This window comes from Bufo gargarizans, chromosome 3 (genome assembly GCF_014858855.1).
Source record: "Bufo gargarizans isolate SCDJY-AF-19 chromosome 3, ASM1485885v1, whole genome shotgun sequence".
Taxonomy (NCBI): Eukaryota; Metazoa; Chordata; class Amphibia; order Anura; family Bufonidae; genus Bufo; species Bufo gargarizans.
The window spans coordinates 365674947-365803534 of record NC_058082.1 but is presented as its reverse complement, the minus strand read 5'-3'; the positions used below and the strand labels follow the sequence as shown (position 1 = coordinate 365803534).

At 45.3% G+C, this 128588-nt stretch overlaps 3 protein-coding genes across 4 annotated transcripts; 1 reads left to right on the top strand and 2 right to left on the bottom strand.

The window, feature by feature from the left end:
- Positions 1–40461: 40461 nt before the first annotated feature.
- Positions 40462–47895, bottom strand: GPATCH3 (G-patch domain containing 3). The gene is made up of 6 exons (XM_044286170.1): positions 47504–47895; positions 44420–44838; positions 43064–43238; positions 42651–42829; positions 41695–41822; positions 40462–41543 (listed from the first exon to the last, which is right to left on the bottom strand). The coding sequence occupies exons 1-6, from the start codon at positions 47850–47852 to the stop codon at positions 41372–41374; spliced, it is 1422 nt and encodes a 473-aa protein (XP_044142105.1). The 5' UTR covers positions 47853–47895; the 3' UTR covers positions 40462–41371.
- A 290-nt stretch (positions 47896–48185) lies between these two features.
- Positions 48186–83713, top strand: NUDC (nuclear distribution C, dynein complex regulator). The gene is made up of 9 exons (XM_044285279.1): positions 48186–48362; positions 61281–61358; positions 61440–61640; positions 61755–61811; positions 64836–64964; positions 67471–67665; positions 69153–69236; positions 69320–69438; positions 83338–83713. Exons 1-9 carry the CDS (start codon positions 48282–48284, stop codon positions 83387–83389), a joined length of 996 nt encoding a protein of 331 aa, XP_044141214.1. The 5' UTR covers positions 48186–48281; the 3' UTR covers positions 83390–83713.
- Positions 83714–85016: 1303 nt separating this feature from the next.
- KDF1 (keratinocyte differentiation factor 1) lies at positions 85017–105665 on the bottom strand. 2 transcript variants are annotated; one of them, XM_044285159.1, is made up of 4 exons: positions 105374–105665; positions 102606–103562; positions 100890–100967; positions 85017–87140 (listed from the first exon to the last, which is right to left on the bottom strand). In XM_044285159.1, exons 2-4 carry the CDS (start codon positions 103543–103545, stop codon positions 87058–87060), a joined length of 1101 nt encoding a protein of 366 aa, XP_044141094.1. In that variant the 5' UTR covers positions 103546–103562; positions 105374–105665; the 3' UTR covers positions 85017–87057. The 2 variants fall into 2 exon arrangements, with proteins under 2 accessions (XP_044141094.1, XP_044141095.1); XM_044285160.1 differs by having other exon boundaries at positions 100890–100964.
- Positions 105666–128588: the final 22923 nt, after the last annotated feature.

Sequence of the window (128588 nt, the reverse complement as noted above, 5' to 3'; positions counted from 1 at the left end):
TCCGCATATACAGGTGTATAGAGAATTCCCTGTGCTCTCTGGATAGTGTATAGTGTATAGTGGAATGAACAGATACTCCTCATATACAGGTGTATAGAGAATTCCCTGTGCTCTCTGGATAGTGTATAGTGGAATGAACACATACTCCGCATATACAGGTGTATAGAGAATTCCCTGTGCTCTCTGGATAGGGTGTAGTGTGTAGTGGAATGAACACATACTCCGCATATACAGGTGTATAGAGAATTCCCTGTGCTCTCTGGATAGTGTATAGTGGAATGAACACATACTCCGCATATACAGGTGTATAGAGAATTCCCTGTATTCTCTGAATAGTGTGTAGTGTATAGTGGAATGAAAACATACTCCGCATATACAGGTGTATAGAGAATTCCCGGTGCTCTCTGGATAGTGTGTAGTGGAATGAACACATACTCCGCATATACAGGTGTATAGAGAATTCCCTGTATTCTCTGAATAGTGTGTAGTGTATAGTGGAATGAAAACATACTCCGCATATACAGGTGTATAGAGAATTCCCGGTGCTCTCTGGATAGTGTATAGTGGAATGAACACATACTCCGCATATACAGGTGTATAGAGAATTCCCTGTATTCTCTGAATAGTGTGTAGTGTATAGTGGAATGAAAACATACTCCGCATATACAGGTGTATAGAGAATTCCCGGTGCTCTCTGGATAGTGTATAGTGGAATGAACACATACTCCGCATATACAGGTGTATAGAGAATTCCCTGTATTCTCTGAATAGTGTGTAGTGTATAGTGGAATGAACACATACTCCGCATATACAGGTGTATAGAGAATTCCCGGTGCTCTCTGGATAGTGTATAGTGGAATGAACACATACTCCGCATATACAGGTGTATAGAGAATTCCCTGTATTCTCTGAATAGTGTGTAGTGTATAGTGGAATGAACACATACTCCGCATATACAGGTGTATAGAGAATTCCCTGTGCTCTCTGGATAGTGTATAGTGGAATGAACACATACTCCGCATATACAGGTGTATAGAGAATTCCCTGTGCTCTCTGGATAGTGTATAGTGGAATGAACACATACTCCGCATATAAAGGTGTATAGAGAATTCCCGCTGCTCTCTGGATAGGGTGTAGTGTGTAGTGGAATGAACACATACTCCGCATATACAGGTGTATAGAGAATTCCCTGTGCTCTCTGGATAGTGTATAGTGGAATGAACACATACTCCGCATATACAGGTGTATAGAGAATTCCCTGTATTCTCTGAATAGTGTGTAGTGTATAGTGGAATGAAAACATACTCCGCATATACAGGTGTATAGAGAATTCCCGGTGCTCTCTGGATAGTGTGTAGTGTATAGTGGGATGAGCACATACTCTGCATATACAGGTGTATAGAGAATTCCCGCTGCTCTCTGGATAGTGTGTAGTGTATAGTGGGATGAGCACATACTCCGCATATACAGGTGTATAGAGAATTCCCTGTGCTCTCTGGATAGAGTATAGTGGAATGAACACATACTCCGCATATACAGGTGTATAGAGAATTCCCGCTGCTCTCTGGATAGTGTGTAGTGTATAGTGGAATGAACACATACACCTCATATGCAGGTGTATAGAGAATTTCCTGAGCTCTCTGGATAGGGTGTAGTGTATAGTGGAATTAACACATACTCCGCATATACAGGTGTATAGAGAATTCCCGGTGCTCTCTGGATAATGTATAGTGAAATGAACACATACTCCACATATACAGGTGTATAGAGAATTCCCTGTGCTCTCTGGATAGTGTGTAGTGTATAGTGGAATGAGCACATACTCCACATATACAGGTGTATAGAGAATCCCCGGTGCTCTCTGGATAGTGTGTAGTGTGTAGTGGAATGAACACATACTCCGCATATACAGGTGTATAGAGAATTCCCTGTGCTCTCTGGATAGTGTGTAGTGGAATGAACACATACTCCACATATACAGGTGTATAGAGAATCCCCGGTGCTCTCTGGATAGTGTGTAGTGTATAGTGGAATTAACACATACTCCGCATATACAGGTGTATAGAGAATTCCCTGTGCTCTCTGGATAGTGTGTAGTGTATAGTGGAATGAAAACATACTCCGCATATACAGGTGTATAGAGAATTCCCTGTGCTCTCTGGATAGTGTGTAGTGTATAGTGGAATGAAAACATACTCTGCATATACAGGTGTATAGAGAATTCCCGGTGCTCTCTGGATAGGGTGTAGTGTGTAGTGGAAAGTAGAAAATTGGTACCTGGAATTTTACTTTCCTTGAGTCCGAAGGCAGCACAGAATGGGTTAACGTTGACCTCTTTAGTTTCCTAGGACCGCCCACCTAGATTTAAACAATCAAACAATTAGTCAATCACATAATCAGTACACCTATAAAGTCTGGTGAATGCAACTGCCCCTTGTATTAAAAAATAGATCCACACAGTTGCAGAACAAAATACAATTTATTAGGGAGGGTACGCCTGTGCTGCCTTCGGACTCAAGGAAAGTAAAATTCCAGGTACCAATTTTCTACTTTCCCTTATCGTCCTCGGCAGCACAGAATGGGATTTTTATAGATTCCAAAGGGGGGGATTATACTGAAGCTGAACTTAGAATGCCTGTGCCAAAGGCTGAGCTCCTGGACTCGATGTCGAGGCGATAATGCTTTGCGAAGGTGGAAGGCGTGGACCAGGAGGCTGCGCTGCAGATTTCTTGTATAGACACCTGTCCATATTCCGCCCAAGAGGCTGCTGTCGATCTTGTGGAATGAGCCTTGATGGAAAGTGGTGGAGTTTCCCCCTCTAACAAGTAGGTTTCTGTGATGGTGTTCTTTATCCACCGGGCGAGAGAATCTTTGGATGGCGTTCGCCCTCTTCTTGGTCCAGAATAAAGCAAAAAAAGACTTTAGTCTAACCGGAACTCTTCCGTTCTTCGCAAATATGTTTCTACTGCTCTTTTTACATCCAGCATATGTAATTGCTCCTGTTCGTCATCCGCCGGATTTGGAAAAAATGTAGGCAAAAAGGTTTCCCTATTAATATTCATAGTGGAAGGAACCTTTGGTTGAAAAGAAGGCATAGTTCTAATCAATATCCCATCGGGAAGGATTCGTACATACGGATGTCTGGAAGATAACGCTCGTAGTTCCCCCAATCTTTTCGCCAAAGTAATGGCTACAAGAAACAGGACTTTGCAGGAGAGATATCTGATGTCCACCTGTTCCAACGGTTCAAAGGGTGGCTTTGTGAGTCCCCTTAGTACTAGGGATAGGTCCCACACAGGAAATGGTTCGTGCACCACTGGTCTCAGCCTCTTCAAGGCCTTGAAGAATCTGACTATCAGAGGATGGAATAGATATTTATTCTCTGTCAAGATATTAATGGCAGTCATCTGGGATTTTAAGGTATTCGGCTTCAAGCCCATATCAAATCCTTCTTGAAGGAACTGAAGAATACTGGAGATGGTTATTTCCGCATATCCTTTCCCAGACAACCAAGACCGGAATTTTCCCAATACTTTGGCATACTTCACGTTGGTAGAACGCTTGCGGGAATTCATTAGCGTGTCAATGACCGAAGCTGGTAGGCCCTCTTCTTCTAATCTGCTTCTCTCAACATCCAGGCCGTGAGGTGTAACCGATCTAGGTTCTGATGGAATAGACCCTGCTGGAGGAGAAGGTCGGGAGCACATGGAAGCTTCCAATAGTTCCCTTCGGACAGCTGGAGAAGAAGAGGAAACCATGACCTCCGGGGCCAAAATGGTGATATCAATATTACTTTGGGTCTTTCTACTGCAATCTTCTGTAGAACCCTCGGTATGAGGGGTACTGGCGGAAATAGGTAGACGAATAGGTGACTCCAAGACATCGAGAAGGCGTCTACCACTGTCGGCCCGTCGTGCTTGCTCAGGGAACAGAACTTCTGGAGTTTCTGATTCTGTCTGGAGGCCATCAGATCCCAGGTTGGACAACCCCATCTGGCTATGATTTGCTTGAAGTAAATCGGATTCAAACCCCACTCGCTCGGACTGACTGTCATCCGACTCAGACGATCCGCTTGTATATTGTAACAGCCTCTTATATGAATCGCTCTTAATTGCAAAAGATGTGATTCTGCCCAGGTGAAAATCCGTTTGCATAACTTCATTAAGGACGGGCTCCTCGTTCCTCCCTGTTTGTTCAGGTAGAACACAGTGGAGAGGTTGTCTGAGCGAACCAGCACCGATTTTCCTTCCAGGAGAGTCTGAAAATGGACCAGCGATTCCAGAACAGCCTTCATCTCCTTGAAGTTTGAGGACTGTTGCAGATCCTGGGGAGACCACTTCCCTTGGATCCATCTGTTCTGTACATGAGCTCCCCAGCCTCTGGCTGACGCATCCGTGGTGATTACCATCGGTGACAGATACTGAAATGATTTCCCCACTGTGAGCTTCTCCGTCTGCAACCACCAGTCCAGACTCTGAATAACGGATGGTCTCAGGCTGACTCTTCTCTCCAAGTCGCAATGACTGGTGCGTCTTGCCTGTATCATATTCCATTGAAGGTCTCGCATATGGATCTTCGCCCAGGGGACTGCATCTATGGTAGAAGTCAGATGACCCAAGGTCTTCATCACTCTGCGTACAGATGGCTTGTGAATGGATCTTAAGGTTCTCACTTCCTCTCTGATCTTCTGACTCTTGTCTGAAGGAAGGAAAACTTTCATGCAGCGGGTGTCTATCACCATCCCCAAGAATCTTTTTGACGTCGTAGGGGAGAGCTGAGATTTCTTCCAACTCATTATGAAACCGAGGGACTGGAGAAGAGAGATGACTGTACGGAGATGAAGTTGTAGCTGTTCCTCCGTTGCTGCTGCCACTAGCCAGTCGTCCAAGTAGGGGTAGACTTGAATGGCCTGTAAGCGTAGATGAACTGCAGCCACCACTGATATCTTGGTAAAGATTCTGGGCGCGGATGTCAGCCCGAAGGGCAATGCTCTGAATTGAAAGTGCAGGATTTTCCCTGCTCTCCTGACGGCTACTCTTAGGAATTTCCTTGAGGAAGCTCTTATGGGTACGTGCAGGTAGGCGTCCTCCAGGTCCAGGGAGGCCATGAACTGATCTCGCTGAAGAGTGGACACCACCGATCTTAATGTTTCCATCTTGAAATGGATTTTTCTCAGAAAATGATTCAGGTATCTGAGGTCTATAACGAGACGCCAATCCCCGCTTGCTTTCGGGACTAGAAACAACCTGGAGTAGACTCCCTTTTTTTCTTGACCTCTTGGAACCCGTTCTAAAGCTCCTTTCTTTAGAAATTGGTCCACCAGGTGATCTATACGAGGGTCTTCTCTTTGATACAGAAATCTGCTTCTTGGCTGATGAAGAAACTCTAGCGAGTATCCGTCTCTTACTAGATCCAGAACCCATTTGTCTGTAGTGATTCTCTCCCAGTTGTTGTAGAAGTAGGATAAGCGCCCTCCTACAGACTGGCTTTCGACATCAGAAATCAGTCTTGGAGTTCTTACTGATGTCTTCCTTTCCTCTCGCTTTTTCAGCAGAACTGGGAAGGATTCTTCTGTCTGACCGGCCTCTGCTAGATCGCCCGCGATAGCCTGTTCTGCGGTAAGGCTGCCTGTTAAAGGGACGAAAATTCCTCGGACGATTCTTGGTCTTAAACTGAGGGAACTTCAGGGATTTCTCATCCGAATTGGATTCCAACAGCTTGTCTAGCTGAGAGCCGAACAATCTCCCAGGCTCAAAGGGTAAAGCGCAGAGGTTGGTCTTAGAGGCAACATCTCCTGCCCATAGCTTGAGCCACAAGGTTCTTCTTATTGAATTTGAGAGAGCCATATCTTTAGCCAGGAATCTCAGCGAATCCACTGGGAAGTCGCACAAAAATTCAGCGGCCATTTTAAGGGACGGCAGCTGAAGGAGCAGGTCTTCTCTGGGGACTCCGTCCTCAATGTCCCTTCCAAGGTGACTTAGCCAGATTCTGAGGTCCCGAGCCACTGGTACTGCGGCCATGGCTGCCTTACTTAACGTGGCCAAGTAAGAATGCAGTCTCTTTAACAAGTTATCCGCTTTTCTGTCCATCGGATCCCTCAGCAGCGCGGAGTCATCTGCAGGAAAAAAGGACCTTTTAGCCAGCCTCGTTACCGCAGGATCAACTCTGGAGGGAGCCTCCCAGCTTGAGGACTCAGAGGAGTCGATTTTATAGACAGAGCGGAACCTTGAGCCAGGATCCATCTTTTTCAGGGGACATTTACATTCCTTCTGGAATATGGAGTCCAGAACCGGATGGCTTGGGAGGACTGAAGCTTTTTTCTTTGGAAAATAGAAGAGACTCTCCTTGTCCTGTGCAGCGACAGGGTCTTCCTTAGTCTCCATTATTCCCTTTACTTCTCTAATTAAGCGATTCGCATTCTTCCTATCAAAAAGGAAATTTTCCTCCATTTTAGAGACTTCCCAATCGGAGTCTGAATATTCGCTCTCAGCCGTCAGAGACTCGTCAGAGGATGAGGAGACAGGATCGCGCTTTCTCTTTTTGGCCTTCTGTTTCTGCTTTGTCAGAAAGGACTTAAAGAGGCTCATTAGCCTTCTGGACTCTGCGTCAGACTCGACCTCCGGCTGAGTGCAGGAAGCGCAGATATTGGACCGCGAATCCTCAGGTAAGGGCTGAATGCAAGAAATGCAGCGGGACTGCTTCCTCCTTGATCTCTTGGATCCAGAAGATCTATGAGAATGGACGGAATCCGCCGCCGTACAGTTGTCACAGTAGTCCTCTCGCTGCTCATCAGGTAGGGGCTGCTCACATGACAGGCAATATCTGTGTCTGTGCTTCTTAGACTTCTTTCTCCCTGAACCAGGAAGCCCAGACATCTGGAACAGACAAACAGACATACAAATGAGCAGAACAGCAAGGCAAACTAGTCAGAAGGGACCCCAGCTGACACAATACCTTAAATTCACAGGAGCTCGGCTGCCAGGCACTTATGGCAGCTTGCTCCAGCCTGCATCCACTTTAAATATTCGAATATGGCGCCCTGGACGCCGCCTGGTGACGTCAGCCGCTCCTGCGGCTTCCTATTGGCCCCCCAGAGGGCGCGCTGACTGATGACGTCAGACGCTGCCCGAACCCGGAAGTGCGGCGGCCTCCGATCATAGAGGCATGCTGGGGATGTTCAGAGCCAGGCGCCGGGCGCACACGCTGGGGAGTTAGGTGCCGGGCGTCGGGCGCACATGCGCAAATCTTCGGCAGGGTAGCGGCTATCAGACCGCAACGGATCCCTCCTGCCGGTGCGCACATCGTGGATGCGGCATAGTGCCAGCGCCAAGGACACACCCGTGGCACTGCTGGACACTTGGCCTGGAGCCTGGGACACACCCCACGGCATAGATGGCCGACCTTCACCACACCAGACAGGTGGGCAGATTCCTCAGACATGAGGACATAAAAAAAATACAAGGGGCAGTTGCATTCACCAGACTTTATAGGTGTACTGATTATGTGATTGACTAATTGTTTGATTGTTTAAATCTAGGTGGGCGGTCCTAGGAAACTAAAGAGGTCAACGTTAACCCATTCTGTGCTGCCGAGGACGATAAGGGAATGAACACATACTCCACATATACAGGTGTATAGAGAATTCCCTGTGCTCTCTGGATAATGTATAGTGGAATGAAAACATACTCCGCATATACAGGTGTATAGAGAATTCCCTGTGCTCTCTGGATAATGTATAGTGGAATGAAAACATACTCCGCATATAAAGGTGTATAGAGAATTCCCGCTGCTCTCTGGATAGGGTGTAGTGTGTAGTGGAATGAACACATACTCCTCATATACAGGTGTATAGAGAATTCCCTGTGCTTTCTGGATAATGTATAGTGGAATGAACACATACTCTGCATATACAGGTGTATAGAGAATTCCCTGTATTCTCTGGATAGGGTGTAGTGTATAGTGGAATGAACACATACTCCTCATATACAGGTGTATAGAGAATTTCCGGTGCTCTCTGGATAGTGTGTAGTGGAATGAAAACATACTCCTCATATACAAGTGTATAGAGAATTCCCTGTGCTCTCTGGATAGTGTGTAATGTATAGTGGAATGAACACATACTCCTCATATACAGGTGTATAGAGAATTCCCGGTGCTCTCTGGATAGGGTATAGTGGAATGAAATTCAAAGAGAAAAGAATACTGAGATAATAGCCGCACATCTAAAAAAGTATCAAATTTATTTAAGGACAACAGACACGACAAGAAATGATTAAAAACATTGTATACAATGAAGCTGGGCCATGTGCGCTAATCATAAACACATGCCCACCTGACTCACCACAACACCGTAAGCATCCCCCCACACATACAAATGAATAGAGAAGTAAAATACATGTAATCCATCAACAAAGAAATTATTGGAGAAATATAATACTTATCATTGAGTGTGACGTAGTGGGGGCATGCGTGGTGGTCAGGAATCAAGCCCAACGCGTATCGCCAGGCTCTGCTGGCTTCGCTCCTCCGGCGTCTCGCGAGTACCGGATGTGCGTCATTGACGTCACTTCCGGTCCGCAGCTCCGACCTCCAGCGCTGTGTTCAGCGCTTCCCTGTGTAAAAAAATACCCTTAAGTTCGTGCCCTCAGTTTTGCTGGGGCTCCCAATGGGGGGAATTAGGAAGGTTAGGTTATTTTTATTAAAATTGTACACTTTAACCTGGAAATCCACCCCCTGGGTGGGGGAGTGATTATAAACTCCTCCCCCTTGTGCTATTTAAGGCACCTGTGTGAGGCAGGTCAATGTTGCTCTCAGTTTTCTGAGCTCAACTGACTTCTGCTGTTGATTACTCCTGCGCTCAGGAAGTTTTTCTTGAAGTCACCTTGCTTTCTTCTAAGATGGCATCGCCACCTCACGGTAAGGTACTGCTCTCCTTTTTTTGTACCATTTTGGGTCCAAATTCTTATTCTGTTGTCTGTGTCTTAGGCAAATCTACCCAGAAGCAGAAACATCTCGCCTGCTCCAGCTGCAGCACCCCATTGCCGGATTCATACGAATTCCACCGATGCCCAGGCTGCCGTCCCACACCAGCGGACCCAGAACCAACGGTGGTGGATATGTTTTCATGGATGAAACAGTTCATGGATACGTCCATTGCCGAGATTAAGGGAGCAGTCTCTAAAAAGAGTCCCAGACAGGCTTCTCCTGGTCCTGTACCCATGTCTGAAGACGTCGTCTCCATTGAGGACAATTCTTCCTCTGAGGAAGAGAGTTCGGCCTTCCTCTTTCCGGCTGAAAAAACTCAAAGACTGTTACGCTCCATCAGGTCGAGGGACCATGATGTTGAGCAAGGGGAAGCTCCACAGTCCACCTCTAGGGGGCCAAGGGCCTTTAAAGTGGACGAGTCTTTAAAGAAATTAATGGCAACCGAGTGGAAACACCCGGAGAAGGGTCTAGTATTAACAAAGAGGTTTAAACTAATGTTCCCTCTACAGGATGCGGATTCTTTAGTTTGGGTTCCACCTCCAAAGGTGGATATGGCTATATCGAAGCTCTCCAAAAGAACTTTAGTCCCCTCAGACGACTGCAGCAACCTAAAGGACCCCCTAGACAGACAAGCAGAGTGTACGCTTAGACGCAACTACTCGGCTGCCTCCGCCTCTGCCTCAGTTGCTATAGCGTGCTCTGAAGTATCAGAGTTCATCCGTGCACGCACTCTCAGAATCCAATCAGACTTGGATTCTGGGGTTGCCCGGGACGACATCCTGGACCAATTCAAAACTCTCCTCCTGGGGATTGATTTCCTAACAGATTCCTCCCAACAACAATTAAAATTAGCGGCCAAGTCTATGGCGCTTTCCTCAGCCAGTAGGCGCCCACTCTGGTTAAAACCATGGGCGGCGGACAACACGTCCAAGTTTAACCTTTGCTCCCTTCCCTATGAACCAGGTAGATTGTTCGGTTCTGAATTAGATTCTCTCATGGAGAACTTAGCGGACAAGAAGGGTAAATCCCTCCCCCAGCAGTCCTTTCGGGGTCGAGGAAGGGGTAGAGGAGGAGGAGGAAGATTTCAGGGGGGAGACAGAACCCAGAGGCGTTCTGAAAGTAGTAAGAGAGGTAGGGGTCGCGGTCGTGGAAACCGCAGGGCTGATCTATGACTCTCCACAGCCCGTCAATCCCCCTCCCCCCGGTGTCCCAGAGGAAGGACCAGTTTTCAGTTCCCCAGTCGGTGGACGTTTGAGTCTATTCAAAAGTTTTTGGATGCAAAAAATTCCAGACCCTTGGGTGCTACAGGTGATAGCGTCAGGGTACACAATAGATTTTGTGGCGAAACCAACCTCGCCACTGGGTTTTGGAGAGGGCTGTTTAGAAGCCTCTTGATTATGGCCCATAGTAACTTTAAAGGAGAAGACAGACCAGCCGCACAGCTTAAATCTGTCTGTGGAATTGTATTTTATGTTATTATGCGTTCGGTTAAATTGTATGTTATGTGAGGGTACCCAGATAGCTAATATTATTGTATTCGTGTATTCTGAGTGCCATTTACCTAATGATATGCACTCAGACTTGAGCTATCTGGGGATATGTTAAATGTCTGTGTTTGCTGTGGGGGTGTGCCATTGTGTGTTTAAATGGTGATGTCTGTCCTGTTGTCTCCACATGTGTATTGGCAATCTCCCCTTTGTCCTCAGAGATAATTGGATTGCCCTCGGTTGTCTCTGGGACAGAGAGGAGGAAACCATGATGCATTGTGGGGATATGTTGTATCTGTCCTGTGTCGCAGTCTCCCTTCTGGTCCTCTGGGGGCGTGAACGATTGGTTGCTGTATTTACATTGTATGTGTTGTAAATTACTGATTGGTTGTATTTCAAAACCCCGTGGGCGGACCTGTATTTGCAACAACTGTAATAAAAACCAGGCTGGGTGTGCCAGCACGTCAGAGCACTGCTTGACCCTCAACACGGAGCCTTGTCTCGTTATTGGGGGGATTCCCTGTATGCTGTTGGAGACTGATTGCCAGGAGTGTAAGCTGACTGTACGTTTTTCCTGTTCGTCTGCTGACAGCTATTCGCGAGGTTCCAGTTTGGAGTGCTATTTTGTATCCAGTTCGGGAGTTTGGTGTTCTGCAGTAGCTGTGCCTGTCTTTTAGAAAGGGGCATATCGCCTAAACGGATTTTAACCCCTTGTCTGCTGAAACGGTCCGTTACAGATTTAATTTCCCTTCCTCGGGACAAGTTCGTCCTAACAGGGACTTTAGCACCCGACAAACAATTAATCCTGGAAGACTCGGTTCTCCAGTATATACAGAAAGGAGCATTAGAGGAGGTTCCTCCTCACGAATGGCGGCGGGGGGTTTATTCCCCCATCTTTCTGGTACCAAAACCATCAGGAGACTGGCGGATGATCATCGATTTACGCTACTTAAATCGCTTCATCAGGAAGAAGCGTTTCCGGATGTATTAAACATCTTGAACCCAGGAAATATGATGGTAACTATAGACCTGAAGGATGCTTACCTTCATGTTCCCATCTGCCCAGCACACAGGAAATATCTCAGAGTTGCTGTGGCCTTGCAAGGGGTAGTGAAGCACTACCAGTTTTCTGTATTGCCCTTCGGCATATCCTCAGCTCCGCACACCTTCACAAAGGTAGTGGCTCCTGTGGTCACCCATTTAAGACTTCTTGGGCTAGAGGTCGTACCGTACTTGGACGATTGGCTTTTAAAAGCCGCAAACGCAGACGTCCTGCAGAGTCAGCTTCAACAAGCTCTCCAGATTCTCCAGGGTCTGGGTTGGTTGATAAATTGGGACAAGTCGCACTTAATCCCGTCAACCATGAGAATGTTCTTGGGGTTTGTGATCGATTCACAACTGATGACCCTATACCTGTCCCCATAGAGGAGGGACAGAGTAATAAAAGCCGCACAGTCTCTTATACTGCCCAGACGAGTCTCCAAAAGGGTTCTTATGAGGATGTTAGGCCACATGTCAGCATCTGCATCTGCAGTTCCTTGGGCCTTATGGCACCTACGCCCTCTTCAGGAGGAGGTCTTAGCAGCTTGGAGTCGCAAGCCCAAAGACCTAGACAGAATGCACTCCCTGTCGGTAGAAGTCCGTTCTTCGCTCAAGTGGTGGAAGAACCTAAAGGATGGGAGGTCTCTGAACCAACCTCGTTGGGTCACATTGACCACGGACGCTTCTCTGCTGGGCTGGGGGGCCCATCTGGAGGACAACCCAGTACGAGGTACTTGGAATCCCCAGGAGAAAATCCTCTCATCCAACTGGAGAGAGCTGAGAGCGGTCAAACTAGCCCTCCTTCATTTTGCTCCTCTCATCCGCGGTCAGGCGGTGAGAGTCCGGACAGACAACACTACTGTGGTCGCTTACCTAAACAGACAGGGAGGGACGAAATCCCTAACCCTCCTGAGGGAGGTGGGTTCCATTCTCTCTTGGGCAGAGATCAACCTATCCCACCTAATGGCAGTTCATATCAAAGGGGATCTCAATGTAGTGGCAGATCGCCTGAGTCGGGGTCTACCAGTTCCAGGGGAATGGTCCCTGAACAAGAGTATCTTCTCTATGATTGTCCAGCGGTGGGGCACCCCGGAAATCGACCTGATGGCTACCCGACTGAACGCCAAGGTGAGCAGATTCTGTTCTCTGTCCATAACGTGGAGGTTCAGGCTGGCATACATTTTCCCTCCAATTTCCATGATACCGAGGGTATTGATGAAGATCAAGCAAGACCAGACCTCAGTGATTGCCATCATGCCATTCTGGCCAAAGAGGTCTTGGTTCACCCAGCTCATGAAGATGAGTCAGGGCAATTATTGGAGACTTCCCCTAATACAGGACCTTGTGTTTCAGGACACAGGTCCCTGTCTAGATCTGAGGAGGCTCAATCTGACAGCCTGGAGATTGACAGGTCCCTTCTAGAAGCTAGAGGGTTATCTGTGGAGGTCCTGAGAACAATTTTTCACTCCAGAGCGGAATCTACAAGCAAGAAGTATTCTAGAATCTACAGAATATTCCTGCAATGGTGTAATAACAGAGAGGTAGTTGCCTCAGACCCTCCTCTCTCCGCTATTCTACAATTCCTCCAGGATGGTCTAGACAAGGGTCTAAGCCCATCTACTCTCAGAGCTCACGTCTCTGCCTTATTGGCATGCCTTAGCAGACCGATTTCTCAGGACCCCCTAATCAAGAGGTTCCTGAATGGGAGTCGAGAGGCTTAAACCCAGAATCCTGAGACCAATCCCACAGTGGGACTTAACGGTGGTTCTAAAAGGGTTATGTGTCCCCCCCTTTGAGCCTTTGAATGAGGTGGACTTGAGGTTCCTATCCCTAAAGATCACATTCTTACTAGCTATCACATCAGCTAAGAGAGTTGGGGAACTTCAGGCTCTGGGGGCTTCTGAGCCCTATTTAAAGATCCTTCAGGACAAGGTCCTGTTAAGGTTTTTGCCAACCTTTTTACCAAAGGTTCCTACTTTTTCTAATATCAATCAGACGATATGTCTGCCCACTTTTTCACCGGCTGCAGCTTCTCCCGAGGAGGAAAGGCTCCGTACATTGGACATCTCAATACATATTAGGTATCGCCGCGTCCGTGACAACCTGGTCTATAAAAATACCACATGATCTAAACTGTCAGATGAATGTTGTAAATAACAAAAAATAAAAACGGTGCCAAAACAGCTATTTCTTGTTACCTTGCCTCACAAAAAGTGTAATATAGAGCAACCAAAAATCATATGTACCCTAAACTAGTACCAAAAAAACTTCCACCCTATCACGTAGTTTCTAAAATGGGATCACTTTTTTTAATTTTCTACTCTAGGGGTGCATGAGGGGGGCTTCAAATGGGACATGGTATAAAAAAAAAAAAAGTCCAGCAAAATCTGCCTTCCAAAAACCGTATGGCATTCCTTTCCTTCTGCGCCCTGCCGTGTGCCCGTACAGCAGTTTACGACCACATATGGGATGTTTCTGTAAACTACAGAATTAGGGCCATAAATATTGTGTTTTGTTTGGCTGTTAATCCTTGCTTTGTTACTGGAAAAAATTGATTAAAATGGAAAATTTCCCCAAAAATTTTAATTCTGAAATTTCATCTCCATTTGCCAATAACTCTTATGGAACACCTAAAGGGTTAACAACGTTTGTAAAATCTGTTTTGAATACCTTAAGAGGTGTAGTTTCTTAGATGGGGTCACTTTTATGGAGTTTCTACTCTAGGGGTGCATCAGGGGGGCTTCAAATGGGACATGGTTTAAAAAAAAACAGTCCAGCAAAATCTGCCTTCCAAAAATCATATGGGAATTCCCTTCCTTCTGTGCCCTGCTGTGTGCCTGTACAGTAGTTTGCGACCACATATGAGGTGTTTCTGTAAACTACAGAATCTGGGATATAAATATTGAGTTTTGTTTGGCTGTTAACCCTTGCTTTGTAAAAGTAAAAAAAAATATTAAAATGGAAAATCTGCCAAAAAAGTTAAATTTTGAAATTGTATCTCTATTTTCCATTAATTCTTGTGGAACACCTAAAGGGTTAACAAAGTTTGTAAAATCAGTTTTGAATACCTTGAGGCTTGTAGTTTCTTAGATGGGGTCACTTTTATGGAGTTTATACTCTAGGGGTGCATCAGGGGGGCTTCAAACGGGACATGGTGTCAAGAAAAAACAGTCCAGCAAAACCTGCCTTCCAAAAACCGTATGGCATTCCTTTCCTTCTGCGCTCTGCCGTGTGCCGGTACAGCGGTTTACGACCACATATGGGGTGTTTCTGTAAACTACAGAATCAGGGCCATACATTTTGAGTTTGGTTTGGCTGTTAACCCTTGCTTTGTAACTGAAAAAAAAAATATTAAAATGGAAAATCTGCCCAAAAAGTGAAATTTTGAAATTGTATCTCTATTTTCCATTAATTCTTGTGGAACACCTAAAGGGTTAACAAAGTTTGTAAAATCAGTTTTGAATACCTTGAGGGTTGTAGTTTCTTAGATGGGGTCACTTTTATGGAGTTTATACTCTAGGGGTGCATCAGGGGGGCTTCAAACAGGACATGGTGTCAAGAAAAAACAGTCCAGCAAAACCTGCCTTCCAAAAACCGTATGGCATTCCTTTCCTTCTGCGCTCTGCCGTGTGCCGGTACAGCGGTTTACGACCACATATGGGGTGTTTCTGTAAACTACAGACTCAGGGCCATACATTTTGAGTTTGGTTTGGCTGTTAACCCTTGCTTTGTAACTGAAAAAAAAAATATTAAAATGGAAAATCTGCCCAAAAAGTGAAATTTTGAAATTGTATCTCTATTTTCCATTAATTCTTGTGGAACACCTAAAGGGTTAACAAAGTTAGTAAAATCAGTTTTGAATACCTTGAGGGGTGTAGTTTCTAGAATGGGGTCATTTTTGGGTGGTTTCTATTATGTAAGCCTCGCAAAGTGACTCCAGACCTGAACTGGTCCCTAAAAATTGGGTTTTTGAAAATTTCAAGATTTGCTTCTAAACTTCTAAGCCTTGTAACATCCCCAAAAAATAAAATATCATTCCCAAACATGAAGTAGACATATGGGGAATGTAAAGTAATAACTATTCTTGGAGGTATTACTATGTATTATAGAAGTAGATTTTTTGGTAAATTTGGTATTTTTTAATAAATAAAAAAGATTTTTTTTTTTTTTTACTCAATTTTACCAGTGTCATGAAGTACAATATGTGACGAAAAAACAATCTCAGAATGGCCTGGATAAGTCAGAGCGTTTTAAAGTTATCACCACTTAAAGTGACACTGGTCAGATTTGCAAAAAATGACCTGGTCCTTAAGGTGAAATAAGGCTGTGTCCCAAAGGGGTTAAAGTGAACCTGTCACCTCCCAAAACCATCCCAAGCCGCCAGCAGTGTGTTTCTGATGATGCCTTTCTTCCTGAAGTCAGATGCAGCAAAAGTACTGAAAACGTTGTTTTATCCCCTGCCGGTGCACTTCTCTAGTCAGGCTTGAGTCACAGGGGCAGCGGCCTCCTTGCTTCAAGTCATGGTAACCGCGCCCCCTTCCCTGCCCCTTCGATGTGACTGACAGCGCTTATGCAGAGAGTTTGGCTGCCTTTGCCGAACAGCCGGCTGTCAGTCACAGCAAAGTTTACCGTGACTTGAAGCAAGGAGGCCACTGCCTCCGTGACTTCAAGCCTGACTAGAGAAGTGCGCCGGGCAGGGGATAAAACAACGTTTTCAGTACTTTTGCTGCATCTGCCTTCAGGAAGAAAGGCATCATTAGAAACACACATACTGCTGGCGGCTTGGGATGGTTTTGGGAGGTGACAGGTTCACTTTAAAGTGAAAAATGGCAGGGTGAAGGGGTTAAACAACACAATGTAACTCCAAGTCAATAACACTTCTGTGAAATCAACCTGTCCAGTTATGAAGCAACACTGATTGTGAATGAATTTCTCCTGCTGTTGTGCAAATTGCGGATAGAATGTGGACCCATTCATTTCAATGGGTCCGCAAAAAACGTGGAAAGCACACCGTGTGCTGTCCACATCAGTATGTCTGTTCCGTTGCCCCGCCTAAAAAATAGTGCTTGTCCTATTTTTTTCTAGTTTGCGGACAAGGATAGGCATTATTACAATGGATCCGCAAAAAAAACGCATCCACAGAAAAAAATTGATGCCATACGGAACGTCATCTTTTTTTTTTTTTTGCGGACCGCAAAACACATGTATGACTGTATGACCAAACAGCAGGGTGCAGAAGGAAAGGAACGCCATATGTTTTTTGGAAGGCAGATTTCATAGGGATAATTTTAAGTTGCCATGTGAAAGACCCCCTTATACACCCCTAGAGTAAAAACTCTCAAAAAAGTATCCCTATTTTGGAAACTATGGGATAAGGTGGCAGTTTTGTTGGTACTATTTTAGGGTACATATGATTTTTGGTTGCTCTATATTACACTTTTTGTGAGGCAAGGTAACTAAAAATAGCTGTCTTGGCACCGATTTTTTTGCTTTTTACAATGTTCATCTGACAGGTTGGAACATGTGCTATTTTTATAGAGCAGGTTGTTACAGATGTGACAATACCAAATATGACTTGTTTCAGTTTTATATTTTTTAGTGTCTCCAAATTCTGAAAGCCATAGTTTTCTTTTCTTTTTTGGGCGACTGTCTTATGTAGGCGCTCATTTTTTCGGTATGAGATGACAGATTGATTGGTACTATTTTAGGGTGCATATGACTTTTTGATCGCTTGGTATTACACTTTTTGTGATGTAAGGTGACAAAAATATGATTTTAGCACAGTTTATTTTATTTTTTCTATGGCGTTTAGGTGAGGGGGTGGATCATGTGATATTTTTGTAGAGCCGGTTGTTACAAACGTGGCAATACCCAATATGTCTGGTTTTATTTTTTAATTATGAAACTTTTTTAAACTTTTTTTTTTTTTGTCCCACTCTGGAACTTCAACTTCTGGGGTCTGATCCCCTCTGCAATGAATTACAATACAACAACATTGGCTGTCAGCTTTTATGCTGACAGCCTGCCTGTGAGACCCAGGCTAAGGGCTGGATCTCACAGGCTTCCGTAGAAGGCATCGCGCACCCGTACCCTCCGTATGCCGCTGTCAGCTTTGACAGCGGCATACAAGGGGTTAATACGCCGGTATCAGTGTTATCATCGCAGGCGCCCGGCTGTCAGTGACTGCTGGGTCCATGTCGCTGATCGGGCGGACGCAGCTCCTGCACCCACCCGATCAGCCCGCCGTACATGTACAGCGCTGGTCTTTAAAGGGGTTCTGCAGTTTGTTTAAACTGATGATCTATCCTCTGGATAGATCAGCATCTGATCGGCGGGGGTCCAACACCCAGGGCCCCTGCCAATCAGCTGTTTGAGAAGGCAGCGGAGCAGGCAGTAGCACCGCGGCCTTCTCACTGTTTATCACAGGCCCAGTGACGTCACGACTAGTATAAACTGGCCTCGCGTGGCTAAGCTCCATTCAAGTGAACAGAGCTTAGCCCCGTCACTGGGCCTGCGGTAAACAGTGGCTCCTGGAGCGCCGCTGCCTTCTCAAACAGCTGATCTGTGGGGGTCCCAGGTGTCGGACCCCCGCCGATCTGATGCTGATGATCTATCCAGAGGATAGAGTATCAGTTTAAACAAACTGCAGAACCCCTTTAAGTCCACCAGTGCCGTACATGTACAGCGCGGGTCCGTAAGGGGTTAAGTGTTCTATTTTTTTTGTTGTTGAGCAGTGTGCATAGTTATAGTGGAATGAGCACAAACTTGTTCATTCCAATGTAGCCTACACATATATCCTGTGTATTCACTGTATAATAAGCACAGGGAATTCACTATACTTGTGGAATATTTGTTCATTCCACTATAAACTACACATACTGTATATTCTGTTCATTCCCCATCTAGGAAGCACATTTAACTCACTATACACCTGTATATATGGAATATGTGTCCGTATTACTATAAACCACATATATTCTGTTAATTTACTATACACCTGTATATACTGTGGGGATTCGCTCTGGTAGACAGGGTGTGCGGACACAGTACAGAGGCAAATACCAGTTGTTAAATCAAACTTCCGTGTTTATTCACACATAAGGCAAAAACAAAACATCACTTTGCAGTCTTGGTGTAAGTTCACACACAATGGAAAGTCCACATAGCAAAAATCACCTTATTGGCAGTTCTACTTCCAGCGGTCCATAGCAGGCTTTTAGGGGGCCAGTTTCCCCTAAACACGGGTCGCAGATCCCAGCACACACACACCTTGCTGCTGAGCCCAGCTGTCTTTTAAGGACAGGTAGGTGCTGCCAAAATCCAGTCCGGTGTTTGACCCCACCTGGTTGCAAATCAGCCCAGCAGCATGTGCTGGGAGGAATATACCTGTTTTCCCAGACCATACCCTGCACTGTGTCACAATATGGAATATGTGTTCTTATTACTATAAACCACAAAACACCTCTAGGAAGCACAGAAAATTCTGTGTACACCTGTGTTTGTTGAATATATGTTCATCCCATCTTTATCAAGTACAGGAAACTGATTCCTATGTTAAGTCTGTTAAGTAAGCTCCTCCCTAACCACTTACATGGTGCGGTGAGCAGTGACAGCAGCATCTAAGGAGTTAAACCTCCAGGATTGGAGTTAACTCAGATTGCAGCAGTGAGCAGAGGGCCATCTGTATAATACAGCTAGCTGGCTTGGGCACAGGTCCTGAGCCTGTGTCATAATAGTATGTCACCATTTTAGTGCCATAGGTAACCCCTTCATGACTTGTGCCGTACATGTATGATCTGATGTTTTTTTTACCAGCTGCCCTCACGTGGACCAAATGGTTCTAAAATCAAGGCAGCCGTTCAGTTGCTATGGCAGCCTCAGTCCTTCTGAAGGATCCGAGGCCATCACAGCAAAGTTGCAAAACGTACTGAAGGAACGGAGGATCTTTCTAACCTCCCAGCCTACATTTTTGTCTGGCAGGACCGGCGCCAGCGTGCTGGTCACTTGTCGCTCTGTACCCTTTGGACCTCGACTCAGCCTCCGTACCTAATTGAGGTTGAAGTTTTTGCAGCCTAAAAGGACACATTTTGGTGATCCCTCCACATACTCATAGTGTGACCTAGCAAGGTAGGTTGTGTCTCTGGGGCTGAGTGCAGTGGATGCCATGAACAGTATGCACTGGCTATGGTGGCTGTGTAAAATGAGGTGTGCTGGGCAGTACACATTTGCTCTGCCTTTCTTTGCAAGGGGGCTCTACGCTGAGGTTCACATATCATGTCATTTTTGCTGTGGCGGGGTTGTCATTCACCGGCGGCACTGGCTACCTGTCTTCCACTTGACTTATCCATTCAGTCAGTGGCATTGTCTGGAGCTGTTGTAAGCTTTGGCCAGCACTCCTCAATTTGCGTATGCCCGGCAGATTTATTGCGCTGATGCTATATGCACTATAAGTATCCAATAAACCTGCGCATTCCCCTTAATGGGGAGTATTGGTGCAAACTAGGCAGGCAGCAAGGAGTATTTGCACTTTCACTGGCCTCTGTTGCCATGCACTACACTTTAGTTTTACCTCCTTCAATATCGGAGCAATAGTGCCATCGCTAGACATAGCTGCGTTACCCCCAACAGTTGGCAGAGTAATTGCTCTCTCTCTAGATGCTGTGTCTTAGAGGCCTACTTAGTACTGGAATGCACCAGATATCCACATTACCCTCTCCAATGGTGGAGTAATTGTGCTGTTGCTAGTCCCTACACTTGACAAGCCTACGTAGTTCGACGGTGCTCCAGATAATAGTTTTACTCCTTTCAAGGTAGTTGTATTTGAACATTACCCCCTTCAATAGGCAGAGTAATCGCACTACAGCTTGTTGCCATATGCACCGGACAGCCACATTACCCCTTTCAGCCGGTGGAGTAATCGCACTATAGCGCCTTGCCATACCTGTTGACTATCCAGCTGTGCACCACACAGCTGCATTACACCCCTGGTCATCGAGTGGATTGCAGTTTTGCTTGCTACTATGCTCAGCAGTTCTGATGTATCTGAGGCAGTGTCACAGACGGTGTACAGGAAACAAGGCAAAGCAACATGTATAAATGACTCGCTGGATCCAAAAGCTAAGGAACCAAGGGAGACCCCTGCAGAAGACCTGGCACTTTCCCTGGCTGCTCAGCCTCTGCAAAGATCCGAATGGTGGAAGTTTGCATATCCACGAACCTTGACTATAAAGCCCTGAGCACCCTACAATAGTGAGGGGACACGACCACCGGCTCCCTACACAAGATACGGAGGGAGTCAGGGTCACCTGGGATCCAGCAAACAGAGAATAACAGATAAAGGTACAACACTTAGCTTTGTAGCAGACAGGAGAACAAAGTCAGCATGCACACACACTCCAGGAAGAAGTATAAGCCGCCCAGAAAAGCATTCTGGGGAGGAATTTAAAGGGAAGCAATTAGTCCAACACAAGACAGCTGAGAAAGGCTAACGAGAGGAGGAACTGAATACCACAACACAGAAACTCAAGGAGGAGGTTCTGAAAGGCCTCTGTCAGAGCTTCTCAGCTGTCTGGTTGTGACAGTACCCCTCCCTCTACGAGTGGACTCCGGACACTCAGAACCCACCTTCTCAGGATGGGACCTATGGAAAGCCCTGATGAGACGAGAGGCCTTAATGTCCGTCACTGGGACCCACATCCTCTCCTCAGGACCATACCCCTCCCAATGAACAAGGTACTGAAGAGAACCGCGGACAAGACGAGAATCCACAATCCTAGAGACCTGAAATTCAAGATTCCCATCAACCATAATCGGAGGAGGAGGCAAAGGCGAGGGTACAATGGGTTGAACATAAGGTTTCAATAAGGACTTATGAAAAACATTATGGATCTTCCAAGTCTGAGGAAGATCAAGACGGTATGCAACAGGATTGATGACAGACAGGATTTTGTAAGGCCCAATAAACCTAGGACCCAACTTCCAGGAGGGAACCTTCAATTTGATATTCTTGGTAGACAACCACACCAGATCACCAACATTCAGGTCCGGACCAAGCACACGTCTTTTATCTGCCACACGCTTATATCTCTCACTCATGCTCTTTAGATTATCCTGAATCTTTTGCCAAATAGATGACAAAGAGGAGGAGAATCTGTCCTCATCAGGTAAACCAGAAGACCCCTCTCCCGAGAAAGTCCCAAACTGCGGATGAAACCCATATGCACCAAAAAATGGTGACTTATCAGAGGACTTCTGACGACGGTTATTTAAAGCAAACTCAGCAAGGGACAAAAAAGAACACCAATCCTCTTGATTCTCCGCCACAAAACAGCGCAGATATGTCTCCAGATTCTGATTGACGCGCTCTGTCTGGCCATTCGACTGCGGGTGGAAAGCAGAAGAGAATGACAACCGAACCCCCAAGCGAGAACAGAAAGCCTTCCAGAATCTGGAAACAAACTGCGTGCCCCTATCAGAGACTATGTCTGAAGGAATACCGTGCAATTTGACAATGTGATCAATAAATGCCTGCGCCAGCGTCTTAGCATTGGGCAAACCAGGAAAAGGGATGAAATGCACCATTTTGCTAAAACGGTCCACCACCACCAGAATCACGGTCTTCCCCGAGGAACGAGGCAGGTCCGTTATGAAGTCCATGGATAGATGTGTCCAAGGACGGGAAGGAATGGGTAAGGGAAGGAGAGGACCTGATGGCCGTGAATGAGGGACTTTGGCACGAGCGCAAGTCTCGCAGGCTGCCACAAAACCCTCAACCGACTTACGAAGCGCAGGCCACCAGAATCTCCGAGCGATGAGATCCAGTGTGGCTCTTACCCCCGGGTGCCCAGCAAGGACCGTATCGCGGTGTTCTTTAAAAATCTTGTGTCTTAAAGCGAGAGGCACAAACAACCTCCCAGGAGGACAAAGATCAGGAGCCTCTGACTGGGCTGCCTGCACCTCTGCCTCCAATTCAGGAAAAAGAGCAGAGACCACCACACCTTCAGCCAAAATGGGACCCGGGTCTTCAAAATTCCCGCCTCCCGGAAAACAACGTGACAGGGCATCTGCTTTCACATTCTTAACTCCAGGGCGGAATGTGACAACAAAATTAAACCTAGAAAAGAACAAAGACCATCTGGCCTGTCTCGGGTTCAGACGCTTGGCTGACTCCAAGTAGGCCAGATTTTTATGGTCAGTAAATACAGTAATAGGGTGTCTGGCTCCCTCTAGCCAATGGCGCCATTCCTCAAAAGCCAACTTGATGGCCAACAATTCCCTATCTCCCACATCGTAATTTCTCTCTGCGGAGGAGAGTTTTCTTGAGAAAAAGGCACACGGTCGCCAATTGGCAGGAGAGGAACCCTGAGACAAGACCGCCCCCACACCCACCTCAGAAGCATCAACCTCAACTATGAAGGGTAAAGAAACATCAGGTTGCACCAAGATGGGAGCGGAAGCAAAACTCTCCTTGATATCAGAAAAAGCCTTACGCGCCTCTACTGACCAAGAAGAAAAATCTACCCCCTGTCTGGTCATATCAGTGAGTGGTTTAACAATAGAAGAATAATTCAAAATGAACTTCCTGTAATAATTGGCAAAGCCCAAAAAACGCATCAGCGCCTTCTGATTCTCAGGAAGCTCCCACTCAAGCACAGCGCGGACCTTCTCGGGGTCCATGCGAAAACCAGAAGCGGAGAGAAGAAACCCCAGAAATTGAATTTCTGGAACCGCAAACACACATTTTTCCAGTTTCGCATATAATTTATTCTCCCGCAGGATGAGCAAGACCTGACGTAAATGTTCCTTATGAGTTTTGAAATCGGGAGAAAAAAATCAAAATGTCATCCAAATACACCAATACAAATTTTCCCATCAAATGATAAAAAAATGCTGTTCACGAAATGCTGAAAAACGGCTGGGGCATTCATCAAACCAAAAGGCATAATCAAATTTTCAAAATGGCCCTCAGGGGTATTGAAGGCCGTCTTCCATTCGTCCCCTTCTCTGACCCTGACCAGGTTGTATGCCCCTCTTAGATCTAATTTGGAAAAGACTTTAGCCCCAACAACCTGGTTAAACAGGTCCGGGATCAGAGGAAGCGGATAAGGGTCACGAATTGTGATATTGTTCAGCTCCCTGAAATCCAGACAAGGTCTTAAAGAACCATCTTTTTTCTTAACAAAGAAAAAACCAGCGGCAACAGGTGACTTCGAGGGTCGTATGTGTCCCTTTCTCAGACTCTCAGAGATATAAGCACGCATAGCGATCCTCTCAGGTTGGGAAAGATTGTATAAACGAGATTTAGGCAGCTTGGCGTCTGGGATGAGATTAATAGGGCAATCGTACTCCCTGTGCGGGGGCAAATCCTGAACTCCACTCTCAGAGAAGACATCCGAAAATTCAGAGAGAAAAGAAGGTACAGTCTTAGTAGCAACCTCAGCAACAGATGTCATGAGGCAATTCTCTCTGCAAAAGTCACTCCAACCATTTATTTGCCTCGCTTGCCAATCAATGGTGGGGTTATGCTTAGTGAGCCAGGGCAGCCCCAACACCAGAGGGGTAGGTAAACCGCTAAGGACGAAACATGACAAATCCTCAACATGAGCATCACTCACAATTAAACGGATATTGTGAACTATGCCCTTTAATGATTTTTGAGAAAGTGGAGCGGAATCGATAGCAAAAACAGGAATATCCTTTCCCAAAGTGCGCACCTGTAAACCATGAGTTATCGCAAATTGATTATCAATGAGATTGACCGCTGCTCCACTATCCACAAAAATCTCACAAAAAATGTTCTTGCTCTCTAGCGCCACCCTAGCCGGCAGGACAAAACGGGAACTACAAGCAAATGGAAAACCTTCAATTTCCGCCTCAACCCTGTCAATAGTAACAGATGGAACATTTTTAAAAGATTTTTTCCTGTTTGTTTCTTTATTACTCCCAGAAAACTGCCTGAATCTCCTAGAGGGACAAATATTTGCCAAATGATTTATACCTCCACAACAAAAACAAACCCTCCCATGCGAGCTGAATCTTCTATTGTCAGAAGCAATCAACCCCAGCTGCATGGGCTCCTGCTCAGAAGGGGCTGACAGCGACTGAGACCCCTGCGCACAGAATGGGACCGCTGCACTGTCCTGGGACTGAGTATGACAGGAAGGGGACATCTCTCCTCTCTCTCTAAGACGCCTGTCAATACGAACGGCCTGAGACATAGCAGAGTCCAAAGAAATAGGCCTCTCATGAAAGGCAAATGCATCTTTCAATCTCTCTGAAAGACCATGGCAAAATTGACTTCGGAGTGCAGCATCATTCCAACCAGTATCAACTGCCCATCTCCGAAATTCTGAGCAGTATATTTCTGCGGATTGTTTACCCTGGCATAATAGACGTAGTTTAGACTCAGCCAGAGCAATACGATCCGGATCATCATATATCTGACCCAGGGCTAAAAAGAATTCATCCACTGAACGGAGAGGCCGTGCCCCCTCCGACAGCGAAAAGGCCCAGGACTGAGCGTTACCTCTGAGCAGCGATATAATGATCCCCACCCTCCGTTCCTCATCACCAGAGGAGTGGGGAAGAAGGCGAAAATGGAGTTTGCAAGCCTCTCTAAAACGCACAAAATTCTCACTACCCCCGGAGAACGTATCCGGGAGCGAGATCTTAGGCTCAGAACAAACTCCATGAAAGCAAGCTGAACCGGTCACTTGAAGCTGAGAAAAAGTCTTACGGAGATCAGCTACCTCCAATGAAAGACCCTGGAAGCGTTCAGCCAAAAGTGAAACCGGATCCATGCTTGAGACGGTTATGGCGGCTTATAATGTCACAGACGGTGTACAGGAAACAAGGCAAAGCAACATGTATAAATGACTCGCTGGATCCAAAAGCTAAGGAACCAAGGGAGACCCCTGCAGAAGACCTGGCACTTTCCCTGGCTGCTCAGCCTATGCAAAGATCCGAATGGTGGAAGTTTGCATATCCACGAACCTTGACTATAAAGCCCTGAGCACCCTACAATAGTGAGGGGACACGACCACCGGCTCCCTACACAAGATACGGAGGGAGTCAGGGTCACCTGGGATCCAGCAAACAGAGAATAACAGATAAAGGTACAACACTTAGCTTTGTAGCAGACAGGAGAACAAAGTCAGCATGCACACACACTCCAGGAAGAAGTATAAGCCGACCAGAAAAGCATTCTGGGGAGGAATTTAAAGGGAAGCAATTAGTCCAACACATGACAGCTGAGAAAGGCTAACTAGAGGAGGAACTGAATACCACAACACAGAAACTCAAGGAGGAGGTTCTGAAAGGCCTCTGTCAGAGCTTCTCAGCTGTCTGGTTGTGACAGGCAGCTTCATCTCTCCTTTCTAGAGCTGGACTATTCACACTGGCTAGCTCTGAATCGCTTAGAGCATACCGTATTCTGTGTCTGCCTTCGTAGATCTCCTCCTCCAGGACACATTCAAAAGTCTATCTGCCCGATTCCCTTCTCGGAGACTGCTTCAATATTTTCTTTCTTCCTCAAACTCTGGACTAGCAGGATCCCCTTTAGTGCCATCGGACCCCGCCTGGGCATCTTTCCTACTTTGCAGCTCCTTCCTTCTCATGAACCATGCATATCTCTTTATTAGGGATCTACCGATTATTGGTTTTACCGATATTATCAGCCGATATTCAGGATTTTGAACGTTATCGGTATCTATTTTGCCAATATACCGATAACATATCCGTGTTCCCTCTGCAGCACAGGGGAGAAGTAAGCAGTGTCTCCCTCCCCCTGTGCTGCTGCCGCCACCAATGAGAGGAGGGAGGAAAAGAGGAGGGGCGGGGCTGTGGCCACTGCACCACCAATGAAGATAACTCTCTCATTAATTCATATACAGGAGGCGGGAGCTGGCTGCAGAATCACATAGCTGGCTCCTGACCTCTATGAGCGGTAGCTGCAATCCGCGGTAGTTAACCCCTTAGGTACCGCGGATCACAGCTACTGCTCATAGAGGTCGGGAGCCGGCTATGTGATTTTGCAGCCAGCTCCCGCCTCCTGTATATGAATTAATGAGAGACTTATCTTCATTGGTGGCGCAGTGCGCCCCCCCCCCCCCATACCCCCCAGTATTAATCATTGGTGGCGCAGTGCACCCCCCCAACACAGTATTAATCATTGGTGGCGCAGTGCCCCTCCGCCCCCCCCCCCCAAAGTATTATTATCATTGGTGGCAGTGGTCCCCTCCGCTCCTTCCCATTGCATTGGTGGTGCAGTGGCAGTTCCCATCGAAGCCCCAGCAGTGTAATCCTGGGGCTCCGATCGGTTACCATGTCAGGCAGGATGCTACTGAAGCCCTGGCTGCCATGGTAATCTCCATTCCATGTTGCTGTGTGCACTATGCACAGAGCAGCTGGGACAGTGTAAAGTCCTATTCTCCCTAATAGAGCTCTAGCAGGGTGAATAGGACAAGGGTTCAAGTCCTTAAGGGGGCTAATAGTAAAAAAAAAAACAAAAAAAAAAAAAACACACCAAAATATTCATTATAAATGAAAAAGAAAGATTTACAAAAGAATAACTACACGTTAACGATAAACATTCATTTTCAGCAGATTTTAGTATGATTTTTATTTTATTTTTTTATGAAAATTCACAGAATATCGGTATAAATTATCGCCTATCGGCCGGAAAGTTCACAGATTATCGGTATCGGCCCTAAAAAATCAATATCGGTCGATCCCTAATCCCATGTATAGGTCTGCAGGGTGTGGAAGGGGGCTGTACTTTTTGGGCTACAGTATTCTCCATTCATTTTTGCAGTCCTTTTGAGGATCTTTGCTACAGGCCTTGTAATTCTCTGGCTTAGGCCTCTTTCACACTTGCGTTGTCCGGATCCGGCGTGTACTCCACTTGCCGGAATTACACGCCGGATCCGGAAAAACGCAAGTGTACTGAAAGCATTTGAAGACGGATCCGTCTTCAAAATGCTTTCAGTGTTACTATGGCACCCAGGACGCTATTAAAGTCCTGGTTGCCATAGTAGTAGTGGGGAGCAGGGGAGCGGTATACTTACAGTCCGTGCGGCTCCCGGGGCGCTCCAGAATGACGTCAGAGCGCCCCATGCGCATGGATCATGTGATCCATGTGATCCATGCGATCACGTCATCCATGCGCTTGGGGCGCCCTGACGTCACTCTGGAGCGCCCCGGGAGCCGCACGGATGGTAAGTATGCTGCTCCCCACTACACTTTACCATGGCTGCCATGACTTTAGCGTCCCGGCAGCCATGGTAACCATTGAGAAAAAGCTAAACGTCGCATCCGGCAATGCGCCGAAACGACGTTTAGCTTAAGGCCGGATCCGGATCAATGCCTTTCAATGGGCATTCATTCCGGATCCGGCCTTGCGGCAAGTGTTCCGGATTTTTGGCCGGAGCAAAAAAATCTGCGCTATTTGCTGCGGCCAAAAAACGTTCCGTTCCGGAACGGAAGACATCCTGATGCATCCTGAAGGACGGACTGTCCATTCAGAATGCATTAGGATAATCATGATCAGTATTCTTCCAGCATAGAGCCCCGATGACGGAACTCTATGCCGGAAGAAAAGAACGCAGATGTGAAAGAGCCCTAAGCTTGCTGTGTTGGTTTTTTCAGTCTCCCTGAACCACCTCTTGTTCGTCTTTTAATAATCCTGTTTTGTAGTGCGCCCAGCACATTTCACTCTAAAGAGTCATCCAGCAAGAATTGAGCATCTTTGCTACGGGCATCATCATTATTTTTTTCCCTTTTTTCTTGCAGGAACTAGAGTTTTTCTCCTGGGGTGTCAGAATGTAATGAGGTTTATTAACCCCTTAAGGACCAGGCCATTTTTTGCAAATCTGACCAGTGTCACTTTATGTGTGAATAACTTTAAAACGCTCTGACTTATCCAGGCCATTCTGAGATTGTTTTTTCGTCACATATTGTACTTCATGACACTGGTAAAATGGAGTCAAAAAATTTCATTTTTTCAGCCTTCTCAAATAGCTGATCGGCAGGGGTCCCGGGTGTCAGACCCCGGCCGATCAGAAGCTGATGATCTATCCAGAGGATAGATCATCAGTTAAAACAAAGTGCAGACCCCCTTTAAGGGAACCAGTACCCTGCCAAAGCTCATAATACAAGTAATTCACCAAATACTCTTTGGCTGTGACCCCCTTTCTGAGTGGCGGTGACATTACATGAACATTCCAGCTTTCGACGCTGCGGCAAGAAGTCTTTTCTGCCCATCATGTGACTTCCGTTGACTTGTCCTGCCCCCTTAGATTGAACATACCACTTCTTTAAAGAGCACCTTTCACTGGTTCTGACATTACAATGTTAGTGCCTGGCAGTGTGGGGCATGATCAGTAGATATTAGTGCGCTTAAAAAAAAAAAAAAAAAAAATAAATTCTGATACACTGCTCCATTACCCCCGTTCTCTTTTGCTGCCCTGTATGCTAGGGAGGAGGAGACGGCCGTCTCCTCCACCCTGTACCGATGCTATTAATTAGCATACAAGTTGGTAAAAGAACGGGTGGCACAGCGGTGGAACGTAGCAGCGCATCTGAAAAAGAAAATTGTGCATGGACATCTACTGAGCATGCCCTACACTGACAGGTAACTAATATGTCAGGACCAGTGAAAGGTCCTCTTTAACCACTTCAACCCTGCTAGCTGAAACCCCCTTAATGACCAGGCCACTTTTTACACTTCTGCACTACACTACTTTCACCGTTTATTGCTCGGTCATGCAACTTACCACCCAAATGAATTTTACCTTCTTTTCTTCTCACTAATAGAGCTTTCATTTGGTGGTATTTCATTGCTGCTGACATTTTTACTTTTTTTGTTATTAATCGAAATTTAACGATTTTTTTGCAAAAAAATGACATTTTTCACTTTCAGCTGTAAAATTTTGCAAAAAAAACGACATCCATATATAAATTTTTCGCTAAATTTATTGTTCTACACATGTCTTTGATAAAAAAAAAAATGTTTGGGCAAAAAAAAAAAATGGTTTGGGTAAAAGTTATAGCGTTTACAAACTATAGTACAAAAATGTGAATTTCCGCTTTTTGAAGCAGCTCTGACTTTCTGAGCACCTGTCATGTTTCCTGAGGTTCTACAATGCCCAGACAGTAGAAAACCCTCACAAATGACCCCATTTCGGAAAGTAGACACCCTAAGGTATTCGCTGATGGGCATAGTGAGTTCATAGAACTTTTTATTTTTTGTCACAAGTTATCGGAAAATGATGATTTTTTTTTTGATTTTTTTTTTACAAAGTCTCATATTCCACTAACTTGTGACAAAAAATAAAAACTTCCATGAACTCACTATGCCCATCACAAAATACCTTGGGGTGTCTTCTTTCCAAAATGGGGTCACTTGTGGCGTAGTTATACTGCCCTGGCAATTTAGGGGCCCATATGTGTGAGAAGTAGTTTGCAATCAAAATCTGTAAAAAATGACCTGTGAAATCCGAAAGGTGCACTTTGGAATGTGGGTCCCTTTGCCCACCTAGGCTGCAAAAAAGGGTCACACATCTGGTATCGCCGTACTCAGGAGAAGTTGGGGAATGTGTTTTGGGGTGTCATTTTACATATACCCATGCTGGGTGAGAGAAATATCTTGGCAAAAGACAACTTTTCCAATTCTTTTATACAAAGTTGGCATTTGACCAAGATATTTCTCTCACCCAGCATGGGTATATGTAAAATGACACCCCAAAACACATTCCCCAACTTCTCCTGAGTACAGCGATCCCACATGTGTGACACTTTTTTGCAGCCAAGGTGGGCAAAGGGGCACATATTCCAAAGTGCACCTTTCGGATTTCACAGGCCATTTTTTACACATTTTGAAAAATGGCCTGTGAAATCCGAAAGGTGCTCTTTGGAATGTGAGCCCCTTTGCCCACCTAGGCTGCAATAAAGTGTCACACATCTGGTATCGTCGTACTCAGGAGAAGTTGGGGAATGTGTTTTGGGGTGTAATTTTACATATACCCATGTTGGGTGAGAGAAATATCACAGCAAAAGACAACTTTTCCAAATTTTTTATACAAAGTTGGCATTTGACCAAGATATTTATCTCACCCAGGGTATATGTAAAATTACACCCCAAAACACATTCCCCAACTTCTCCTGAGTACAGCGATACCACATGTGTGACACTTTTTTGCAGCTTAGATGCGCAAAGGTGCCCAAATTCCTTTTAGGAGGGCATTTTTAGACATTTGGATCCCAGACTTCTTCTCACGCTTTAGGGCCCCTAAAAAGCCAGGGCAGTATAAATACCCCACATGTGACCCCACTTTGGAAAGAAGACACCCCAAGGTATTCAATGAAGGGCCTGGCGAGTTCATCGATTTTTTTTGTTTGGCATAAGTTAGCGGAAATTGATTTTTTATTTTTATTTTTCTCACAAAGTCTCACTTTCCGCTAACTTGGGACAAAAATTTAAATCTTTCATGGACTCAATATGCCCCTCAGCGAATACCTTGGGGTGTCTTCTTTCCAAAATGGGGTCAGTTGTGGGGTGTTTGTACTGCCCTGGCATTTGAGGGTCTCCGCAATCATTACATGTATGGCCAGCATTAGGAGTTTCTGCTATTCTCCTTATATTGAGCATACAGGTAATGAGATTTTTTTTTTTCCGTTCAGCCTCTGGGCTGAAAGAAAAAAATGAACGGCACAGATTTCTTCATTCGCATCGATCAATGTGGATGAAAAAATCTCTGCCCAAAAAAAAAAAAGAGGGGAAAGGCGTCTGCCAGGACATAGGAGCTCCGCCCAACATCCATACCCACTTAGCTCGTATGCCCTGGCAAACCAGATTTCTCCATTCACATCAATCGATGTGGATGAATAAATCATTGCCGGTATTTTTTTATTTTTTTATATACAAAGTGTTTGCCAAAGTATAGGAACACCGCCTCCTCCTCAGCTCGTATGCCTTGGCAAACGTATCTTTTACTGCAGAGGAGAAATCTCATCTTGCAGCGCCGCATACACCGACTTGCGTGTAATCTGACAGCAGCACAATGCTTCTGTCAGAATGCACATCAGTGCTGCAGCTAGTCGATCGGTTGGTCCACCTGGAAGGTAAAAAAAAAAAAACAGGCCGCAACGCAATAATTTTATTAACTTTGGAACAGAACATATAAACTTTAACTTTTTGAACAGAACATTAACCTTTTTGCTTACTGGTGTTTTTTTTTTTTTTTTTTACCTTTATAGAACAAACCTCTCCTTCCCCATGGGTCAATGTGCAAAGCGCAAATCGCCCAAAGATGTGGCGAAGTGCGTTATGCACTTTGTCCCAGGTGAAAGGAGACGTTTGCAGCAGCTGTGAGTGAATGGGCCCTAATAGCCCTGTGTGCCTGTCCTGGTGAGATGTGATCCCTATGCTAAGTGTACCTATGTGTGGTACTTCCGGAAACACTCTCCAAAGCATAGGGCAGGGTGGTCAGGGCAGTCAGGACAGAAATAGCGGGTGTCACGCCTTATTCCACTCCTGCTACAGACACAACATCTTTTTCGGGATGACGGTTGGGTTGAGGTACCGGCAACGACATTGGGGAAATGTCGCTCGTGTAGACGGCTAACTACACTGGTGGATGGGGCCACGGAACCTCCTGGGTACAGGAGGTTCTCGATGATCTCTTCCTGAAATTTGAGGAAGGATCGTGTTCTCCCAGCCTTACTGTAGAGAACAAAACTATTATACAGAGCCAATTGAATCAAATATACAGACACCTTCTTATACCAGCGTCTGGTTCTGCGGGAAACTAAATACGGAGACAACATCTGGTCATTGAAGTCCACCCCTCCCATGTGAAGGTTATAGTCGTGGACTGAGAGGGGCTTTTCAATGACACGGGTTGCTTGCTCAATTTGGATTGTCGTGTCTGCGTGAATGGAGGAGAGCATGTAAACGTCACGCTTGTCCCTCCATTTCACCGTGAGCAGTTCTTTGTTACACAATGCAGCCCTCTCCCACCTTGCAAGACGGGTGGTAACGAGCCGTTGGGGGAAGCCCGCGCAACTAGTTCGCGTGGTGCCACAGGCGCCAATCTGTTCTAGAAACAAATGCCTAAAGAGGGCCACACTTGTGTAGAAATTGTCCACATAAAGATGGTACCCCTTGCCGAATAAGGGTGACACCAAGTCCCAGACTATCTTCCCACTGCTCCCCAGGTAGTCAGGGCAACCGACTGGCTCCAGGGTCTGATCTTAAAAAATATCAAAACAGATTTTTTTTATCGCCGCAGCGCGTGTAAAGTGAATGTGCAGTGATAAAAAAAAAAATATATTTTTTGTCACTGTGGTGGGGCGGGCATGGGTGAACGCACGTGTGGGTGACCGATCAGGCCTGATCGAGCAAACAATGCGTTTTGGGTGGAGGGCGAACTAAAGTGACACTAATACTATTATAGATCTGACTGTGATCAGTTTTGATCACTTACAGATACTATAAAAGTACAAATGCTGATTAGCGATACGCTAATCAGCGAATAAGGGACTGCGGTGCGGTGGGCTGGGCGCTAACTGATCCCTAAACTACCTAACCAAGGGGCCTAAACTATCCCTAAAACCTAACAGTCAATACCAGTGAAAAAAAAAAGTGACAGTTTACACTGATCACTTTTTTCCTTTCACTATTGATTGACAGGGGCGATCAAAGGGGTGATCAAAGGGTTAATTGGGGTGCAGGGGGTGATCTGGGGCTATGTGTGTGGTGTACTCACTGTGAAGCCTGCTCCTCTGCTGGATCCAACCGACGAAAAGGACCAGCAGAGGAGCAGGGCAGCCATATAACAGATCATATTTACTAATATGATCTGCTATATGGCTTCTGATTGGATTTTAAAAAAATCATCAGCTTGCCAGCCGCGATCATTGGCTGGCAAGCTGATGACACGACCCCCCTTGACGAAATGCTGGCCCGCACTGAGCATGCGCGGGCCGGCTAAGCGCGTCATCTCTCGTCTCATGAGATGACGCGCCAATGCGTGATTGTGCGCAGCGCTGCCGCCTCCGGACCGCGGATCTGCGTTAGGCGGTTAAACTCCCTGAAAGCCGCTGCTTAGTAAGTCACTTGTGTTATGAGAACAGTTTTAAAGCTGTATTTTATTTTATTGAATTCACAAACCCTTTAAGCCCTGCCTGCAGCACTGAGGAAGCACTGAACATTCCCATGGAGTGCAATCGTGAGCTACTGTAGACTATGGTATATGTTCACAAGTTCAAGTCCTCTCAGGGTATTGTAAAAAAAAAAAAATAAAATAAAAGTTTAACCCCTTAAGGACTCAGCCCTATTTCACCTTAAGGACTTGCCCATTTTTTGCAAATCTGACCAGTGTCACTTTAAGTGCTCATAACTTTAAAACGCTTTGACTTACCCAGGCCGTTCTGAGATTGTTTTTTCGTCACATATTGTACTTCATGACACTGCTAAAATTGGGTCAAAAAATGTAATTTTTTTGCATAAAAAAATACCATATTTACCCAAAATTTAGAAAAATTAGCAAATTTCAAAGTTTCAGTTTCTCTACTTCTGTAATACCCCAAAATTTTTGATGACTTTACATTCCCCATATGTCTACTTCATGTTTGTAGCATTTTGGGAATGATATTTTATTTTTTGGGGATGTTACAAGGCTTAGAAGATTAGAAGCAAATTTAGAAATTTTTCAGAAATCTTCAAAATCCCCAAAAGCTTAGATAATAGAAACCTCCCAAAAATGACCCCATTCTAGAAACTACACCCCTCAAGGTATTCAAAACTGTTTTTTCAAGCTTTATTAACCCTTTAGGTCTTCCACAAGAGTTAATGGCAGATTGAGAAACAATTTCTAAATTTCTTTTTTTTTGAAAATTTTCCAATATAATCAATTTTTTCCAGAAATAAAACAAGGGTTAACAGCCAAATAAAACTCAAAATGGGTTGCCCTGATTCTGTAGTTTGCAGAAACACCCCATATGTGGTCGTAAACTACTGTTTGGCCGAATGGTAGCACATAGAAGGAGGGGAACACCATATGGGTTTGGGAAGGCAGATTTTGCAGGACTGGTTTTGTTTATGCCATGTCCCATTTCAAGCCCCCCCGTTGCACCCCTAGAATAGAAATTTCAAAAAAGTGACTCCCTCTAAGAAAGTACACCCCTCAAGGTATTCAAAACTGGGTTTACAAACTTTGTTAACCCTTTAGGTGTTCCACAAGAGTTAATGGCAGATGGAGAAACAATTTCGAAATTTCTATTTTTTGGAAAATTTTTCCATTTTAACCCTTATTTTATTACTGGAAAAAATGGGTTAACAGCCAAACAAAACTCAAAATGGGTTGCCCTGATTCTGTAGTTTGCAGAAACACCCCATATGTGGTCGTAAACTACTATTTGGCTAAACGGCAGGACATAGAAGAAGGGGAACGCCATATGGTTTTTGGAAGGCAGATTTTGCTGGACTGGTTTATTTACACCCCCTTGATGCACCCCTAGGGTAGAAACTCCATAAAAGTGACCCCATCTAGGAAACTACGGGATAAGGTGGTTGTTGTTTTGGGACTATTTTAGGGGTAAATATGATTTTTGGTTGCTCTATATTACTATTTTTTGAGGCAAGGTAACAAAAATTTTTAATTCTAAAATTGTTTCTACATTCGCTATTTAGTTTTGTGGAACACTTAAAGGGTTAACATAATTTGTAAAGTAACTTTTGAATACCTTGAGGGGTGTAGTTTCTTAGATGGGGTCATTTTTTGGAGTTTCTAGTCTAGGCTACATCAGGGGGGGCTTCTAATGGGACATGGTGTCAAAAAAAAAAAACAGTCCATCAAAATCTGCCTTCCAGAAACCGTATGAAGTTCCCAAGGGGGGGGGGGGGTCTGGGGTCTGAGAGATGAAACAAAGAAAGAATTAGATAAAAGTTTTAGTTTTTTTTCCTAACTAACTTTTCCCTTCTTTCCCTGCCAAACGGTGCCTCTCCCTCACTGACCCTAACCTACCTGGATGGCGATGGGTGCAGGAGGGTGATGGATGCCGATTTTAGGGGGACGCAGGAGCTGGTGCTGGACAGGAAGAGGAGGGGAGAGAGGAGCGCAGGAAGTTTGAATCTCGCGCCTCTCTCCCCTGCACCAATCAGCACTCTGGACAGCGGTGTTCAGCACCAGGGCCAGCACCGCCTCTCCAAATCTTCGTACTGCGATTGGTGGTGTATAATCACGCCACCAATCGCAGTCTTTTTCCGGTTCATCGGGTCACAGGAGACCCGAATGGACCAGAAACGCAGAAAACCGCAGGTCTGGATTGACCTGCGGTTTTCTGTGATCGCCGATACGGGGGTCAAATGACCCCCCCTGCGTTGTTACGGGATGCCGGCTGAATGATTTCAGCCGGCAGCCCGTTCCAATTAACCCCTGCGGCGCCGGAATCCCGATTTAAAGTTAGGACGTACCGGTACGCCCTGCGTCCTTAAGGGGTTAAAAAAAATATACAGTACAGACCAAAAGTTTGGACACACCTTCTCATTCAAAGATTTTTCTTTATTTTCATGACTATGAAAATTGTAGATTCACACTGAAGGCATCTAAACTATGAATTAACACATGTGGAATTATATACATAACAAAAAAGTGTGAAACAACTGAAAATATGTCATATTCTAGGTTCTTCAAAGTAGCCACCTTTTGCTTTGATTACTGCTTTGCACACTCTTGGCATTCTCTTGATGAGCTTCAAGAGGTAGTCATCTGAAATGGTCTTCCAACAGTCTTGAAGGAGTTCCCAGAGATGCTTAGCACTTGTTGGCCCTTTTGCCTTCACTCTGTGGTCCAGCTCACCCCAAACCATCTCGATTGGGTTCAGGTCCGGTGACTGTGGAGGCCAGGTCATCTAGCGCAGCACCCCATCACTCTCCTTCATGGTCAAATAGGCCTTACACAGCCTGGAGGTGTGTTTGGGGTCATTGTCCTGTTGAAAAATAAATGATGGTCCAACTAAACGGAAACCGGATGGAATAGCATGCCGCTGCAAGATGCTGTGGTAGCCATGCTGGTTCAGTATGCCTTCAATTTTGAATAAATCCCCAACAGTGTCACCAGCAAAGCACCCCCACACCATCACACCTCCTCCATGCTTCACGGTGGGAACCAGGCATGTAGAGTCCATCCGTTCACCTTTTCTGCGTCGCACAAAGACACGGTGGTTGGAACCAAAGATCTCAAATTTGGACTCATCAGACCAAAGCACAGATTTCCACTGGTCTAATGTCCATTCCTTGTGTTCTTTAGCCCAAACAAGTCTCTTCTGCTTGTTGCCTGTCCTTAGCAGTGGTTTCCTAGCAGATATTCTACCATGAAGGCCTGATTCACACAGTCTCCTCTTAAAGGGATTCTGTCACCTCTCATAACACAAATTCAGATTTTAAACCAGTCATGCGCCACAGATTACCTTGAATCGGCTTTGCTGTTCTATACTGTAATCCGTCCAGTAGTTTTGTTGAAAAATTATGCTAATTAATCCTGAAGGTGCCCAGAGGGGCGTTATGTTCCACTTTGTGCGCCCAGTAACGCCCCCCTGCAGTGCCCAAAACGCCTTCCTCCTGAATCCCTAACCGCCCACAGCGTCTTATCCTTCTCCTCCCCCTCCCTGACGGCCGAGCGAAGCCTTGCGCAGACGCAGTACCCACTGAGGACTGCGCCAGTGCGATTTGCTTGAGACTGAGGGCAGGAGCTCCATAGTCGTCACTGGGCATGCGCCGAGCCCAGTGACGTCAGATGCTCGCTCTTCCCTCAGTCTCCAGCAAATCGCACTGGTCTGTACTGTATATATTAACCCTTTCATGACCAAGGGTCATTGATGCCCCAGTATCCAGGTCAAAATTTACAAATCTGACATGTGTCACTTTATGTGGTAATAGCTTTGGAACACTTTTACTTATCCACGCCATTCTGAGATTGTTTTCTCGTGACACATTGTACTTCATGATAGTCATATATTTGAGTCAATATATTTCACCTTTATTTATGAAAAGATCCCAAATTTACCCAAAATTTGGAAAAATTCACAATTTTCCAAATTTCAATTTCTCTGCTTCTAAAACAGAAAGTGATACCTAATAAAATATTTATTACTTAACATTCCCCATATGTCTACTTTATGTTGGCATCATTTTGGAAATGTCATTTTATTTTTTTAGGACGTTAGAAGGCTTAGAAGTTTAGAAGCAATTCTTACAATTTTTAAGAAAACTTCCCAAACCCACTTTTTAAGGACCAGTTCAGGTCTGAAGTACCTTTGTGGGGCTTACATAGTGGGGAAACCCCCATAAATGACCCCCTTATAGAAACTACACCCCCCAAGTTACTCAAAACTAATTTTACAAACTTTGTTAACCCTTTAGGCGTTCCACAAGAATTAAAGGAAAATAAAGGTGAAATTTAAAAATTTCACTTTTTGGGCAGATTTTCCATTTTATATATTTTTTTTCTTTAACACATTGAGGGTTAACAGCCAAACAAAACTCAATATTTATTACCCTGATTCCGCAGTTTACAGAAACACCCCACATGTGGTCGTAAACTGCTGTACGGGCACACAGTAGGGCGCAGAAGGAAAGGAATGCCATACGGTTTTTGGAAGGTAGATTGTGCTGGATTGGTTTTCTGAACGCCATATGTTTTTAATTTTTCTGCCGATCGTCTTGTGCAGGAGCTCGTTTTTTGCAGAAAGTGTTGAGGTTTTTATTGGTACCATTTTTGGGTACATAGGATTTTTTGATCATTCATTATTACACTTTATGGGGCAAGGTGACCCAAAAATTGGCTGTTTTGGAACTGTTTTCATTTATTTATTTTTACAACGTTCATCTGAGTTAGGTCATGTGATAGTTTTATAGAGAAGATCGTTACGGACGTGGCAATACCTAATATGTATACTTTTTCTTATTTATTTAAGTTTTACACAATAGTAGCATTTCTGAAACAAAAAAAAAATTATGTTTTAGTGTCTCTATAGTCTGAGAGCCATAGCTTTTTTATTTTTTGGGCGATTGTCTTAAATAGGGTATCATTTTTTGCGGGACGAGGTGACGGTTTGATTGGTACTATTTTGGGGGTCATAAGCCTTTTTGATCGCTTGCTGTTGCACTTTTTGTGATGTAAGGTGACAAAAATAGCTTTTATGGCACTGTTTTTTGATTTTATTTTTATGGTGTTTATCGGACGGGGTCCATCATGTGATATATTTATAGAAACGGTCGTTACGGACGCGGTGACACCTAATATGTGTATTTTATTTTTTCATAGGAAAAGGCAATGTCTTTTTTTTATTTACATTTTTATTTATTTATTGATTTATTTTTACTTTTATTATTTTCACTTTTTTTTTTATCAGTTCCCTCTTGGATCTTGAAGATCCAGTGGGGCTGATAGTTGTACTATACTTTGCAATGCTCTTGCATTGCAAAGTATAATACTTCCAGATTGCCTGTAGGTGGCAGCACTGGACACCTTTGCCATGGCAACCGGACGCTTTTGCAAAGCGTCCGGTTGCTATGGCAACCATCGGGCGCTGCAATCACAGCGCTGCAGCCCCGATGGTGGAGAGAGGGAGCACCCTCCCTCTGTTAACCTCATGGATGCCGCAACCGCGGCATCTATGGGGTTACAGGAGAGTGTCAGCATAGAGCTGACACTCTGCTGATGGCGGCAGCTCAGGAATGGAGCCGCCGCCATCACACACAGAATGGGGAATCGGGGGCAGCGCTGGAAGGGGAGGATAAGTCGGGGGGTACAGACTACAGGAGGGGCGGCTAGAAAATTAATGCAGGGGGTGGGGAGGGGGCGGATCGCATGGCAGGAAGGAGATGAGGGCACAGATCGGCGAGGCACAGAGAGGCACCATGGGCTTAGAGCGGCACAGATCGGGGGGTGGGGTGTATGAGGAACACTATCTGCTTTCAGGCTCTGATCTGCAGAGCGCAGATCAGAGCCTGAAACCAGCATTTTTTTTTTTAACAAATCTTTATTTATCACGGCATGAAACCAGCATTTTAACACTGCCGCGATCCGATTGGTTAGTCTGCACAGACTAACCAATCGGATCGATTGCCGGCAAGGGGCCACTCTGATTGGTCCCTTGCCGGCATTACTGCACTGTATGCTGTCCATGACAGCATACAGGGCAGGGGCAGAAGCTTTAATCCAAGTGCTTTGCAGCGCTTGGATTAAAGAGATGCCAGAACGTTTATATACGTGGTAGCTGCACGGGGTATGTGCAGCTATCACGTATATATACGGATTGCGGTCAGGAAGGGGTTAAACACAAAATAAAAAATTCAAATTGCCGCTTTTCCCAATTTTTTTTATATAAAAATACAGAATAAAAAAATAAACTATATAAATTTGGTATTGCTGTAATTATACAGACTCATAAAATAAGGGTTGTTCTGTCAATTTTGACATACAGTGAAGACTAATGACAAGCACTCCCCCAACCCTCCCCCCCCCCCCTTCATACACACCCTTTCCCAAAAACAAAATAAAACAAAAATAATGGAGAGAGAGAACTAGTATGCTATTCGGGACAAAATATATGCATTGTCTGGGGGGTACGCTCTCATTTTGTGCTAATTTTCATACATTTTTCCCAGAAAACCAGAAGAGTGATGACTGGCTTACGATACTCCTCATGCATGCTTGGCTCCCTCCATAAGGAGAAATAGCACCCCAACCAAGGCCTCTCAGCCAGCCAAGCAAATTTCCTTTGCTCAGCTCTGTTAAAGGGTAGTTATTCAGAAAGAGTTGGGTTCCAAACTTTTGGGGAAATTTCAGAAGGAACGATTCACTCCCTAATAATTTTTCTTCATCTGGAATGTCATGAAATTTGCTATCTTTAAACTACATGTTCATAATAAGAACATAAAATGTTGTACATTTTACACATTTAATAAAGTAAAATAGGTTATGCAAATCTGCAAAAATAAATTACAATGATAAAACAGTATAAAATGACCTGAGAGTACAGTCATAAAAATATAACAAGGGCTTCAGTGCACCAATTGGCATGGCCAGCACTTGAATGCTGAGGTGAACTATGGGGACTAGGCCCGTGTATTGAAGCCTTATTTTTCAAAGGCAATATAAGTCTTTCGTCTCAGGAATGCCCCATCCAATTTTCCCAAAACAGATATTTTAATAAGCAGGATCAACCCTACGACACAAGATGCCTGGTTTAAATAGAGTTGATCCTGCTAAAATATACTCTTTAAAGTGGATCTGTCGGCATAAGGACAGATCCGCTATACTTTTAGACCAAATTGCATAAATAATGGCCTAATAACCTGTTACCACTCCTGACTTGTTTCTTCTGTTTAAAGAGAACTTTTCATGAGTCCAGACTTTATAAACTAAGTATCAGGGTATGTAGGGCACACACACGCCTCTGTTATCCCTCCTAGAAAACTAGAAATGAATTAACAGGGTGTTCCCATTTGCCTCATCAAAGGGAGGTGTCCCTACACATGGTAACATGTAGTCGTCAATGTATTCATAGATCTCACGGAGTAACAGAACTCTAGAATGCACACTTCCTGTAGGAATACAGTAGATGGTCCAGAATTGTTTGTTTATGAGGAAATCAGCAGAGTTCATAGATCCTCTTTAAAATAGCAGCAAAGATAGAGAACAGAGAACTCATGACAATATGAGTCCCTTGTATTCATAAGGTGAGCGCTGCCAACCTACCACGATCTACATGGATTGTTCTGAGGGCATTAGAACTTTGGTGGTGAGCAATTTATATAGTTGCTGTTAACCAAATAGCACAATATTGTCCAGCACTCATTGTCCAGCACTCATCCGATTGTTCCGGTGTTTCAGGGTTGTAGAAGGTTGGCGACGCAATAATGTGTCCCCCATGTCTTCTTCTTGTGGCTCATCATACACTGTGGAGATGTAATGCCTTGGTTTCTTCTGTTTTGGACAGAAAGTTGACAGTTTTTCCCCGTGATACCTATTAAAACAGTAACCAAGAATTACAAGCTAAAAATCAGCAATCCGTTCTCTATGAAATATTTGATTAAAGTGCATTAGGGAGTAGAGAAAGTAAAGGGGAGGGGGTTAATAGACATATCAATTATTAGTTGACTAAACTAGACACTTACCCAAAGCCATATTTGCATTTTGGATGCTGTCCTTCATTCTCCAATGCCTCTGGCATTCCTGCTCCACTTGAACCAAGTCCTTCTCCATCAGTCCAGCCTTGACGCTCCATTAACTTTCGCCCAACTCCCTGAAAATAGAACGTAAGTAAGCCAATTTATATCTGCTGTTCACCAATCAAACAGTGCTGGAGTAAGGATTTATAGGTGTCTCAGGACCACGTTCACCTGCATAAACCATTTCTTAGTGCCCCACTGCATCCCAAATATAAAAATAAAATGGAGCAGCTTCGGACTTAGGCTGCTTTTACATCAGAACTTATTTACGTTCTTCTGCTTTGTTATAGGAGCGGAAGAACGAAAATAACGGAAGTGCTGGGTCCAGCACATAACTGACAGGAACAAAACCTAACAGATCCCATTGACCATAATGGAATCAGTTCGGTTTTTGTTCTGAACATTTTTTTTTTTTTGCAGAGAAAAAAAGTCCTGCTTGGAGAACTTTTATCTCTGCCATGTTTGTGACGGAAACACCGAACGGAGCTTCCAATGTAGAAGTGAAAGGACCCTTAGGGCTCTTTCACACGAGCGGATCCCGTGCGGGTAATCTGCTGCGTTAAAGAGAGCCAAGCCCCGTTCTGGACAGCGGAGACACAGAGCAGTAACATGATTGATAATGCTCTTTGCCTCTCTGTGACCTTTTTACTACAAAATCACAGTGAGATAAAAGTTGTCACAGTGATTTTGTAGTAAAAAGATCACAGAGAAGCAAAGAGCATTATCAATCATGTTAATGCTCTGTGTCACTGCTGTCTGGATGGGGCTTGACTCTCTTTTATGCAGCGAATTCCACACACTGGATCCGCTCGTGTGAAAGAGCCCTATGGGCCGATCATACATGCAGTTTTTAGAGTGGATAATTCCAGCATTATTCATCACAAGGGGAAGCTAATTCTCACCTTTGTATACCGTTCAAAGCCACCCAGATCAAGTCTCTGCCCAGCTGTGTCCAGTCCTTCTCGCCTTCTTGTCTCAGCTCGCATCTTCACAAAATCTTTGGCATCCTTATCTCCAGTACCAGGCTCATAATACTCACTCATGTCCACATCCCAATCATCAGCCGTCTGTTCATCAAAATCTGGAAAGATGAACAAAAAGAAAATCGAAGGGGGTTAACAAGGACAAGTCTGATAAATCTGCCCCAATTTGCTGAAGGCCAAACTGTAACACCAACATTTGCTGCTCTTTTTTTGGTTGGCAATGGAAGGTCTGTGTGGAATCATTTTAATAGTATATGTAGACCGGATTTAGGAGGCCACGAGGTACATACATATATAAAGAAAATGTACATAGTTCAGGGAACACGACTTACCCCCCTCCTGCTCCTGCCATAGCTGGGCATCTGTGTAGAACACCAGTCCTGAGCCACCCTTCTCCCATTTTAGCTCAATTTCTTCCTCATACAGCCGTTCTTTTGACCGCTCTTGTGAAGTGACATCTTCATGTAAGGCTTCATGTCGCTCCCATTCTTCGCAAGTGTCGTTATCCTTCAAAAGACAAAAACAAAAAGGAGTAAGTATCGTCCTGATAGCCTATCCATGTACCACATTTCCCTGCAGGGACTGCTGTATGGGAAATTTTTGGCTGAACTAAAAAAAAAAAAAAAAAAAAAATATATATATATATATATATATATATATATATATATATATAATTTTATCTAGTTCTCATATATGAACCTTAAAGGGAATCTGTCACCTCCCTATCCAACTGTTTGCATAGACACATACCTCCGCGTTGTTTGTCTTTTGTTGATTTGAGCCTCCGTCCCCAAGTTATGATACTTTTCCTAATATGCACATTAGGCCAATGGCACAATGAGGGTGTCACCACTGCTCTGTTGCAACCAAGCTCCTCTCCTTGCTGTGGCCAGCCAATCCTATCCTGCTTTGATGGACAGGGCCAGGCAGTAGGAAAGTAGCCAGGGAAGGGCTGGCCACAGAAAGGAGCAGAGCTTGGGTGAAACAAGAGCAATGGTGATACCCTCATTGCACCAAAGGACTAATTTGCATATTAAGAAAAAGTAGGACTCTGGAATGGAGCCTCGGATTCATTCATTCCATTCACCCAACCGTATTTTCTGTCCCCATCCGCATATGTTGCAGACCCATTCATCCATATGTCATCCGTTCTGCGGCCCCACACATTCGTTTTGCAGACAAGAATAGGCATTTATAACATACAGCAGAAGTTGCGGGACTGAATGCAGCCGGTATCAGTGTTTTGCAGACCGCAAAACAGATACAGTTGTGTGAATGGGGCCTAACAAAAGAAAAACTGTTTTAATCCGATGAACCACAGCTTTGTGTCTGAGCAAACAGTCTGACAGGGAGGTCGCTGGTGACAGGTTCCCCTTAAAAGAGTTTGACCTCTGGGACCTTCACAATCAGCACAATGAAGGGGCAGCTACTAAACAATACCTGTAAAAACAATAAAGTGATCAGCTGCACCTATAGACAGGAGAATTATTAAAAAGAAAAACATGAATTTATCCCAAAATGAGTAAAATATGATAATTATAAAATATGATTTTTAAACTGCAAAGCCAAGCCCTGTCTCTAGCATGGCACCTAAAGATCAAAAGATACATATGAGTGTCTATCTCTTATAAAAAAAAAAAAAATGAATATGCCACATGCGGGACCTTCCCCAGCCATCCAGGACTTACATCTTCAGAGTGGGACTTCTCCTCAGTGTCATTCTCTTCTTTAGGAAGATCCGATTCAGACACATTTGATCCAAGTCTGCCTCCTTCACTGATCTCATGTCCATTAGCAGTGTAGACACCCTCCTCTTTTTCGGAGGTCTCTGTTCCAGTATAAACATAAGGAACACTGCTGTAACGCCGCCCTGAACGACGAAACTTCAGACCCAGTCGAGTTATGAGCTTAGGTGGCAAGCGGCACGATCGAATTAGCTGCAAGAATACACCCACGGGGGTACCAACATTTCCTTGTGGCATGAGCGCAGGAGGTTTAAGCTCTGGCATTCTGAGCAGCTCTGCCGATGTTACATGCTTCTCTGCGTCCACAGAACATCGGGGTCCCAACAATTCACGTCGAGTCTTGTAGGGGAAGTCCTGGGGGTCTGAAGAAGAAAGACAAGACAATTAAAGGGGTGGTCCAACACAGCAGCCCAAAGGAGGAGGCTAAACTCACCTGCTAACGGTCTTTCCGATCCGGCGTTGTGGGTCTGGTCCCTGTCAGACCAGAAGTAATGATGTCACATCTGTTGTTTACATGACCACTCCGCCAATCACTGGCCTCTGATCACGTGCCATTCAAGCACTATTGGCTGCAACATCATTCCTTGTTTTTAAAGAAGACCTGTCACTTCTACTGCCATGTCTTTTGTAGTAACCACTTGCATTCTCCTTGTAATAATTCTAGAGCATCTATTCTTGACTCTATCTTGTGCCATTCCTCTGTTATTTCTACCAGAATGCAGTAAAGGTACAGATGGGTGTTACCAGTTGGGAGTGTGTCCCTGCACAGTCTGACACCAGCAGCACTGATTGGAAAGAGTCAGACACATCTGCTAATGGTAAAACCCAACAGTACCTTTACTGCAGACTGCCTGACATGCCTGTTTTAATAGCTTCATGCATTCCCCATGTAATAACAATTCTGGAGCATCTATTCATATGTCTCTATGATGTGCCATTCCTGTATTATTTCTACTAGAAGTTATGAATGAAATGCTAGCAGTCTGTAGTGAGAGTACAGAGGGGTGTTACCAGTTGGCGGTGTGTTCCTGCACAGACTCACTCTGTCCAATCAGTGCTGCCATTTTCAGACTGTGCAGACTGCTGCTAGCAATTCATTCATAACTTCTAGTAGAAATAATACAGGAATGGCACATCATAGTAATAATAATATATGTTCCAGAATCGGTATTACATGGGGAATGCATAAAGCTATTAAAACAGGCATGTCAGGAGCTGTGACAGGTCCTCTTTAAGACCTGCCTACTCCCCTATAAATTTTACAAAGAGTAATGTAAGGTGTTGTCCATGTTAAAAAATAAAATAAAAATACAATTAGTGAAAACAGGCAGGAATAATGTTAAAATTAAAAAACCTCACCGATTTAAAGGGACACTGACAGGCCTTCTGAGCATAATTAGATCTTTATATGCCCCCCCTAGGTCTTCTAATAAGTTTCCAATTCATATAAGTATTATCCCTGTGCGCATTGTAAAACGTTAAAAATAATCTTTATAATCCCCTGTGCTTTCTGCCCAAGGGGCGTTCTTTGTGCCGCATTTGTGCCCAGCCGCGTCCCAACTGCCGGATCCTTAGACACGCCCATCTCATTAGTATTCACTTTGCTGGGCGGTATTTTCCTGTCCCCGACATTCGGAGATCCTGCGCATGCGCCCGGCACCCTTGCTCGCCGGGATCACATTGCGCCAAGTAAATACTAATGAGATGGGCATGTCTAAGGATCCGGCAGTTGGGACGCGGCTGGGCACAAAGAACGCCCCTTGGGCAGAAAGGACAGGGGATTATAAAGATTATTTTTAACGTTTTACAATGCGCACAGGGATAATACTTATATGAATTGGAAACTTATTATAAGACCTAGGGGGGCATATAAAGAGCTAATTATGCTCAGAAGGCCTGTCAGTGTCCCTTTAAATCGAGCACTGCCTTTCCGATCCTCCCAGCTGGGCTTTATTTACGGCTGCTGCCTTTCACTGATCTCAGGGTTCTCATGCTGTACACCACTGAGGCTAGAGATTGGCTGCAGCCATCTTGTGTGGTACCTGGGCACGTCATCCCTGCAGCCAAGAAGGTAATTTCATGAGAAACGGAGCGGCAGTGCTGAAGCAGCAGAGGGGATGGGACTGGCAAGTATAAGTCCTTTTATTATTTTAACATCACCACCATTTTAACTCGGACAACCCTGATTGAAGTCGGGAAGGAATTTGTTTTCCAGAAAATTGGTTTTGGCCTCATGATGGTTTTTAGCCTTCCTCTGGAGGAACATGTCTTCTGGAGGATTACGTGTCTCTTTTAACACATTCATTTCAAGCTGCAGTTTTCTAAATTAGACAAGACACAAACTCCCACGATGCTGAGTTTAGTGATCTGCAGCCATCTTGTGCCTGGGAGAGCGGCTTCACTAAATTTACAAAAGACAGCAACTTGAAAGAATGATGAATAAGTAGGGGGCATATACCGTGGGGGACTCTGACAATGTAGAATCTCTAGGGGGATTTCTGGCACCCCCAATTTCTGACCTGATCCTGCCGACGTGCTGTTGTGGATTCGTACCTTTGAGCACACGCACCTTCTGGGGCGGATCTCACCCTATGCATTGCAACAGGCGAAATCTGCTGTAACTTTTTGTAAAAGACTATATGTTAGAATGTGTGAATTTGTGTTTTCAAGTTCAGTGTACAAGGTTCGGGTTATCTAAGAATTCCGTTATGGATTCCGCTACCACGGACCATAAGTTATGTGGTAGCAGAATTAAATCCATGACTGAATTCTCAGATAACCCGAACCTTGTACGCTGAACTTGAAAAGCTGTATGTATTTGATAAGCATGCCTCAATAAACTAATGCCCTAGAAATGACATCTTGTATGGTCATTGTCCGTGGTGAATTACATCACAGGAATACAACCATGCATGCTGTTCCATCTGTTTGCACTGGCTCCTTGTGAATCAATGTCTTTGAAAGCACAGATAGAAAAATAAAATGACGTCATCTCACAACCCAATGACGTCAGTGCAGTGTACATACCCTCGTCTGGAGTATCCCGCACTCTGTGGATAAGGCACCTCCCGGGTACTTGATTCCCTGCTGGGTCCAGCCATGGCATCCCATGATACATCCTCATGAAGCTCTCTGCCCTCTCCGGCCTGACTGTAACCGGACAGCAGCAGGTCGTACATTTCTCAGCCGCCGGTGCCCTCCGCTCCGGTCGGTGGCGATAGTGAAAACACACGAAGCCATCGCTTTCTGTAAACTGACTGAAATAATGTCGCATATGAGAGGAGCGGAACATGGGGGGTATTCCACTGACTACAAAAAGTACCGGAGAACAGGCTTCCTCCATTTTCCCGTTCAGAGTCATGTGACTATCCGCCATCTTGGTGGTGGTAGAAAATTGTCGCCATGTTGGTTGGGGAAGACTAGCAAGTTTAACCATTTTAATGAAATGCGATCACGTTATAACCCACCATCTCACTGACTAGCCTTCTAAACCGTAGAGAAGGCGCGAGTGACACAGTAAGTCATCCTTCCAAGCGCCTCTAAATACAAAGACTGCGCCCATAGAACTTTCCAGAGCTGCCTTCTCATTGGGCAGCACAGTTCCCAGCTAACCAATCCTGTCTAGCCTAAAACCATAGAGCGCTACCTAGAACTCTTCTAGACCCTGGTACAGAGCGTCGTCAGCTTCAGTTTGCGTCGCTATAGCAATGAGGTCAGGTCTGCGTTGATTGGTTGGGCACTGGGGGACTGAGACGAAGCTTTCAGGTTACACGGAAACCGTGCAGCGTGTGCTGAGCTGAGCAGTATGGCGGCGGCAGCGGATGATGAGCGGTTTGACGGGATGTTGCTGGCGATGGCTCAGCAGCATGAGGGGGGCGTCCAGGAGGTGAGCGGCTTCATTCATCCCGACAGGGAGGCATCTCATTCATTGCCGCCTGGTGCACCGTCAGGAAGGCATAAGGTGTGCGGCATCTCTGCCGAGGTCGGCCCCACACCAGACATCCTTCCCAGTCATCTACAGTCCTCGGGGTATGGTAATGCCACACGTCAGGATTCTGGATGCAGCTTTAGAGACCAAAATCAGGAGTGGATCATAAAAGGAAAGTATGGGATTCCGCTACCATGGACTATAAGTGGGGCATACTAAAAGCAATGACAGAATACAATGCCCATAGATTTTGACAGGGGAAGAGAATGAACAGAGACTATAATGAAGCCAAACGGAATGCCCATAGAGTATAATGGGAAGAAGGATGGGCCATGGAGAAGAGAGCCATATGACACATCAAATACATCTTTAGCAGGCATACTCTCCAAGCAGGGCCGGTGAAACCATATAGGCGAACTTTGCGTTAGCCTATGGCGCTGGCCTGCTGGGGGCGCCCCCTGATGGGCTCCCTCTGACTGGGGCTGCAGCCCTGGGTGAGCGGCTCTTGAGCCGCCCCCAGCGCCGTTACAGGGGGGGGCCAGGAGGTGGAGGTCCTTCTTAAATATGGCAGAGCAGGCATCTGCTTACCCTGATGGCAGGTGCCTGCTCTGCCAGTAAATTACCAGAGAAGGCAGGCGGCAAGGGAGGCTGTTATAGCAGCTCCCCACTCCTCCCTCGCGCCATCTGTGATGCAGGAATATGACGTCATTCCGGCCCCGGGATACTAAACGGCACGCTGGAGGACTGAGGAGCTGCACCACACTGGACCCCAGGGAGGTGAGTTGACTGACTGAGTTTCTGCCTGTGTATTTATGTCAGTGAGTGTATGTCTGTCTTTCTGTCAGTAAATGTATGTGTGTCTGTCATTGAGTGTCTGTCAGTGAGTGTCTGTGTGTGTCTGTCAGTGAGTGCGTGTCATGAGGGGGCGGCAAAATAGATCTTTGCCTAGGGTGGCTAAAATCCTTGCACCGGCCCTGCTCCAAGCACAGTAGCATTGATCTAAATTGAGATTAGATGGGATTATCATTATTTTCTATGGAATGACAAGTGTGAATGACACAATGGAATACCCATAGACTATAATGGGAGGTAAAATATGAGTTTATTTGTAGGTTAATCTGTTTTATTTAGCGATATTATGCCCATAGACTATAATGGGAAGTAAAACGTGACTTGGTATCTGAACCATTGAACATATCAAGTAAATCTTTAGCAGACATACTCAAATTCAGTGGGATTATTTAAAATTGAGATTAAGTGGGATTATCATTGGTTTCTATGAAATGACAAGAGGAATGACACAATGGAATGCCCATAGACTATAATGGGAAGTAAACTATAAGCTCATTTCCAGGTAAATCTGTGTTATGTAGGAAGTTAACCTTTACCGCAAGTGTTCCCTGGTTAGAGTAGCACATTGTAAATTTAAAACGATCTGGGATTAAAGATGTTTTCTATGGAATAACATGTGAATGACAGAATGGAATGCCCATATAGTATAATGGGAAGTAAAACTTGATTTGGAGTGTGAACCATTCAACATATCAAATAAATCTTTAGCAGACATAATCTCCAAGTTCAGTGGGAAATAATAAAGTGGAGATAAAGGGGATTCAAAGGGTATAATGGGAAGTGGAATAACCATAGAGAATAATGGAAATTGAATTTTTGAACTAAAGACACAACCGCTTTCCTCCCCCTCGCCAAATATAGGCCCAGGACTAGGAATGGGATCATTTTTTAGGGCGGAGGATACATGGGGCAACTACGGGTCCATGTACACTACGGAATTTCCATGCAGAGAAATTTAGTTTGGAAATTTTAAATGCGTCCCGCCCAACTGATTTAGCCGGCGCTTGGGCAGCGCAGTCATTGCCGTTCCCTATAGCTGGCAGTGCGTTCCGCTCAATATTCCACTGAAAGAATGAACATGTTTATACTTTTGACAGAGATTTCAGTGGAAAGCTTCACCGCTGAAATTCTGTAGTGTGCAGTGGAATCCCACTGATTGCAATAGGACTCTGCTGCATCATAATTTCCAAGTGTAATTCCTGAGCAGAATTTTACTCGTAAGGCTAGTTTCACACTAGCGTTCGTCGGTCCGCTCGTGAGCTCCGTTTGAAGGAGCTCACGAGCGGACCCGAACGCCTCCGTCCAGCCCTGATGCAGTCTGAATGGAGCGGATCCGCTCAGACTGCATCAGTCTGGCGGCGTTCAGCCTCCGCTCCGCACGGCCAGGCGGACAGCTGAATGCTGCTTGCAGCGTTCAGCTGTCCGCCTGGCCGTGCGGAGGCGAGCGGATCCGTTCAGACTTACAATGTAAGTCAATGGGAACGGATCCGCTTGAAGATGACACCATATGGCTCAATCTTCAAGCGGATCCGTCCCCCATTGACTTTACATTGAAAGTCTGAACGGATCCGCTCAGGCATCTTGCGCACTTAGAAAATTTTCTAAGTTATTAATGCAGACGGATCCGTACTGAACGGAGCCTCCGTCTGCATTAATATGATCGGATCCGTTCAGAACGGATCCGATCGAACGCTAGTGTGAAAGTAGCCTAAAATGTAGGGGGAACTGAAGAAACTCCTATAGCATGTTGGTATTATGACTAAGTTTATAGAAAATGTGTAAATATTTTTCTTATTTAAAGGGGTTATCCAGGATTAGAAAAACTACAGTTTTCTTCCAAAAACGGCACCACACCTGTCCTCAGGTTGTGTGTGGTATTGCAGCTCTATCAAAAATAGGAGGGAGGCAAAAGCAAAGAAGGAATGGGAAGTGGGCAGGGGTCAAAATAAAGTGTACAAATAAACATCGACATTTCTGACCCAGCAGGAAAACATGAGACTCCGAGACACAAAAGAACGCAGTGGTGAACAATGGCAGCGCCATAGGGGAGTGTATGAAGTAGAAAAGTACATTGTCAGAGAAAAGGGTAAATAAACCAAGAACAATGTTACAACAAATTGATCAATCTAAAAACATAGGGGGAGATTTATCAAAATCTGTACAGAGGAACCGCACATTTCTCGCAGCCTCAAATACACTGCGTATGCGCTCAGTGTGACCCTACCCTAAGGGTGTATTCAAATGTACTGTATCCTGCACATATTTGATGCTGTAGACTTGACGTTGTGTTCAGTCAGTCATTCTATAGAAAACAGTTAATCCAAGGTAATTGTCATTTTACAATATGCTACTCTATTTCCTATATAAGGCCTAATGCACACGACCGTTTTTTTTTTTGAAGGTCCGCAAAAACGGGGTCCGTAGGTCCGTGATCCGTGACCGTTTTTTCGTCCGTGGGTCTTCCTTGATTTTTGGAGGATCCACGGACATGAAAAATGAAAAAAAAATCAAGTTTGCCATTGAAATGATAGGAAAAAACGGACACGGATCACGGACGCGGATGACAATCTTGTGTGCATCCGTGATTTTTCACGGACCCATTGACTTGAATGGGTCCGTGAACCGTTGGCCGTGAAAAAAATAGGACAGGTCCTATTTTTTTTTTCACGGCCAGGAAACACGGATCACGGATGTGGCTGCCAAACGGTGCATTTTCCGATTTTTCCACGGACCCATTGAAAGTCAATGGGTCAGCGAAAAAAAAACGGAAAACGGCACAACGGCCACGGATGCACACAACGGTCGTGTGCATGAGGCCTAACACAGATTTACCTGAAAATGAGCTTAGTTTACTTCCCATTATAGTCTATGGGCATTCCATTGACACCAATGATTATCCCACTTAATCTCAATTTTAATAATCACACTGAATTTGAAGAGTATGTCTGCTAAAGATTTACTTGATATGTTAAATGGTTCAAATCAAATTTTACTACCCATTATAGTCTATGGGCTTTCCATTGTGTCTTTCACCCTAGTCATTCTGCAGAAAACAGTGATAATTCCACTTAATCTGAACATTAAATAATCCCACTGAATTTGGAGAGTATGTCTGCTAATTATTATGTGGAATGGCTTTGTCTCTAATTCAAATATTACATTTCCATTATTCTCTATGGGCATTCCTTTTAGTATGCCCCCTATAAGTTATGTGGTAGCGGAATCCATAACTGAATTCTCAGATAACTCGAATCACGTACGCCGAACTTGAAATCACAAGTTTGCTCAACACTAGTTAACACAGGTCCCAGTAAAATGAATGCCCCTGTTGGCGCTCCCAGTTATTTCCAACAGTCCCATAGCGGCGAATGGACAGTTGGCCATTCCTGCGCATTGCTGTCTCCATTCAAAGCTATAGGACTAAGGAAAACAGCTGAGGGTGTTTACTCAACAATTTTTTGGAACTCCCATGAACGGAGCGATGAATAGAGAGTGGACGTGCATGTAAGGTGTGCTCTACCATCACCACGGGCAGCCTGTTTTGGAGATAGGAGTGGGACCTGCTACTATCTGACATTTGTGGCATATTCTAGTGATATGCCATCAACTCCTAGATGGGCCAACCCCTTTAAGGGTACTTTCACACTTGTGGCAGAGGATTCCGGCAGGCAGTTCCGGAACTGCCTGCTGGATCTGTCAGAACGTATGCTAACTGATCGCATTTGTCAGACGGATGAGGATCCTGATCCGTCTGACAAATGCATTGAAATGCCAGATCCGTCTCTCTGGTGTCATCCGGAAAAATGGATCCAGCATTTTATTTGAATTTTTTTTTCACTTTTTTTGTGGTCTGAGCATGCGCAGACCGCAATGCTGGATCCGTTTTTCTGGAACATTCGGCATTAACGCATTTCAATGGGAAAAAATGCCAGATCCGGTATTCCGGCAAGTGTTCCGGAATTTCGGATGGAGCTAAAACTGCAGCATGCTGCGGTATTATCTCCTTCCTGAAAAGTCAAAAAGACTGAACTGAAGACGTCCTGATGGATCCTGATTAGGCTACTTTCACACTAGCGTTCGCGTCTCCGCTTGTGAATTCCGTTTGAAGGCTCTCGCAAGCGGCCCCGAACGGATCCGTACTGCCCTAATGCATTCTGAGTGGATGCGGATCCGCTCAGAATGCATCAGTCTGGCAGCGTTTGGCCTCTGCTCAGCAGGCGGACACCTGAACGCTGCAGAGGCAAACGGATCCGTCCAGACTTACAATGTAAGTCAATGGGGACGGATCCGTTTGAAGTTGACAGTAGTTGAAGTATGGCTCAATTTTCAAACGTGAGCTACTTTGACACTTAGAATTTTTACAAAAATATAATGCAGACGGATCCGTTCTGAACGGATCCCATCGTCTGCATTATATGAGCGGATCTGTCTGTGCAGACCCCAGACGGATCCGCTCTGAACGCAAGTGTGAAAGTAGCCTTACTCTCCATTCAGAATGCATCAGGATGAAACTGATAGTTCTTTTCCGGTAATGAGCCCCTAGGATGGAACTCAGTGCTGGAAAAGAAGAACACTAGTGTGAAAGTACCCTAAATGCAGTTTTAGCAGTAACCTTACAGCTCACTGTGAAACTGAAACTTAAAGGGTTTTTCCCATATCGTACAATGGGGGCATATTGCTAGGATATGTCCCCATTGTCTGATAGGTGCGGATCTGGGACCCTCACCAATCTCGTAAATGCAGCATGCAAAGAGGAGGGCACACTGCACTTGCTCAGCCGCCTCATTTTATTTCTATGGGGCTACAAAAAATACCAGAGCGCTGGCTCGGCTATTTTCATTGGCCTCATAGAAGTGAATGGAAGCAGTGGCTGCGCAAGCGCAGTGCGCTCCCACTCATTTCTGTGGGGATTCCAAAAATAGCCAAGCGAGCCAATAAGAACGCTTGGTGGTGGCTGGACCCGGCACGCTTCATTTTCAGCTGGGTTTATTGGATAGGTGGGACCAGCACCTATTAGACAATGGGTGCATATCTTATTGATATGCCCCCATTGTCTGAGATGGGAATACCCCTTTAACCCTTGTACAAGGTGAAGCAGCAGTTGCGGTGTGGGGGCCAGGAGCGCTGCAGTGAGCGGGGTAAGTATATTCCCTCTTAAGGGCCCGACACATGAAGGAGAGGGGGGGGGGCTGTTTATGGTATTGGATAGCCCCTTGTTCCCATAGGAGATAAGCTATTGTGAAAGTCTTCTGGCTGTGGCCTGTTCCTCTCTCCTATCAGGAGCAAACACACTTAGCTGAGCATGCATTTTAGGGCTCATGCACACAGCCGGTCTATGCATTGGGGCCCGCAGTATCCGGTCCCCAATGCTTGGGCAACATCCGTGTGGCTGCTGCAGATGGATCCAGACCCATTCAGCTTGAATGGGTATGTGATCCGTCTGCACCGCAAAAAAATAGAACATGTTCTATTTTTTTTGTGGTGCGGAGGCCCGGAAACAAACCCCACGGAAGCACTCCGTAGTGCTTATATGGGGTTCCGTGCCTCCGTTCCGCAACCAGACCTTCTGGATTGTGGACCCATTCAAGTGAATGGGTCCACATCCATTATACGGTACAAAAATGGCCGGGGCCCGTATATTGCGTTCACACGGTCGTCTGCTTGAGCCCTACAGATAGGTCATCAGTATCATTGGTGAAGGCCCCACTCCCAGCATCCCTGCCCATCATCTGTTTTGAACGGACCATGATGATTGCCCAAGTGCTGATGGAAAAAGCAACAGTTGATGAGCAGGGGGTCCGGGAGTGTGACGACTCCTCCAATCAGATATTGAGCATAGCTGATCAGTATTTAATTTCCCGAAAACACCTTAAAGGGGTTCTCCGGGAATAAAAGGGAACCTGTTATCAATGTTATGCTGACCTCACTGAGGGCAGCATAAAATAGTGACAGAAATTCTGATTTCAGTGGTGTGCCACTCATGAGCTAAAAAGTAAGTGGTTGCTGAGAACCAGCATCATAATCATTGCAGCCCAGGCCTTGAAAAGAGTCAAATCTACCAGAGAAGAGTCATGGTTATTCATAATCTCCTGCTCGCTCACCCACCTGCTGATGATTAGCAGTTCTCTCCTAGAGAGAAAGGGAGAAAACTAGGTAGAAGAATTTGGTAGAAAACTAGGAATTCATGAATAACCATTACTCTTTTTTTGCAAGGATTTTGATGTTTGTTCTTGGCAACCACTTACTTTTAACTTATAAAATGACCGACCGCTGAAATCGACTCGCCTGTCTCTACTTTATTCTACCGTTAGTATGGGCAGCATAAAGTTGATGACAGGTTCCCTTTAAGATGATGAAAATGCTTAAGTTTTACTTTATTATAAATATATTCTCAAATACCTTTCATTAGTTATATTGGCTGATTTTGTCTGGGGAGCAATCATTAGGAGAAATAAAATGGCCGTCATCATATTAGTACACACAAAACCTGTCCTGACTTCACACAACTTGAGCTAAAGGCCTCTTTCACACGGGCGTCATTTTTTTTGTCATGCGTTGCACTCACGTGAGAAAAATCGCGCATGTTTGGTACCCAAACCCGAACTTCTTCATAGAAGTTCGGGCTTGGCATTGATGTTCTGAAGATTGTATTATTTTCCCTTATAACATGGTTATAAGGGAAAATAATAGCATTCTGAATACAGAATGCATAGTAAAATAGTGCTGGAGGGGTTAAAAAAATAAAAAATAATTTAACTCACCTTAGTCCACTTGATCACGAAGCCCGGCATCTCCTTGTGTCTCCTCTGCGCTGAGCGGCTGAACAGGACCTGGGGTGAGCTGCTCCATTAAATACAGGTTAAGGACCTTCGATGACGTCACTCTGGTCATCACATGGTACGTCACATGATCTTTTACCATGGTGATTCACCATGGTAAAAGACCATGTGATGACCGGAGTGACGTCATCGAAGGTCCTTAACCGATATTTAATGGAGCAGCTCACCGCAGAGGAGACACAAGGAGATGCCGGGCTTCGTGATCAAGTGGACTAAGGTGAGTTAAATTTTTTTTTTTTTTTAACCCCTCTAGCGCTGGTTTACTATGCATTCTGTATTCAGAATGCTATTATTTTCCCTTATAACCATGTTATAAGGGAAAATAATAATGATCAGGTCTCCATCCCGATCGTCTCCTAGCAACCGTGCGTGCAAATCGCACGGCATCCATACTTGCTTGCGGATGCCATCCGATTTTCACACACCCCATTCATTTCTATGGGGCCTGCGTCACGTCGAAATCGGACAATATAGAGCATGCTGCGATTTCAACTGAACGCACAAGTGATGCGTTAAAAACAACGCTCATGTGCACAGCCCCATAGAAATGAATGGGTCAGGATTTAGTGCGGGTGCCATACGTTCGCCGCACGGATCGCACCCGCACGGAAAACTCGCCCGTGTGAAAGGGGCCAAAGAGCTGCCTCTAGGGCTGCAGCTAACGATTATTTGAATAATCGATTAGTTGCCGATTAATTTCTTCGATTAATCGATTAATCGGGGAAAAACGACAAAATTACAAAACAGAGGTTTATATGATCTTACTTGAAAAATTATGTTCAAAGGCCATATTAAAACAAATTGTGGGCGACACTATTATGGGGGATCTGTGGGCGACACTATTATGGGGGATCTGTGGGCGACACTATTATGGGGGATCTGTGGACGGCGTAGTTATGGAGAATCTGTGGGCGACACTATTATGGGGGATCTGTGGACGGCGTAGTTATGGAGAGGGGGATCTGTGGACGGCGTAGTTATGGAGAGGGGGATCTGTGGACGGCGTAGTTATGGAGAGGGGGATCTGTGGACGGCGCAGTTATGGAGAGGGGGATCTGTGGGTGGCGCAGTTATGGAGAGGGGGATCTGTGGGTGGCGCAGTTATGGAGAGGGGGATCTGTGGACGGCGTAGTTATGGAGAGGGGGATATGTGCACTGTTATGGGCATAACAGTGCACAGATCCCCCTTCCCATAGCAGTGCCATACACAGACCCCCCCTCCTCCCCATAGCAGTGCTATACACAGACCCCCCTCCCCATAGCAGTGCCATAGACAGATCCTCCCCCCTCCCCATAGCAGTGCTATACACAGACCCCCCTTCCCATAGCAGTGCCATAGACAGATCCCCCCTTCCCCCTACCCCCTAACAGCCCCGGCCCCGATGCTTGCATCTTTATTTTACCTTTTTACAATGACGCTCCCGCTCCTGTAACAGCCAGGCAGAGCGGACGGCGGCGTAACGTCACTCAATCACGTGACGCGCCCGCTCCGCCCACTTCATGAATGAAGGAGGCGGAGCAGGCGTGTCACGTGAGTGAGTGACGTTACGCCGCCGTCCGCTCTGCCTGGCTGTTACAGGAGCGGGAGCGTCATTGTAAAAAGGTAAAATAAAGATGCAGCGCCCGCCCGAATAGCAACGAATCGGCGATTATTCGATAACTGGATTCGTCGACAACGAATCCAGTTATCGAATATAATCGATTACATCGATTAATCGTTGCAGCCCTAGCTGCCTCATCCTCCTCTCTGCTTGTCAAGGATTATAGTCCTGAATACAGCTGATCTTCAGCTGAATCTCTGTAGGAATGGAGTTCATGAGGAGATGAGGACAATGGGCAGCAGCACTTGTATGCAGTCTCCATTACTACAGCCCCAATTTGCGTTTCTTCATGGAATCCATTCCTACAGAGATTCAACTGAGGATCTTATCACCTACTGTATATTCAGGATCATAATACCCGACAAGTAGGAGGGGAGGATAAGGCAGTTCTTTAGCTCAGTGTTGTGAAGTAACTTGTCCTCCTGTGTGATTTAGGACAGGCTTTGTGTCCACTAATAGGACAGCAGCCATTTTATTTCTCCTAATTGCTCCCCAGACAAAAATGCACCATTCTAACTAATGAAAGGTATTTGTGAATATCTTTATAATAAATTAATATTTAGGTATTTTCATTTTCTTAATTCCCAAAGAACCTCTTTAACAGCTACAGGACCGCCGTACGCAGGATTGCAGGACCCTCTTCTGGGTGGACGCATATACGCGTCCTCCCGCGATAGCCGAGATTTCCTGTGAACGCTCGCACTCACAGGAACGGAAGGTAAGCGAGTGGATCTCCAGCTTGCCAGCGGCGATCGTTCGCTGGCAGGCTGGAGATGTGATTTTTTTTTTTTAACCCCTAACAGGTATATTAGACGCTGTTTTGATAACAGCGTCTAATATACCTGCTACCTGGTCCTCTGGTGGTCCCTTTTGTTTGGATCGACCACCAGAGGACACAGGTAGCTGTGCAAAGTAGCACCAAACACAACTACACCCCCCCCCCTGTCACTTATTAACCCCTTATGAACCACTGATCACCCCATACAGACTCCCTGATCACCCCCCTGTCATTGATCACCCCCCTGTAAGGCTCCATTCAGACGTCCGTATGATTTTTACGGATACATGGATCGGATCCACAAAACACATACGGACGTCTGAATGGAGCCTTACAGGTGGGTGATCAATGACAAGGGGGTGATCACGCATATAGACTTCCTGATCACCCCCCTGTCATTGATCACCCCCCTGTAAGGCTCCATTCAGATGTCCGTATGATTTTTACGGATACATGGATCGGATCCGCAAAACACATACGGACGTCTGAATGGAGCCTTACAGGTGGGTGATCAATGACAAGGGGGTGATCACCCATATAGACTTCCTGATCACCCCCCTGTCATTGATCACCCCCCTGTGAGGCTCCATTCAGACGTCCGTGTGATTTTTACGGATCGCATCCGCAAAACGCATACGGACGTCTGAATGGAGCCTTACAGGGGGGTGATCACGCATATAGACTTCCTGATCACCCCCCTGTAAGGCTCCATTCAGACGTCCGTATGATTTTTAAGGATCCACGGATACATGGATCGGATCCGCAAAACACATACGGACGTCTGAATGGAGCCTTACAGGGGGGTGATCAATGACAGGGGGGTGATCACGCATATAGACTTCCTGATCACTTCCCTGTCATTGATCACCCCCCTGTCAGGCTCCATTCAGACGTCCGTATGTGTTTTACGGATACATGGATCGGATCCGCAAAACACATATGGACGTCTGAATGGAGCCTTACAGGGGGGTGATCAATGACAGGGGTGTGATTAGGGAGTCTATATGGGTGATCACCCCCCTGTCATTGATCACCCCCTGTAAGGCTCCATTCAGACATTTTTTTTTGGCCCAAGTTAGCAGAATTTTTTTATTTTATTTTTTTCTTACAAAGTCTCATATTCCACTAAATTGGGTCCCAAAAAAAAATCTCACATGAACTCACCATACCCCTCACGGAATCCAAATGCGTAAAATTTTTTAGACATTTATATTCCAGACTTCTTCTCACGCTTTAGGGCCCCTAAAATGCCAGGGCAGTATAAATACCCCACATGTGACCCCATTTCGGAAAGAAGACACCCCAAGGTATTCCGTGAGGGGCATATTGAGTCCATGAAAGATTGAAATTTTTGTCCCAAGTTAGCGGAAAGTGAGACTTTGTGAGAAAAAAAACAAAACAAAAAAATATCAATTCTATGAACTCGCCATGCCCCTCATTGAATACCTTGGGGTGTCTTCTTTCCAAAGTGGGGTCACATGTGGGGTATTTATACTGCCCTGGCTTTTTAGGGGCCCTGAAGCGTGAGAAGAAGTCTGGGATCCAAATGTCTAAAAATGCCCTCCTAAAAGGAATTTGGGCCGCTTTGCGCATCTAGTCTGCAAAAAAAGTGTCACACATGTGGTATCGCCGTACTCAGGAGAAGGTGGGGAATGTGTTTTGGGGTGTCATTTTACATATACCCATGCTGGGTGAGAGAAATATCTTGGCAAAAGACAACTTTTCCCATTTTTTTTATACAAAGTTGGCATTTGACCAAGATATTTATCTCACCCAGCATGGGTATATGTAAAATGACACCCCAAAACACATTCCCCAACTTCTCCCGAGTACGGCGATACCAGATGTGTGACACTTTTTTGCAGCCTAGGTGGGCAAAGGGGCACACATTCCAAAGTGCACCTTTCGGATTTCACCGGTCATTTTTTACAGATTTTGATTGCAAACTTCTTCTCACACATATGGGCCCCTAGAATGCCAGGGCAGTATAACTACCCCACAAGTGACCCCATTTTGGAAAGAAGACACCCCAAGGTATTTTGTGATGGCCATAGTGAGTTCATGGAAGTTTTTATTTTTTGTCACAAGTTAGTGGAATATGAGACTTTGTAAGGGGAAAAAAAAAAATCATCATTTTCCGCTAACTTGTGACAAAAAATAAAAAGTTCTATGAACTCACTATGCCCATCAGTGAATACCTCAGGGTGTCTACTTTCCGAAATGGGGTCATTTGTGGGGGTTTTCTACTGTCTGGACATTGTAGAACCTCAGGAAACATGACAGGTGCTCAGAAAGTCAGCTGCTTCAAAAAGCGGAAATTCACATTTTTGTACCATAGTTTGTAAATGCTATAACTTGTACCCAAACATTTTTTTTTTATCATCAAAGACACGTAGAACAATAAATTTAGCGAAAAATTTATATATGGATTTCGTTGTTTTTTTTTGCAAAATTTTACAACTGAAAGTGAAAAATGTCATTTTTTTTTTTTTGCAATCAAAATCGTTAAATTTTGATTAATAGCAAAAAAAAAGTAAAAATGTCAGCAGCAATGAAATACCACCAAATGAAAGCTCTATTAGTGAGAAGAAAAGGAGGTAAAATTCATTTGGGTGGTAAGTTGCATGACCGAGCAATAAACGGTGAAAGTAGTGTAGTGCAGAAGTGTAAAAAGTGGCCTGGTCATTAAGGGGGTTTCAGCTAGCGGGGTTGAAGTGGTTAATGGAGTCGAGAAATGTCTGTTGGGTGACGGGTAACTAGAGTGTAATTGGAATTAAGCAGATTTACTTCTTTATCTTTTTTGCAGTTGGTAAATACCTTCTTCAGTTTTCTAAGAAGAAAAACGGACTTCTTCGTAGGTGGAGAATCTGGAGCAGCTGAAAAGGTAAGAAAGCTTTGTGTAGTGGGCACAAGCAGCTTTGTCATTCACACATAATCAGTGAAAAATGATCTGATGTCGTTGCAGCTAATAAATGAAGCTTTCAGCCACCACAACAAACTATCCTGTGCAGCCAGGGAACAGAGGGCAGCCGAGCAGCAGGAGCGGGATGCTTCAAAACGGGAACATGAGCAAGCGGCTAAACAGAAGGCAATGGAGCCGGGGGAGCCGCGAATCACAGAGCTCACCGAAGAAGAGGCGGACAAACTTCAGAAAGAGATTGACCAGGTAGTGTGAATAGGGGCTGCGGTGCATGACTGCAGACAGTGTCAGAAACATGGGAAATTATTCCTGTTCTGTTTGATTTCTAAATTTCTTATATCTGTTTTTCTGTTCTTCTAGAATAAAGCTCGAGAGAAAGAACAAGAGATAATGCAAGTTGAAAATGATAAGAAGAAGGTAAAATGGAGGACTATGTCCGACTTGTGAAAAGGGATAAATCGTCCAGTGAGAATATCAGGCCCCAGTCTGCTGTGATTTGGGAAGCTGATTCAATGTTACCGTTTCCTTGCAGCCACTGCACATGCGCCTGTACTGGTAACATTGATGGAGCAGTATACCCAAAGTCCTGAAACATCTCAGTATAGTGATTGTGACTCCTTAAGCAATCACTATTTTGGCCTTAAAGGGCTGTGCAAGAATGGAGGCTCCTGTAAAAGGAAGCTTATTTACATTTTCCTGTCCTGTGAAGCTCAATAGGGCTCCCACGCTGTAAACATCCAGTTTGTACACATGATTTTCTTAATGATAAATGGTCATATAACGCAAGGGTATCCAGTCACTGCCATGGCCATTAATTGACTGCAGGAGGCATCACAACGCATGTGTACAGCGAGGAAGCCCAGCAGAGCATCACTGACTAGGAAAAAGAGCGGGGAGCCAGCGCCAGGAAGCAGGTAAGTAATTCCCCCCCCCCCCAGTTTTTGCAGAGCCCCTTTAAATGGCATCTGTCAGCAGATTTGTACCTATAAGGCCTCATGCACACGACCATTGTTTTATTCCATGTCCGTTTTTCGTGAGTTTCTGAGGACCCATGCACCGTTTGTCATCCGCATCCGTGGTTCCAGTCCGTCAAAAAAATATAACCTGTCCTATTATTTTCGCGGACCCATTCAAGTCAATGGGACAGCTAAAAAACACGGAGGCACACAAGATTGTCATCCGTGTCCGTTTTTTTTTCCCCCTATCATTTGCATGGCAACCCTGCCAGATTATTTTTTTTTTTTCTTACTTTCCTTTTTCTGGTGATCCTCCAAAAATAACGGAAGGCACACGGAAGCAAAAACGGAACAACGGAACCCTATTTTGCGGAACGGAACACAACAACGGTCGTGTGCTTGAGGCCTAATACTGACCTGTTACATGTGCACTTGGCAGCTGAAGGCTTTTGTGCTGGTCCCATGTTCATATGTGCCCACATTGCTGAGGGCTTTGTATAACTGCAGCTAATCAGTGCAATGACTCCCCTTTTATACAACTGCACTATTTAGGGGACAATGTATTACAAGGTAATAATTCTGGAGCGTTTTTGGAACTACTGTGTGCCAAAACTGAAATCTAAGCCAGCAAGTGTAATGTGAACCTGTTTTCTGGAGCACTTATTGGTAAACGTGTCAGTCTGTGGGCCACCCACTTATTGTAAAAGAGACTGGACATTTTCGGATGTAGTAATACCAATAATTATACTTTCACACTGGCGTTTTGGCTTTCCATTTCTGAGATCCGTTAAGGGTTCTCACAATCGGTCCAAAACGGATCAGTTTTGCCCTTAATGCATTCTGAATGGAAAAGGATCCGCTCAGAATGCATCAGTTTGCCTCCGATCAGTCTCCATTCAAGCAGCGTTTTGGTGTCCGTCTGATGAAACTGAGCCAAACTGGTCCTGACACACAATGTAAGTCAATGCGGACGGATCCGTTTTCACTGGCACAATAGAAAACTGATCTGTCCTCTATTGACTTTCAATGGTGTTCATGACAGATCCATCTTAGCTATGTTAAAGATAATACAAACAATCCATTCTGAAAGGATGCAGATGGCTGCATTATCTGAACTGATCCGTCCATGAAGGATCCGCACAAAACGCGAGTGTGAAAGTAGCCTAAATGAGGAAAGGGGTTGATATGAATTTTTAATCGTGTGGGGCTGCTGTGACAACTGCTTAGAACTCCACGATTGCAGAACGATCTGACCCCTCACTCTTTTTAAACCGTTCAGATGCTGTGTTTACTGTTGGCTTAAATGGCCAGGATTGGAGTTCTTTCCAAACACACCCCTCTGCGACCATGTCAGTTCATCCCTGGGGTTGACAAAGAGCCGTCTACGTCAGCCCCAAAGAAATAAATGGAGCCTCGTACACAGCTTAGCGGGAAGCTTACCATGATAGGCCTGGGAAGCTTCAGCAGAGCACAGGCTGTCTTGGCAACTGATCTGAGCCCTGCGATTTCACTGCTGAGGCTCCGATCGGAAGGCCGAGGGAGCTGCATCCCTCTGTCTTACCTCACAGATGCCACTCTCATTGAGGAAAGTGGCATCTGAGGGGTTAGATTACAGGGTTCAGCGTGACTGCTGTTACCCGTCATTGCAGCCGGATGCCTGCTGTATTATACAGCCAGCACCCGCCGCTTATAGAGCAGACTCATCACAGCAATCCGCTCCATACAAGCCCTCAGCCCCTGTGACGTGGAGGGGTTATCCTGCCAGTTACATTTATAACCTTACGACTGGTCCAGCACCCCCGCCAATTAGCTATTTGAAGAGGAAGTTCGCTCCCTGCGAATGCTGCTTCCTGTTCATTACACTGCCCACTGTCTAGGAGGTTTCAGTGGTGCAGCTTAATAACAAGTATTATTTGAATGGAGTGAGTACTTGTAATTGCACTACGCTCAGTATAATGAGCAGGAAGCAGCACTTGCATGGAACACCACCCCCTCTTCAAATAGCTGATTGGCAGGGGTGCCCAGTGTATTGTTGACAGGCCATCAATATAAATGGCAGGACCGGCTCTTTAACTTCTCTGGATATGGAACTGACTGTTAAACTATGAGAAAAGTCTAAGCACGCAAATTCTTATGTCCTACAGCAGGCATGTCTGGAAGTACATTAGCTGAGCACCCTGTCATAAAGATCAGATAGAAGACAAACTTGCCCACACTGCATGCAGGGTATTCCACGTGTCTTTGTAGAGAAGTCCTGCATGTATTTTAATTGTAATATGAGATATGGGGTCGGAGAAAGGGGGAGATTGAGAGAGAGAATTGGGATTTCTTGTGTTTCCTGTTCAGAGCCCATTTATCTGAATCCCCTACAACATGTCTTGTTTTATTTGTGACCTGTGAAAGGGCTTCCTCCTCCCCATAGTTTGACAGTAAATACCGGAACTTCTGTTCTTGCCTGACTTACTCCCTATATCTTATTGTACAGGGTGGTGACGATGGGGACAATGAGGAGGAGGAGGAAGATGAAAAAGACAAAGGGAAGCTCAAGCCCAATTCAGGCAATGGAGCAGACCTTCCAAACTATCGTTGGACACAGACCCTTTCTGAGGTGGATGTAAGTATGAGGGTTTTGTATCAAATTTTTTTTTCTTTGCTAGGATATGCTATGAACTGCACTTCATCCCCCGACAGCAGCACGACTGGCCACACGGCTGTGCTGGGAACTGCAGCATGGCCCCATTAACTCCTGCTGCCCTATCTGTGAGTAGGGTAATATAGAGGGAAAGAAGCCGAGCTTTTTGATTATATAGGTTGATAGGATTTGGAGCAGGGTTTCTGAGTAAAAAGCAGAGCAAATCCTTACAGGGGACCTGATTACTGCTTTCTGTGAATAAACACTGATACATGGAGAAGTATGTGAGCAGGTTATCAGGACTCTTGCTGTCTCTCCTAGGAGTCCTGCTTTTTACTAGAAATCCTGCTCCCATTTATATAAACCTACATATCACAGAGCTTAGCTGTTCTCCACCTATCATATCAGAATCTTAGGGCAGAAGAAATCATTATTTGGGGTATTCTGATATTAATGATCACTGTTAAATCTGTTAATGATTTGACAGTGATCATTTTTCTAAATACATGTTTTTACCCAATTCCCACCCTTTTTTTTTTTTTTTTTTTGACAATAAGTCCCCCCTTACCTGATGTTGTCTTTGGTCTCCCCTGGTTACGGCCACCTCTCCTGTCGAATCTTGCCGGGCCGCGCTTGCGCAGAAGACTGAATATTTTCTCCCGGCCGGGCAATGTCCTGAACGCGCACGCCGCTGCGCATGCACCATGATGACTTCTTCCTGGCCAATATAGTACAGAGCCACGAACGCGCACGCCGGCTCTGTACTATACAGGCCAGGAATAAGTCACATGTGGCACATGGTGCATGTGCAGCAGCGTGCGCAGTTCAGGACATTGCCCGGCCGGGAGAAAATATTCAGTCTTCTGCGCAAGCACGGCCCGGCCGGGAGAAGAATCCAGGAAGTGAACGTCGCGCTCAAGGAAGGTAAGTATGAAAAGGGAAGATGAGAATACCCCTAAGCAGGTTTGCTTGAATTTCAATATGCTGTCAATTGATCAATTAATCGGATGGGAATAACCATTTAACTTTAGGTAGTTAACTGAAGGTTCCAATAGCGTACTGGATGGCTGAGCCGGAGAAAATGTTTATTTCAGACAGGGAAATCTACTAGCTGTGTTCTCTGATGTGGATGACTCTTTTTCTATGCGGGAAAAAAATCTAATTCATCATCAGTTGCTGAGGCTGAAGATGTTGTAGCAAGACCAAATTCTTCTTGTTCCCGACAGTAACCCATTCATCCTTACTGCTACTACAAACAGAGCTTCTTTTTCTTTAGTCAGCTATTGATCATCTAGACCAGGCATGCTCAACCTCCGGCCCTCCAGCTGTTGCAAAACTACAACTCACAGCAGGGCATTGTGGGAGTTGTAGTTTTACAACAGCTGGAGGGCTGCAGGTTGAGCATGCCTGATCTAGAAGAATCCGATGCATTGGGTCTACATAAACAGCGGCCAAAAGAATCTTGTTTTCTAACAGTTGTTCCTCTCTGTTTCATTGAAGCAGTAATGCCACTTGCAATTAACCCTCCACTTTCGGATAGGTGAAAACATCAGGTTCTTCCACTCCTTTAGAAAAAATACCTGGTCCTCTGCTTGTAATTTTTTTAGTCGCTGTAAATGGGTGCTGTAGCAATTCTTCCAGATCAGTCACCGGTTTCCACTGACTTTCATTTAGTGTCAATTGAGGGTTAGCCATGCCTACAAGAAAGGGTTTCGGTTCAACCAAACTCTGAATCATTACGTAGGTACTGCCCCATCGTGTGACTTGATCTATAACTGCTCCTTTTATGGGACGTCTCTTCAAAAATTGAGTTAACTTTATGGGTTCTGGCAGCAGTGGCCAATCAGTGCAGCCACATGTCTCTTATTGCCAGCTGCAGCCTATGCATAGCAGTGCATGTGATGAATGCGAGAACATATTGACACAAACATGGCTTCAACAAGATCAGCTAAGCTGTCATGTTGCTGTTGCTCTGAAGCAACTTCAGTTTGCTCCGTTACAATACAGTGTTCCTCCATTTCACACATTTCTATTTCTCTGAACCCAGAATGATGATCTTCTAGTCGTGTAGTGAACCTCTAGTTTCAGACATTGTAAGTAGAGGCTTTGGGACAACATGAAGGTAACTAGTATACTTGGACAGGGGAGAACACACGAAAGGTGAGGCATGAGTCTCTATCGCCAGCAGAATATAATATAATTGAGTAACATTTATAAAATTCATATGAAAGTTCAGTTATGAAATATTAATAATAGATTTTTCTTAAAGCTGGAGTTGGTACATTTCTAGCGACTCCAACCAAAACGAATTCCGACTCCACAGCCCTGCTTAAAACTTGTAGAACTGGAGGCCCCTTCTTGTAATAGTCCATTAGCTGGAGTTCCCACCACCAGTACTACCTTCCAGCACATCTGTATGGTTCTTTTTAATCATTTACCTTTTTATTTTTATTTTTAAAAAATTTCTTTTGTCCTCTTTCTCCTACAGTTGGTTATCCCATTTTCGATTTCCTTCCGTCTGAAAAGTAAAGATGTGGTGGTAGATATTCGGAGGAGAAAACTTAGTATTGGCCTTAAAGGTCAAAAGCCTGTGCTGGATGGCGAGCTTTACAATGACGTCAAGGTGGAAGAGTGCTCGTGGTTAATAGAAGATGGCAAGGTGGTGACTGTTCATCTGGAGAAGGTGAGGATGCTTGTACCTGTGAAAGTGAATTCACTGAATGCATGCAGCACTTATGTGTCTAGGCACTCAATAATGTGACCACTAATGTATTTTTGCAGATTAAAGCTAATCTGTCAGGCCCTCCAAGCCCTATTAAGTGGATTACTACACACACATTGCTGCTGCCCCAGACCTCGGATCACTAATTTAAATGGCCACACTCTCCTCTGTTCCCCCGCTGTGCGCCACAAACAGACCATATAACACAGAGAGGACTTCTAGACCTCTCAATTATGTGCATGCTTGGCAGTCCTCTCAATGTGGTTGAAAGGCAGATAAGAATTGGCATAAAAATATTAGCAATATGAGGTCCGTGGCAGCAGTAGTATTAATGTATTTCTGTATTCAAAGGGGTTGCCGGAGACGTAATATTCTCGGACATACCCCCAGTTACCTAAAATAAAATATAAAAATCATGTTGAACTCTCCCATTTCTTCTGTGCTGCCAGTCTGGTCCGCCTGCAGGAGTAAAGCATGTGACTACTGCAGCCAAACACTGTCCTCAGTAGTAGACTGCTGCAGTGATTGGCTGCAACTGTATCGTGCTTTACGTCGGCCTGTCACCACTGTCATTTGTAAACAATTACCGGTAAGCGGACCAGGCTGGCGGCGCAGGGGAAAAGGGAGTTTAACACTTATTTTTTTTATTTTGGGTACTTGAGGGCATGACTGCTGTTTGATTTTCTCAGACAACCCTTTTATTTGTGCTTATTGTAGGTGACCTTTAGAGATGTAACAATGAAATGGATCTGAATGGTGTATATATTGTCTTTTTAGAAGTTTCTATTAGCTATACAATCACTTTGAGAAATGTTAGTAATTGTCATTAGATGGTAAAAGGCAGTTGATAAAGAATTAATTTCATACATAGCAGTAAGGAGCAGGTTTCCCAATAAGCAGTGGCCCCTTAGGCTTAATTCAGACAAGGGTGTCCTTTGTGGAAATCGAGCTACGCGTGTGACTGTGATTTCCCGTTATGGACTACTCGTTTTGCAGGAACGCATAGTATTATAATTTATAATGCTGTGCCTCTCCACATGACCTTACTTCTACAGAATTATACTGACAGCATTAGGTCAGTATAATTCTGTAGAAGTAAGGTCATGCAGAGACACACAGCATTATAATGCCTTGTGCTCCTATGAAAGTGTCCATAACGGCAAATCATGCTTGTGGAGTGTGATTTTCACACAGGATGCACTCGTATGAAAGAGGCCTTGCTGTTTATTACAGGACTGTACTCTCTCCCTATAAGGACAACCACTGTCTGCGTGCCCTAATGTGACATATGGACTTCATAGAGGAGGACCCATGCTCAGGAAACCCTTCTTATTCAGAAGGTGGAGCCACTGCATGCTCAGCATAAACATGTTACTTTCCCTAAGGCGGTGTATTTTTTGATGTTTGGGCATTTTTTTGTTCACTTGCTGACCACAAGTCTCTTGTAGATAAACACTATGGAATGGTGGAGTCAGGTTATCAAGACCGAGCCTGAAATTAATACCAAGAAAATTAACCCTGAAAATTCTAAGGTAAAATCGGATAATACCCACACATATAGTATACCCTTTGTAGTATCACAGATCTCAACTTACCAGACGCGTGTATGTTCCAGCTTTCTGATTTAGATGGAGAAACTCGCAGTATGGTAGAAAAAATGATGTATGATCAGAGGCAGAAATCAATGGGCCTTCCGACGTCGGATGAACAGAAAAAGCAGGACATCTTGAAAAAGTGAGTTATCTTGTACTTTAACCCCTTAAGGACACAGCCTTTTTACACCTTAGGACCAGGCCATTTTTTGCAAATCTGACCAGTGTCACTTTAAGTGCTGATAACTTTAAAACGCTTTGACTTATCCAGGCCGTTCTGACATTGTTTTTTCGTCACATATTGTACTTCATGACACTAGTAAAATTAAGTCAAAAAAATATTTTTTTTTGCACCAGAAAATACCAAATTTATCAAAAATTTTGAAAAATTAGCAAATTTCAAAGTTTCAGTTTCTCTACTTCTGTAATACATAGTAATACCCCCAAAAATTGTGATGACTTTACATTCCCCATATGTCTACTTCATGTGTGAATTATTTTGGGAATGATATTTTATTTTTTGGGGATGTTATAAGGCTTAGAAGTTTAGGAGCAAATCTTGAAATTTTTCTGAAATTTACAAAAACTAAATTTTTAGGGACCATTTCAGGTCTGAAGTCGCTTTGCGAGGCTTACATAATAGAAACCACCCAAAAATGACCCCATCTAAGAAACTACACCCCTCAAGGTATTCAAAAGTGATTTTACATATGTTGTTAACCCTTTAGGTGTTGCACAAGAGTTATTGGCAAATGGGGATGAAATTTGAGAATTTCATTTTTCTGTCTAATATTTCATTTTTACCCATTTTTTCCACTAACAAAGCAAGGGTTAACAGCCAAACAAGACTGTATCTTTATTGCCCTGACTCTGCAGTTTACAGAAACACCCAATATGTGGCCGTAAACTACTGTACGGCCACACAGCGGGGCGTAGAGTGAAAGGTGCGCCGTATGGTTTTTGGAAGGTTGATTTTTATGGACTGGTTTATTTACACCATGTCCCATTTGAAGCCCCCTGATGCACCCCTAGAGTAGAAACTCCCTAAAAGTGACCCCATCTAAGAAACTACACCCCTCAAGGTATTCAAAACTGGTTTTACATACGTCGTTAACCCTTTAGGTGTTGCACAAGAGTTATTGGCAAATGGGGATGAAATTAGAAAATTTCTTTTTTTGCCTTATTTTCCATTTTAACCCATGTTTTCCACTAACAAATCAAGGGTTAACAGCCAAACAAGACTGTATCTTTATTGCCCTGACTCTGCCGTTTACAGAAACACCCAATATGTGGCCGCAAACTACTGTACGGCCACACAGCGGGGCGTAGAGTGAAAGGTACGCCGTGTGGTTTTTGGAGGGCTGATTTTTATGGACTGGTTTATTTACACCATGTCCCATTTGAAGCCCCCTGATGCACCCCTGGAGTAGAAACTCCCTAAAAGTGACCCCATCTAAGAAACTACACCCCTCAAGGTATTCAAAACTGGTTTTACATACGTCGTTAACCCTTTAGGTGTTGCACAAGAGTTATTGGCAAATGGGGATGAAATTTGAAAATTCCATTTTTTTTGCCTTATTTTCCATTTTAACCCATGTTTTCCACTAACAAAGCAAGGGTTAACAGCCAAACAAGACTGTATCTTTATTACCCTGACTCTGCCGTTTACAGAAACACCCAATATGTGGCCGTACACTACTGTACGGCCACACAGCGGGGCGTAGAGTGAAAGGTGCGCCGTTTGGTTTTTGGAGGGCTGATTTTTATGGACCGGTTTATTTACACCGTGTCCTGTTTCAACCCCCCTGATGCACCCCATGGAGTCGAAACTCCCTAAAAGTGACCCCATCTAAGAAACTACACCCCTCAAGGTATTCAAAACTGGTTTTACATACGTCGTTAACCCTTTAGGTGTTGCACAAGAGTTATTGGCAAATGGGGATGAAATTGGAAAATTTCATTTTTTTGCCTTATTTTCCATTTTAACCCATGTTTTCTACTAACAAAGCAAGGGTTAACAGCCAAACAAGACTGTATCTTTATTACCCTGACTCTGCCGTTTACAGAAACACCCAATATGTGGCCGTACACTACTGTACGGCCACACAGCGGGGCGTAGAGTGAAAGGTGCGCCGTTTGGTTTTTGGAGGGCTGATTTTTATGGACCGGTTTATTTACACCGTGTCCTGTTTCAACCCCCCTGATGCACCCCTGGAGTCGAAACTCCCTAAAAGTGACCCCATTTTGGAAACTACGGGATAAGGTGGCATTTTTTGGGGGAGTATTTTTAGGGCAAATATAATTTTTGGTTGCTCTATATTACATTTTTGTGAGGCAAGGTTACCAAAAATAGAAATTCTGATATTTCATCTCCATTTGCCATTAACTGTTGAGGAACACCTAAAGGGTTAATAAAGTTTGTATAATCATTTTTGAATACCTTGAGGGGTGTAGTTTCTTAGATGGGGTCAATTTTAGGGAGTTTTTACTCTAGGGGGGCATCAGGGGGGCTTCAAAAGGGATATGGTGTCAATAAAAAAGGCCATCAAAATCGGCCTTCCAGAAACCATGTCGGTCCTTTCCTTTTGCGGCCTCCCTTTTACGGATACAGCAGTTTACGACCACAAATGTGGCGTTTCTGTAAACTGCAGTATCAGGGTAATAAATTTTAACTTTTGTTTGGTTGTTAACCCTTGTTTTGTTACCGGAAAAAACGGACTGAAATGGAAAAGTGCCAAAAATAGCGGTTTTGGCACCGTTTTTTTTATTTTTTTTTTAACCGTGTTAATCTGGGTAGTTAGGTCATGGGATATTGTTATAGAGGAGATTCTTACGGACGCGGCAATATCTAATAAGTCTACTTTTTTTTTTTACAATTATTTAGGTTTTTGACTATTATCTTTTTTGATACAACATTTTTTTTTGGGTATCTCTAAAGTCTAAGTGTCATTTTTTTTATTTTCTTTTAGCCAATTATCTTATGTGGGGGCTCATTTTTTGCGGGATGAGCGGACGGTTTTATTGGCACTATTTTGGGGGCTATATGACTTTTTGATCGCTTGCTATTAAACTTTTTGTTATGTAAGGTGACAAAAAAAAAAATTTTTTGCACCTATTTTTTTTTTTTTTTTTTTTTTACTGTGTTAATCTGGGGGGTTGGGTCATGGGGTATTTTTATAGAGGAGATTCTTACGGACGCGGCGATACCTAATAAGTCAACTTTTTTTTACAATTATTTAGGTTTTAGACTATATTATCCTTTTTGATACCCTAAAAAAAAATTTGTATCTCTAAAGTCTGAGTCATTTTCTATTTTTTATTTTTTTATCTGATTATCTTATGTGGGGGCTCATTTTTTGCGGGATGAGATGACGGTTTTATTGGCACTAATTTGGGGGCTATATGACTTTTTGATCGCTTGCTATTAAACTTTTTATTATGTAAGGTGACAAAAAAAAACTTTTTTTGCACCTTTTTTTTTTTTTCTGGACCGTGTTAATCTGGGGGGTTAGGTAATGGGGCATTTTTATAGAGGAGATTATTACCGACGCGGCAATACCTATGTCTACTTTTAATAAATTATTTTAGTTTTTTTGGGTGTCTCAAGTCTGAGAACCATTTTTTTTTTTATCCGATGTCAGTGCTAAATTGGGATATAAATTTAGTACTCCATGGAAGTGTGATACTCCCCTGAAGCAACAGTCAATGCAGAGGCCCGGATGATCGGGGCAAGTGTCGCACTGAGTAGTCGTGTCCTTCCGTATCCCCCTCCTGCGACACACTCTGCACTTTTTTGGGGTTCGTCCCTTCTTTCCAGTATGGGGGACCACACCTGGAAAGTGTTGGCCAGGGACGATCCGGGCACCTACAGTTCCCGAGGTACTCCGGCCTGCTCTTTCCCGGTCCGAAAAGATCAGGGCCTTGAGGACTGCCTCATAGAACTGGAGGAATGTCCCTGTGCTGCCAGCGCTTCGGGATAGTACAAAAGAGTTGTACATGGCAACCTGCACCAAGTAGACCGCAACTTTTTTGTACCATGCCCGGGTTTTGCGCATGGCGTTATATGGCTTGAGGACTTGATCAGAGAGATCAACTCCTCCCATATACCGATTGTAAGCGACGATACAATCGGGCTTGAGGACCGTTGCCGCGGTACCTCGCACAGGGACAGGGGTGATGCCGTTACCATGAATTGTGGACAGCATAAGGACATCCCTCTTGTCCTTATACCTGACCAGCAACAGGTTTCCAGTGGTAAGGGCACGGGTCTCACCCCTGGGGATAGGTACCTGGAGGGGGTGGGCAGGGAGGCCGCGTTGATTTTTCCGCACGGTCCCACAAGCGGACGTGGATCTGGCGGCAAGGGACTGGAACAAGGGGATACTGGTATAAAAGTTATCCACGTAAAGGTGGTAACCCTTATCCAGCAGTGGGTACATAAGGTCCCACACAAGTTTCCCGGTAACACCCAGAGTGGGGGGACATTCTGGGGGTTGAATCCGGGAATCTCGCCCCTCGTATACACGAAATTTGTAAGTGTACCCTGAGGTACTCTCACAAATTTTGTATAGCTTCACGCCATACCTCGCCCGCTTGGAGGGCACATACTGGCGGAAAATGAGTCTCCCCTTGAACGCAATGAGAGACTCATCAACCGCGACCTCTCTTCCAGGTACATAGGCCTCCATGAATTTGGCCCCAAAGTGATCGATGACCGGCCGTATCTTGTACAGACGGTCATGGGCAGGATCACCTCGGGGGGGGACATGCTGCATTATCGGAATAATGCAGACATTTCCGGATGGCCTCAAACCGGGAGCGTGTCATGGCTGTACTGTAAAGTGGGGCCTGGTATAGGACGTCCCCACTCCAGTACAGCCTGACACTGGGTTTTTTGACCAGGCCCATATGCAGCACGAGGCCCCAAAATGTCCTCATTTCGGCTGCACTGACCGGCGTCCAGCCACCGGGCCTGGCCAAAAAGGAGCCCGGGTGTTGAGCGATGAACTGTTGGGCGTACAGATTCGTCTGCTCCACCATCAGATTTACCAGTGGGTCACTGAAAAAATGACAAAAAAAGTCATATTCAGTGTAGCCCACTGTGGAAATCTGGATTCCTGATTGGCCTACAAAATCAGGAATCACAGGCTCGTATCGCTCTGGGCTACACCAGACAAGTTCACCGGCAGGGGGCTCCGGTGGATTTAACTGGTGGGCCGGGAAACCAGTACGAGCCCCAGAGCTGCTCGTACTAGTGTGGGCCACAGGGTCCCTAACATGGCGGTCCCCTTGCTCCGCCTGGCGGCGTCTCCGCCGCCTTGGGGGCTCATCATCATCGCTAGATGATGAGGAGGATGCGGATGACAACAGGAATGTGGGGTCATCCTCATCCTCACTGGGACTCTCGGAGTCAGAGGCAATCTGGGCGTATGCCTCCTCGGCCGAGAACATCCGGCGGGCCATAGGGGAGTGTGTGTCTGCGTGTATATGTGCGTGTGTGTAACTCTTTATTTTGTGTGCGTGTGTGTGGGGGCACGGGTGTTCACGAACTCACCCTAAAACTAACAGAAAAAAAATAAAATAAACTAACTAAAAAAAGGGCAAAAAATGTGGGGAAAAAAATTCAAAACCGCTGATCAACCGTCCGAAGTTGATCAGCGGTGGGGTGTGCGATGCGCTAACAGTGGCCGGACACTAAGTGCCGGCCACAGTCAGCGTACACGAAAAAAAAAAAAATGCACCCCAAAAAAGGTGGGGGGGGGGGGGCAGGGGGTGGGGGGGCAAGTGGCAGCACCCCTGGGGGGTCTAGGGTCACACAGCTGTGCTGTGGACCCCAGACACCCTAACTAGGGTGATGCAATCAAAGTTCAAAAACTAACTTTCCCTTTTTTTTTTCCCTGCCTAAACCAAACTTTCCCTAGCTGTCCCTATGTACCTGATGGGGTCCTGGGGGGCACAGATCGGGTCCTGGGGGGCACAGATCGGGTGCAGCAGACACGTGCAGGCAGCTCCTCTCTCCTCCGGCTCCGGAACACAAAAGGAGGAGGAGAGGAGCGCCTGCCTCTTTTGAATCTGCCGCCGGACCGCCCACAGACCAATCAGAAAGCGATCCTGAGTGGTGATGTCACCATCACCACTCAGGATCGCTGGATGGTTATTGGTGGAGTGAAATCACACCACCATCACCATCCTGTTCCGGGTTATCGGGACTTCAGAGACCCGAATAACCCGGAAACGCAGAAAACCGCAGGTCTGAATTGACCTGCGGTTTTCTGCGATCGCATACATGGGGGGGTCACCGGACCCCCCGGCGCATTTGCTCCAAGTGCCTGCTCAATGATTTGAGCAGGCACGGTGTTCCGATCACCGCCCGCCGTGCGGCGGTGATCGAAAATGCACAGGGCGTACATGTACGCCCTGTGTCCTTAAGTACCAGGGCACAAGGGCGTACCTGTACGCCCTATGTCCTTAAGAGGTTAAAGTAAATGATTTACCAAGGATTGTACTTTTTTGCAATTTTTCAGACTTTGTAAAAGTAGTTCGATTTTGAAATAGTTTTGAATATTTCCATTTCGAATGTTGTGGTCTTTTGGCTAAAACTGCTTGTCTAGAACAGGCAAAAAGTTGTCAAGCTCAAGAAAAGCCATTTTCAAACAACATATTAAAGAATGCTCATCTGTTTGTCTGGGCAGAGTTTCTCTCCAAGAGTGTCTCTTGCTAAGGAGGGCATGTTTGTGTACTACATGGACCCCCTTTACTTTCAGTGCGTAATGCTTTATTTTTCCTGTGGTGATGCTGCCAGGTTACCCCTCAAATTACAGCTGACCAGGGTCCCATTTAACAAAAAGGTTGTCCAAAGCAGACAAACCCTTTAAAGGGGTTGTGCCAAGAAAAAAACGTACTCCCTATCCACAGAACAAGCAGATAAGCAGAACAAGAGTCCCCCGAATGAATAGAATGGCAGTTAAGAATGCACACCGCTACTCCATTCATTCTTTATGGGACCGCTGGAGATAGCAGAGTGTTTGGTGCACCCTTTAATGTGTGTATAAAGAATTTTCATACATTAGAGCCAACTCTGTCCTAGCCTACATAACTTGTTCCCTCTCATGCTTAAAAGGGTTTTCCAAGATTCTATAACTAATGACCTATCCTCCCGATATCCAGAATTCCCGCTGATCAGCTGTTTGAGAAGGCATTGGCACCCCTTTGAGAGCCTCTGCCTTCTCACAGCTTGCCAAGCACAGTGCCGTACATTGTATAGCGGCTGTGCTTGGCTTCACACTCTGCCCTATTCACCTCTATGGGGCTGAGCTGCGCCTAGGCCACATGACTAATGAGCGTGTCGTTACTGGCCTAGGAAAATAAAAAGTACTATGGGTGGAATTTATCATGCTCTGCACTCCAGAATTCTGTCTTTTAAAAAGTCTCAAAGCGGGGCTTTTCTGACTTTCGGGTTCACTTGGACACATTTTTTGCTACCTGGCTTCGTTCCTGAGTACTTTCTTAATATGCATATTAGGCATTTGGTGCAATGAGGGCGTCACCATTGCTGTTGTTGCACCCAAGTTCCACTCATTTCTGTGTGCTTTCTCGGCAGCCAGAGTGAGAATGGCTGGAGTCTCTCCCACCCTAGGCTGGTGATATACCCTATCCAACACCGTTAGTACCGTGCGGATGTTCGTTACTGCTGAACGCCCCTGCACGAACCCGACCTGTTCTTTCCCGATCAGGGAAGGTAATATGATTGTCAGACGGTCCGCCATAATTTTTGAAATGATCTTAGTGTCCACATTAAAGGGGTTGCCCAAGTTATATTTGTTGATGACCTATCCTCAGGATAGGTCATCAATATCAGATCGGAGGGGTCCGACACCCGGCACCCCCTCCGATCAGCTGTTTGAAGAGGAGACTCGCACGGTGTCAGCGCTGCCTCCTCTTCACTGTTTACCTTCTAGCCGTTGCATCTGCAGTGGTGAGCAGGTGTAATTACACCCCAGTCTTCCCATTCATTTCAATAGGAAGGCTTGGGTGTAATTACACCTGCTCACCACTGCAGATGCAACGGCTAGAAGGTAAACAGTGAAGAGGAGGCAGCGCTGACACCGTGCGAGTCTCCTCTTCAAACAGCTGATCGGAGGGGGTGCCGGGTGTTGGACCCCCTCCGATCTGATATTGATGACCTATCCTGAGGATAGGTCATCATCAATAAATATAACTTGGAGCGAAATGGGTCTGGAAGACCCTGGCGGGGGTTTTCCAGGGGGGTCTTTTCCAGGTTTGGGCAGATTTGATGTATGTGACATTTTCCTTATCTGGGGATGCGGTACCTTTTTATCACTTCGTTAAACAGTTTTAGCAAAACTGGGGAGACTTGGCATATCAGGGCCTTGTAATATTCCCCGATTAAAGCCATCTGGACCAGGTGCTTTAGAATTGCCAAGCTTTTTAATGACTGATTGAAGCTTTTCTAATCTGACCTCGCCGTTAAGACAAGGTAATTTGACCCTATCTAAGAGTAGTTGCTATATCTGGATTTCTATTGTCTCGATATAGCTGCTTGTAATAATCTCCTACTATCGAGTTTATGATGGCCGGATTTGTAGTGACCCCCTTTCGCCTCTCCACATCCCTAGTATTGACTGGGGGGCTCTTCTACCTTTTGCAAGATTAGCCAAAAGGCGGCCTGACTTGTTCTTGAATTTATGTAGGGTTGCTCTGATGTTTGTGCTATGCAATAACTCCCTATCCTTCTCATTGGCCTTGAATGCTCCCCTAGCTGTCACCCATTTCTGCTTATTCTTGGCAGTGGGAGATTGAATATAAGCTTGGTATGTTTGCCTGACTAACTAACAGGCTGGTCTGCTCCAGGCGTACTTGGGCTTGCTTTTTCCTTCCAAATATATAGCTCCTGATCTTTCCCCTAATGACTACTTTAGAGGTATTCCAGAGCAGCTCAGGTGAATCTTCATGTTCTTGATTATCACCTTCGAATTCTTCCCACCACCCGATCAGCTTATTAACAAAGTCTTCACTGGTTACTAAATTTGAGGGAAACCTCCATAAATAATCCGAGCCTTTGGGATACGTGTCCCTCAACTGGATCCAGACTGGGGAGTGATCCGATATCACCATGTCGCCAATAGATGTCATTTCCACCTTTCCCATCAAGTGGGAGCTAACCAGGATATAATGGAGTCTCGACCATGATTTTTTTTTTTTTTTTTTTTTTTTTTTTTTTTTTTTTAAATGTGAATAAAAGGTGTAGCTTCTTTCATCAGGATGCATTTGGTGCCATGGATCCACCAGGACCATTCCCTCCATCAACCTACCCATGACTCTGTCCTGTGGGTTAGAACTCGTCTGTAATGGTTTACCCTGGTTTCTATCTTCCGCTGCCATCACTACAGAATTGAAATCTCCCCCTATAATTTTGTTTGGGCAAGGGTCAGCCAGTAACTGTACTTCTAGGTCATGAAAAAAAAAAAGCATTATTAACATTAGGGCCATAAATGCTGTAGACACTATATTGAGTGTCCTGAACTGATAGCAGGATCTGGACCCAACGGCCTCTAGTATCAGATGACAACCCCAGGACCTGGCAACTCAGATTCTTTTTCAATAAGATTAGGACTCCCGTTTTCCTGTCAATCGAAGCCGACCCATGAACCTCTCTAACCCATAATTTGTTCATTCTTTCGAAATCCCCCATCGCTAGATGTGTCTCCTGAAGAAGCGCAATATCAGTATTAGCTCTCTTTAGGTGACGTAGCACCTCAAACCCTTTACATTCCATGAAATCACCTTCATATTTCAGTACCTATCAATCGCCCAGAAATGGACGATCAGCACCAACTTTGTGATTCTGGGAGGACAGTTAAAAGAGAAGAAAAATAATATAAAGGAAAAAAAAACACAGTCCCGACACAACAATGCAACCTAACCCCTACTTCCCCTCGGTATTCAGAATGGTGACCCCTCAAAGATAGGCGTCAACCGCGATGAATACCAACTCCTTAACCCCAAATTCTACCTTATTTTAGGCTTATTGCTTCCATTTTTCTGAGTTGCAAAGACCCCTCTGCCCCCCACCTTCTACATTCTACTCATTTACTAGTTTAATTTACTCTTGCTGCCGCTGATATCCTTGTGTCAGCGGCAAGTGTAATGCAGGTAATCATATGCAAACTGTTATATTAACACCAACTGTGGTAACTGAACGCTTAAGCGGACATATCTTCCCACTAATAAAAGAAGGACAATGAGAAGCATTAAACATGGAAAACATGAAAAAGCTAGCCTCTTTAGCTGACGTGAGGCACACAGCTCCTACTGGGCGGTTTCTCCCAGCCCCTCTGACCTCGTTCCCTCTGAGGTAAGTGCTTCCATTCTGGGCTTCTGGCTCTCTCAGCGGGGATTTGGCAGATCTATGGTCTCCCGCGTCCCGAGGACCTTGCGATTCTAGTATCGCATGCAACGATTCTGCAGCTGCTGATGGGTCTCGGAATGAGGTAATCGTACTATCTGGCAGAGTAACTTTCAGTGTGGCTGCGTATTGTAGTTGAAACCTGATTTGCTTCCGGAATAGTCGAGCATGTGGCGCTAAACTCCCTCTGGTATCGCGTCATTACAACCCCTGGTAGGTGAACGCTGTAAATCTGGTGCCAGTCCAACACTATGAGCCCTTTCTACTTTGTGCCTGCCATCTAGCCCCAGGGCCATTGGTAGTTCTATTTTGCAGATATCTTTGAAAGCCTGCGGCTTGATAGATTCTAGTAGGCCTAAGAGCCTCAGTTTATTCTGTCTGGAACGATTCTCCAAGTCCTCCAGACGGTCCTTTTTAATGTTATGCTTTTGTAGCTCCTGAATAGCCATACCGTTCTTAGAATTCTCCTACTCCACCAAGGCGAGCCGCTGCCCAAGATCTTCTAGACACAGGTCATGCTGCGCTACGGCTTCATGCAGTTGTTGTAGAGACTGCGTCAGCGTTCAGGAAAGTGTCTCTTTAATATTAGATGCCAAGTGTCTGGCTACCTCTATGGCTAGAGTTTTGTAATTTATTGTAGCTGTCTCAGGTTGGCTATCCGTCTGGGTAACGAGCAAGGTATCAGTGGTGTTATCTCTGGCACTGTTCAGGGATGCTGGGCGTGAATCTGCCATCTTGCTCAGCATGGTGTTATCGACCTGTGAAGCGCTGCTCCGGAGTAAGTATCTGTCCATGGAAGACTCGACGGAATGCTCTGAGGAGTTTAGGGTTGCCGGAACTGCGTATTCTGTGCTGGTATGCTGAATCCGGAGCGCGATCTTGGTGAGGGGCGGCTGGAGCACACTTACGCCGCGTCCTGCATCTCAGCACCGGAACCGGAAGTCTCCCCTTTAACGAGTTTTACTACAGATTTGAGTGTCACAGCCAGGGAGAGAAAAACAAAAGCTCACCTTCTCCCTGCGATTGTACAGCTCTAAGCCAGGGAGAAGGGGACGCCCATTGAGAAACACTGCTGTCTCCTCCCTGTACCGATTGGTATCAATTTACATACACAGCAGGCAAATGGAGCAGCACATACAGAAAACAGTAAGTGCTGTAATAAGCCATAATTATGCCCCCACAGAATCCACTAGTTAAATTATAACGTCCGAACCCTTGAAAGGTCCTCTTTAATAAAAGTTAATCAGTAAGTTGTTCACCCAAAAATGGTGCAAGATCTACAACTTGTTCTGCAAAAACCAAGCCCTAATACAGCACCATCAACTGAAAAATAAAGGAATGACTTAGGGCTGTTTCACACGAGCGAGTCCATTGTGGGAATCGTGCTCCATGTGCGAGTGTGACCCTCTGCTCTGGACTTGCAGGTGCGCATGGCGTTATACTGATTTATAATGCTATGTGCAGCCATGTGACCTTACTGAAACAGAATCCTGTGACAGTTTTGTCACTATGATCCTGTAGAAATAAGGTCAAGCTGAGGCGCATAGCATTATCAATCATAATAATGCCCTGCGAGACTAGCAGTGTCCAGAACGGAGTGTGATTCCCACAATGGACTTGCTGACTTTAGCTGAAAAGCCTACAGGAAAATCTGTCTCAAAACCTCCTCCAGAGAACTGTCTGAACCTGCCCTTAAACCACGCACAGTGCCTTGTAGGACTAGCTCAGCTGAATATATTGATAGATTAAACAATTTGTTTTTCATTCTAGAGAAAAATTACTTTTAATCCGCGTGCAAACAAGCAGCTATGTGCAGCGAGGGCACCCTGGGACACTCGTTGACGTGGTCAGATTACTGCATCATCTTACCTGGCCCTGTCAATCAGGGGCTGCACATAGTGGCTTGTGTCCGCCCTCTGAAGTGCTCATTGCACATGGATTTAAAGAACAGATCACTAAGTGGAAGGTTTTATTACATTTACTGAGCTAGCACCACAATGTATTGAGCATGGTTTACCAGTGAATTTCCAGGTACCAGATTCCCTTTTAAAGGGGGTCTCCCTCAAATGACACTTTTCACCTATGCATTCACTAGAATGGGAGCTCGAAGTCTGTTCCTCCTTAGGATCAGTTTGAATGGAGTGGTAGTGGATCAATTCTGTGGAGAAGTGATAAATGGCATTTGTGGGAAAACCTCTGTAAAACCCCCATTCACAAATGTACAAAGTATGTATGAACCAAGTTTCTCTGTCAGGGATCTTTGTTGGTTGACACAGTAGGGATCAGCTGGATGTTCTATTCTTTGACAGCAAAAAGAGGTCATAAACTTGGGGTTTGAAACAAAAATTGATAAGCTTTATGTTCCTGTCACTGTTCTTTTTCTTATTATGTTGACAACAATAATTGGGACCAGCTCAGAACTAAGGCTTATTGCAGTACTGTGTAGGAGAAAGGGTTGTCCCACGATTAGAGGTTTTCCAAGCGAATGATATTGATGACCTATCATCAGGACAGACTGGAAAGGAATCCTTAGATCCAGGAACCCACATGTTCTGATACTAGTGAATGTCAGGACCTTGTGTGCCAGGCGTGATCTAGTAGTGGGAACCATGGCCTTCCTAGAGTTGTGCCCCTGCCAGGCTAACTGCCACTGTGAATCTTGCTGAATGGCCTAGAACAGGGATGTTCAACCTGTGGCCCTCACCATGCCCTGCTGTAGGTTGTCAGGGCATGCTGGGAGTTGTAGTTTTGCAACAGCTGGAGGACCGCAGGTTGAGCATCCCTGGCCTAGAATATGCTTAGTGCCAATAAGCACAAAACTTACCCAGAACCCCTTGAACAGTGTGCAGAACTGCTGGCGTTCCATGGAACCCTAGTTGGGGAAACGCTGACCGTGTCTTCAGTGCTGGTGAAAAGGCAAATCTTTTAATGTCTAGTACCACATTTTTTATGAGCAGTTGCACACTATGCACATACAGGGATCCTGTCCCAATCACTTGTATAGAAAAGACATTGTACCCAATGCTAAATATTCTGCCTTTGCTGACAATAGATATTTGGACTCTAATGTAAGTAAGGTCTTAGGGCTCAAGCACACAAAGGTGTGGTGTTCTTTTTTTGCAGCCAGTAAGCCATTCACTTCAATGGAGCCACACAAAAAAAATTGGAAAGGACTCCCTGTGCATTATTTTATATTAATTAGTGTGTATGGACAAGGATAACACTGATCTATTAGGGGCCAGCTGTTCCACAAAATACAGAATGCACACCGCCAGTATCCGTGTTTTGCGGACCACAAAACCTCCAATGAACGTATGCAACTCTTACTCGCCCCTCAGGTGGTATTTTTGCCATGTTCCTGATGCATATTTCATATAAAGAAGAATATTTAGCAGAGTACCATTTTTGTATTCAAATCAATCTTCTATGCCTCTTGTCTAATATCAGAAGTTACACTGCCTCCTATGGTTGGACTGAGCTACTGGGCATACATCTAATGTTAGTTGGATTACACATTTTAGGTATCCCCAGTCAGACAGGAATAGCCAAGTTATACATCTCATCAATAACCAAGTTCTCTAAAGATTTATTTATTTTCTTCTTTTCTCCCTTAAGGTTCATGGAACAGCACCCAGAAATGGATTTCTCCAAAGCCAAATTTAGCTAACCCTTATGTACTATAACATCCTTATTGTTCATCAGGCGATTGCTTTGGCTGTCTGTATGCAAGCAATCTTCCAGCTCTATCTCTGCCTGTACAATATCTCCAGCAACACATTGAAGCAGCGTTTCATGAGGAACACTGTATCCATGTGCTGCCTTTACTGTCTGAACAAGCCCTTAAGAAATCCAAGTGTAAGCACTGTTTCGGGAAGGTGATGGACTAGGACACTGGCTTGTGCTTCTCCGTGTAACATCACAGCACCACGGATGGAACATGAAGGCATGATGCTGTGCTGTCAATAAAGAACGTGTACACATTTCATTATTATTCACTGTCCTCTTTCACTTTTTTCCTTTTCTTTTGTAAAATACCACAACATACAAGCATAGACTTGAAAAAGAAGTATATTCTTAAATGGATGAATCTGGAAAGAAAACATGTATATTCACTACTTTCTATTAAGGTATTATTGCCACCACTGATGAGCTGGCCTCTGCCTCTAGCCAGGGAAGTAGCTGCATGACAGTAAGGCTGGGTTCACACGGGTGAGACTTCCGCACAGGTGCAATGCATTAGGTGAACACATTGGACCCGCACTGAATCCAGACCCATTCATTTCTATGGGGCTGTGCACATGAGCTGTGACTTTTACGCATCACTTGTGCGTTGCCGGAAAAATCACAGCATGCTCTATATTGTGCGTTTTTCACGCAACGCGGGCCCCATAGAAGTAAATGGGGCTGCGTGAAAATCGCGATTTTTTTTCACACATGGTTTCTAAGATAAAAGTCTATTCACTGTATTATTTTCCCTTTTAACATGGTTATAAGGGTATTTTCTTTAATGCCAGAATGCTTAGTAGGTCACTTGAGGGTAAAAAAAAAAAAAAACCTCACTCACCTCCAATTGATCACATAGCTGCCGGTCTCCTGTTCGTTCTTCAGGACCTGTGGTGACATCACTGTGCTCATCACATGATCCATCACCATGTAATGAGCTATGTCACCACAGGTCCTGAAGAACGAACAGGAGACCGGCAGCTATGTGATCAATTGGAGGTGGTGAGTTAAAGGGAACCTGTCACCAGCATTTTGTGTATAGAGCTGAGGCCAAGGGTGCCGCTAGCACATCTGCAATATCCAGTCCCCATAGCTCTCTGCTTTTATTGTGTAAAAAAAACGATTTGATACATATGCAAATTAACCTGAGATGAGTCCTGTCCCTGACTCATCTCGTGTACAGGACTCATCTCAGGTTAATTTGCATATGTATCATCTTTTTTTTTTTTTTTTTACACAATAAAGGCACACAGAGCTATGGGGACTGGGTATTGCAGATGTGCTAACGCCATCTAGCAGCCCATGCCATCAGCTCTATACCCAAAATCCCGGTGACAGGTTCCCTTTAATTTTTTTATTTTTTTTTTAACCCTCAAGTGACCTAAGAATTCTGCATTAAAGAATGCTATTTTCCCTTATAACCATGTTATAAGGGAAAACAACAATTTATAGAATACTGAACCCGAACTTCTGTGAAGAAGTCCGGGTTCAAGTCTGGGAACCAAACATGCCGATTTTTCTCACATGCGTGCAAAACGCATTAAAACGCTCTGCACTCGTGTGGGGGGAAAAAAAAAAATCTTGCATGTTCCCCCAACGCCCATGTGAACCCAGCCTAAGTGGAGACAGCCATATGCTCTCTGACTGGATTCAGCAACAGTCTCTACCCAGGCACCGGTTCCTGTGGTGGGACCTGCATCAGTCATACATCTATGGCAGAGATCAGCAACCTCTGGCACTCCAGCTGTTCAGAAAGTACAACTCCCAGAATGCTTCATTCACTTCTGTGGGAGTTGTAAACACAGTCAAGCATGTGTGCATGCTGGGAGTTGTAGTTTCACAGCAGCTAGAGTGCCAAAGGTTGCTGATCTATGGTATATCCCACCTGTGGGTAGGTCTAAGGTCCTGACTAAATGTCTAAGCTGGGAGTACTCCTTTAAGTTTTTGTTAGGCCACTTTCAAACATTTGTATTTTGCATCAGTATTTGGTAGCCAAACCAGGAATGGAACAGAAACAAAGAAAAAAAAAATATGGAAAATATTTCTAGATCTTCCTGGTTTAGGTTTACCAATACTGATGCAAAATATTCAAGTGTGAATAAACCCTTGGCTTGGAGGGCTGATTCAGTTGGAAAACACACCAGACTGTGTACATGACTGACATTTTATTGTGTGAACTACGTCATGGCTACATTTACATATTAACAGTAACATTAACACATTGAGAAGTTAAAATAAAAACGGGTACCCTGAACTTTCTCCTCACATTCTTTTATAGAAGAGTATTCTAAACAGCAGCATTTCTCCATTCCAGTCCCCAAGGCACTCAACTTACAGGGTAGAAATTCCCTATTCAGATAAATGGTGCTAAGCTGCAATCCCACAAAGACAAGAGCGGTGCTTCTAGGAGAAAGCAGCCACCAGGACCTGCATCGTTCATGAAAGTGCTGTGGCTTCTTCCTGTTCACATGAAGCTACATTCCCCCACTAGGTAGAGCATACAGGTACACAGCACTCGCACAAAGGCTGATCGGCAGGGATGCCAGACAGGCCATCAATATTCCAAATCCAGAAAGTCTCTAAGGGTGCCTTCACCTGAACAGGCTTGCTTCCAAAACGGCTCCGTTGCAGAAACTCCTGCCTTGTGTGAAGGCACTTGTAAAGCTTTGTTGTTGTTGAGGACTAAAACTGAGAATAACTGCTACAGTAATGGTATTAATTACTCATGTTTTGGCAATTTTGATAGTATGGCTTAAGCTAATAAGAGGTTTTATTTGTCTTTGTGCATAATTAACTTAAAGGGGAGTCTTTCAGCAGTTTTGGAGAATTTGATATAAAATAGTTCAGTCAACAACTTCCTAACAGGAATGTACATATTGCTGCACGTCTAAATCGACATCTTGTTAAACAGCGCATCTTACTTACATATTTTACACAGTTATATACATATGTAGACAATTCACAGCTTGACCTTATGTTGTTTTCATGTAACGTTTCAGAAATAGAAAGCAACACCAAGCATTACATGAACACCTACATAGAACATATACAACAACAACAAAAAGTTTCAACATTTACATAACCTCGCACAAAATTGACCAAAGGAATCATTGGGATGAAAAATCATCTGGGAATTCATGGAGCATAGAAATGCGATAGCTGAGAAGTCCATGTTGTTCACTTTAGTAGTCTATATAAGGGATGCTCCACATGTAGCCTTCCAGCGGTTGTAAAACTACAACTCATGCCATGCTGTAGGCTGTCCGGGCATGCTGGGAGTTGGCGTTTTGCAACAGCTGGAGGGACGCAGGTTGGGCATCCCTGGTCTATATTAAGTAAAGGGTCTTAAAAAGGCCCCCCACACACAGTGTATTGTTGGTTCACTCTGCCAACAGCGAGAGAAGGATCAGGGGAAGTGAATACTTTCGCCTGATCCTTTTGATCTCCCAGGAGATAAGCAGCCACCTTCTCCACTCTCCCCATTGAAACCAAAATCCTATGTATGGGGGAGCTGGGAAAGATCATTCGGTTAACAGCTGGTGAATGTGCATGGCCAGCTTTGGGCGCTAGCGCACCTCGACACAAGCTTGTCGCGTAGGGTTTGGACTTCCATTAACAGTAAACCTTCAATAGTGGGGTGCCTGAAGAGTCTGTTTCTGTGTCTGGTAAAGAATCATCTTTCTGGGAGGTAGATCCTGAAAAGAATAGGAAATGTGCATTTGTGTTAACAAATCGCATGTTAAATGTACTAAGGGTAAAGCTTGAGCATTAAAGGAAACCTTACATTCACACTTTTTTCCGTGTCCATTCAGTTTTTTTCTTTTTTTGCGGATTGGATGAGGACCCATTCATTTCAACATTTCCGCAAAAAATATAGAGCATGTCCTATTCTTGTCCATTTTGCAGACAAGAATAGGCATTATTACAATCGATCCGCAAAGCCATGGATCCGGCGTCTGTATTTTATGTGGACCGCAAAATACATACGGTCATGTGAATGTAGCTTTAGGCAGCATAAAGTAGTGACGGACATGCAGATTTCAGCGGTCTGTCATGTGTTTATTAATCACCAGCCCCTTTCCTATTACTGTGCATTGGAAGAAATCTGTCAATCAGCAGTATGGATGGGGTGCATATCATGAATACACTGAATTCCTGCCTCAAAGCACTGGCAATCGCAACTATGAAACTATAATTTCTGCAAAACTAAAGCATCTTAATAGATCAGTGGCAAGACTGCTGAAATCATTACGTCCATACGTTATCCTGCCCACAGCGAGTGCAGCGTGAACAGGCTGACAGCCTTCTCTGTGTATACACTCAACATGGTGGACATAGCTTTTCTATATTGTATACCAAGCTCATTAATCCACAATACAGAATAGTTTATAGACATTTTGTTCATTGAGGCCAATTAATCTTTAGGGAGGGCCTCCGCCTAAGTATAATGACAGCCTATGCTTCTATAAAAATATCAGCATTAAATAATTGTTCATTTGCATGCCAGGATGGTGATCCATGATTCAAAGATTCTGACTCAACTTGCTAAAGTTGGCAAATGTAAATCCTAGGTACACGCCAAAATGTCCAGGCAGAATTTTCCCACCAGGCCTGTGCGGTTACAGTGTTCAGGGGGAGAAAAATGATCAACCTGATAGATCACTGGTTTTAGTATTTCTACATAGAAAATAATCCACTTTATTACAATAGAAATAAAAAAATGACTTGCATGCCACTCAGTTATTGACATGGGCACGTTCAAAAAATTTAGCGATGAGGATTCGGTGGAATGACAGGTGTTGATTTTGGCCTTTATTTAGGTAGGAGGGTGCCAAATGTTGCACATGTTTCCTTCTGAAATACATTTTTTCTGATAAAGAACATACTTCAATTAAAAAGTTGATTGGTAAGGGAAAAACATAGCGAAAGCAAATTATAGGCTGCTCAGCTAAAATCATCTCAAAGACGCAAACGGAAGCAGCGAGCTCCTGTTCGAATGGATCAAAAAACGGCAAAGGCTCAGCCAATCATCACCTTGCTAGTGAGAACTAAACTGCAGGGAGACAGGAAGTTGCCAGCAAGATCGCCGTTAGCTTCCTCCATAAATATGTGCGGTGTCAGGGAAAGGATGATACATGCAGATCTTCACAAGCATTCCCACAGGGCACAGCGCATGCTCCCTCGCAGCACCCAAAATGTATTTGCCCACTGCCTAGTAATCAGCAGCAGCTAAACATTACTGATCAGGGAGGCTCAAGTCCTCTGCAAGAAAATGGCACCATTTACCATTTTGTCCATCTTTCACATGCCCATTCAACAGAGAACAAGAACTGACAGCCCACAGATATCATCCTTGTGCGGCCTGTTTTTCCAGGATGACTGCTAGGACGTGCTGGTGAGGTATTTTTAAGTTTTTTATTCTCATCGAAATGAAAAACTGATGGACAGCTGGCAAACTGCAAAAATGGAAGATAGCGTTTCATATTGCTCGCGTAGGGCCGAACAGACCAATGCCAGTGTGACCAGAGCTTTACTTGCAAATACCTCACGGTTTTTGTACTTTTTGTTTCCTCCTTCGTTCAAAAAGGAGATTTTTGTATAACTTACCAGTTAAATCTCTTTCTCGCTCTTCCTTGGGGGACACAGACCTTGGGTATAGCTCAGCTCCCTAGGAGGCGTGACACTAAGTAAAACTGTTAAGCCCCTCCTCCATCAGCTATACCCTCAGCCTGGAGATAGAGGCTACCAGTTGCGTGTCCAAGTAGTGAAAGGATAACAACCAACAATGGAAACAACCAGCCAGCAACCCAACGGGGCGCCAGACCATAACCCCGTAACCAAACACAGAAGGGTGGGTGCTGTGTCCCCCAAGGAAGAGCGAGAAAGAGATTTAACTGGTAAGTTATACAAAAATCTCCTTTTCTCGCCCATTTTCCTTGGGGGACACAGACCTTGGGACGTTCAAGAGCAGTCCAAGAAGGGAGGGACCACAAACCCAAGGCGGACCACCACCGGAGCATCAGGAAACCGCTGCCTGCAAAACCAGGCGGCCCAAAGCAGCATCCGCTGATGCATGCGTATGCACTCTATAGAACCTTGTGAAAGTGTGCAGAGAGGACCAAGTGGCTGCTTTGCACAACTGTTCAGCCGAGGCCCGATGCCTCTGCGCCCAGGAAGCCCCGACTGCTCTGGTGGAATGAGCAGTGACGCTGAAAGGCGGAGCTCTACCCTTGGCTCGATAAGCCTCAGACACCGCCAGTTTAATGAAACGGGCAATAGCCACCTTGGAGACCGCCAAACCCTTGCGCGAACCCTCCGGAACCACAAACAGGGAGTCCGTGCGCCGAAAGGATCCGGTGACCTCCAGGTAAATCTTCAACGCCCTGACCACATCCAGACGGTGCAGTTCCCGTTCTCTGGGGTGGGAAGGAGAGGGACAGAGCGACGGAAGGACGATGTCCTCATTGATGTGAAAGGCGGAGACCACCTTTGGCAGGAAGGACGGGACAGGCCGAAGCACAACCTTATCCTGGTGGAAGATCAGGAAAGGTTCGGAGCAAGAAAGAGCCGCTAACTCCGACACCCGTCGGAGAGATGTGATGGCCACAAGAAAGATGACCTTGCAGGACAGAAGGCGAGGGGAGACCTCCCGTAAAGGCTCGAAGGGGGCTGATTGGAGCGCCGAGAGCACCACATTCAGGTCCCAGGATGGAACTGGAGGGCGGTACGGCGGTACAGAGTGAGCCACCCCTTGTAAGAAGGTCTTAATTGGCCCCAGAGGGGCCAGGGGACGCTGGAGAAGAATAGACAGCGCCGAAATCTGTCCCTTCAGAGAACTGAGGCTCAGCCCCAGGTCCAGACCCGACTGGAGGAAGGACAGGATCGTGGGAAGAGAAAACCGGAGAGGTGGGATGCTCCGGGACTCACATGAACCCCAGATAGGACCTCCAAACCCGATAGTAGATCCTAGAGGACACGGGCTTACGAGCACGGATCATGGTGCGGACTACGTCCGCGGAGAAACCCCGTCGCGTTAAGACGGCGGTCTCAATAGCCACGCCGTCAAACGTAGCGAGCCTAAATGCTCGTGGAAGATCGGTCCCTGAGAGAGAAGGTCTTCCCTGGAGGGCAGTGGCCACGGTGCGTCTGCCAACAGCAACATTAGGTCGGCGTACCAAGACCGGCGGGGCCAATCCGGGGCGATCAGAATCGCGGGAACGCCCTCTGCCGCGATCCTCCGAAGAACCCGTGGCAGGAGGGGGAAAGGAGGAAAGACGTACAGAAGGGAGAATTCGCGCCACGGAAGGACGAGCGCGTCGGCGCCGTACGCCTTCGGGTCCCGTGCCCTGGCCAGGTATCGGGGGACCTTGTGGTTGAATTTGGAAGCCATGAGGTCCACGTCGGGGCGACCCCAGCGAAGACAAAGGGCTTCGAACACCTCTGGGTGCAGGGACCATTCTCCCGGGTCGATGGTGGACCGGCTCAGGAAATCCGCCGCCCAGTTGTCCACCCCCGGGATGTAAATCGCGGATAAGGCCGGCACGTGCGCCTCCGCCCAGAGGAGAATGAGGGCCACCTCTTGCATCGCAGCAGCGCTGCGAGTGCCTCCCTGATGGTTTATGTATGCCACAGCCGTGGCATTGTCCGATTGGATCCGAACAGGGTGGCCCCTCAGTAGATGGGTCCAGTGTCTGAGGGACAGAAGAATCGCCCTCAGTTCCAGAATATTGATTGGAAGTCTGGACTCCGATAGAGACCAAACGCCCTGGACGGACCGGGGAGGGAAAACCCCCCCCCACCCCCGTAAGCTGGCATCGGTGGTAATCACCAGCCAGTTCAGTGGGAGGAAGGACCTCCCCCGTAGAGGGATATGCAACCACCAGCTGAGGGAAGCCCGAGCCAGGGGAGGCAGAAGAAAGGTCCTGTCCAGACTCCTCGGTGATTTGTCCCAGGCCGACAGAATTGCCCTCTGAAAGGTGCGGGATCGGAATTGTGCGAACGGCACCGCTTCGAAACAGGCAACCATCTTCCCCAACAACCGCATGCTGGATCTGAGGGAAGGGCGGTGATGACGGAGGAGACTGCGAACAGACCCGCAAAGGGCCAGACGCTTGTCCGACGGGAGGCGGACCTCCGCCAACTCCGTATCCAGGAGCATCCCCAGGAAGATCAGCCGTCTGGAGGGGGTAAGGGAAGACTTGGGGTGGTTGATGATCCAACCGAACCGCGTCAGGGTCTCCAGAGTGAGTCCCACACTGCCGGATGCCTGAGAGAAGGAGGGTGCCTTGACCAAGATGTCGTCCAAGTAAGGGAGAAGAAAAACACTTCTTGAACGCAGAAGGGCCAAGACAGGGGCCAGGACCTTGGTGAATACTCGAGGAGCCGTCGCCAGACCAAAGGGAAGGGCGACGAATTGGAAGTGATCGTCCCCCACTGCGAAGCGCAGGAAGCGGTGATGACATGGAGCAACCGGAACGTGGAGATATGCATCTTGAACGTCGATTGAGGCCATGAAATCCCCTCTTTCCAGGGAGGCCACCGCGGACCTGAGAGACTCCATCCGGAATCTCTGCAGTCGGAGAAAACGGTTCAGGCGCTTTAGGTCCAAGATCGGTCGCACTGAGCCTTCCTTCTTGGGAACCACAAAGAGGTTCGAGTAGAACCCCCTGAACCTTTCCGTCGGAGGCACGGGGGCGACGACACCCTTGTCCGTTAGAGAGCGAATGGCCGTGAAGAAGGCGGCCGCTCGTACAGGATCCCGCGGAGGACGGGACCGGAAGAAACGGTCTGGCGGAATGGACGCAAATTCGATCTTGTATCCGCAAGATACAACCTCGAGCGCCCATGCGTCTGAGATGTGGGCCCGCCATACGTTCCTGAACAGTAGAAGGCGGCCCCCCACCCGGGTGGGTGGGGGCGCACCTTCAGGCAGAGGGCTGCTGGCCTGTGGGAGCCCGTGTGGGCTGGGGCTTGCGCCAGGTAGATTGCGTCCGAAAAAACGGCTTCTTGCGTCTATCCTGGGCTGGGCCAGAGGAAGAAGAACCGGCCGCGGGTCTAGACCCGGTGGGCTTGCGAAAGGACCGAAAACGGGACGAACCAGCGCGACCACGGGGGGCGCCCCTCGGCCTGGACTGGGGGAGGTGAGTACTCTTCCCACCCGTGGCCTCAGATATAAGTTCGTCCAGACGGGTTCCGAACAAGCGGGAACCCGTGAATGGTAGGCCAGCCAAAGAGCGTTTGGAAGCGGCGTCCGCCGCCCAAACCTTCAGCCAGAGTTCCCTCCTGACAGAAACTGCCAGGGCAGAGGAACGGGCAATGAGGGCACCCGCATCAAGAGAGGCCTCACAGACAAATTTTCCGGCCTGGACAATTAGTTGGGCTAAGGAACGGAGGTCCTGTAGAGGGACGTCCGACCCTAACTCCCGTTCCAGTTGCAAACCCCATTCAGAGACCGCTTTACCAGCCCAGGCGGAGGCAAAGACCGGTCTAAGGGCCGAACCAGAGGCAGTAAATATGGCCTTGGAGAGGGATTCCGTACGACTGTCCTCAGCAGACTGGAGGGAAGATCCGTCTTGTACAGGAATAGTAGTGCTTTTGGACAGGCGAGCCACGGGAGGATCAACCTTAGGCGGGGACGTCCACGTGGTCACAGAATCCGCTGGAAAGGGATAACAAATGTCCAGCTTTTTGGGTGTAACAAAGCGGACGTTAGGCCGGGTCCAAGCCTTGGACACCACAGAAGAAAAATCAGCGTGGATGGGAAAGACCTTGGAGGCCTGTCTGGGGCGAAGAAAGGACACGCCGGCCTGTTCAGAGCTGGGGGGGTCATCGTGTATGTGAAAGGTATCACGGATGCTAGTGATAAGATGCCCCACCGCGGACGCCAATTTGGACGGAAGCTCTGAGTCCATGTCCACGTCCGAATCCGCCAGTTCTCCCTCAGAAGGCGTATCCCTTTGAGAGGATAGACTTGACTGAGCTCGCACGCATGGCGGAGAGAGCGAAGCATCTGGAGAAGATGTGCGCTCAACCCTTGAACGTTTCTGAATATGCCGGGCCCTGGAAGATTCGCTGGGAGGCAGGGAATCAGTGGGGGCGGCAGAAACGGTAGTCCCAGCGGGTGCGACAGGGATTGTGGCAGCCTGCGGGAGAGGCGGTCTATCCACGAGACGGCCCACTACATGTGTAAGGCTTTCCACCGCCTGAGACAGAGACCTAGCCCAGTCAGGGGGTTCAGAGGCACCGGGGGGCGCAGCGGAAAGCGGGCCCTGCACCGGGGCCTGACATGCAAGGCAATGCGGCTCAGATTGCCCACGCGGAAAAAGTTCCTTGCAGGCGGTACAGGCATGGTACCAGGGTTTGGGGGCACCCGTGGGATCTGACATGTTGAAAAAGTGGTCGTACCCTGATACAGAGACCACAAGGGGTTGCAGCAGCTATGACCAGGAGGGTTAGGAGAGGGTTAACTGTCCTACCAGTGTCAGAAGAACGTCAGGAGTGAAGTCCAGATCAACAGCTGCAGAAAGGCAGCAACAGCAGAGAGCGTGCGTCCCAGAAACGCAATCTATGCACCAGGAGTCTCCCACGTGGCTCAGCTTCCAGAACGGAGTGAGGAAGCGCGGCAAAAAACCTCAGCAGAGGCGCGGGAAGAAGCTCCGCCCCCTACACGTTTGAATGTCTCCTGTGAAGGAGAACGTAACTCCGCCCCCAATGACGCGCGCGCGCGCGAAAAAAAGAGCACGCCCCCTGCTGCCGTGACTCTCAGGTTTATGCAGGAGCGTGAGAAACGAAAACCTTTGTCCGTAGAACAAGGCCCGCAGGCCCAAGTGCGCGGCGATATGCAGGTGGGTGACCTCACCGAGCCTCCTCTGCCACAATGTCCCCCGCCGAGCCCGAACCGCCGATGTCGGGCCTAAGCCCCGCCCCCCGATCACGCACGGAGCGGCGGCGGCGGGGAGGGAGAAGGATGTCAGGAGAGTAATCCGGGCCCTATAAACAGCGTGGGGAATCAGCCATTGGGGAGCGGAAGCAGCCGCAGATGGGGAGATCTACAGAGCGCTCAAATGACGACCACGGGTGCCCCCCCAAACCCAGTGCAAATAGGGACAGGGTATGGGCTGGAAAAGCCATCTTACCTGTCTTCACCCTCAGTTCCTTCCAGCAGGGTCGCCCCTTCAGCTACTGGCACCGCAGTGGCAGGAAGCTGGGAGAGGGGCTTTGCGTGCGGGCGACCCCCTAGCTGGCGGGATGTAGGGGAGCCATTGCTGCCCAGATCCCCTATTGCTTCTGTGGGGGAGGCAGCAGTGCAGATAGTTGGCACTGGCGCAGCTCACCCCGGGAGAGCAGAGAGGCCCAATGCGTCTCTGGTATCCCTAGGAAAAAACAAAAATAAAATAACAAATTAGAGAAAAAATTACAACAAGGAGAAAACAGCCCTGCAGTAGCAGGGAGTGTCTTGCCTCCTTGGACACTAAGCTAAAACTGGTAGCCTCTATCTCCAGGCTGAGGGTATAGCTGATGGAGGAGGGGCTTAACAGTTTTACTTAGTGTCACGCCTCCTAGGGAGCTGAGCTATACCCAAGGTCTGTGTCCCCCAAGGAAAATGGGCGAGAAACATGGCTGCACGAACACATGAACTATAAAACTCATCTAACCTTCCACAATGTGCTTCTGGCTGCAATAACACAAGCAACGTGTGGAAAAGGGGGGTGCTGTTTCTGGAAAAACAGACACTTTTTACTAATCTCAGAGATGCTATGCAGAAAAGTACAGCCACTTTTGGAGCAGGGGTGCACAAACAGAGGCCCACACAGCCATGGTTTATGGCCCCCGTCCTGCTGGACAGAAACACAGCCTGTTTCCGGGACCCCGAAGAGAAGACAGTTTATTACCCCTTCTTCTGTACATAGCTCTTAGTAAGCGCTATGCAGGGGCTGTTTTCTCCTGTAACTGGGGCTCCTTTGGATGACCCAGTTACAGTGGGGAAAGCTGTAATTTTAAAAAAAATTGGAAAGTCATCATTTATCAGGTTTTCCCCAAGAGGCAGTAATAACCAATGAGCACCACCTTCTGCCAGTGAAGGAAACGATCATTTATGACCAGGAGGTAGGATGGCAGGATGGAAGGCCCCATTACACTACACGATTCTAAGGCCAATTGTTGGAAACAAGTGTTCACAGGAACGCTTATTCCTAATAGCTGGCCTGAATAATCGTGCCGCCAATAAATGAGAAAACACTCATTAGGATGAAAGAGGCACAGTTATCGGCAGCCAATCTCCCTCTGTACTCATGCCAATAATCAATAGAACTGAATGAAGGAAGAATACCTTGGTAGCAATCATTCCTCCCCATTCACTTTGCATAGGTCTATGTAACAGCCCAATGCAAACGAGCGCTGATTGACAATTTTTGCAGCCCTCGAAATAGAGCAATGTGGACAAGACCAAAAAAAGCTATGCACCCCTAGAAATAAATCCTGTTGCCTACTTTTGAATATATCAGCAGCAGCCTTTCCTCAGGCTTCAGTCCTCTAGTAGCTATGGGTTTATATGGATTGGACCCTCTAGTAGGGGACAGATCCTTTAAAGGGGTTGTCTGGGCTTTTTCTATTGATGACCTGTTCTCAGGATAGGTGATCAATAACAGATTGGCGGGGGTCCGACACCCGGCACCCCCGCCAATCAGGTATATGGGGAGACTGTGTGCGCACAAGCCGTCTCTCTTCCTGGTTGCTGCTGTATGTCTATGGAACAACAGCGGACAGGAAGAGAGAAGGGAGACAGCATGTGCGCACTGCTCGCACCGTCTCCTCATACTGATCGCGGGGGTCCCAGGTATCGGACTCCCGACGATCTGATATTGATGAGATAGAAAAAGCCTGGACAACCCCTTTAATAAGTATATGGGGCTCCATAGCCTTTAATTCTAGAAAAGAGTGGTGATCTGAGATCACAGACCAATGACAATATCACTTTAACTGGATTTTCCATGTAATTAAATGAAGTTAAGGCTGCTAATGATATAGTCTGGCTACTGTCTTTAAGACTATATAGGGTACTTAAAGGGAACCTGTCACCGGGATTTTGTGTATAGAGCTGAGGACATGGGTTGCTAGATGGCCGCTAGCACATCCGCAATACCCAGTCCCCATAGCTCTGTGTGCTTTTATTGTGGAAAAAACCCGATATGATACATATGCAAATTAACCTGAGATGAGTCCTGTATGTGAGATGAGTCAGGGACAGGACTCATCTCAGGGTAATTTGCATATGTATCAAATCGGTTTTTTTACACAATAAAAGCACACAGAGCTATGGGGACTGGGTATTGCAGATGTGCTAGCGGCCATCTAGCAACCCATGTCCTGAGCTCTATACCCAAAATCCCGGTGACGGGTTCCCTTTAACACTTTAAGAGGCATTAACATACCACAAGACCATACACAATAGATCTCCTATGACTATAACATGGCAGTGTCGCCTCACCCAGTGCCTCAGACATGTGCCCCCTAACCACAAACCAACACCACGTGACAGAAGTGTTCAAAAACAAAGCTTTAGATCACCTTTCTTTTTCCTAGAGTGCTAACATCATAGAGAAGACACATGGGACATAGACCCGATCATCTCTTGAGGGGAAAAAAGGAAAAAAAAAAAAAAAAAAAAAGTTCACATTTTCACTTAGAATTAAGGAAAGCAATTCCTTGCCCAATATATGGAGGTCACTTGCCTTGGGTTTGTGAAACAAAATCCTGGCACACAAGGAGGTTTCAATGTGTTCAATATTGATGACCTATTGGTGGTAGTCCGAACATGGCACCCCCGCCGATCAACTGTGTAAAGAGAGACACAGCCTGCTCGCAGCTTACCAAGCACAATGTCATCCATTGGATAGCAGCTGTGCTTGGTATTCCAAATGGGAACGAGCTGCCCCCTGGCCAAGTGACCACTGAACCAGACATCAGTGACCTAGGAAGAGGCTGTGGTACACACTGGTGCGTTGCGGCATCTTCAAACAGCTGATCCCTGGGGTGCCAGGATCCTAAGGATAGACCATCAATATTCAACACCTGGAAAATCCCTTTCACTTCAGTGCACTGTGCAGGAGACAACCAATGCACAGGCACTGCATTCAGACCCCACTGATCAAAAACTTTTGATGTGTCTCTATGACATCTCAAAAGTCTTTTGAGAACTCAGTTACCCGCTAATAATTTTATAAAGATAAAAAAGCTCCTGTATAAAACCTCAACTTGTTCCCAAATGAACTAATTCCAGAAGAACTAAAGTAAGAGTAAAATCTAAGTAATCATCAATGAACAGAAAGGGGTGCTATCACAGGAAGGCCACATGTGGCCTAAATACTACATGTTTTCGGCAGCAAAATTGCATGTGGAATCCACAGCATTAGGCCTCATGCACATGACCGTGCCCAGATTGTGGCCTACAAACAGAAGGTACGCAATATACGGGCACCGGCCATGTGCACAACATATCACTGTATCAATCCGGAGGACACAGTGCGGAACAAAGGCACGGATGGGAAGCCCACGGAAGCCTCACTGGGTTTTCTGTCCATGCCTCTGCAACGCAAAATAGTGCATGCACTACTTTTTTGCGGTGAGGACTTTCGGATGCGAATCGTGAACCCCATTCAAGTGAATGGTTCTGCGTATGTATACGGTCGGCGCCCATGCATTGCGAACCGCAGCACAGCCACGGCTGACACAGTCGTGTGCATGAGGCCTTATACTCTAGCAGCAAAGTGGATGAGATTAAAGAAAATGTGTCCTCAGAAAATGACCTATTCTTTAAATTACATTCTTATGTTTAACTTTTTTTTTTTTTTTTTTTTTAAGAATTGTCGATGATGTTATTTTTAATTTTCCATGTCATCTAAATTACAAAAATCCTGCAGTTTTTACACTGGCCACTAAGCCTAATAGGCTGTACAGTCAGCCTAAACCTGCCTGTAATGATATCACCTCTGTGTACAGATAAGACAGGATCCACCATTCACAAAAGGCGATTGTACAGGGAAAGAATAGATAAGATTTGATAATGTCCTCTACACAGATCATGCCTAGAAAACTCTCCCATAGAAGTCAATGAGGTCCCCTCCTGACCACTGTGTCTATGGTCCATGAGGCTGCCGCAAAGCAATTTTTTAATGCTCTTTAAATGCTATTAAAAGGAAATGTGTCACCCAAAAAAATCTTATCTGCCAGCTAAAACTAGATCTGTTTTTATTTTCCGATTACAGATATTCTATTTTAGGAACATAATTATGGGGGTGGCCATTTTGTCTGAGCTGTTCTTAACAGCATTTACACAGCATTAAGAAAATTGTTTTACGGCAGCCCCATGGACCATAGACACAATGGTCAGGAGGGGACCCTATTGACTGTGGGAGAGTTTTCTCCGCCTGCTCTGTGATCTGTGCAGAGGTTATTGTACAAGGGAAGAAGAGATAAGATTTCACTATCACTTATTGTGAATGGCGGATCCTGTCTTATCTACACACAGAGATGATGATATTACTGGCAGGATTAGAATGAGTTACCTACAGTAAAGTAATCTGCATAAACCAAAAAGTGGCACCAATTTATTAGACATAGTAGCCAGTGCAGAAACTCTAGGATTTTTGGTTTTAGTTTAAATATAAAACATGACAAAAATTATTTAAAAATAGGTTAAACATAAAAAAAAAAAGTGATTTAAACAGAAGAGAACTGGCAGGAAAAAAAAATTGATTACACATTTCCTTTAAGGCCAAATGCACACGAACATGAGCGGTCCGTGGTATCCCGGCCTGGAATTGGTAGCTATGACGCCGTGCGCTTCATGCCGCCGCTGCAGTACAGTAAAACACTCTTATGATTTATACAAGTGTATTACTGTACTGCAGCGGCGGCATGAAGCGCATTGCGTCATAGCAACAAATGACGCCGTGCTCTCAGCAGGATGCCAGGCCGGGATACCACGGACTGCTCACATCCGTGTGCATTCAACCTAAAGCAAATCTTATCCACAAGCCCCTCAAGAAATATGCAGCAGAAAATGACATGCAGAACAGATATGGAATCCACAGCATGTGAATTTATCCCTGTGCAATGCAAATCCGCAGTATTTACAACCCAAAACCCACACCGAACCTGCCACTTGTGGCCTTACCCTTAAAGAGGACCTTTCATGTGTCCAGACATTATAAACTGAGTATCAGGATACGTAGGGGATGGTGCAGGGATCTAACTGCTCTTACTAGTTTTCCTGGACACCGCTCCGTTTGCCTGCTGTGGCCCCCGTTGTATTCTCCCGCCTGGTATGCTAATAGCATTGGAGCAATAAGGAGGAGACCGAGTCTTTCTCTGTGGGCGTCTCCTTCTCCCCTGGCTGTAGCGCTGTCCAATCGCAGCGGAGAGCGTCACAGCCAGGGAGAAGGTGATTTATTTTATTTTTCTTTCCCTGGCTGTGACGCTCTCCGCTGCGATTGGACAGCGCTACAGCCAGGGGAGAAGGAGACGCCCACAGAGAAAGACTCGGTCTCCTCCTTATTGCTCCAATGCTATTAATTAGCATACCAGGCGGGAGAATACAACGGGGGCCACAGCAGGCAAACGAAGCGGCGCCCAGGAAAACTAGTAAGAGCAGTTAGATCCCTGCACCATCCCCTACGTATCCTGATACTCCGTTTAAAATGTCTGGACCCATGAAAGGTCCTCTTTAAGCCGTCTGACAGATTGCAATTGGCCTCCCACCATAGACCACAATCGACATGAGATAATTTAGAAATCCAAAAGGTGGATTTACACGGCCCGATAACCGGGCAAATTATCAGGAACAAACATTCCTGTGCACGCTCGTTCCCGGCAATCTACCCTTCTAAATGTGCAGCCAATCAACCGATTAATGAGCGAAACACTCGTTCATCAGGTGATCCTGTTGTTTAGGTTGGCACCTAAATCATCGTTCCTGGGCAGCAGACCGTGCTGTCTAAACAGTGATCTGCTGCCCAGAAACCATGATTCTGTATGGCAGGGATCAGCAACCTCTGGCACTTCTGCTGTTGTGAAACTACAACTCCCAGCATGCTCCTTTCATGTCTATGGGAGTTCAGAGAAAAGCCAAGCAAGTGCGCATGATGGGAGATGTAGTTTCACAACACCTGGAGTGCCGGAAGTTGCGGATCCCTGCTGTATGGGGACAAGCAGTAGCCATGCCTCGTCCTCATACTGTGGAGGAGATCACTGCGTGTAAATGCAGCGGTCCCTTACACTGAACAAGCAGCCAACTGTCGGGAAGGAACGCTTCCTTCCCAATAATCTGTTGTAGATCGGAGCGTCTAAACTAAAGGATTCTAATTCATCAATTTTACCATAAATCTCGTTTCAGCCACAAAACAAGGTGAATGGCGGTTCTATTCAATGTACACACTGTTATATACCTGGTGCGCTGTATCTCCTCATGTTTCGTGCTATGAGATCTGCGGTTGTCTCTTGTGAAATCTTTACATCTAGATCTGCTGAGATGAAAGAAAAAAAAAATTACAACAGACAAAAAACGATAAAGATTAAACAGTCTTCATTAAATGAAAAAAACAGGCAAGAACTGTGACGAGGGCCATACCGCTTTCTGTGTTTACACCATTTTGGAGTAGTTAAACACTTCTTCTCGTAGCCCTGTGAAGTCCTCGCTGAAGACCCATGGTCACATGTGAACACTGCACCTGTGGATCACATGCAGTCCACAAGGACCGCAGTGACTCTGGGGCTGTCACATCACATTTATGGGCTAGTATACATATACATGAAACGGATGACATACAGTGGAACCTGCCACCCAAAGGGGACCCATCATAAAAAATATATACACCTTTAACTGTTGTATGGATAGCAGTCTGAGGTGCTAGTTCTATGCTAAAATGACAAGATGAAGGCCAAAAGGACACTCTTGACCTCCATCTGGCCAACATAAACCTATGGACACACTTAGAGAGAGATTTAATAAATGTGGAGTAAATGATCTTATTTGCCCATGGCAACCAATCAGATTCCATCTTTCATTTTCCAAAGAAGGTCTGAAAAATGAAAGGTGGAATCTGATTGGTTGCTGTGGGCAACTAAAACAGTTTTCTGTTACATCGATTTTGATAACTCTCCCCCTTAGTGTCCTCATTGGGAGTGTTCCTTGCATACACACTAATTGTAAATGGAATTGTCCCCAAAAGCAAAACTTATCTATTCACAGGACTGGTGATTCGTGTATGATCAGGGGGTCCAATCACTGCGACCCCTACCAAGCACAACATCAGGGATCCCTAAGCGAACGGAGCAGTAGTGCACATGCGTGACCACCTCCCCAGCATCTATGGGACTAACATATAGCCCAGAACTATCCTGGAATAATATTTTTTGCCCTTGCCCATTCTGGTTCTTTTAGATATTAAATCATCTAGAATGCTAGATACCATCTGCAACCTTTAGGCATAACACACATTTACTAATATTGGCGTTTTGGAAATCAGTGGCGTCTACAATGTGATCTTCTAACAGTTACCTATGAAATAGATCATTCTGGGCTGCATTTCTCCTTTAAAGTTAAAGGGAACCTGTCACCTGGATTTTGTGTATAGAGCTGAGGACATGGGCTGCTAGATGGCCACTAGCACATCTGCAATATCCAGTCCCCATAGCTCTCTGCGCTTTTATTGTGTAAAAAACAAAACAAAAAAAAGAGTTGATACATATGCAAATTACCCTGAGATGAGTCCTGTACGTGAGATGAGTCAGGGACAGGACTCATCTCAGGTTAATTTGCATATGTATCAAATCTGTGTTTTTTTTTTTTACACAATAAAAGCACACAGAGCTATGGGTCCTGGATATTGCGGATTTGCTAGCGGCCATCTAGCAACCCATGTCATCAGCGCTATACACAAAATGCCGGGGACAGTTTCCCTTTAAGGGTACCATCATATGGCAAGTTTTCATTCCACATTTCATCCACAGGTTTCCAGAAACAGGCACATTTTATTTCGTTTTTCCCTACTGGAATCTGTTTTGGCAGGAAACATGCAGATGAAAGGATGAATGGAATGAGGAGGAGCTTTCCATTCTTTGCACACAAAGATACATCCCACCCTTGCCCCAGTGATTCGCACCATCCTGGCTGGTCAGTCCAGATTCCTGCATGCTTTCATTGCCACTGTCGGGGGTTTTGCCACCATTCTGGCTGTTATGCTGTTGACCATTGCCTCCTTTTTCGCCACCGCGTCCGGCGTGTCCACGTTTTCGTTCCTTGCGAGTGCTGATACGTATAATCCCCCGCACGAGCCGACACTCTGCATCTTGCTCTTCCAATTGGTAGTTCTGTGTCAGGCTGCTGATTAATTCTGTAATTTTGCTGCTCTTTTCCAGGAAAACCGTCTCAGACGTGCATCTTGCCAGTTCATCAATCTGATGGAGGCTAAACAATTCTGTTAGCTTGTGCCAGATAAGTTCATCAATCTCTGCACTGGACATGGAGCCGCTAAGCCGAGGCAATTCTGGATCGGACTCCTGCAAAGAATAGTAGTCCTTGGCAGAACTGCGGGACACTGGGGGCTGTAGTGGAGCAGGAGGCTCTTTGATGGGTTCCGTGTCTATGGCACCAGTCTGCCTATTATACACAGGCACACCCATTAATTTAAGATCCGGGTAACTAAAACTATTACCAAGTGCTGTTTTTTTGCCTCTATCAGCAACACGTATAGGACGGGGGCTACTAGCAGGATAACCATTCGCTGGTGGACCAACTGAGCTCTCTATAGGACAGGGAAGGTATTCCTCAGGATCTTTCTGGGGACAGCAGCTGCAGGACACCACATAGCAGAGTACAGTTTTGTAGGTTGTCCAGGCCCGGGAGAGAGTGGGGCAGCATGGTGGCTCCTCTGGTGGCGTCTCAGCAGACCCTGAAATAAAAGTAATGTCTTCTGGAGGGCTTCTACGCCGAGAGCTTGGGTGAGCTGTTGTCTCATGTGGGGAACTGCGACGTGGAGAAGGAAGATGGGCAGGGGGGGATACTCGGCCCTGAGGAACAGCCACAGGATGGGGTCGGGGCATTGCTTCATGAACAAGTCCTAAGGAAAGGTCAAAATAATATAATCAGATCTATAGACTCCTGCATTGTAATACATGACACACAATGACTACCCCTCTATATTGGATTAAGGGTACTTTCACACTAGCGTTTTTCTTTTCCGGCTTAGAGTTCCGTCCTAGGGGCTCAATATCGGAAAAGAACTGATCAGGTATATCCCCATGCATTCTGAATGGAGAGTAATCCGTTCAGTTTGCATCAGGATGTCTTCAGTTCAGTCATTTTGACTGATCAGACAAAAGAGAAAACCGTAGCATGCTACTGTTTTATCTCCGGCGAAAAAAACTGAAGACTTGTCTGAATGCCGGTGTTCTGCCAGATTTCTATAGCTTGCCGAAAGTCTATAGCGGAAGTGACGTGGTGCGCTGCGCAAGCGCACTTCCACAATCATCCGAATCATCGCCTTAAAGTGACAGTCACCTCCAGTAAAATACAGCATCTACATGAATTTGTACCCTCGCGGGCTCGGCATTTAGTAAAAATAACTCTATGCCGCCATTGATAGTAAGGAAGGAAATGGATGGTAAAGAAAGAGACTATCCATCTCTTTCTTTACCATCCATTTCCTTCTTTACTATCAATGGCGGCATAGAGTTAGTTTTACTAAATGCCGAGCCCAGCGAGGCCGAGCCCGATGCGTGGTGAGCGAAGCGAGCCCGCGAGGGTACAAATTCATGTAGATTAATGGAGATGACTGTCACTTTAAGAAATCTATACCCTTAAGTCTGCGCACGCGCAGTGTGCGAACTACTCCAGTGGAGGCAGCAGGAATGCTTCGCTGAAGTACGCTTGTGCGCTTGCGCAGCATGTCACTTCCGCTATAGACTTTCGGCAAGCTATAGAAATCTGGCAGAACACCTGATCTGGCATTTTTCCCCATAGGAATGTATTAGTCCATCTGTCCACATGACAAGCGGAGAGACGGATCCGTTCTTGCAATGCATTTGTGAGACGGATCCGGATGCATCTCACAAATGCTTTCAGTCACATACAGATCAGTGGATCTGGCGGGCAGTTCCAACGATGGAACTGCCTGCCGGATCACACTGCCACAAGTGTGAAAGTAGCCTTATATGAAGTATACTTCACCACTCCTGACATATACCGCCACACGCCAGGAGCATTCCCCAACGCATATGTCGTAAAAGCACTGCAAATAGACCCTAACTAACTGTTTTCTATAAAGACTCCAGTGGTCAAACATGTAAAATGGCAAAAGCAGTGGAAATGAGGAAAGCTTCAAGGAAAAAAACAAAAACAAACAAGGGCATGCAGGGACTAAAGACTCATAGTATACCACCTGCCCCATGTAAATATGGAATTTTCTGTTCTTTCAGGAGTAAAATACTCCGGAGGACAAATGCTGTGTGTGAACCTGGCCAATCCAGCTCTTCTATCTCTCCAATATCCCCCATTCTATTCGGATCACTCCAGCTTGTGCCTGTGATCCTTCAGTTTGCCCGTTTTAAATACTCAAGCCCTTGTTTGCACCTGGATGACCCCCGATCAGTAAGTGGAGACCCTACAAGCTGATCCTCCCTCTGTAGACTTCCGACCTCTCTCCAAAACGTCTGCCCATGAAAACTTCTCAATCCCTGCGCCAGATCTCCATCCCCAGGTATTGGCTCCTGAAGGAGCTATGGGTCCCCACAGGGCAGTCACCTGGCAGTGCCCACCTCTGCTGCTCCCCACCCGTCCTCAACATGTCTGAGGTCCGCTCACTTCACTCCTGTGCGCCCCCGTCCTCCGCCTTCTCTGCACTCTTCACCATTATACTCTCGCAATACTTACATTGATCAACTTCACAAAGAGTCAGGGGGTCGGTTCCGGTATTTTCCGGGTTCCCCGCAGCCGCCAGCTTCCGTTTCCGGTCACCACCGCCTCTACCTGTCGGCCAGGTGAGCGTCCCGGCCACACCTCTACCTGCATACCTACGTCACGCATCCTCCAGGCGTGTACGTCCCCTGCCTCCTCTATATGAGGCCGATAGAAAACACTCTAGTTACTTGTCTGCTTGTCAAATAGATGAAAACTGCAGGGATTGGTGAATCACTAGAAAAGCAGGAAACATTGCTTTCAGCTACACCCCGTTATATACAAGAATGTGCATGTAAATGTCTACATATACATTGCCTTTACAATGTAGTGTAAATACAGTAGTCTCCACAAAAATGGCCGCCCTCTGCACCTGTATATGGGCAGAACTGAGCTCTTAGAGAGCTGTGGCGCAGTACGACCTCTAGTGGCTGGATTCGACATCTCGCCATCGCCCCGCCCCTTCTAGTCGGGCGGTGACGTCACACATTGCTAATGCAGGTCTGCAGAGCCGCAGATGTGCAGAGAAGAAGGAAGATGGTGAATGAGATGTGACGTTCTGTTCGTGCTGATGCATGAATAACGAGATACAGACTCCAGTCACAAAGTCTGCAACTGGCAAGGAGGCCTCAAGGAGACAAAAGCCTGCATGACTGCAGGGAGAGCATCACTCCAAGCCTCTGAGGACTGCTAAGGCTGACTGCTCCGGGCATCCTTTACCGGTAGAGTATGGTTCTGGGATAATGAAGCTGACATCACTGAGGAAGCATGCATCCTAACTGAACTTGCCATCCTTTAATTCCTTAGCTCTTCTCTTTCTTGCCTTCCCATACTTGTTTCTTTCTTGCAATGCCTGTAGTGCAGGGCAGTGCTCTGTGGAATCTGCAGAGGGTTTTCAACCATCCTAGGTCTTCCAAAGAACCTCAGACAAAAGAAGCCAAATCTGTGCCTTCTCAAGCTTCTTCCTTCTGGAAGTCACCTAGTGGTCCCAGTGGTTTCCTTAGAAGACTTTCTTCAGCACCGTGTGCCTCCCCCAAACGGTCAGCTTCTGCCCCCAATGGTATTCCTGATATACCTTCAAAGCCTTCTGCTAAACCAAGCGGTGATACTTCCCCTAAGCCTTCCACTTCAAGGAGAGAGGATTGTACTAGCGAAAAGAGCGTCAGTAAGTCTGTTTCCGTTCCCCACACATTTACTTTAAAGCCTAATACCCTTCAATTACATGAGACCAGTAATAAGTCCTTCCATGATGCAGTTTCTAGCAGTACGCTTGCTTCTTCTCAGAGTGACATTTCCCTCTCTAAGTCTCCTCCAAGTCCTTTCACTTCAGTTATACCTGCACCATTATCATCTGCAGGAGAACCCATTCTAAAACCAGAAGAGCCTTTCCCAACCCTTTCTGATTTGCAAGCTGTTTTTGACCTAAAATCATTGCCTCCAAAATTGCCCTCCCCACAACTAAGCTGTAAGAGCCAGTCTGTTAATCCATCATCTGATGATAATCTCTGTAATGCTGTGAGCAAGTCATTTCCTCCCAAATCATCATCCATAAAATCTAATGGATCTCAAACCACCACTTTAAAACGTTTGTCATGCTCTTCACATAACTCGTCTCCTGCTCAGTCCCCCCTTAAATCTCCTCCACCGCCCCCATCCAGAAGAGCCTCTACTCAAGGTGAACAGCTTCCAGTAACCCCAAGCCCCTCCTGGTCAGAACTTTTAGAGGCTCGCCGCAGGTTACTGGCAGTAGAAGGCCGTAGAAGGGCACTCTGTGCATTAGAGATGCGGGTTCAACAGTTTCATTGTGTATTCCTACAAGCTGAGCTGCGAGTGGCAAGACAAAGAGAAGGCTTGGCAAGATTAGTAGAGGCTGCTGGTCGGGCAGAGGTGCAGGCTGCAGTTCATGGGCAGAGAATTAGAAGAGCCCTCCGACACCACAGACCACGACTCCTAGCCTGTGCACTGTGTGTTCCATGGCCTAGTAAACAGGAGCGGCGTGGTGGACAACATCCCAGACATCCCCGTTGTGCTCTTTTTCAGGGTAGAAGTCAAGTTCTTAGAGCATGTGTTGGTGGAGACGAATTGGGGACAAGGGATTAAGAGAGATGTTTCACATAGCACGAGACAATATTCAGATTCAGCTTCTTGACTACTGGTGCATCTCACTTCTTATCACCTATAGACTAGAACAGACTTCTCCTTGGAACCTTCCTTGTAGGAATGGTTGGCCATTCCAATATTACTTCTCTACTACTTGGATTAGTTGGCTAATTTATAACACAACTCCTTTACTCAGAATTGTGTGGTTGCACAAATCTTCTGTGAAGTGGTGACTTGGGGCACTATATATATATATATATATATATATATTTTTTTTTTTTTACTAGAAAAATTATACTCTGGATATTTGCATGCACATTGTACTTTGTTGATGTCTCACATATGCCACTAACAGAGCCGACAGTTAACTCCAAGTCGCGCTCACAAGGATCCTGGAAACAATGGTATGATATGTTTGGCAGGATTCTAATACTGTGTGAACGCTCTTGTGATATGGAGGAAAGAAGAACAGTTAAAGCAAAACTGACCCACTGTCTTGAGGTTTAAGAATCCTAAAGATGGCATAAGCTTAGACAAGCTGTCTAGACCTGCAGGTGAGTGAAGGCAGGGAAAATCCAGCACTCAGATGTGGAGGAAATCAGCAAGTCCCATCACGGATCCTTGGCCAGTCCAAGCCCAAAACAGCAGCAGTTACAGGAATGGATCCAGTGGACTTGATAAAACATCAGCTTTATTGCTCTTCAAGACTGTTCTGATGATGTGTGGTTTTTAATGTGAGTCCTGCAATAAAGCTGAATGTATATCAAGTCCACTGGATCCATTCCTGTATTTGCTGCTGTATAGACTTGCACCAGATTTCTAACAGGGGCTCAGGCTGGATGATAAATCTCGTGCAGGGAATTGTGGTGCAATTGTAGCACATCTCGGGCCCCTTATCAAGCATGCCAAAAAAGTGTGTAATCCCTAGATGTGCCAGTTTGCACCACTTTTTAGACAGATATTTTGCACAGACAAAATAAATTATTAAATCTGGCCCACTGTGTTATGCTCACTGAAGGACGTGAGGGGGTAGACGGGTTTAGACCGGCCCGCAGGGGTTCAGGTGAATCCCACGGTGGGCCCTGAGTAAGCATGGCTTCCCAGTCCCTCGCCTTTTGCACAAGTGGCACATGGCACAGTAGACTGACTGCACCACATACAAATAGGCAGATTACAGCATCACAACTAGCCTATGTTATTATAAGAGACTATACAGTATATTATTCTTGATGCATCAGGTGGCTGAGATGACTTCTAAATACAGAGGCAGGTCAATCGGGGATCCCCCATTTTGAAGTCACTGCAGAGACCCCCATAATCTACCATGTGATATTTGCATGTAGCTGTACATTGGCCCCGGAGTGAATTTTACTGGTGGGCATTAGCAACCCCAGTCCAGCACTGGAGGTAGAGCATGACAGATTAACATAAGCCACCCTTACGGCCCTGCAGAGTATCGGTTTTGCACAGCATGTTCATTTAAACAATGGATCTGCGGGTAAAAACTGAATGAGAAAATGTCAGTCACATTGTTCCCTCCTTGTCAGTGCTTCATGTACAGAGACAGCTCAAGATGTTCTTCAGCTTCCTGGCCCCCTGTGAAAGTGATATGGGGAGGGATGATATAATACTAGGTTACCTGTAGTGAAGCCTACATCTTTATTACCAGGTCAGGCTAGAACATAATTAGCTCAGAAAATAAATGCCAGTCTCTATTTGGTGTGTACACGACCCCTTGAAGGGGATTCTGGTTATGTGAAGTTATACCCTATCCACAGGATAGAGAATTATAATTAGGGATGAGCGAATTGACTTGGGTTGAAACATCCGATTCGCATAAAACTTTGTTCCAATTGGAATGTATTGGCTCCGATGAGCTGAAGTTATTACTTGCCAACTTGGAACCAAACCTGAGTTTGGGAAATGTTTTATTACAGTGTACAAATTAATTAATAAAGTTATTAGGCGAAGCAATAACTTCGGCTCATCAGAGTCAATACATTCTAATACTGTACGGAGCTCCTGTTCCGTACAGTATTCGAACCAAGTTTTATGCAAATCAACGTCAGATGTTGGAATAATAGGATCGATGGGAGTCCCTCCGCTTGGACCCCCACTGTTCACGAGCACTGGGACCCTATACCCGGTGGAGCCCCAAAAATAAGCAGAGTAGCCGGTTGGGCTTGCGCACAGCTGTTCATTCATCACTACAGGAGTTAACAGAGTACAGTGCTTGGCTGTCTCTGGAACTCGCATAAAAATAGAGTGGCCATGTGTATGCCCATCCAGACACTCTGTTCATTTTGGTGGGCTCCACGGGTTATGGGATCCCAGTGCTCCCACCGATCCTAGGGTCCATTCACACGTCCCTGTTTTGCAGTCTGCAGAACATGCTCTATCTTTTTTGCTGGGCCGTGGAACAGAAATAGAGATGCGGACAGCACACGGACATCTTTGGTGGCCCCATTGAAAGGAATGGGTCGGTACCCGTTCCGCAAAATTGCAGAATAGGTGCGGACCGAGAAATACGAACTTGTGAATGGGTCTTTATAGTTATCCTGTGGATAGCGGATAACTTTGCTTAACCGGGATATCCCTTCAATAGATGTTGACAATTCAAAAATGGTAAACTATGTGTGGCTGCTTTATCAGATTTCATGTATGTAAAGTGTTAAACAGGAAATTCAAAGATGAGGGTTTTTTATAGTACTCGAAACTATGATATTAGCAACTACACTTCCTAGCAGCTACGCAAGCAAAAACAAATGTGGAAAGTGGTTTATTGATCTCTCTATATAGTTAGTAAATTTAAGATTCTATATATAGGATATTATATATATATATATATATATATATATATATATATATATATATATATATATATATATATATTATATAAGATTCAGATATATATCAACTTTTTTACCTAGCTGCTATGACTTATGATATATTCGGTTTTATTTCACATTTTTTTTTCTAATACAAGGATAACCATTACAATACATTCATTATCTATTCTGTTGTGAGTATTCAGTCGTAGTCTAAGTAGTGATATATTTATGTGGAGGAAGCATTTCTCTGGCACAGTGAATCTGAATGTATTTTGCAGTTGCAAATTTTGCCTTTGCTATAGCCAAAGTTATGTAGAGACTTGGAATGCAAAAGTCATGTCTGGTAGCTAACAGGACTAACGGAACATTATGGCTCTTAATGGAATGGACTGCAGAAAGGCAGCTACAAGGCTCCTGAGCTTTCTTCTACACTGTATTAAGCACTTTCAAGAGCAAGGACTTCTGAAGGATGTGAAATCTATATACCTTGTACACGTGGGCTCGGTTTAGTGTTTACGCTGATCTCACTGGTTTGATCGTTCCATCTAACTGTCCACCTGACAGAATCAGACGATTGCTCACACATTTCAGGGTTATATAACCATCAAATGTACTTTGAATGTTTATCCATCGCATGAAAATGATTTGCTTTCAATGAATTCTTGATTGCGATATCTTAAATTGTTAGTCATTCGCTTGTAATCATACATAGGAAGTCTGCCATCAAACCAAAGGGTTCTAGTTTATTTAGAACATATGGGAAATGAGGTGTATTTGTACAGAGGGCAGTTTGTTTTTATGGTTATGGGATCCTGCTCACCTTCAATCTAATATAATTAAATGTAGTGTTGAGTGAATCGAAGTATCCAAAGTGGACTTCAATCCGAATTTCAGGAAAAATTTGATTTGCCAGATTTGCCAAGCAGCCAAATTTCCTCATACTTCGTGGTAAATAATACATTTTTCCTAAAATGGTGGCTGAAGGTGAAAAAAATATATACTCGCCTCATCTACTTACTCGTGGGGACGCCAAAACCCACCAAAGGACTTGCGTCGAGCATGATGACCTTACTGCGTGATCACGCTGGGCATGCGCAGTGATGTCATCGGAGCGGACGGCCTCTCTGTGATAAAGTGGATGAGGTGAGTGTGTGTGTGAGGTCATCACACTCGCCGCAAGTCCTCTGGTAGACAGGATTAGTGGACTCAGTATAGAGGCAACAACAAGTTCTTTGACTCATACAGTTCAGTGTTCTATTCACACTTTAGGCGAGTGACAAAACAAGCGGTCATAATCAAGCAAAAAGTCACCTTGTGGAGTTGGTGGTGATTCACACCATGCTGCAATTCTGCCTCAGAGTCCTTGACCATAGCAGCACCAACCTGTTTTCACGCCAAACAGGCAGCAAGTCTTCATCCAGACACAAGGCTCCCAGATCCCAACACAGAGACTTGGCTTCCGAGCCCAGCTGCCAAAACCCGGACCGGCACTTAAAATCCTGTCCAGTATTTGACCTCACCTTGCTGTCAATCAGCCCAGCAGCACATGCTGGGAGGAAAATACCTGTTTTCCCAGACCAAACCTCTCACTGTGTCACATACCCCCCCACACACACACTTGTTCAACCCTGAGGGGGTGAACACACGCCAGACAGTGTACCCGGGACAGGGCATCTACATTTCCCTGTAACCGGCCTGCCCTGTGTTCTACCAAAAACGTAAAGTTTTGTAGGGAGAGAAACCATCAGGTTACCCGGCAATTTCTGTCCTTGACCACTTGAATAAAGAGTGGTCAGTCACCAGAGAGTCTAATGCCCACTTGATAGCCAGGCACACTCTCTCCACTATACTATACCGGGTCTCGGCTAGGGTGAGCTTATGGCTGAGGAAGACAACTGGATGCTCCTCCCCGTTGACTTCCTGAGACAGTACAGCTCTGAGGCCTACTTCGGAGGCATCGGTCTGTACTATAAACTCCCTTTTGAAGTCAGGGCTGACTTCAAAGCGGAAAAAGCCTCTTCCACCCCATCATCCCAGCAAACTGTCATTGACTTGTGTCCCTTCAAGAGTACTATCAAGGGCACGGCTAGAGTAGCAAAGTGGGGAACAAACCTCATGTAATAGCCCACCATTCCCAGGAATCACTTTATTTGCCTAGTGGTGACAGATCAGGGCCAATTCCATATCTCCTCTATTTTGTTCACTTGGGGTATGATGACTCCGCGCCCAATGACATACCCCAGGTACTTGGTCTCTTCTAACCCTATCGCACATTTTTTGGGGTTAGCGGTTAGGCCAGCTTTCCAAAGAGAGTCAACTACAGCCGGCACTTTGGGTAGGTGATTTTTCCCAGTCGGTACTGTGGATGACAATATCGTCCAGGTAAGCCAAAGTGTACCAACAATGTGGATGAAGCACAATGTCCATTAGTTGCTGAAAAGTGACGGGCGTGCCATGCAGACCAAAGGGAAAGACCTTATATTGATACAACTCCTCAGGCGTGATGAAGGCATTTTTCTCTTTGGCACTCTCCGTTAAGGGCACCTTCCAGTACCCTTTTGTGAGGTCCAAAACAGAAAAATACCTGGCTTGTCCTAACCTCTGGATGACCTCATCCACCTGGGGCATGAGATACGCATCGAATTTGGAAACCTCGTTAAGTTTTTGAAAGTAGTTACAAAACCGCAACGTCCCGTCCAGCTTGGGTGTCAATACTATAGGACTGGCCCACTCACTTTTTGACTCCTGTCAGCAATTTTTACTGTGGCAGCCACCACTCTTGCATCAGACAGAGGGCCCAGTACCTCTTCTCTTAGAAAACCCGGCCGCGGGCTGTCTTCTGTACAGGTTTCCCTATCTTTCCACGGTTTGAGTAAATTCACATGGTAAAGCTGCTCTGGCTTTCACCGCCCTGGCTGGTGTACCTTGTAGTTTACATCTCCAATTTTCTCGAGTACCTCGTAGGGCTCCTGCCACCTAGCCAGGAACTTACTGTTCACGGTCGGCACCAGAACCAAAACCCGATCACCCAGGTTAAAGATCCGGACCCGAGCCTGACTATTATAGACCCAACTCTCGGCTCACTGAGCTGCCTCCATATGCTCCCTAACAAGAGGCAACACTGTCTCTATCCAATCTTGCATCTTGGTAACGTACTCAATGACACTTTTATGTGGAGTGGGTTGTTGTTCCCACATCTCTTTGGCCATGTCCAAGAGACCGCGAGGGTGTCTGCCATATAGCAGTTCGAAGGGTGAGAACCCAGTAGAAGCCTGGGGTACCTCTCACACTGCGAACATGAGATATGAGAAGGACTGGGACCTCCTTCTGCCCTCTTTGGCCACCACCATTTTCAACATATTTATTAATTTTAGGTTAAACCTTTCTACCAGACTGTCCGTTTGCGGATGGTAAACGGACGTCCGTAGCTGTTTTATGTGCAGCAACTTAGTTACCTCATCACCTTGGACATAAAAGGGGTCCCTTGGTTGTTCAGAAGCTCTTTAGGTAGTCCTACTCGGGAAAACATCTCCATTAACTCCTTAGCTATGAGTTTGGCTCAGGTATGTCGCAGAGGCACCGCCTCCGGGTACTGAGTGGTCCTTAGTTTTCTGCAGCCCCATGTGACCCCTGAGAACGTGTTGGTGGGCTAGATGTAACACAAGCTTGTGATAAGCCTTAGGGACCACTAACTGTTCAATAGGCTTACCCCGTAGTTGGTTTACCCGATACAAAATATCCTGATGAACCACAAAATGGGGAAACACTGACTCTGCCCCAGGTTGTTGTGGTTCACCATATATATACTACTAACACAATTTCCCAGGCGTGGGATAGTCTCCGTGGATGCACATCACACTGCCTTTCCGGCCAGTATACTCAGTGGACCGCACCAAGGTAGCCCTTACTAGGGTCACCAGACTCCCTGAGTCCAGCAGAGCCTCTGCCAGAGTGTCTCCCACTTCCACCTGACGCAAGTGATCTAGATACTCTAGGGTACCCGTTGCACACAGCCTCCTGGCATATAGCGACGGTAGCCATAGTTGGTGTCCATGGGCTTAACCCGATGTGAACAGTCAGCCCTTTCATGGCCAGGCTCATGACACTGCCAGCAGACTATCGGAGCCAGGTCTGCCGTTAGTACATCCTGGGCGGGTTTTATCAGCTCAAATCTCCAGGCCTGTGGTGGAGATTTCTGGGGTTTGCCTACCACCCTCCCGACAGAACCCTCCTTTAGATTCCTGGTAGCTTCATAGCGTTCCACCAGGTTCACCATCTCAAGGGCATTGCCTGGAGACCCCATGACCGATCCAGTGCTGGAGAGGGTATGGCAAAGCACTCCAGAACATATCCATGTCAGGCTGTAGCCATTTTTGCAAGAGGTGAAGTTATAATACTGGGGTCTTGCAGGCTCAGCTGTGTTGAACCCCCACTGTTCCCCCGCTGGGCCCAGACCAACACATACACCCCCAGTCTTGCCAGAATCTCACCCTTGACTTTTTGGTAGTCGTCCGGTAAGTCGAAATACACCCGCTGGGAATCGGATGCCAGGGATGGAGCGACGACCTCAGCCCACTGGTCTCGGGGTAGCTTTTTCCTGATGGCCACTTTTTCGTACATTGCCAGGTAGGTTTAGATGTAGTCTGTGGGGGTCATCTTAGGAATCGTGGCATGGGCTGCTTTCCGAGCATCGTGGACGCTCGGGTTGCCCCTTCTGTCTGCAAAGCCATCACGTGTTTGTAGCAGCAACTGGTTAGTCAGCCTCGCATTGCTGATGCTGCAGGTTTGTCTCTCGCTGCTGCAGATTAGCCTCCATGAGGGCCTTCACAACAGCCTCCATTTTGTCATGGGGCACTGGTTGTAACGCAGCTAGTTTAATGTACGAGATACAACCTGAAAAATGCAGAAACCCAAAAAAATATCGGCGTTCACGCCAGCCTCGCTGCTCTTCGCCGCATCCTCCACCAATTGTGCGCAGTGATGTCATCAGAGCAGACGGGCTCTCTGTGATCAAGTGGATGAGGTGAGTGTGAGGTCATCACACTCGCCGCAAGTCCTCTGGTAGACAGGATTAGTGGACTCAGTATAGAGGCAACAACAAGTTCTTTGACTCATACAGTTCAGTGTTCTATTCACACTTTAGGCGAGTGACAAAACAAGCGGTCATAATCAAGCAAAAAGTCACCTTGTGGTGTTGGTGGTAATTCACACCATGCTGCAATTCTGCCTCAGAGTCCTTGACCATAGCAGCACCAAACTGTTTTCACGCCAAACAGGTAGCAAGCCTTCATCCAGACACAAGGCTCCCAGATCCTAACACAGAGACCTGGCTTCTGAGCCAAGCTGACTATTTAAGGACAACCAGGTGCTGCCAAAACCCAGACCGGCACTTAAAATCCGGTCTGGTATTTGACCTCACCTGGCTGTAAATCAGCCCAGCAGCACATGCTGGGAGGAAAATACCCAGACCAGACCTCTCACTGTGTCACGATATATGTTTTTATTTTTTTACCCCTGAGCTGCTAAATGTGAGTCACAGATGCCGCAATCGGCGTTGAACGTGACATCTGAGGGGTTAAATAATGGGATGGTGTAATTGCCATTCCCCATCATGGCGGCCGCTCTATACAGTGGAAAGTGATTTGTGACGATTCATAACGATTTTGGCGATACTGTTGAATCAAATTTTTCAAAACTTCTCTCTAATTAAACGGGTTGTATAAGAATGGGGTGTGGGTTGGGCAGACCCCCTACTTGGCCAGACCTGTAAAGGGAAGCTTACTTACCTGCTTCCTTGCGCTGGCACTCCTCCTCCTGGCCTGAACTACTCTGCTGGGCTTCCTCGATGTAAACATCCGGTTTAAGATTTCTTGCAGCAAATCACTGGCCAGTGCGGTTACCGGCTCCCCTTACGTCATGACAAATGGTCACGCAAGGGGATTCAGTCTCCACTGCACCCAGTGATTGGCTGTGACAAGGTCAAGCTGGATATTTTCAGTGATGGAGCTCCATGGAACAGCCCAGAGTGAGAGAAGGAGTGGAGAGCCAGGTAAATAAACTTTCCTTCCAAAAACCACCTCATTCTTGCACAACGCCTTTAAGGGTTCATATGCTAAGCACTAACAGTTCCTGATAAATAAAACTTTACATGGACAGTGTTTGGCTTTACAACCTCTAGTTTGGAAGATGAAATGGCATGAGTATTAGTTCCTTATCAGAATGTTATTATTGGAGTTCTCCCTTCTGCAAGCAGGGTGTGATCCTATAATAATTTACATGGAATTTCATATCCCTGTAGTTGTCTGCACAGTAGAAGTGTCGATGTTCCACCAATGTACTCCACTGCTCTGCAGATCTGCTGACAGATTTTTTTGACTTTTATTCTTTGACCTGAAATAATAAGGATAAATATATGCCTACATTTCGTGATGAAAGTGTACTCTGCAGGTGGAGATTGTAAGGGCAAATTCCACAGATTAGTTGCAGAAATTTCACCTGAAAATCCCTCCCCTACAATGAAATTAGGGTTATGTCTTCATTTTGACATCTAAACCTTCATGCAAATGACAATTATTTTATTGTCATGCAAATTACAAAAATTGCCACAAATATAAATTATTTTCCATTATGGCGTGGGGCATTGTACTCTACTATCTGCATTGGCCAGGGTAAATCAATTCAACTGTACTATTACTACTGCACTGCTAGTAATAAATGCTATATTGCTTAGAATATGCCATGAATGTAAAATCATGTCTAATTGCTTGGACCTTCGATAAGTGAGGGACTACTGCGGCTTCTTCAGCTTTTATCAGGTACCACCCTCATACATATACTGTGTCTGGTTATGCACCCTGACTTCATTTCTGCCTATTAAACTAATTCCAGTGCTGGGTATTGCACTAAAACAGCAATGTAAGTTTACCCATGTGCCCCTGGGCCGAAGTCCAATCGCTGAGAAAATTAAGTCTGATGCAATATATGTCATTGAGGTGCCAGTCTGGACATAGTGAGGCGTGCATGAGTTTGGGACGCCCACTGGACACTTACAAACAAATTTGCATGGTGGATCAAACTTTATTTTCCCAGAGGTGGGACCTCTATCTAGGACACAAAGGCATGCTTACTGCTTTAGTCCACTATTCAGTGCTGTAGTTAGTTTAATAGACGTGAAGGGGCTGACGTGTTCTTATTAAGAAAATGAAGCTGTACAGCAGACGCACAAGGGTGAACTTGGCCTACAACCAGTAATTTGTTGAGAGTCCTGTAATATGTATTATCATGTGTATGCTTAGGTCCATAAAACTAAAACATCTTCATCTAGTATGATAACCTCGGGGACCACTGTTTGAATGAGGAAACAGGATGATTTCAGAAAGGAAAGGGGGGAGGGGGAGACTCATCTTTTTAGCTAATTCAACATAAGAAAATATTTTATCACTTCTGTAGGAACAGGGTCTCAAAGTTGTCAGATGTAAAAGCAATCATTATAGCATATTGAAAAGCCATTACATCCAGAAGAAGGATATGGCTGCTTTTCATGTGTGAAGGCCTACTTTCATAACCCATTTAGCCATGGGTGTGTCTGAAGAAGAGACAGTGCTGCTCTTCTCATTTATTTAGTATAAAGCACATTATAAAATGAGTTAGTTCTTCTCCATAAGAGAAACCATTGCATTTTATTCCAGTGGCTTCCCCCGCGCGAGTTGTCCTAAACCTCTTTGAAATCAGATAAATCCAAATGTCCATTATATATTGCTTTATACTGCTGTTTATTGCCAATAACTGTTGGTCTTGGCTAATAATCCTGTTACCTAAATAAAACCAGTCTCACTTGAAGTGTTGCAAAAACTTAGATTCCTTTATTTAAATCCAGGCTCATTATATAAATGTGTAAAATCTATGTATGTATAGGGGGCTCAATGTGCTAGATGTTTCCATCAGTTAAACCTTCTTCAGTGGAATGTGAGGTGGCCCATAAGAAAGAACAATGTGGGACACACATTCTATCTTATGGCCCAGCTCACTGTCCGCTGAAGGGAAGGTCTAACTTACAGAAACGTCAGGCACATTGAGCCCACAGGAGTGCTGTGGATTATCTTCTCTACCTTATGTGTGACTGTCACCCCCTGTAACCATGTAATACAGAGTGCGTGGTCCAAGTTATCTGTGCACTTTTCCATGAAAACCAAAGTTATTTCCATTGTCTTCTATGGGTACTGTGTATAAAAGGTGTATTCTGTAGTGAAAGATTTGTTGCAGAAATTTCTAGAACTGAAAATCAGTTCCAGTCATCAAAATGGGGTAGTTTCAGTAGAGTAGGCACACACGTGGAATTATGCACACCCCATTTATATGAATTAGTCAATTACAGAAAATTTAGCAACAAATTTGTCACCTGTGGATATATCCTAAACCAGTCAGGCCCAACCTGCGTCCCTCTAGCTGTTGTAAAACTACAACTCCCAACATGCCCTGTTGTAGGCTGACCGAACCTGCTGAGAGTTGTAGTTTTGCAACAGCTGGAGGGCCGCAGGTTGGGCATCTCTGTCCTAAGCCATTCATGCCGGTGGGATGTTACACTGTAAACCACATGTGCTTTTTGCATTGGGTTAATACCAGCTTGGTCATAGTAAACCACTTGCATTTTATATTAAGCCATCCCAAGTCAGTTGGCTACACTTTGAGACATTTGCACCTTTCTGACCATGTCAATGAACTTAAAAAAACAACAAAAAACTGTAGTATGAATGTATGTACAGAGATTATTTGGACACATTGGAAATCAGTACTCTGTCCAATAAAGTTTTATTTTGCTATTCACAAGTGTTTCTTATTAATGAATTTGTACATCGTTTGCCTTAAAGGGGTTTCTTCTATCTAGCAACCACCTCATATGTATTGTAATGTGCAGTGATCGCTCACTAATATATTGTGTTATCGCCTCCCACTCCTGAATCCAGTCATCTGTCCACTGCTCTCTCTGCCACTTGGGCAGGGAATAGGTGGGTTCCTCCAGCCCCCAACATTATCTGTAATGAAGCGGGGAACTGCTGCCCCATGCTCAGCCACTGTTGGTGATGAGATGTCTACAACACCGGTGCCAGCAGTTCTCTACTTCACTACAGACCTTCTGAATAGACCTTTAAGGGTGCCCATATACCTTCAATAGCTCTCGGCCACGTGAACTTTGTTTCTTGACTCCCTCATACACTCAAGTCGGCTGAGCGTGTATGTGTTTTCAAGAGGACAGAGGAATAAGCCTCTGGCAGCTGCTTACCGTTTGGGAAAACAAAAGGATTGGTAGTGGGAAGTCCATGCACCGATCTTTCACTCCCTGACATACCATTATCTATCGGGGAATAGTTGGAAGCTCCCCATATATGTTAGACTGTTGGACAGCTCTGGCCTTTTGTCCAGTAATCTTAATAGATCCAATGTATGCTTTTTCCTGCTTTCTTAATATAATGCTTTATTGCTGCTATCATTTCCATTTTGTATTACCACTCTTCAATACTGTAGCAGGAAGAGTAAGAGCCAAGTGACCTCCCCATTTATAAACTAAAAATAGACAAAAAAAATGCTTATACATACATATATGGATGCCGCTTTAGAGAAAATCAATTCCTGTAGATCTTACTAATGCAATGAGATCTGGTAGAAAAAAACAATGAATACGGGAGACAAAAAAGTTTAGGAGATGGTGAATCTAGAATTACTACAGAAGAAGATATATATACCTGTTAGCCATAACCTTAAAACCACCGGGTAAAGTGAATAACCTTTATTATCTTGTGAGAGTGGCATCTGACAAAGGATGAGATATACCAGGCAGCGAGTGAACAGTCCGTTCATGAAGTTGATGTGTTGTAAATACGAGAAATGGACAAAAATAAGGATATGAGCAACTATGACAAGGGCCAAATTTTGATGGCTAGCCCACTGGGTCAGAGCATGTCCAAAACTGCAGGTGTTGTGTGGTGTTCCTGTTATGCAGCAGTCAGCGCCTGCCAAAAGTGCTACTCAAGTTCATCTGGTCTGATTACGCAGAACAGCTTATCTAGCGCAAATTGCTGAAAAAGTTAATGCTGTATTTGATAGAATAGTGTTAGAACACACAGTGTATCTCAGTTTTCTGCATAGCCACTGACTAGTCATAGTTCCCACACCTCCCCCTGTCTATTTCCTACAATAGGTATGTGAGAACCAGAACTGGACCAAGGCTTGTAGAAGCTGGTGACTTGGTTTGAGGAATCACTTTTTTTTAATAATCGTTTTTATTAAGTTTCACATAGGTGTTCAGAGGATATACAGTGTACTGATCAGCACAAAGGAAGGACTTGCATCATACATGTAAGAATCACTTTGTTGCTTAAACTGGGGAAGCAATTGCACCAGGTTTCCTATGTGAACAAGACAAGCCATCAAAAGCATTGTGATGCACTGGGCAATATTGCATTCATCTAGATCAGGGGTGGCCAACCCCACTCTTTTCTTTAAGTGTGGCCCTAGCTGTGGAGCCGGGAAGCAGTCAGGCCGGCTCACTCTCCACCCCATGCTCAGATATATTTTCCTGATTGGGCACTGTTGCTACTTTGCAGCTCCAGCTCACTCTCCACTATGTCCTGATGCACACAGTGTGAGAACGTAGTACGTGGAGACATGCCCTATGACCTGACGTTGTGCTCATCAGGTCACAGTGGAGAGTGTATCAGACTTGCAAAGTAGCAGGTTCCCCAGCAGGAGCCCAGTGCCTGATCAGGAGAGGAAAGGGATTTTTTAAAATTATAGAACTGAGCATGGGAGGTTCTGATCTGAGCATGGGGGGGGGGGGGGGGGGATTGATTCCGATTTGTGTTGTCTGTTCCGAGCATTGGGGGTCTGATTTGGAGGTCTGATGAGGTTTGGGGATCTTATTTCAGGTCAGATGAGGATTGGGGATCTGATTTAGAAGTGTGGTCCCAGGTCTGATGAAAAATACTTTTTTTTTTTTTTCTCTCTGCTAATGAAAAATAAGAAACAAATATTTTTATCAGATGAAAAATATTTTTTCATCTTATTTTTCTTTGTTAAAACCTACATGCATCTTGTAGGGCGAAAAATTTGGTGACTCATGTGTAAATGTATAGCTTGTGGCTCCTAGTAGTCATATGTTTGTGTGTGTGTGTGTGTTTTTTTTTTTTTGTTTTTTTTTTGGGCTGTGTCTGTAAGGTTGGCCATCCCTGATCTAGAGGTTAATTTGAAATGTGCCAACTACCAAAACATTGTTGCAGATAAGGTACATCCCATGGCAATGCTATTTCCAGATGACATTGGCGTTTTCTCGGAAAGATATGGTTTGAGGAAAATGACAAGAGTTCAAGATACTGGCTTTCAAATTCCTTTTTTGAACAGTCCAATATTCCTTTTCTTTACTTTCTGTAAAGGATTAACACAAACTGTTTAAATGTTTTTTTTTTTCTTTGGAATTGAATGTGTAGTATTTCCAGTGCATTTGCATTTATGGAAGCCAAAGTTATAATGATTTTGAGATTTATTTGCCATTGTAAACTCACTGCTATTTTTTGACCATTGCGTATTAGGAGATTACAACACCAGTCAAAAGTGTGGAAACGCCTTTTCTTGATTTAATTTATTTTATACAGACTAATACTCAAGACATGAAAACGAAGAAGGAACACATATGGAATTAAAAGGGCTTTGTCATCTCAGAAATTGGTGGCATATTCTGTCTCCAGAACAGGGCCTTGAAAAAGAAAGAAAGCACATTGCACATACACAAACAACTTTGTCTAGAGTCAGAGGTATCCTCCCTAATAGAAAAGGAAGTACTCATCCCTGTTCCAAAAGATCCTCACGGGAAGGGGTTCTATTCTCTGGTCTTCCTAGTGCCGAAGCCAAATGGGTCCTTCCGACTAATAAAAAACTTTAAATCCCTAAACAGATCAATCGTTTACAAGAGATTCAAAATGAGTTGACAGATTACTGGGAGGGGCTGGAGAAGATCCAGTGGTCATGGTCCATATCGGAACCAATGACAAAGTTAGAGGTAGGTGGAGAGTGATTTGAGGGATTTAGGGCAAGGACCTCAAAGGTAGTATTTTCCGAAATACTGCCTGTACCACGGGCCACACAAGAAAGGCAGCGGGAGATTAGGGAGGTTAACAAGTGGCTCAAGAACTGGTGTATGAAGGAGGGGTTCCTGGAGAACTAGGCCGACTTCTCTATCGGCTACATGCTCTATCGTAGGGACGGGCTGCACCTCAATGGGGAAGGGGCAGCTGTGTTGGGGAGAAAGATGGCTAAAAGTTTGGAAAGGTGTTTAAACTAGGGACTGGGGGGAGGGAAATTACATTTTAGGAGGGGAAGATAGTGCAGATAGAGACCAGGGGAGGAATGGAAGGAGGGACTAGAACAGTTCAGAAGGAAAGGTGTAGGGTAAGAAATATACATAAACCTCTCAAATGTATGTACAGTGCTGCCCATAATTCTTCATACCCCTGGCAAATTCTGACTTAGTTACTTTTATTCAACCAGCAAGTAATTTTTTGACTGGAAATGACACGGGTGCCTCCCAAAAGATAATAAGACGATGTACAAGAGGCATTATTGTGGAAAAAAATAATTCTCAACTTTTATTTACATTTGAGCAAAAAGTGTCCAGTCCAAAATTATTCATTCGCTTCTCAATAATCAATAGAAAAGCCTTTATTGGCTATTGCAGCAATCAAACGCTTCCTATAATTGCAGACCAGCTTTTTGCATGTCTCCACAGGTATTTTTGCCCATTCATCTTTAGCAATAAGCTCCAAATCTTTCAGGTTGGGGGGTCTTCTTGCTATCACCCTGGTCTTTAGCTCCCTCCACAGATTCTCAATTGGATTCAAGTCTGGATTCTGGCTGGGCCACTCCAAAACTTTAATGTTGTTGTCTGCTAACCATTTCTTCACCACTTTTGCTCTGTGTTTTGGGTCAATGTCATGCTGGTGCCCCAGACAAAGTTTCTCTGCAGACTGCCTGATGTTGTCGTTGAGAATCCTCATGTATTGCTCTTTTTTTCATGGTGCCGTTTACTGTGATTAGGTTCCCTGGTCCATGGGCTTAAAAAAACACCCCTAAAGCATTAGATTCCCACCACCATGTTTGACAGTGGGGGTGGTGTTCTTTGGGTTGAAGGCTTCTCCTTTTTTACGCCAAATGGAGGAAACATCATTGTGACCATACAACTATAAATTTTTGTTTCATCTGACCATAACACAGAAGACCAGAAGCTTTTGCAAAGGCCAAGCGAGCTTTTGTGTGCCTTATATGGAGAAGTGGCGTCCTCCTTGGCCTGCATTGTGCAGTGTCAGTTGGATTGTCTGCCTTGAGACATTGCCACCAGCAGAGCCCAGATTCACCAGGATGGCCTTGGATTCTTTTTCACTTCTCTAACTATCCTCCTGGCCAGCACAGGTGTCACTTTTGGCTTCCGACCACGTCCTCTGAGATTTTCCACAGTGCGGAACATCTTGTATTTTTTGCTCAAATGCAAATAAATACTGAGAAATGTTTTTTTTTCCCCCCACAATAATGCCTCTTGTACATCGTCTTATTATCTTTTGGGAGACACCTATGTCGTTTCCCGTCAAATTACTTGCTGGTTGAATAAAAGTTACTTTAAGTAAAAATTTGCCAGGGGTATGAATAATTATGGGCAGCACTGTATACTAATGCCAGAAGCCTGACTAATAAAACTGGCGAGCTGGAATTGGTGATGTTTGAGGAGAACTATGACATAGTGGGTATAACTGAGACATGGCTGTATGATAGCTATGACTGGGCAGTTAATGTACAAGGTTACAGTCTGTTTAGAAAGGATAGTCAAAACCGGAGAGGGGGAGGGGTTTGCCTTTATGTAAAGTCTTGTCTAAAGCCCACACTCCGTGATGAGATAAGTGAGGGACATGAACGCGTGGAGTCACTGTGGGTAGATATACATGGAGCTAAAAACATAATAAATTACTAATAGGAGTTTACTATAAACCACCTAATATACCAGAGTCCACAGAAAATCTACTACTTAACAAGATAGACAAGGCGGCAAATCATAATGAGGTGGTTATTATGGGGGACTTCCACTACCCAGATATAGACTGGGAAACTGAAACTTGTATATCTCATAAGGGAAACCGGTTCTTGGCAATAACCAAAGACAATTACCTCTCCCAACTGGTTCAGGACCCGACTAGAGGGACGGCCATACTGGACTTGGTATTAACCAATAGGCCTAACAGAACAGACGTGAAGGTTGGGGGACACCTGGGAAATAGTAACCATAAAGTAATAACCTTCCAATTATTATTCAAAAGCGTTTCTACAGGGAGGAACAAAAATACCAAACTTCAAAAAAGCTAAATTTAGCCAACTAAGAGAGGCCATAGGCCTGACTAACTGGGACAAAGTCCTCAAACATAAAAATGCAGCCACAAAATGGGATATCTTTAAAAGCATCCTAAAATCTCATTGTGAGAGATACATACCGTATGGGAACAAAAGGTTAAGGAACAAAAAGAAACCAATGTGGATAAATAGAACTGTAAAGAAAGCAATAAATGACAAAAAGAAAGCATATAAATCACTAAAACATGAGGGTAGCACGGAAGCGCTGAAAAAAAATAGAACATGTAAAAAAAACAAATAAAAGCGGCCAAACTAGAGACCGAGAGATTAATTGCCAAAGAGAGTAAAACTAACCCTAAAATGTTCTTCAATTATATAATTGTTGAAAAGTATAAATCTGAAGGTGTCGGCCCTTTAAAGAGTAATGAGGGGGAGGCACAGAGAGCGACGAGGAAAAAGCAAAGCTGTTAAATATTTTTTCTCCAATGTCAGATGACATGCAGAATGTAAAAATAAATTCCCCATTAAAGGTGTCCTGTCTGACCCAGGAAGAAGTACATCAGCGAGGACTTAAAAAGATTAAAATTTACAAATCGCCAGAACCGGATAGCATACACCCCCGTATCCTAAGGGAATTAAGTAATGTCATAGCCAGACCTTTATTTCTGATATTTGCAGACAGGGAATGTCCCACAGGATTGGCGCATATCAAATATGGTGCCAATATTCAAAAAGGGTCCAAAAACAGAGCCTGGAAACTATGGGCCGGTAAGTTTAACATCTATTGTGGGTAAACTGTTTGAAGGTTTTCTAAGAGATGCTATCTTAGAGCATCTCAACGGAAATAAGCAAATAACGCCATATCAGCATGGCTTCGTGAGGGATCGGTCATGTCAAACTAATTTAATTAGTTTCTATGAGGAGGTAAGTTCTAGACTTGACAGCGGCGAATCAATGGATGTCGTATAGCTGGACTTCTCCAAAGCATTTGACACTGTACCACATAAAAGGTTAGTAGATAAAATGAGAATGCTTGGACTGGGGGAAAATGTCTATATGTGTGTAAGTAACTGGCTGAGGGATAGAAAACAGGGTGGTTATTAACAGTACACACTCAGATTGGGTCACTGTCACTAGTGGGGTGCCTCAGGGGTCAATATTGGGCCCTATTCTCTTCAATATATTTATTAACCTCCTCCCGACCGCCTAACGCAGGGATGCGTCCTGCAGGAGGCCGGGTTATTCCTCCTGGATGCATCAATGCGTCATCTCGCGAGACACGAGATGACGCGCACATGCGCAGTGCGGGTCGGCAAAAGTCGCAGAAGGAGTTCCTCACCAGCCTGCCAGCTAATGATCAGTGCTGGCAGGTTGGTGACTTTAAAAAAAACGAATCACAAGCCATATAACACATTATATTTATAAATATAATGTGTTAAATGGCTTCTGTGCTCTCTGCTGGGTCCTTTTCGTCGGTTGGTCCCAGCAGAGAGCACAGATCACAGTGAGTACACCAAGCACAACATATTTAGCCCTTGATCACCCCTGTCAATCACTAGTGAAAGGGGGAAAAAGTGATCAGTGTAAATTGTCACATTTTTTTTTTTCCACCAGTATTGACTGTTAGGTTTAGGTTAGTTTAGGCCCCTTTTGGTAGGTAGTTAGCGCCCAGCCCACCGCGTATCGCTAATCAGCATTGGTACTTTATAGTACAGTCAGATCTATAATAGTATTAGTGTCACCTTAGCTCACCCTCCACCCAAAACGCAGTGTTTGCCCGATCAGGCATTATCAATCGCAGCAGCTTCCTGTATTTCACTAGCCTCCCATTTGCTTGCTTTTTTTCTTGGGTAGTCTCAGGGAAGTATAAGCAAATATGAAGGGGCACAATCAAAAGGTAAACACCAATTGTAATGATGTACACTTTAATCTTAATATTGTAAAAACATACCCCCTAAAATACATATGAAGCATACATAATAAAACACAAAAGCATGAATGGCCTCTGGATTACACAATATGCTCACATATACCACTCAGCAAGGCCTCTATGGCAAGAGACTCATGTATCAAAAATATCAACCAACATTTAGTCTCTAAATATCCTCTAGCAACGTAGCCGCAATGCCAATGTGTCCCAATCAAATATGTGATAGCACTATACGCTGGTCCTTTGGTAGAACTTGGCACTGTAGCCACACTCTCAACAGCGATGTGACTGAGCCGCCGTAACACTCTAACAGCAATATAATTGAGCCGTCGTAAAACTGCAACATTGATGTGACTGAGCCACAATAATACTTCAACAGCGATGTGTCTAAGCCACAAAGTTCAAAATGATATCACACTGAGACCAGCATTACCGCTCCTGAAAGTCTCTTCATGTGTGTATAAATGCTCACTTGGGAGATCGGTCTTACCACTCTTTACTGCCCTATCGCAGCGTTGATCCCAGGTGGCTGTACACCAGCGGTGTCCCACGTGGTGTGCTGGGCCTCTACGCGGCGTCCCACATGACCCGGTTGTCTGGGGGACCGGATGGAAGCTTTGATGATGTCACTGCCCGTCTTGCAAGGGGGGAGAGGGCTGCCTTGTGTAACGAAGAACTGCTCGCGGTGAAATGGAGAGAAAAGTGTGACGTTTACATGCTCACCTCCATTCACGCAGACACGACAATCCAACTATAATTTGCTCATGGGAGGGGTGGACTTCAATGACCAGATGTTGGCTCCTTATTTACTCTCCCACAGGACCAGACGCTGGTATAAGAAGGTGTCTGTATACCTAATTCAATTGGCTATGTACACTAGTTTTGTCCTCTACAGTAAGGCTGGGAGAACAGGATCCTTCCTCAAATTTCAGCGAGAGATCATCGATAACCTCCTATATCCAGGAGGTTCCGTTGCCCCAACCACCAGTGTAGTGAGCCGTCTACACGAGCGACATTTCCCCAATGTCGTTGCTGGTACTTCAAACCAAGCGTCACCCCAAAAAAGATGTCGTGTCTGTAGCAGGAGTGGAATAAGGCGTGACACCCGCTATTTCTGTCCTAAATGCCCTGACCACCCTGCCCTATGCTTAGGGGAGTGTTTCCGGAAGTACCACACACAGGTACACTTAGTATAGCGGTTGCGTGACACAGGACAGGCACACAGGGGTCTTAGGGCCCTTTCACACAGAGCTGCTGCAAACCTCTCCTTTCACCTGGGACAAAGTGCAAAATGTACTTCGCCACATCTCTGGGCGATTTGCACTTTGCACATTGTCCCATGGGGAAGGAGAGGTTTGTCCTATAAAGGTAAAAAAAAAACAACCAAAGTTTATAAAAGTTAATGTTCTGTTTCAAATGTTATATAAAGTTAATGTTAATAAATTTATTGCCAGTTTTTTTTCTTCTAGGTGGATCAACCAGCTGCAGCACTGATGTGCATTCTGACAGAAGCATTGCGCTGCTGTCAGATTACACAAAAGTCGGTGTATGTGGCGCTGCAAGATGAGATTTCTCCTCTGCAGTAAAAAAGATACGTTTGCCGAGGCTTATGAGCTGAGGGGCGGTGTTCATATGCTTTGGCAAACACTTTGTATATAAAAAAAAATTCCGGCAATGATTTATTCATCCACATCATTTGATGTGAATGGAGAAATCGGGTTTGCCAGGGCATACGGGCTGAGTGGGTTTGGATGTTGGGCGGAGCTCCTATGTCCTGGCAGACGCCTTTCCCCTCTTCCTTTTTTTTTTTTTTTTTTTTTTGCACATTTTTGGACAGAGATTTTTTTTCATCCACATTGATCGATGCGAATTAAAAAATCTGTGCCGTTCATTTTTTCTTTCAGCCCAGAGGCTGAACGAAAAAATAATAATCTCATTACCCGTATGC

Bases quoted from the DNA above. Each gene is read 5' to 3' on its own strand.
- GPATCH3 (XM_044286170.1), bottom strand. From the start codon at position 47,852: ATGGCGGATAGTCACATGACTCTGAACGGGAAAATGGAGGAAGCCTGT. The intron at 44,839-47,503 runs GTATGTACACTG...TTTCTTCTTCAG, and splicing joins GCGGGATACTCCAGACGAGG to ACCCCCAGGACTTCCCCTAC. The intron at 42,830-43,063 runs GTAAGTCGTGTT...TCATCTTTCCAG, and splicing joins ATGGCAGGAGCAGGAGGGGG to ATTTTGATGAACAGACGGCT.
- NUDC (XM_044285279.1), top strand. From the start codon at position 48,282: ATGGCGGCGGCAGCGGATGATGAGCGGTTTGACGGGATGTTGCTGGCG. The intron at 61,359-61,439 runs GTAAGAAAGCTT...ATGTCGTTGCAG, and splicing joins AATCTGGAGCAGCTGAAAAG to CTAATAAATGAAGCTTTCAG. The intron at 69,237-69,319 runs GTAAAATCGGAT...TGTATGTTCCAG, and splicing joins TTAACCCTGAAAATTCTAAG to CTTTCTGATTTAGATGGAGA.
- KDF1 (XM_044285159.1), bottom strand. From the start codon at position 103,545: ATGCCCCGACCCCATCCTGTGGCTGTTCCTCAGGGCCGAGTATCCCCC. The intron at 100,968-102,605 runs GTGCGAATCACT...CTTTCATCTCAG, and splicing joins TGGACTGACCAGCCAGGATG to CAGATCTAGATGTAAAGATT. The intron at 87,141-100,889 runs GTATATAACAGT...TATTCTTTTCAG, and splicing joins GAGGAGATACAGCGCACCAG to GATCTACCTCCCAGAAAGAT.